The 144,179-nt window shown below is 40.4% G+C and overlaps 3 protein-coding genes across 4 annotated transcripts; all 3 read left to right on the top strand.

Moving 5' to 3' along the window:
- Positions 1 to 344: 344 nt before the first annotated feature.
- SGPP1 (sphingosine-1-phosphate phosphatase 1) lies at positions 345 to 19,474 on the top strand (the record flags this gene model as incomplete). The annotated part of the gene is made up of 3 exons (XM_083863478.1): positions 345 to 938; positions 11,119 to 11,208; positions 13,312 to 19,474. 3 exons carry the CDS (start codon positions 345 to 347, stop codon positions 13,861 to 13,863), a joined length of 1,236 nt encoding a protein of 411 aa, XP_083719604.1. The 3' UTR covers positions 13,864 to 19,474.
- Positions 19,475 to 24,294: 4,820 nt separating this feature from the next.
- On the top strand, positions 24,295 to 39,088 carry WDR89 (WD repeat domain 89). The gene is made up of 2 exons (XM_083863816.1): positions 24,295 to 24,345; positions 37,488 to 39,088. Exon 2 carries the CDS (start codon positions 37,510 to 37,512, stop codon positions 38,677 to 38,679), a length of 1,170 nt encoding a protein of 389 aa, XP_083719942.1. The 5' UTR covers positions 24,295 to 24,345; positions 37,488 to 37,509; the 3' UTR covers positions 38,680 to 39,088.
- Positions 39,089 to 66,261: 27,173 nt separating this feature from the next.
- PPP2R5E (protein phosphatase 2 regulatory subunit B'epsilon) lies at positions 66,262 to 139,386 on the top strand. 2 transcript variants are annotated; one of them, XM_083862925.1, is made up of 14 exons: positions 66,262 to 66,354; positions 69,030 to 69,190; positions 106,856 to 107,052; positions 119,347 to 119,448; positions 122,060 to 122,152; positions 126,128 to 126,258; positions 126,343 to 126,402; positions 127,034 to 127,142; positions 128,128 to 128,181; positions 128,279 to 128,329; positions 129,161 to 129,280; positions 130,335 to 130,462; positions 132,246 to 132,347; positions 134,922 to 139,386. In XM_083862925.1, the coding sequence occupies exons 2-14, from the start codon at positions 69,034 to 69,036 to the stop codon at positions 135,019 to 135,021; spliced, it is 1,404 nt and encodes a 467-aa protein (XP_083719051.1). In that variant the 5' UTR covers positions 66,262 to 66,354; positions 69,030 to 69,033; the 3' UTR covers positions 135,022 to 139,386. The 2 variants fall into 2 exon arrangements, with proteins under 2 accessions (XP_083719051.1, XP_083719050.1); XM_083862924.1 differs by having other exon boundaries at positions 66,284 to 66,354; positions 69,027 to 69,190.
- Positions 139,387 to 144,179: the final 4,793 nt, after the last annotated feature.

Raw genomic sequence — 144,179 nt, 5'->3', positions numbered from 1 at the left:
GCGCCGAGCTCCGATTGGCTGCGCCTCCCGTGGATGGGACGTTTCCCGCGGGGTGGGGGCTGCGCGCAGGCGCAGCGCGGCGGGGCGGGGCCGGCGCGGGCGTGAGGGAGGGAGCGGACGGGGAGGGCGTGAGGGAGCGAGCGAGCGGGGAGCCAGAGGCGGGAGGGAGAGACAGAAGGGAGCGGGGGAGGCGAGGGTAGTCCCGCGGTATCCGCGGCTCCGCGCCTGCCAGCGGCTTTCTCTTCAGGGAGCGGCTTTCTTTTTCCGCGGAGCCCCCGTCCCCCCCTCTCCGCCCCTCAGGCGAAGCCCCCCGCCGCCCTCAGCCCGGCCCCGGTCCCGCCGCGATGTCTCTGGGCCAGCGCCTGGCCCGGCTGGCCGCCCACCTGCAGGACCCGCGGAAAGTGGCCGCGTTCCAGCGGCTCTGCGGGGTGGAGGGGCCCTCGGGCTGGGCTGGCCAGGAGCAGCGGGGGCCGGTGGCGAACGGCGGCCCCGCGGGCGGGCAGGCGCATCCCGCCGGGAACGGGGCCGTGCCCGGCGCGGCGGGAACCCCGCGGCGCTGGAGGAGGAGGCCGCGCCGAAACTCGCTGACGGAGGAGGAGGACGGCAGCCAGGAGTTCGCCACTCGCAGCCGCTTCCTCTACTATCTGTTCAGCCTGGGCACGGAGCTGGGCAACGAGCTCTTCTACATCCTCTTCTTCCCTTTCTGCATCTGGAATGTGGACGCCTGGCTGGGCCGGAGGCTCATCATCATCTGGGTGTGGGTGATGTACCTGGGGCAGTGCACCAAGGACGTGATCCGCTGGCCGCGTCCTGCCTCGCCGCCCGTGGTGAAGCTGGAGGTCTTCTACAACTCCGAGTACAGCATGCCCTCCACCCACGCCATGTCGGGCACCGCCATCCCCCTGGCGCTGCTGCTGCTCAGCTACGGCCGCTGGCAGGTAATGCTCGCACACACCTCCGTGTCCTCCAGTCCCGGCGTGTCAGGATGTGCCAGACCTGATTTCTCTGCAGGAGTGCTGAGTTTGGTTGGGAAAATGTGAGATTTGTAGCTTTTTTTTCCTTGCCTCACTCTTTTTTTTCCTCAATGTGATTTAAGCGAGTGCTCAGGTAACGAGAAGCGTTGTAGTAATTCTGTCTTGTGAATGGAGTTGTGCTGGTTTTGGGGATTAGCTCAGCACACATGAAACGTCCGTGGTAACAGGCTGCGTTTTGTTCCTGTGAGGTTTTGGTTTTTTGGTTTTGTTTTTTTTTTTTTTTTCAGCTTTTCTATTTGCGCAAAGTTTGGATAAGCATCCCATGTTTTTACAGGCATTTGGTTTTACCGTGTGAGAATTTGGTAGAGAGCCAGTAACTAAAGGGCTTCTTGTTGATCCTTCTTTGCTTCGAGTCACTTTGTAGCGTCGCTGAGTTGCAGCTTTAGCCTTTTCTTTAACGATTTTATTTTCATGAGCCACAAGCTGGAAATGATTCTGGTATTCCTAGTTTCAGGAGGTTCTACAATCTCTCAATGTGTTCATAATTAGCGGGAACTGATAATCCGTGACATTTTCAGCACCTTCATTCAGCAGAATCTCTAAAATCTGGCTATTGCACTTGGGGTCAGTAGATAAGTTAAAATAACACTGTTGATCGCCTGGTTTACGCAAGCAGTGGCATGTGCTTTGGCGCTGGCTGCTGGAAGTATGGCAACAGCAACTCCAAAGAAAGCACATCCAGCTCTCTAAATCACCGCACCACTTCCAGTTGGAGCCGAGCGAAAACGCTTTCCCAGATAAACGTCCAGTGCAGCCTTTTGCTCTGTAATGTTTAAAAAATTAGGATTTTTATTCGACTCTTAAGTTGTTGATGTTTACTAATCCTTACTGTAATACCTGTCTGGTTTAAGTTGGATATAAATCTTGTCGGTAATGAGAACTAACTTGATTCTAAGCTTCGTGCAGGGGCTTGCCGAACTCTTCTCTTCCCAGTTACTGGTAACAATCACCCGCTGTCTGCTGGCGCTGCCTGACACTTTGTGGCTCTATCTCAGCATCTGGAATGGGTGACTGAAAGGAATGGGGTGATTAAGGGTTAGAGATTTTATTTGGCCTCTCTAACCAAAGATATGTATCCGTTTCTACAAGGTGAATGCATGTGCCCAAAATGAACCTCTTAGGGATTCATGTTTGCTATGAAATGGTGAAGTATTATCTGCTGGATTTGTGCAGGCATAATATATATATATATATATTTATATATAATTATAATGTCATGTTTTGTGAGTGTTTAAAATACATATTTGAAGTTTTGCCACTGAGATGCTTCATCTCAAAGTCGTTTTTATTAAAATGACCAAAATCTGTATATTCGATTACTGCTCGTTGGATGTGTGGGGCCGATGTCATTTGGAAGAACAAACTGGATTTGTACCTCTTTGCATGTGGGAAGGCTCGTTTAGCAGCACCAGTCGATCAGCTTTGCCCAGACTGGTGTCATGTGTGCAGGGGAGAACCTGCCGCGGTTGCCTTTGTGGCAAACAGGGTGTGAAAGGGTTTTTGCCAATGATCCAAGTTCGATCTGTGCTTTGGCAGCGCTGCCCCTGCAGTCTGAAACACTCTGCTCATTGACTGAACATATTCACCATGAATGCATGGTAAGAAACCATAAACATCCAGCCTTGTTATTCGTGTAGCACTGTGCTTAAGAAATTAAAAAGCAAAGTGTTTGAGTCTTGATTTTAATTCTTTTTTCTTAGAAAATGAGTATGAATAAGTGACCTCTCTGAAACCGACTTCTGTCATTTCAAAATGCTCATGTAAAAAAAAAATCCCTTCTGATTTTTAAATTATTTCCAAAAATTAATCAGTAATTAACCAATGGCTTGTCAAGAGTCTTTTGATTAACCTCTAGAGTTAACCTTTCATCTGACACTTCTTCTGTTCTCCCTGTTTTACTTCTATTGAAGGGGAGTAGAACCTACATGACATCTTTTTGTCATGGAAAATGGTGTTTTTCTGAAAATGCTGTTAAAAAAGACTGACTTCAGAAGCTCTTAGAAAGCTATTAAAGATAAAGGAGATTTTAATATGGTTTTTATTAAATTCTACAATTTTTACCAGTAGATGCAAGTGTCTAGATTTAAACCTGTTGGCAAGTTCTGTATATATTTAGTATAAAGGAGCCTTGCACAGAGCCTGATTGTGATGAGACAATATCTTGGGACTGTTGGTTCAGCAAATCATAGTGGAACGAGGCTGAGGATGAATTTAAGCAGATCCAGGTGTGTAACTCTCTGCAGGGATTTTTAGTCTGGAATACAGGCAGCTTTGAGTTTGTCCCTTTGAAGTTTATACTAAACCAAAGAAAGCTGCTCTGGCTCTAAAAGATGTTGCACCAGTGAGGAGGGAATCTCTTTCTTCTGTAGCTCATTTGCAGTTTGCTTTCAGTGATCTATGACTTCCTGCTATTGTGTAATAGTTCTTCTCTGTCAAAGGCAATCTATTTGAGTCTTTTTCTTGAAGAACATAGAGAACAGAGAAAATGTGCTCCTGTTTTTCTAGGTGTGGCCCAGATTGTCCTCTTAAAAACATGTTTGGGTTGCAGTAGGGTTTTTCTTTAACTGTTGAGTTTGTGCTTTTCAATTTTTCAATACCTTTAACCAATCCTGTTCCAATTATTTTCTTTTCACATAGTATTCAAAAAGATTTTTCACTACAAAACTAAAATATTTTCTATAAATGAAATTGTTCAAGTAAAATATTTTCAGAGGTAATGTATTTTAAAGATGGTTTTGGCAAATTATCAGAGTTAGAGACTTTGGGCATAAGGAATATCCAGTGGAACTGTCTTGCAGGCAGAAGTGAGTTACATGTTAAGATAACTTCCATAATAGCAAACTCTTCTCTCTATTGTACTCAGATTTTTCAGTTTCTTCTTGTATTATGAGAGCTTGCTTGGAACTTTTGATTCTACTTGCATAATCCATCTTTATTTATTTATTTATTATGTTACACTTCTGCAGAGAGAAGAGTTTATTTCAAAGACACTTCAGTAACCTTGAAATACAAAGCTCATGTCAAAGACTGATGAGAATTTGGGAATGTTATAAATGCTGATTCCCCTCCTCCCTTTGGTGTGCTGAAAGAGGAGGGCAAACACTTAAAAGGTAGTGAGGTTATAGATTTTGATACAATGTAGGTATCTCTGAAATAGTGACAGTTTGAGCCAGGCTGGCTTATATCATATCCCAGATGAGGGGAGGAAGAGAGAGTGTGAACTGCTAATTCTCCACAAAATCTCCAAACCCTCAGGCTGAGATTACTGGAAAAAGTATTTTTTTGTATTTTGTTTGATTATGTTGAACTGCTGCTTTCAAATAGATATCAAGATGTATTTTATTAGAAATGGTCGTTGAGTTGGGGTGGTACCTGAATGTGCCATAACTGTGCTGGCTTATTTTGAGGAGAAACAAATAAATATCAGCCAGGGAATACAGAAAACTCACTTGTCTCCCAGAGTCCCTGCAGGATGCAGCCTGGCTGTAGCAGTAGCTGTGTGCATTAGGAAATGATGGCTTTGCCCTCCTTCCTGAGCTCTGCTGTAATGAGCTCAGTGAGGAACTGCTGACTCGCTGTAGCCCCTGAGCAAACTTTGGTTGATGTTCAGCAGGAGCCCAGAGCCGGGTTGATGAGTAGCAGGCCTTTAACTGTATTAACAACGCTGATTTACCTTCTGAAGCAGCTTGTGGTGCTGAAAATGACAGCATTGTCCTCCCTGGGTACGTGCCTGGCAGTGTTTGATATGCAAAGCTGTCATCAGTGCCTGCCTTTGCACCCACTGCTGCTCATGGTGACCTGGATAAACAGCACTGCTGAGCCCACAGTAGGTGCAGCAATTCCCCAATGGCCTCTCTATGTATTTTTCATTTACACTTTTCATTTGCTCTGTGCTCTTTTGACTCTCTGTGGTGCTGGTTGTGTAAGACTCTTATGTGGTGCCCTGTGAGTGTACCAGAGATCTTTCATCTGCACTGTGGCTTTTATCAGCTAAGGCTGAGGAATGGAATTAAATGAGATGGGTTTGACAGGATCTGTGTTGGGATTTCAGGGAGATCTGCATCACTCTGTGGTCCTGATTGACCACTACTGAAGATTTACCTCTAGAATTGTCTGCCTGCTCTTTTATTTCAAAAGGCTGAACTCTCTGATCCCCACTGGAAACAGGGAATAATTGGTTATTGGGGATGAATAAACAGCCTAATCACAACGGTGCTGTAGTGAGAATTTTGCAGAAAGGGGCACATCCTGGTTATAAATTTCTGTCCTTGGTGAAAGGCTTGCATTGTCAGTGAGATTGATGTAGTGATAAACTGGAAGCTACACAGAGAAAACCATCTCTTACATACAAAATCTGTGTGCAGGAGCAAGTGCAGTCCCTTCAGGAAGGGACACACATCACCTCCCAGAGAAGCCCAAATGGGCCTTTGGCTAAAATACTGAAATGCTGAGAAGAAACATTGGCAAAGAGATGTGTGCATGCTTGTCTAATTGGTCTTCTTGTCCATGTTGCTTAAACAGTCAAACAAAAACTCTTCTGACCTGGGAAGCTCAGCTGAAGGGATGATCTGAAAACACAGAATTACCCACACAATGAGAGAGGAGGAGATGGGAATTGGGAGGGTCAGCGCTGGCCTTGTCTTGTGTGTTTGAGATGTCAGGTCCTCTGTGGGCCGTGTTAATGCTTGTAGTTTGTAAATGAAGCTGAAAAAAGTTGTTTGATGCAGGTGTTCTTAAGTTTGAAAAGAGCACAGCCAGTTCTGACAAATGTCACTAGGGAACCTCTGCCACAGGATTACCACAGCCTGTCTTATTAGACTGTGTTGATTGTCATTAAATATATTTTTCAGCTTTGCCTAAGCAAATCTTTAATTAATGTAAAGAGTCTGGAGGGAAATCATATAAAAACAAATGCTCTAAGGTTGGACACAGGGTTTTTGATGAGAAGTAATTCAAAGGAAATACTTCTCAAGCAATTTCTTTTTTCTTGGTGCATTGTACACATGTAAAGCACTCCTTGTTCTTTTAAACAGGGTGTGCTGGTTAAACTGAGAAAACACCATTCTGCAGAAAAATAATGTAGTTTTAGGTATTGGGGCATAAACAGAGCAAGCCATAAGTGGTTCTTGCTAGCTGTGTTTGGAGAGGGATTATTTTTTTAATGACTGCAATGAAAAGGGAAAAAAACAAGCTAATTCCTATTATTACTCCTTAATTTCTTTTCAGATTAGGTGTAGCAGAAAACTAAATATTTTAACTTCCTTCAGGACTGGCATTGAAAAATTTGTCTTGGAATTTTAAAAAGAGGTTCTTGTAGTGACTTGTAGCACTGAGGTTTTTATGTCTCTTGATTTTAATGTTGGTCGGTGCAAGAAAGGAGAAAATAATTGATAAATGTAGTTTCACCTGGCCCATTTGGAAAGAAAAAGTTTATTTTTCCTAAAATGTCTGATTGGTGATCTCTTTTTTTCTAACAATCCTCTTCTCCTTTTTCTTCTGCTCCCTTCACAAAATCATTTTTATGCTGTGCTTTTTGAACTCATCTGTCCAGAGTGCTGGAGTCATTCCCATGAACATTGATTACAGTTTTCCATATGACTATTGCCAACACATGGCCCAAATACCTGATTAAAAGCCTGGTGCTGCAAGTGCTGCTTGGATTCTTTCAGTGAACTTTAGCCCAAAATAATTGTCTCAAATTCAAGCTGACCTTCTAAGTTATAATTTAAAAAGATCATTGAATACTGTAGAACAGAAAAAATATTAGAAAGTTACTTTGGAATCATTTGTGGATGCTGGAAACCTCTCTGGTGTAGAATGTGCTTTAAAAAGGTAAAGAAGTGAGCATTTAAAGTGTCTTTTAATAATGTTCCTTTATGAAAGAAGGAATTTTCTGACCTAGGTCAAAGCTTTTAGGACAGATTGTTTCCTTATGAGCATTTTTAAACAATGGTTATGTTATTAAGACTCTTGGCAAAAAGATCAAGGGGAGGGAGGAGGATAGGGAAGGGTTTTGTGTGTAGTCCAGTCAGAAGTTTGCAAGCCTGTGTTGGAGGATGTAGTGGAATTTTCTATAGGATGGGAGTTTTCTTTTAAAAACATAGCGTATAAAGTTCTCAAAGACTTAGAGTAGCTTCACTGCTGTTTTACAAATATGAATTTAATTCAATTTCTTTGATTAAAACAAGATTCTGGATATGGGAACAAAACTGAGGTCTGAAACACAATGAGTAGTTTATTCAGTCAGCTTTATCCCTAGCTTTACCTTAATATGTGAAGTTAAGAAATCACTAACTTCTTAAAACTTATTGTTTAAATAACATACTTATTGGTTTGAGGTTTTTTATTTGATAAAAAAGAAAGCAGTATGCAGTTCAAAAAAACCCAAACAAAAGCACTCAGGATTGTTGAGGTGGCATGTTGGCTATGGAGGCACAATGAGTTTTTGAGGATATACATGATGGTCTTAATTGAAGGCATGGACAGGGTTGGAGATGATTGTGTCCAAAATGTTCCTGAATATCTGACTGAAAGTGACACCAAGAACCATGAAACACCAACTCTTTTATCAAAAAGAGCAGCTGAGAGGATGAAACCTGGTTTCTGTGTGTACCTCTCCCAGCTGTGATCTCTGACAACATTCCCCACCCTCATCTGGAAGGACATGTGATTCCAGTCTGCCTTCTGATGCCTAAATGAGTAAAACCAACAGTGAGTTGGGGAACAGGGTAGAAATAAACTTGGGATCTTTTGTCCTTTGTGCCTCTGTAGGTCTGATCTGGCCTGCCAGGAACCACGGGACTGAAACTGCTGGAGTTCACCTTTAATAGCTCTCATTTAAGTAGAGACCCAAGTCAACATAATAAAAAGAAAGTGCTTGTCACTTTCTTCCCTGAACACTTGATATAAATTTATATACAAATTTTCACATTACTCTCATAAAATGTGCCAGTTTTAAGTAGAAAACCTAGTAAAAGCTCATTTATGATTGGGAGAGGAGATTTTTGAAATCCATTATTACAAAACATTATTATTATAAGGCTTGCTGGTACCTCAGCCTTGCAGGCAACAATTTGGAAGTAAGTTTATGGCATCAGCTTTTTTTACAGAGATGCAGGAAATGTTCCCTGTCAGTGGTATGACTCGGCATTGCTGAGCTCCGAGGTGTGTGGGAGTGCCTGTGTTCTCCTTTAGTCACCTTGTGCACCTCTCCCTGTGTGCGAGGACCAAACACACGCTTGTCTTACCACCTGGGGGCAGATTTTAAGCAGGTGTTACTGGATTGGTGTTCTGGGAATTCTTGAACCCAGTGGCGGCTTTAAAAGGTGGAGGAGTGAAAACAGGCTGAGGAGGAGGCGGGTGTTGTGCTCAATTTGTGATCAGCACTTAAAGAGTGTCTGTAAGGAAGATGGGAGCCAACTGCTTTGGGCCTTTTGTGCTGGAGAAGGGGTGATGGTTCTAAACTGAACGAGGGTTAATTTAGATCAGATGCAGGGAAGAAATTTTTTACTTATGGTGGTGAAACAGTGGCACAGGCTGCCCAGAGAGGAGGTGGATGCCCCATCCCTGGAAACAGTCAGGGGCTGGCTGGAGTTCTGAGCAGCTTGTTGTAATTGAAATGTCTCTGCTCCTAGCAGGGGACTTGGACTAGATGGCCTTGAACTGTGTCTTTCAACCCAAACTACTCTACTGTGCTTTGCTACAGAGAAACTAAACTAACCCATGTTCTCAGGTGGTTTAAGGGGTATTTTCTCAGAATTAGAGTGGGATATAACAGAGCCAAATAATTTTTCCAAAGCATTCTTCAGAGCTGGAGTTTCTGTTTCTTTCTTCCTCAAACACCCCTCCCCTGTGAGTTCCCTGACAGCGAGCATTTCTTCTTTCATTTTCAGAATTGTAGTCTCCCTGCTGTTTACAATCACCTGCTCAGGACTCTTAAAACAAGACTTCTCATCAAACTATTTCCTTCATACTCCTTGTTCTCCAGATTTTGTTGTTCATTTGCTCTAACCTCTTCCCTCCTCCAGTCCCAGCCTCTTACCCACAGTATCGTGAATGGCTGCTGGGCCCTGCTGAGCCTTCATTCATCTTCCTGCTAAAGCTCCAGCCTCTCTTTCTGTCAGGTGCTGCAGAAACAGGACAAGTCTTTATTTATTAAAGAAAAGCCTTATCCCTGGCTGGGCTCTGAAAGCACCAGAGATGTGTCAGGAGACAGGGATGGACAGAGGTATCAAGTGATGGCCAAACACTTTGAAACTCGAAGCTGCTCTTTGCCTCAGAGGCCGCAGGGTACAGCTGTCCCTGCACAGGCAGCACCGTGTGCAGGGACACTCCTGCTGGGGAGTCCTGTGGGAGGGGGAGAGTGGAGCAGGGAGCCTGTGCCTGGTGCAGGCACATTCCTCCTCCCTGAGAGCAGTGGCAAAGGGGGAAGCACGGCAGAGCAGAGGGATGTGGCTGCACTCGTAAGGTACCAAAGAGCTGCTTTTGTGGCTGCTGTAGCAGTGTTTGGTATCTGATAACTCTGCAGTTGTGTGTGACTCTGACAGAGTCACTGGTGCATTGCCCGGGGTCAGCAGAGCTCTGAAAGGCAGGAAACTTGAGTTTGTTCCTTCATCATTCCAGTCAGAAATGAGTCACAAGCACACAGTTCTGTTTAGATCCACTTTGTAGATGAATATGATAGAAGCAAAGACAAATGTTGCTACAGGAAGTAGAGTTTAGTCTAGATGGAGCACAACTATGAGCTGGGCTTTTAGAATTTATTTTAATGTGAAATCTGCTGCTTATATGAAACATAAGCTTCCTGATTTTCTCTTACTTTGAAAATGCTAACAAAAGCAAACATGGTCCTGGAGTTGAGAATTCAGGGAAAGTTGGAAAAATGCAGAAGAGTGACAATCCTATCTGAAACCTTTTACTGAAAGACTGATTTGGGAACTTTACAATCTGTTAAGTGGCCTTCACAGAGGACAGAGAACTTCCTCCAGTAATTTCAAAGATCTTTTCTCTAATTTGATGCATATTCTACCCTTCAGGTTACCTATAAAAGGAACAAAGGAAAGAAAACTGCCTGTAATTCTTAGATTTTATTCCTAGGTTTGAGTACATGGAGGCTGCCTGTTTATATTGAAAATATTTATTGTAGGAAGCAAAGCAATTTTGGAAATGTGCCATTTCATCTTGTGACTGCGTCTTTTATAGAATAATGACAAAAAAAAGGAAGCTGTGTCCTGTCTTGTACAACATTTTGCAATAGTGGGGAAAATATTTCTTACTGTGCTGTAATATGTAAATTAGCATACTTTTATTCAAAACCTGAGAAAGTTAAAAAACGATATGTCTCTACATAATATGTACTTATTAAAGCAAAGTATTTTATTTCTTCCTGGTAAACAGTCCTTATTAATTTAAAAAATGTGAGAAGACGAAAATAATTGGAAGTAATTATTCAATGATTTTTTTTTTGTTTAACAAATGTGGCTTGTAGGAGGAAATTTATGTGGGCTTGGAAAGAACAAAAAAGATCACTGTTTTAGGAGTTTCATGCTGATGGCTAGAGATTGAGTCAAGGATTGCAGAAGCTCCAAAACAAAGAATTGAGGAAGGAATTGAATTTCTTTGTAATTTTGTTATGAGTTCCTCCTTCTCAGAAAAAAAGAGAAACCACACTATTCTGCCTGGGTAATTGCCACCAATACTGGTATGTGATGGAGCTGCTTCACCCAGTGTAAAACTGTTCCATAGTTTAACACACTTGTCTCTGCCCACCTGGTCAGTTTGGGATATCAGAGCCTGGCAAGACAACTGCTACAGAGGTTGATACATTTCTTACTGCTTTGAAAAAGTCTGATAAAACCAAAATTCATATGTCCTGAATGCAAAGGGGACAGGGGAAGGTTGAAAGCTTGAAGGTTGAAAAGGTGCTCTGCTAGGCCTGTGGAGGCTAGGGCAAGGATGGGTAAGCATCAGTTGCATTAATTGGAATTATTATGGAATGTTCATAGAGTGATTTATTTATTTATTTATTTATTTATTTATTTATTTCCAAATTCTAATACAGTTTCTGCATTTTCTTCTCTACCAGTATCCCTTTATGTTTGGGCTGATCCTGGCATTCTGCTGGTGTTCTTTGGTTTGCTGTAGTCGAATTTATATGGGAATGCATTCGATTTTGGTAAGGAAATAATCTAATCTACTACTAAACTTCTATTTTAATCCTGCTCTGATTTTTATAAGCTTCCATCACATTGAAGGTTTTACAGGGCAAAATTGTATACAGATGTATTTTTTGGAATGACCTACCATATAGAAACAGAAGACTTACATTTCTTCAGCATAGACATTGATAAAATAGCTAAAAGTGGCTCTCATGCTAAACTTACACTTGTCTTTTATAAACTCAGTCCACAGTTGAAACTTAACAGGTGTTTAATGTAATTTTTTAGTGCAGAAATTGATGACTGCTCTAAAGTGTAGACTGAATTTTCCTCTGCAGAGTAGAAGTCATTTTGCAGAATGAGACAGTGTCTGTTAAAAGTTGACTACATATCAGCTGCTCAAAGCACATGCATTTGGGAGTGCCACTCTCCATGCTAGAGTTTCATTTACCAGAGTGTCTAAAACCAGGTAATAAAGTTGTCATCTTTGAAAAACAGACTCAGGATTAAGACTCCCTGACTGAAACACAAGTAAGTGTGTGCAATGTAAAAATGAGAAAACAAGAACACTACAAAGTGGTAATCACAATGCAAGACCACTTACAAGGGTGGCTAAAGATGTTTTTGAGCATTCTCTGCTAGAAGAAAAGCTAACAGACAGAAAAGGCTAAGCCTGGTAGGGAGTAGAAAAGCTGGTAGATGAACACAGTGTAAAAGGAGCACGGGAAAATAAGGCAGCTCAGAAAAACTAAATGACATTTTTGCATCAGTGGTTAGAAGGCTTCCCAATCTAAAACCACTCTGTCACGGATGATTTGATGGGCTGGTAGTTCAGCTGACACAAAATGTCACAGAACAAAGTCATGCACCAAATAGTGAGCAAGCAGACGGGTATTTTGCAGTTTCACATCTGAATCCTCTGCAGAGTTTGAGGGAATATAGTTCCCCATGTGGTGCCTGCAATATACACCAACCACATTGCCTAAGTTTGAGGGGAGGAGGTGGCAAATAGAGCAGAAAGTTTTTGTTGCTTCTGAAATGAACAAGCCTGATGTTTATATCAGTCAATTTTATTAGAGTTTTTATCAAGCTTTCAATTAGTGGAAGCAAATAAAAATGATTCATTGAAGCTGGAGCAACACTCAGCTCTGCTGATTGAAGTCCCACCTCCTGGCTCATGTGGAAGAGCTGATAAGCATGAAAATGAAGGCAGGGCACTTTGTAGTGCTGGGATTGCACAAATTCTTTAACAATCAAAGGTGACAAAAGTAGCAGAGAATTCCATGCAGCTGAGTGGTCAGTCAACAGTTAACTGCAATTTAATGCTGAAGTAAAAAATAGAGTAACCATTTCATTAAGAAAATACCTTTAAAAACAGTAGTAAAACTGAAAATCGGTTAGGAAGCCACAGAGGTTCCTTCTTCCTATCCTGTAATATTTGGAAACAGTTGCCATTCTTCCAGCATTGTTAATTCTGAAGCTGGTGGAAAGTGGAAGCTGCTGCAGTGGTCCTTGACTGCTGCACCAGCTGCTGCTGCTGCCAGTGTCGGGTGTGTTGGCACCCAGGCCCTCAGAGCCACTGTTGAGCTGTTGCAGCAAACTTAGGTTGCCAGAACATATTTAGCTGGGCTGGATTTGTGCTGACTGTAGGTTGGAATGCCCTGTCCCTGGACACAGACCAATGTTGCCAGCAGACAAAATCCTGGAAGAATCACAGACTAGTTTTGGGTTGGAAGAGACCTTTAAAGATCATCTAGTCCAAGCCCCCTGCAATAAGCAGGGACGTCTTCAAGCAGAACAGGTTGCTCACATCACCCTGTGCCCTGTCATAACAGGCCTGACTAAGAAGTCAAGACCTGCAAGTTTGAAGGATCCTTTGATCAGAACTTCATTCATGATCTGGTCATGATGCAAGTGATTTGTTAATAGGTGATCAAATGCAATTCCTTACCTTATGTTTAGCATAAGAAAGATTTAAACATGTAAAAGGGAAAAGATGGGAATCCACAAGTTACTTTTAATACTACAGCAGCTAGGCTTGTATTCTTGGTAATGTAACTCGAGGGGTTGTTTTTTTTTAAATAGTTATTACACTGATAGTGTATTTTTCTCTTCAACAGGATGTTATTGCTGGATTTCTGTATGCTATTCTTATCCTGGCTGTCTTCCATCCACTTGTGGACCTGATTGACAACTTCAACTTAACTTACAAATACGCCCCCTTAATTATCATCAGTCTCCACTTGGCCCTGGGCATCTTCTCCTTCACCCTGGACACGTGGAGCACGTCGCGAGGAGACACGGCTCAGATCCTGGGCTGCGGCGCCGGCGTGGCCTGCGGCTCCCACCTCAACCACCTCCTGGGGCTGCAGCTGGACCCTGCTCCCCACACCCTGCCCCTGTCTCTGTCCTCCCTCAGCGTGACTGTGTTTGGAAAAGCCATCCTGAGGCTGTTGATTGGAGTCATCGTTCTGCTGTTAACCAGAGTGGCCATGAAGAGAGCCACGATCCCGCTGGCGTGTCAGATATTCCGCGTCCCGCACGACGACGTGCGCAGAGCCCGGCAGCGCATGGAGGTGGAGCTGCCCTACCGCTACATCACCTACGGGATGGTCGGCTTCTCCCTCATGTTCGTTGTCCCCTGCCTCTTCCACTTCATTGGGCTTTCCTGATGCGGTTTGATCACTCTGGGAAGGGACAACTGAGCTAGTTGCTTTTTGAAGAGGTAAGGGAAGGCCGGCCAGCTCGGCTTTAGCAGGGTCTTCCTATTAACAGCAATACAAAGCAGGCAAAGCATTTAAAGGGCTTTGCACATCTCTGGGGATGGTTTAGGGCCAGCAGTCAAGCATCAGTCCAGGAGAAGTGCTGACCTCTGTAAATGCTGTTTTTGGACTTACTGCTATAACCAAGTCTGTGTGTGTGTGATGCAGTGAATGTATCTGGGATGGCTGCCAGTTACCTGCCACTGTACACTGACACTTCAGCAGGTATGTCTGACAGCTAATCACAAGGCTCCACTCATGATCTGTTTGCCATTTCACGGTAATTAGTTCAAGCTGTTGGACCATAGACTGTTAAATTTGCTTTCTTCTGTTCTTTCCTGAAGTCCTGCTTCAGCTAATAGGTGTTTCTAACGGACCAAACTTGTAATGAGGTTGAATTTTTCTAAACAAACAAGCAGAAGCCTTTTTCTTTAGCCCCCTTTGCAGAGAAAAATGTCAGGGTTAGCACTGGTAGGTATCACTAGAGTACATATAATTCAGGTACTGTATTTTATGGTTTAATAACTGTGCCTTTCTGTTGCTAAATTAAGAAATGCCATATATACTGTGATGTAAAAATGCCTAATTTTATTAAAAATCTTAGGTAATTAGGCAGATATTAAAAAGTGTTAGATTGTCCATGTTGCTGACATGGTCCAAGTTAACCAGAATGTTCAGTTTTTCCTGATAAAAAGTGCATAAATGAAATGACCCATGAATTGTGTCCTTGAGCTCAAGATGTTGTAAATGAACAATAGTCCCTTTTGTAAGTATTTTTAATGTGTATTGTAAGTTACTGCAAGAGGATATATTTTTCTGGAGATTGTTTATACAGTGGATGGATATTAAAAATAAATTATTTAAACATACAAACAATAAAATCACCCCATTCTGCAAAGAAATGGGCTTCACTTATTATTCCAAACTAATCTAGAAGGACCACTGCTTTTAGGTATTTGGTTAGAAAATATAATACTTATTCTAGAAAAATCTGTATTTTTATGCATTAATATACTATATTTAAAGGTGATAATCACTTTTACCCGATTTAGATAGTTATAAGACAATGTAACAATTAAAGTAAACTTGTAATCATTCTGCTTGACAGATGGTGAGCAGTCAAGGCAGTGTGGTCAATGCATGAACAGTTTGTGATGTCTAAATTTGGCAGGATTTTATTATGTGCTTTCAAGCTTTTCATGATCCTTTTCTCTTCAAGTGTAATTTCATGTGCCTTTTTTTCTGTTTTTTCCTTTTCATGTGTTGCCTGATCTGTTCTTTGCACGTCAGGAGCAGTTACTGCAGGAAGTGCTGTCTTAGTGTCTGACCAGACACAAATTACTTCATTTTGTATTCTACATGTTTTTCAGGAAAAGCATCATTTGCTTGGGAAATCTGGTGATTTGATAGAATACAAACCTTACATTTTTTTGTAAACAATATTTGGTTTTAGAAGGCTTTTTTTTTTTTTTTTTTTTTTTTTTTTTTTTTTTTTTTTGTGTTGGAGATGATCTCTCTAAGCTGTTAGAATGTAGATTTACCAAATTAACTTCACTTTCTTTGAAGCAGACGAGGTCTATGGTACACTGGCACTGGATGATGTGAAAAATTTCCTTCTCTAGTGCATTTTCTCCAGTGCATCCTGAATGCACTGCTATGAATGTATTCAAACAGAGGTATTCAGAACTGAGAGTGTGTTAAACAACTTCCATAGCTGAAAAGACCTTACCCAGTAGAAAATGGTTAGCTTGTTTCAGTGCATATTTCTGGATTTGATTTTTGTGTCTGTTCCTCTTTTGCAGTTCAATGCTGAACGTGCAGTAAAAGGTAAATTGGTTTCTGGGGTTTTGGGAGTGGGATTTCCACTGATTTGGCTTTGCACACCAAGATAGCCATGAAATAAATAGCTGGGGGAATGTACACAAAATGCCTTATGCTTAAAGCCCTAAGCAAGTGGTGTAGTTTCAATTATATTCAATTAGTCTGAGGACTGTTAAAAATAATAGGATAATTTATCTGAAATTTAGGGCATATTCTCCTTAAATATCCTAGCTTTACAGTTTATAGCAAAAAATGTTTAAATTTTAGCACAGAAAAGGTAAGTGAGCAAAACTAATTTTTAAGGTACACATTAGACTTCTAGAAACTTCAAGTTTACATCATAAAGAGTGTAATTAAAGCTGTATTTTCTAGCTGTGCTTGCTCTCTTGTAGTACTAATGGAACATGAGATGTTTGTGGAGGATCTGGAAGGGCTGAAAAAGATCACACAGTTTTCAGCAGGCTGAGGAAAATTGCACTGTAGCTTATTCTACTGTCACAAATGTATTTTTTATATTTTTATACATTACATTGAGTCAGTTCAAAATGTCATGTTTCCATGTACCACTACCCAGGAAATCTCCATCAGTGTTTGTACAGCACCTTCAGCAACTACTTCACTGAAGTTTACATGAGAAAAAAGTTCTACTGTTCTATTTTTATGTTTTATAAGGGGTTAGGTTCAAGAGGGCAGTTAGCACAAAATGTCATGCAATATGAATACCTTTAGAGAGTGAAGAATTACAAACATGCAAATGCTTAAAAATCCAAGTAAACTATTTGTATTGTAGTATAATTTTGTTTACTAATAAGCTAAGATTCCTTGGAATTGGGCATAACAAAGCAGCAGGTAAAACTGGAGCACTTTCTTTGCCCTAATATATTCTTGGAGTTGAACATGAAAAATATTTTTAGTGTGAGCACCAGCTGGTACCAAATTCTTTATTTATAAAGTTAACATAGCTTTAAGAGATGGTCAAATGTCTTTCCAGAAGGACATATGCTTGAAACCCTTTATAACATGGTGCAAAAACATCCTGCTAGTGAACTCCCTCAGTCCCAGAGAGAAGTACTACTTTGTAGAACCAGGTATAAATGCACATTTATTACAAAAAGCTGCAGGCTAAATTTGCCTTTTTTAAATATTGTATGAAATAAACCTTAAATCCAGCAGGCAGGTAGACAGCAATTTGACACAAAATCCTGTTTTCCAAGAGGCTGAAGAGACACAATTAGTCTGAGACTGCCTTAAACATGGGAGCAGGATTTTTCTGACCTGGCCCTCAGTCAGAGCTGACATGTGCATTGCATCTTGGGTGAGTTTTAGAATCTGATATTTTGGAAAAAAGTTTCATGTTTATAAAAAATCCTTGCTTTTGCTTTCTCCTGTGTGATCACCTATGAAGCTGTTGGGTCTCTGATCAGGAAGTGGAGGAACAACAGGAGGTAAATTGGCAAACCATAGGGAGTTGGGTTTTGTTTATTTATTTGCATTTTTTTTAAGGTTATGTACAGCATTTCTCCTGGAAAGAAAAACCAAACAGAAAGATGCATTTCTTTTAAAATGGCATCTCCAAATGTGATATGTGGCTTTTGTGTTATTTTTTTATCTTACCAGAACAGTGTTAAATTGTCTGGATATTAAAAGCTAGTATGTTTTCCTTGGTTGTTGTTGGTTTTTTAATTACTGCTCTCAGTGGTTTTTACTCCATTTTTTGCTTATTTCTGAGGGAGTGTCCAGAACTTCTGTAAGCAATTGCTACTTATGTGAAGATTGTGATTTTGAACTTGTAAATAATTAAGGGTTGTTAGCTGCAAAAATATATAAAAACAAATCTTTGCATGCTGTAAGTAAATACATCTGTTGTGCTAAAAGTTGGTTCTGTTTCAGTATTTGCTTTGTCAATAAAAAATTCCAGTTTTCGCACACAACACAGAAGATACTTAATAACTCAATGGTGTGAAGGGGCATTGCTGTCAAACTCCTGCTGACTTTTCTGGGAGTTTTGCACTTGGTTCCTTCCCCATGACACTGAGAATGAAGCCTGAAGGGCCAGTCCATGCTGAGCTGTGAGCAGGCTCAGTGTGTGTGAAGTGACTTAGCTTCTGAATGTGACAGCCCTGCTTTTTGGGTGATTTTCCTTGTTAAAATCACACTTAGCCCCGTTTTTACAAGATTGCTAAAGGGCTTAACTTAGAAGCTTGTTCTCTGTAGGTGGAACTGGCTGCACATTTCTAACACTCCCCCTCTGTACCAGAATTCTGTGAATGAAGAGACCCCAGAATAAAGTCAGTAGATAAAATGAGAAGAGAATTGATTTCTTGGGGTTTGTGACTCAACTCATTGTAATTGATTCTTGAGTGATTCTTTGAATGTTTCTTGGTTATATAATTTACTTCTGTAGTCTACAAACAACTTTGAGGAAACAACTTTTTTGTGGGAGGAAGTTGAATGACTTCTTACCAGACTTCATTCTACAGGAAAGCTTAAGTGGCCTTTTTGTTTCAGAAAAAATATATCAGCCTGTTTTAAAATTTACTGCAAATGATATATTTGTCAAACTGAAAGATTAATTGGGTCAGTAACATTGTTGCCCTTCTTACAATACTGAACAAAGGTAATGAAAGCTGAATTTGGATGAAATGTGATCCTGTGTGGCAGGGAGGATATAGCACTTGAGGTGTTCTCTAAAAAGCAACTATCACATGCTGGTTTTGAAGCAAATTTAGCCATGCATTAGAAAAATTTCTTTGCACTCCATTCTGCACCAGAAATTATTTGCATTATTTGCAATTATTCTTGTGAGAAAAGGAAGGAAAGCAGTTGTGTATGCAGTGTATGGTCAGTAACTGTTCCTGTAGGATCAAAGGAGAAGAGAGGGTACATGGGATAACAGTACCTTAAAGATACTGACTAGGAAATGTGAATAATTCCCATCAAGTTGGAGAATTTTATTAGTCACTGAACTTTGACTAAATTAGTCACTAAGTTTTCCCACACGTTTATTTTTGTTAGAAAGTATAATGAAAGGTAAGAGTGATATTACTGAAATGGAAATTAGCTCTTAAGACAGCTCTAGATATATCTGAAGTATCAAAAGTGAAAAAGATCAGTTCAGGAGCAAGTAATGGGAACAGTAAGAACAGTCTGAGGGGGATTTTGTATTAAACTTAATGCATTTAAAAATGATGCCAAAATTTGGCCTACACTTGATTTATATGAAATCTGTAGTACAATATAGATGCATATATATATATTATTGTGTATTGGAGTTTAATTTTTTAATGTATAGATCTTTTTTTCTGGTTACTGCATTCCCTGATAAAAGGAAGTGTTGATAAAATACAAGCCAGCTTTGTATAAGGTAAGGCTGTATGTTTGCAGCCTTTTGGGAAATAATACATTTGTAACCCAGTCTCTCAACCTCTTGGAGAACTTGATTTAAAAAAACAACCAAAACAATTGAGATACAAGCCCTGAGTTTGTTGAAGATCATATAATGGTTGGTGTATAATAGTATACAACTGATGTTTTAAAAGTTAATACTTCAGAACTTTTTGTTATACTCTTGTTACTTAATGATTTTGTACTCATTGTACACTTTCTGAGTTGTCAATTAATACTTAAGCTTGTATTGACTGGTAACTGAAGTGTCTAACTTCATCTGCAATGTGTGGGTAATAAACTCCTGTTGGATTCAGTTGTGTTATTGTCTTTATTCCTTCCAGTGCTCAGGGACAAGATTTGAGTTTGTGGATGGATTCAAACCCAAAACAAACCCCAGTTTGTTTTCTGGAAGGTCTTTTCCCCTTAAATGTGTAAGGCTGATTAGATGCAGTAGCTTAGCAGCATAAGCAGAAAGTACATTCTGCTTCTGTGTCAGCTAAAAAATTACCTTCAATTATTTAACTCAGCACGTTTTTCCATCTCTCCTGCTATGCCAGTAGCCCTGTGTGGGTGGGAATTCCTGCTGGAGAGAGTTCAGTCCTGTTGGCTAATCAAATCCACAGCTGCCTTGGGAAGATTGCCAAAATAATGCCTGTAATGAAGAGTTCCTTTGCAATTGCTTACCTCATGCTGTTAGGCAAAGGGATGTAATCATGTTTGCCTCCTATAGAATGATTCCATTTCAGAACATGGTGACCCAGATTTCTACTAACTTGCAAAGATTTTCGAACTGGAAATTTAGGAATGCTGTTTCCTGTGCTTCACTGTATGCAGCAGGTACTTTAATAATTTGCTTTTGGTGATTTACTGTTTGCAGCATTTTTCATGCTGTAATGGCTCCTGATTGCTTAGTGGTCATTGCCGTGTAATGCAGTACATCCATCAGCTGCAGATGCTGAGACTCTAAATTAAATAAAGCTTTTATTCAAATTGACACTTTCAGCTTTAAGAGTGAGAATATTTTCTCTGAGGTGATGTTTATGGGAGCTAATGTTTTCTCTGATCACTTTTAATAAGGTTTGAAGGTGTACAAGTTGCTAATCTCTTTAAGGCAGTGGTAAAAGCACAGAGTCAACAGTCTGGCATTCAGAGTGATTTCACAGCGATGGCAATTAGCACTGCACTGTGCTTTGCCCTGCAGCAGCAGTTCCCTTCTCTCCTGCTGCACTGGCTGTGTGTCACTGTTGGTGTTGTGTCTAGACTTCAGTGACTAACCTCACTAATGTACAGCTCAGAGAAAAATAATAAATGCTTTGGGTGAGGTCGGCTCTTTACACTTAGTGGCCTGTTTGGACATCTTTTTTAAACCTCTGGTTGCCGAGTTTTCTTTCTTGTCAATGCAAATAAATGACTATTTATATAAATTTAGAATTTATATACAGAAGCACTGTATTCTAGGATCAAGAGTTCTGAAATACACATCTGATACAGTGGCCTAGTGCTGAACTTGGGCTTTTGGGGACCAGCCTTCTGTAAGTGATCTCAGTGTCAACCTCTCTCAGTTGGGGTCAGGAGATCAGATGCTGAAGCAAAAATAATGATGGTACCCTCACAGCAAAAACCTGTACAGCCTGTGGAATCTGACAAATCTTCCTTCCCAAGAAATTGCCCCTCCCCAAGGACAGTAAGCAGCAGATCTGAGCTGCTTTACAATGCATGCCTCTTGCCTTCAGGAATCTCACATGTGGGTGGGTTGACTGAGGTTCTTGGGAAAAGCCGGCAAGAATAATAATGGCTCAAGCTTGGCTCCACTGTTCTGCCTCTGTGCAAGTACAAAAAAACCCTGATAATGCATTATAGGTGAACTCTGCACTTCAGGTGCCCTCTGCTACCCCTCAGGTGGAAGGAAGGCTCATGCTTTAGTGCCCAGCTTCATCTTTCCACTTCAGGGAGGGATCTGGAACTCTTGCCACTAAAAAAACCTAAAAACATCAAATTTCAATATGTACACCCCTAGCAGGGCTGTTCAGGCAGTGAGGATGATCAGGAAAACAAAAATATATGTCTGGAGTCTGTTTTCCTACCTGAATGTGCCCAGAACATCCACTCAGCCCCTCAGGGACAGTTACGGGAACCAGGCAGCCTGAGGAGGAGCCTGCAGTGCATGGCCCAGCTTTTTGCTTTCAGCAGGATCCAATATAAAATCTTAGCCTGGCTCCCTGTGCAGGTATGAGAAATGTAAGCACAGTTATCAACAGCAGCATTATTAAAGTTAAGAATTGCTGTAGCAAAGAGATGAAAGAGCTCTGTTACTGCAGGATGAAGGAAGATTATGTGAAGTCAGGCACTGCTAACTCAGAGGCGACCTCTAAAAATGGTGTCCTTACCCAACAACTTGACTTTGCAATCAAAACTTCTCTTTATTGTACCATGGAATTAGAGTATGTAATTTAATCAGCCCTTGATTTTGGTTTATTAAATACTTTTTGAGCACTAAGTGGCAATTAAGCATTGAAGTGCCTTCAGTAAATCTCAAAACTTGATTATCATCAGTCATAATAAGTTTGCCTCACTTGTACTTGTCAAGTTCTGCAGATAGAACTGCCAAAAAATGCTGGAGAGAGGTTTGTGAGCTCCTTGCTCCCCTTTATCCCCAACAAACAGAGGAGAACTGAAAAGTGACACCACTGAGCTGTACCTTTTAAAGATGCTAAAAATAAACCCCTTTCTTCAGCAAACCACATTAACTTCTGCTACTTCAGCTGCAGGAATCTGCTGATGGAGTTATGCTCACTGATCCCTGGTATGTAACACTTTGTCTCTGTGCAACCACCAGCTAATTACAAATCCTTGGAGTGAAAAAGTTGGTAAAGGCAGCCAAACTACAGTGCCACAAAAATAACCTTGGCACATTAGGTAGATGGAAACACACAGAAAAAAAAAAAAAAGAAAAATTCTCGTTCTAGACAATTTGCTGCTTGAGTTCTTGACCTCTGGTCTAGAGTACATGACACTGAAACTCAGATTTGTCTGAACTTCGGTTTCTTTTAAGCTGGGGATCTTAAAGATTCCTTTCTCAAAACATCTTTTCTGTCTGTAAAGTAACTGTCAAAGAGTTACAAATGATCTCTGGGGCATCTGCCCTGCAATTCCTGTGGTAAACTTCGGAGCTGCAGCTCTGCCCACGAGACACACCTCACACTGTGACTCAGCAGCACTGGGTGCTATCCAAAAAATGGTATTTGCTGTTAATGCAGCTGCTCTGGGAGTCCTGGGCTGTAAAAAATCCGTGGCTGTAAACCGTGGCATTCCAGCTGATCTTGCAGCTGTTTTTACCACATGAACAATGAACAGAAGGTATTTGATGAATTTGCGGCGACTGCCCCGGGAAACTCAGATGAAAAACTACCAGCTGAAAATATTATTGTAATACTGGCATTTGCAATGCAGTCTTACAGAAAAATCAAATTTCAGTATTGTGTCTGCAGTGAAATCATCTGCCTCCTGTTTGGAAATCTTCAGAGTTAATGCAGTGTGAGCAGGCTTTAATTTTGGGTAACAGCTCTGGCAGGACGAGGCTGCACAACGAGGAAAAGGTATTTACTATAAAAACATAAGTGTGTAATTTGGGTCTTTGTGCTTTGATGTGTTTAGATACTTCTCTGTGTTCAGTTGCACTGTAAAAATGTCACCCAAATAACTGTTAAGCAGCAAAAATAAACAAAAAAAGGACACTTTTTCAGGGCAATTGGGAGTTCAGTGAGCTGTGCACCTGTGGCTCCTTGGGAATGCAAGTATCTGGTTCTAATAAACTACTCAAAATGTTGCAGTGATCAACAGAAAAGGGTAATCTCTGCTCACAGAAAGGTAATTGCACTGGTAGAACATAAATTCATGCATTATTTATGTACCTGCATCAGTAGAAATAATAAAAATAACAGTTATGCTGGAGCATGTAGAATTAAAATCCTGTACACAGCTAGTGATAGTGACATACAAATGAAATTAACAGTATTTTTAAGTCTTTTGATTGAATTTCTGCTTTAAGGTGACAATAAACTGAACTACAAGGTGTTTTTTATACTGCTCTATGTTCATTGTCCATGTAACTTGACCATGTCATTGGGTTTAGCTAAAGATTTTTTTATCTTGCTAGAACAATACACAGTGAGCTCAAATGCTTTGATTCCAGTTTTAAAAAATGGAAGTTCAAACTAAGCTAATGAAAATATTTCTGTGTTTAAAAAAAGTCTTGAAATTATTTATTTGTCCATCATGATACTGGTAATGTCATTCACATCATTTATCAGAAAAGACCATACATGTTATTTTAAAAATAAAGGTATAAATTATTTTCCTCACTGAATAACATCCATCCAAGGTTATGGATTAATGCTGAACAGTAAATTCAGAGTAGAACAAGGAATTTTGAATTACAAGACTTGGGGCAATATTAAATAAAACATGAAAAGAAGAAAATGTTGGTTATGCCATCTTCCTTTTCATAGCCTGGATGTGTAAGCCTAGTAATGGGGAAGTAAAAAAAGGAGAAAAATGCTATTTGGAAGTTTAATTGGAAAAAAAAAAGGATCTGGGAAAATCTAACAGCAAGCTGAAGGAAAAGGAAGCCTGATTAACCTTGTTCTTGGTGTTTGGGTCTCTCCTAGGAAATAACCCTGTGTGTTCGTGCTCTCCCGGAGGATGCACTCCGTGTGTCACCCCACGGCCCGGGGCCCGTTCCCGGTTCCCGGGGCCCATTCCCGGCGCCCGGCCGCTCCCGCTCGCTGTGCCCGCTCCCTCAGCCCCGCGCCATGTCCGCGGTGGGGCGGGGCTTCCCTGCACCAGCCAATCAAACAGCGCCGATTTCCTGCCGGCCCCGCCTCCTCCGGTTTTACACCAATCCCCTTCCCGTGCGTCGCTTCCTTCCTTCCCCGCCTCCGTGGACGGAAGATGGGCGGCCGCTGCAGCCAATAAGGCGGCGGGGGCGGGGCTTGCAGGGGCAGCGCGGGGCGCACGCGGCGGCGGCCGGGGCGGCTCTGAGGGGCCGGGACAGGAACAGGGACTCGGGTGAGGAACAGGGACCGGGAATGGGGCCGGGATCAGGACACGGAGCCGGGTGAGGAACATCGGCAGGGACAGGGACCGGGAATGGGACCCGGGCAGGGACCTGGGACACGGATCCGGGTAAGGAACACGGATCCGGCAGGGATAGGGACCCCATGGAGCGGCCGGGATAAGGGTCCGGGTGAGGAACACCGGCAAATGGTTGTTACCTGCTGTCAGCATTTCCCAGCTTTGGTGTGCTTTTTACTGGAAGTATAAAAATAATGGTATTTCCAAGGTTTTCTGGGGGAAAAAACCAACCCAAAATGGGCAAAACAGAAGGAAATCAGCACTACCATGATGTTCAGCTGTGTTGATGCCAAGCTGCCTCTGCAGACAGTCTCAGAGTTGGGTTTATTTGGTGAGTGAAAAGATGGTTTTTAGGGGGCTCAGCTTCTCCTGTGTGAGGACAAACCCATTAGTGGCTTTCACAGCAGACATTAAAAAGAAGTGTTGAGGATTGTGAATCGGGGACTTGGCAAGGTTTTGGAGTGTGTTTTTGCACTTGGGAGCAGTTCAGGTGCAAGATGGGCAGTGGAGGATGTAAGAAAGGGAGAAGAGCAATGCCATGTGGGATTAGGAAATTCAGCCTCAAACACACCTTTGCCCTCCTCATGGACCTTCAGCCTGACCCAGCTCCCACTTCTCCCTTAACTCTCCCCCTTCTCATGTCCCTGAAACTGTCCCCTTTCCTTTAACAGAAGAGTTAAACACAAAAGAGTTACATAAATTCTTGCCGGTGCATTTTCCTCTCTTTATTCTTCCTGCATTAAACTTGAGGTTGGATGGTTAAATGTATGTCGAGGTAGCTTCTGCACATGACTGAGAAAGTGCTTTTTTAGCTTCTTAAGGGAATGGCAGGTGGAGGGAAATGGGATAGAGATGGGTGCTTTGGTAGATAAAGCTTTAGGCTGGGAGTGAAGAATGTCTTGGTTGAATTGTTTCTATGATGTATTTTTGCCTGAGCTGGTACTTCAATGCAGGTTTTAACAAGATACTTCAGTGAGAACAAAGCAGGAATTGGGGGTGGGAAAGAAGAAGCTAAGCCAGTGTACAGGACTGTAAATGTCACACTCAAATTGCAGCACAAACACTGGGTAATTCCATTAGGCTGTTCTGAAGGTCCCAGCATAGAATGTGTGTTCTGTCCTGTTTCTGGGTCTTACAGGATGAGTCTTTTTTCAACAGTCATAATAATTCAGAAGTATTGGCAGGAAGCAAATATTTGCAGCTATCCATTTTAACAAGTTCATAATATGCTATAAACTCTTCAGTCTGATAAATTTTGATTCTGTTTATGTCAGGTGTTAAAGCCCAGAAAGACTATTACATTATCTACTCTGATCTCCTTTGCAACATAAACCATCTGTACTGTTGTTTATACCCTTTATAGACTTTACATTAATTTATCACTCCTTTTTCACATTAATCTGAAAGCACTTCCTCCAGACAGTTAATGTTTTCAGGGTTTTGTATTATTTTTTATTGCACTGTTCTGTATTGCTGAAAATGTTTTGAGGTGACCTTAATGTTTAGAGGAGTGCAAGTATTTAAAAACTTGTTATATCCTATTGTTTTCCTTTTTGAGACTTGTTTTATATAAGAATACACTGTGGCCTTGAAAGGGCACTTGCTATTTTTAAAAAAAGTCTGTAGTTTTCCAGATAAATGAAAACCTAATAAAAGCATCAAAATGAAAGGGTTCTTTGCTTAATATGGCAGCTGAATCTTATCTGTGGAAAAAGCAGATGCATTAAAACACTCTTAGTTCTTATTTAAATTTCTGATTTCAATTAAATTATGCAAATCCAAAATTAATTTTAAAGTAAAATGATTGTTTTGCTGTATTATTTATAATCTTTCTTGCTATTGCTTTTTTTTTCTTCAGCAGAAACTTGATTTTTTTTTTGTATTTTTAACTGATTAACAACTTTTCACTTGGACCTCTCTCTGCAGCTCACCACAACTGCTGAGATCCTTCTTTTTTCCCTTGCCTGTTATTTCAAGGCAAAATCAGTGCTCAGCTTCTCATTAAAAACAAGATACAAAAGTGCTGTACAATTGGTAAGCAGTTACATTGGTGAAAAGGCAGCCCAGCATTTAATTAAAATTGACAAACTGGAATTGTGTGCTGGCAGTACCTGGAATAGGAAGCCTCAGATATTGTTCACTTTTCAATTATTTGAGGATCTTTTCCTAATAATAATTTGTGTATCTTTGTTGCTATGGGAATGAGTGTGAGAGCTGGAATTAAGTGTTATGGCTCCTTTTTGCAATCAAAAGGGACAAGCAGCTGTGAAACCAAAATTTCTTGGTTAGAAACATATAGTTCTTTCTTGCAGTTGTAATTTACTTGAGTTTTTATGCAGTTTATGAAGGAACTTTTTGAGGTAAGAGGATTTGATTTTAGTTTATTCAATGTCTGTCAGGATATCTAAGGAAATACATGACTCAGTTTTGAAAGGGAGAAAAACAGATTTAAAGAGAAGTTAATTCTAGTGGCTGAATATCTTGGGCAACAATTACCCTGCATGTGCATTGGACACTCCTGCTTCAGGAGTGTTTGTGGCAGATAGACACGAGTGTAAGAGATGGAGAGAGGAAGGGTTCTGTAGTTGCTGGGTTTGATTTGCTCATCCCTGTTCCCGAGGAAATTCGGGTGATGGGCGTTTCTGGACTCAGCACTTGCTGGATGCCAAAAGAGCAAATACAAATGCACACAAGCCAGTCATTCCCTGTGTGCCTTGTGTGGACATATGAGCCACATCTTGAATTGTTATGAAGTCTGAATGATCAAAATCTCTGGATTAAAGTCACCAAATGAGACTTCAATAAAGAAGGTGTGTATTTTTAACCTCTGATGGTTCAGAAAGAAAAGTGGTGTCATAGTTGTTGTTTTTTTTTCTTTCGTTTTTCGTGCTAAGCAGTTCTAAGCGAAGGCTGTGATTCTGATTAACGGTCTGATTTGAGGAATGGAGGCTTTTAAAAGGAAGAAAAAAGAAAATCAGTGCTTTATTAACGCCGGGGTTAATTATTGTCGGGTCGGGTAAATCGCGACTCCCGCCCCGAGTGCTCTGGGCGGTCACTGGCGACACCCGGTGGCCGAGAGCGGAATGACAGCCCCTGGCAGCCTGTCCCAAACTCTTGGGGTTTTCCACCCCAAATCCTTGGCATGGAATGTGGCTGTGTGGAGGGGCACACTCAGCTCCTTAGGCTGCTATCCTGACACATCCAGGAGCATGGAGTGGAGGCCACCTTAAACTGGAAGCTGCGTGCTCTCTGTGCACATACATGGCCTCTTAGTAAGGTCTTAATTCTACTTTTGCAACTATGGACTGAGCAAATATTGTGTCTTGCTATTGTCTGCCTGGCAGAGTGGTGTCTTCCAGAAAAGAATGATGAGCCAGCTTATCTCAGAGCTGCTTGTTTCTCAGTCTGCCTTCCTATTTGGGTTCTTTGCTGTGCAAGGAGAGTGGTGGGTGCCAGGCTGGCGGGGTTATAAAAGCAGATGAAGACAGTAAAAGTTTTTACCCCCACTGTTGTAACTGGGAAGTATTTTGTAAGATAAACTTGATGATTTCTGCTCCATATTTTATTTATGGTCAGTTTATACTCTTAAATTCTTGTGCCAGTATTGTTCTTGAGTGGCTCCCCTCCCTCCCCAGCATTTATTCCTTTGATGTATTTGTAGATAGTAATCATATCCCTGCTCAGCCTCTGTCTTTGCCAAGCTACACAAGGCACAGCATCCAGCTACTTCTTGTGAAATAAACAGCCCATTACCTGCATCATCTAACCCTTCCTTCTCTGCACTTGATTATGGCTTAGTTATCAAGACATTGGCCTCAGCAAAGGGCTCTGCTGGGAGTCTGCTGTGACCCTCTGAAATAGGGGTTTACTTCAGCACTGAGAACAAACATGGCTTGAGAGCAGAGTTATTAAAATGCAAAAAGCTCTTGACTTTGCTTTTTATCCCTGTCTTATTTTGGGACAACAAGCTGCTGAAGACAAGGTGTTTGTGGATCTCAGGAAAGTAAGTTCCCCAGGTCTTTGGGGTTTGTGGGCCCTAACAGAAACATGGAGTTGTGTTTCTGCCAGCAGGGATTGTCTGTGTTGCTGCACACGGCAGATCTCTGGATCAGGAAGTCTGGAGTATCAATACCTGCACACTTTCTCCTTTGTCCTTCCCTTTCATGATTTTATTTCTTGTGACTGAGTCCTAAATCACTTAAGAGTGAAAAAACCAGTTGAATCTGAACTTCCAGTGGAGTATGGAAAATCACTGTGCATTTGGGTGTCATGAAAAGTAAAAGCTGGGTTTTTAAAAAAAATCTTTTAATGCATTGGTGAAGCTGCTGGAGTTCCATGTATGGTTCAAGAGTAAGCACTGTCTAAAGGCTCCTGGAAACAAAGAGCTGAAGAGAGTGCCTTTGCATGGGTTCAATGTCCACATCCTTGATGCCTTAGCATCTTTTGTGGAGACTCAAAAGTAAATTCTCCTGATCAGGATAAAGGCAACGTAGCTCTGAAACACTTTATTTCAGCCTCTTCCATCCTCCTCTTGTCACTTAGATGACATCTTTTCCTTTTGTCTGCTACAAAGCATTGAAAATTGAGCTTAGGGCATGATAAAGATTCAGCAGAGCCTCCAGCTGTCAGACTGTGCACAAAGAGCATGTTTTGGAAACTGATAGTCTGTGAACTGTCACAGGCACACGGGGAGCTCAAGTTTCTCTTGTTGCTTTGAAACTGGAGAGGCTCTGACAAATTACCTTGACGTGGGGATGTTCTAGAGTAGCTAAATATAAAAAGAATGGATATTGTGGGATGTGAGTGGTGAAGACACCTTCGTGATCTGCAAGTTCTAGGGAGGCAGATGAGGAAAATGAGGAGAAGTCATTTTCCCTGCTTAGGCTTGGCAGATGTTTGTGCCTGTGCAATCCATCTGGAACTGCAGAGAATTGCTTGGGCAATGATGTTAGAGTGAGAATAGGAATTACCAAGCACACAAATGTTGTTTGTCTTGTATTCCCCTCCATCTACACATACATCTTCTTACCTGTTCACCAGCAACTGATTTAAAGCTTGGATTGTTAACAAAAGGGTCTTGAAAACGTAATAGTTTTATGTTTTGAAGAATGAGCTCTGATAATGAAGTGTACTTAAGGAAAATTACTGTTGTGAAAGAATTTCTGAAATATTCCAGTAAATAAAACATTTACATTATGCCATTGTAGGTATTTTGGCACCAATGTGTGGTAGTAGAAACTCTTATTCCACTTACAGCAAAGTTTCTTTATATCCCTTTATTATGGGTGCTGCAAAATTCAGGCTGAACCAGGCTTCCTGTGGTGTAGAAATAAATTCTTTGGAAGAATTTCAGCAAATTTTATTAATTTTTGGGGAGACTTCTTACTTATTTCCAGGTTTCTGCTATATGAGGATGCTGGTAGTAAGTGGCAGTGTCTAAATTGAAGGAAATAAATTGTGTTGTTTCAGAGTCAATAAATTATTCATGCAGCTGTGTAAGTAATTTTTCCCTTTCACCTTTCTCTGTAGGGTGGATCATTGGTGTTGCCTGTTCATGTGGTGTTTTGTTCAGCTTAAAATGGCCCTGAAAATCATCACTCTTGGAGTCCTTTCTTGGAATCCCAAATTTGAAATGCTATCAGAGCATTTTTAGATTGTGGAATTTGCAGGTGTGTCACAGTGTCACAGTGACTTCTGCATTGTCTCTTGTAGTGTGGACATTCAGAAAAGAGCTTTTCTGTGAAAGTGTGCTGCTGACTGTACTAACTAAGGTTTGTGTGCACAGGGACTGTGAGTTGGGCAAATACTGTCCTTGTTTCACTGATTGGGAAAGTGAGGAGTTGTGAATGTTGGCCCTTGCTGGGAATTGCTCAGCAAGCTGTTCTGCCAGCCAGGACTAGGAAGTGTTTGTAGGCCAGGCTGTTTAAATCCACTTAGATAAATACTTTATTTCTGTCTTATTTGACCATCTCAGTGCACAGCTCTAGTGCCAAGTCAGACAGCAAAGCTGCTGGCCCTCTTCACAAAGGGAAATGCTGTTAGTGAGCATGAACCTCCTCTGAGCTGCTCGTGGCTGCTGTGCTGAAATGTGAATGGATCAAAACTTAATGCTACATGCAGGTGACCATTGTACCCTCCGTGTTTGATTTCCAGCAGCTGTTGGCTGTTATTTGAGAGGCTGATTAGTGCTGGATCTTCTTTCCCGTGTTTGTGGTTACAAGAACCATCTCAGCATGATGCCTTCGGTGGGAGGTGCTCACAGGAGAAAGGAAATGACTTTTCTCTGGTGGCTGTGGTCTGATGAGATAAGCACAAGTGCAGGAGGCTGAGGCTTGGATTCTCTTCAAGATTTGCAGCAGACTTGGAGGAGAGCAAACCTCATCTTTGACCCCCTGTCAGAGCATTGCTCAGTGCAAAATCCAGGGCCCAGCACTGGGACAGTTTTCCTGTTCTCTAGAATCTACCTGGGGATGCAGCATTTTTTGTTCACCTGTTCAGAGGCTTCTGAGAGTGCAATTTAGGCATAGATGAGTTTTCAGAGTGCTTTTAAATACAGTATTCTTTATCAGAAAAAAAGAAGAAAACATAATATATATAATATATAGAATTGATAGAAATATCCCAATTGCAGTATTTCTTTTTCTGTGATTTACCCTTTGCCTGGGACTCTTTCAGACCTGCCTTTATAAAATAGGATTGCTTCTGCTGCAGCTCCTGCCAGCTTGATCTGAGAATAGCCACGAGGGTAAAATAGAGCATCTCTTATCCTCTTATTACTCCTTTATTGGATGACTACCTCACCCACACCTGGATGCAGCCACATCCTCTGCCTGCTGAGGTCACTACAAGGAAGGCTCCCCTCACTGGGAAGTTCTTGTTTGGGTCCAGCTGCTCATGGCAGAGTTGGATTTTGGGGACAGCTTCATTTGTGGCTCCTCTGTTAGTAGGTCTGTGCCACCAGCATAGAATTGGATGAAAGAGAAGACTGAAAAAGGGATATTTTCAAATGCGTTTGAATTACTATTTTACACAGTTTGAGTATTTAGAAACTGTGTTTCCCATGTTTATGTCAGGGTCTTCTAAATTGTTCTAGAGAAGGTAGGTTAGCAATTCGAGCATCATATTTTAATAAATTTGCCTTAATTTTGAAGCCAAATTTTGTAATTTGGCATTTTTATAGTTTTGTATAGTGTTTTCTAGCTTATTTGAGTTTTTTAATTGTACATTGGATTATCCTACACTTCTTCAATTGGTCATCTGATCTTTTGCAGCTCTTGACCACCTCTTTGGTTCATGAATTTCTGTCAATAGGCTTTCAGTTACTCAAGTTTGAATGTTAATTCATTGCAATTGGGACCTGAAGGCATACCTGAATGTTCTAGATCTCTCTAGATCTCCATCATATTTTCCAGTGTTGGATGCCAAAGCAGCATAGGTCTTTCTAGTTTGAATGCAGAATCTTACACCAAAACAAAACAAAGCAAAAAAACCCAAAAAAACCAACAAACCTGAAAGTTTTCTTTTTGATGAAAATAGTCACTGTATGGTTTTTGTGATTTATGCATTTAAAACTGTGCTTGATCCAGTTCAGAAGTTGTTTTTTGCATTCTCTCTCTATGGATGTCCAGTATAATATTCAAAAGAGGTTTTGTTTCTGTATTGGTGTGAACACTTTCTTATGGCCCCAACAGAGTTCAGAACTGTTGTAGTTTCCATTTTTAATTTATTTTTAAATTTTTGAACCTCAAAACACTGAGCACTTGGGCCTTTTTCCCTTTATTCTCTCTTACCTCTGACTCTTATTTTTTCCCTCCAACCAATACTGTTTAAGGCCATTTCCTTGGTTCTCTCTCCCACCTACAGCTCCTCTCTCCATTGCTAAGCAGGACTGTATCCCAAAGCTCAGTCGTGGTGGGAGGGCAGGAATTGATTTCATGAAAGGCAAGTAGCTTGGTAGATCTAATTTTTTTGATCTTCCCGTAGACTTTGTGTTTTATCTTTTTCCTTCTTTCTATTCTACTGATACAATTTTCTCTGTATTGCAAATGAAGAATTACACGGAGCTTCTTTCTGACTGTGCCTTACATTTGGAAGCGAGATGTAGCTGATTGGAGAGGATGAAATAATTCTCTTGGCAGTTACATCTTGTCTCTGCACTTCAGCGTAGCCTCTCGTGCATTTTATTCCCTTCCTGCCTGATGACTAAATGCTCTTTGCCTTCAGCAGGCTTTGTGGGAATGCTGGAAAAACCCCTCTGCTTGGGTGAAATAACAAACTCAGCTATGGGAGAGTGTGTGCTGGAGAACCTGTGGATTCCTCAGGGGTGTTTTGTGCTTTCCCTCTGTGCTTGGATAATTTGCTGGTCCATCTTCTGCTGGGGAGTGCTGCCAGTGAGGAGAGGTCTCTGCAGCTGATGCATTGGGCAGTGCAGCACTGCTCTGTTCTCTCTGCACTGGGAAATGCAGCACTGCTGTGTTCTCCCTGCACTGGGGCAGTACAGCCCTGCTGTGTTCTCCCTGCATTGGCAGCTCTGTTCCCAAATGCAAACCACATGTCCTGATCATGCAGGAGCTGCTTCCCGCTGCCCAGAGCTCTGTGTTTGTTCTCAGCTTGCTCTGGAACTTTTAATAATTGTGAAAATAAAGGGAGGGTCTGTTTGTATTGTTTATAGTAGGGAAGAACAGTGCAAGATTTCATCTGCTGCTGTTGAGATCCATTGCTATTTTTGGTTATTTGACCTCTGCAGAAGAAGATTACCAGAACCACAGGTCTTTTTCATTTTTATTACGTGTTTCTACCCTCCTACTCATAAGTTTCTCTTATGTTAGTGATTAAATCTTTGAGAATGTGCCATTTTTCCACATTTTCCCCTGTATTTTTCAAAGGAAAAATTGTATTTCTATAAATTTTTGAGCTAACACTCCCTTTTGGAAAGGAGAACTATGCAACTTGGCAGCATCTTCTGTACACCACTCAAAGGAAAAGGGAAATAACTTACGATTTGCTGGTTTATCTTTTGAAAAACGTTCTGGATTGAAGAGGACTGATGAGCCTGTTGGCTTGAACTGAAGCTGCAATGTTTAGAATACTGCACAAACAGCACAGCAGTATGGGCTGGGACACTGTTAAGTGTTTAGTTTGTGCAGATAGGTACTTGCTTTTCATTTCTCCCCCGTTGGAAAGGGCTGCCTTTGGCACAACTGTTTGCTTCTAGTCTTGCTGTGTGGTTGTTTCCACACTCCACCAGTGAAAAACACATTAACAAAGGCATCTGAAAATCCTGTCCTGCCTCTTTGGCATCACTTCCACTTCGTGCCTTCTATTCTAAACATCAAGTTTATTTCTTTTTTAAAGGAGCCTTGTAGGATGCCCTGGAGGTCAAAATATTTTAGGTTATTTCAGAGAACGGTATTTATTCTGAGTTCCCAAGATGTAATGAGTTTTGAGTGTCCTTCCAGAAGCTTATTGTTTCTGGTAGTTGTGGTATCCAGGAGCTGTGCAGGGGTTGCACGTACCTGTGTACTTAATTCATAGAACAGACCACTTGAGTGTAGTTCCAGAAGTCTAGATATAATAACATAGAAGTTTCAGGTTTCATTTACAAAAGGTGGCTTTTCCTGGCTCAAGGGGGTGCAGGTGTGGACACAGCTGAAAGATTCAGCTGTTCACATAAGGAATGGTGATCCCTAAGGATGGGATTACACCTCTGTTTCAGGCACAAGTGGCTGGTCAGAGCCAGACACCTCCAGCCAGGTACTGGTGTGTCATCCCAGTGGTGGTGGTGGATTCCTGGCACCTTGACATCACCTGGGTTTTGTCACTGTTGAGACCATAGATACAGATTGTGAGTGACTTTGCTGGAGAAGGTGAAAAACCTGAATTTAATGAACTACCTCACATTCTGGGCAGAGGAGGAACCATGGGGAAAGAAGAGCTTTTGGCCAGTGCCCTCCTTGATTTTTTCTGAGACTGGAGCAGTCCAAGAGCAAGCTGTTGGTACAACTCTTTGTGTCAGAGAGTTTGTCATACAAACATGAGCCGTTCTCCTCTCTGATCATCACAAGTGGCTGTTGTGCTGTGTCCAAAACATTTCAAAGACTCTGATTTTGCCAAAGGATTCTTTTGGAAAGCAGATATCTCTGTTGTTGAACTTAAGGAACTGAAAGTGCTTCAGCGCAGGGGACCGTGTGCTTTGTGAGTGGCTGCAGTCCAGTGCTTAGTTATCTTCTATTGTGTTTGGAAGACCATTGTTTCCTATTTGTCTCATAAATTTAACACAGATCCTATTCCTGCCATTTAAACTTTCCCATCAAAAATACAACAGTGACTTCCCCTTCTGAAAAGGAAGGGCTGGCAGCTACACCCTGAAGTTTGAGCATGAATTGTTTATATAACCTTCAATCACAATTTCATAATAGTCTGAAGACTTTCTTACTAAGGCAGACATTTTACTGAGTTTTTAGCAAAAACCTGGCTGCCATCAAACACAACTTTAAGTCTTTAAGTTGTTGCAGTGAAAAAAATAGAGTTGAAAACTGAGCCCTTCACCTTCCTGATGGTAGAAATTGCACTTCTGTCTGAAAAGATGAACAGCATTTTCTGGTATTTCAGAATAGCTGCACTTAAGTCATTCTGGGCAAAAGCTTATGAGTTGTGTTGAGCTAATTTTATTTCCCAGAAAATACTATTAAAACTGAATGAACCTCCTTTTGCAGACTCTGGCTTTTTACAACTTCTGGGTATTTGTAGAGTTCCCTTGCCTTCCCCAGCAGTAAAAGCCCTGACATGAGTGTTGTAGAAACTGCTTATTGAAAGATACTCTCTATCATAGTCAGTAATATTTAAACAACTGCAGCTTGCCTTCCAAATGGATGACATTTGTCAGGAACATGTCTGTTTGAGTTTATTTGGCCTTTTGAGTAGACAAAGTCAGAATATTTAGAGCTTAAAATTCAGGTCAGCTTGGAAAACTGCATTTTTCTTACAAGAAATTTACAGAGATAACCTGATTTTTTTTTTAGTAACTATAGCACTGCAGGAGAGCTGGTTTACAAAAACTCCTTTCTCCACCCTCTAACATGTGTGTTTGAAACTCTATTTAAATACAACCTTCCATTGTAATTCTTCTGTAAATTGAATTAAGCAGTTTTCCTAATTAATAATGGTAAAAATATTTTATCTCTTCAGTTTATATTATTAATTTGCATGGATGTTTAACAGTTTTGTGTTTAAGCAGCAAAGTAGCAAACAGCGTCTGAGAACAGTTGGCTTTATGTAATAGTTCTGGTAAAAGCCTGTTTCATTTGAGGACATACCCAGAAAAGTGAGTAAGGAACAAGTTCTGCGGGCAGGTTGTACACAGGGTAATGCCAGAAAACAGGCTGAACCTCTTTGCTTCAGAGGGGAAAGGAGTTTCCACAGGATGTCTGCGTTTTATGGCAAAAATGACTGGTGGATGTGCTCTGAAAGGTTGCTTTGATGTAGAAGATTAACCTGGGGACCTCATTGTCAGGATATTACTGAGGCAAATCGCTTAGTGAGATTATTTGTGACTTGGGAATTAAGTTTTTATGTGTGCCTGCTTAAGCTGTTTTTTAAGAATTTGCTGGTTTGTCACATGGTGTCGTGAATATTTGTGTGCAGCAAACCAGAGGAGGGAAAGCAAACCCCAGAAACCACAAATAATGCCAAGAAGGGGGGAAAAAAAAGCAGAATGCAGCTTTGTCATAGCAACTTTCCCTTTGTTTCTGGTCTCTCATGGACAATTAAAATAATTATGACTAAAGCAAGTCATACATGGAAACTTGCACATCCCACCCCTAAAAATCCAGCCTGGAGAATTTGCAGAAAATTTGATGATAGAACAGCTGGGAAGGCATGAGAATATTTTCTTGCATTCTGTGTCTGCCTGATTTTTATTCCATTTCTCTTTGGATTTTTTGTTTTAAGGGTCATTTCATGCATGTGGTACCTGGGATTGGCTGCTGGTCCAGATCTTAAGGAAATACCAGTACCAGTGATAAATCACTGGAGTGTTGGCCCCTTAAAACCTGCTGTGATTCCCTCGGTGTTTGGGGTTTGATTCTTTTAAACACAGAATAATTGAACCTGTGTTTTTGACAGAAGTGGATGACTGTAATAACATACCTCCATCTTCCTTTAGAAAAAGGTTGTAGTTTGTGAACCACTAAAACCATTGCAAATATCTCTTTAAAATGTAAATGCTGCTGTGCTTTTCCTGACTCTAATTGATGGAGTCTTTATTGCAATTACAGAATAGAATTTTCTGTTGTGTTATAGAAAAGAAAACTATGTTTTTCCTTTTTTTTAGGGCATATTTTAGAAGTGAATCTGTGAGAGGATCCAAGAGAATTTTGTTTAATTTTGGTTTTGCTGGGTGAAGTTTGCCTTCGTGTGCATTGCTGAAATAGTTTGGGTTTCTAGGAGGGTTCAGTAGTGCCAGAGAGGAATTGCCTCTGAAGGGAAGATTTTTATCAGCTGCACTAAAACCCAGTGTTCTTGTGGTTTTACAGGAGGCTCAGAAAACGTCGAGGTGCTTAATTGCAGTGAATTCCACAGGTCACAGAGCCTGTTGAGGTGGTCCCTGATATGCTGGCAGGTGTTTCTGTGCGTCATTGGGCACCTAAATACTTGTAAAATTACCTCACCAGCCATTGCAGGCTGTAGTGCTGTGTAATTTTGGTCCTGTTCTCTGCCTCCCCTGTGCACGTCCCTCAGCACAGGAGTTCACTTTAGAAGGCTCCTGCAGTTGTACTGATGCAGCTGTTTGTGGGCTGTGCTTCCTACAACAAACAAGACTTATTCCTCCTCAGGTAGAGGGGGTGACTTCATTTCCTTTCCACTTGTAGAGAACATCACGTTGCTTTATAAAAATAATAAAGCAAATTTAGCTAAGTGACTTTCCCAGGATTCCCAGGTAGACTGTTTAATCTGTTAAGGGGATTATCTGGTGTAGTGCTTACAGACACGAGAGACTGAACTCCTTGAATCAGGGAGCCCTTTCCTGTTCTGTGTTCCTGTGAATGAAGATGTGGTGGGGAGGACATTGGGATAATTGAATTTTAGCTCCGTGCATCACCTCTGCACGAGATGCTTCCTCCTAAGTGTTTTTAAACCTATCACTGCTGAAAAATGTTGTAATTAAAACTCTCCTTGGCCTTTATTTATTGCAGATTTCTGCCAAGGCTTGGGGAGATGACGGCAGTGGAGAGGGTGGAGGAGCAGCTGGCGGGTCTGCGCATCGCCAGGCGCTCTGTGCCCAGCGAGGAGCCCTCCTACCTGCTGGACATCCACACCTCCCCAGCTGCCCAGCCTGGGAGCAGCCGTTTCGTGGCCGTGTCCTGTTCCAATGAATCCCTCCGTGTGTACGACAGGGAGACGCTGCGGTTCCTGCGGGAATACCGCGCGCAGCATGGGCTGCTCAGCGGGGTCAGGTTCGCACACACCTGTGACAGCCTGGTGTTCTCAGCCTGCAGCCAGGGCAGCGTCAGGTGCTGGGATGTTCGCTCGGCCTCGCAGGAGCCCGTGCAGGTGTTCACTGGTTACCCTTCCAACGTCTTCATCAGCTTCGACCTCAGCTGCAGCGACCTCGTCGTCTGTGCCGGCACAGAGAAGGCTGAAAAGGACACGTTTCTGGTGTTTTGGGATGCCAGGGGAGTTACAGACTGTGCCAGCACCACTAAAGAGCCCTTGGGAGTCTATTCTGAAAGTCACAATGATGACATCACCAAAATCTGTTTTCACCCTACCGAACCCAATTTGGTGGTGTCTGGCTCAACCGATGGCTTGGTCAATGTGTTTGACATCAACAAGGATAACGAAGACGATGCTTTGATATCGACTTGCAATTCAGATTCCTCAGTGAGTTCTCTTGGCTGGGCTGGGGAGGGTTACAGACAGGTCTATTGCACCACACACGACGAGGGGTTCTGCTGGTGGGACACGGCCCAGCTGGACACGGAAGATCCCATAACCCTGCTCCACGTCCTGGACGTCAGAGAGTCAGTCTGCGCTGAAAACCACGGCCTGCACTACCTGGTGGGTGGCTTGTACCACGAAAAGGCGGGGAAACTCTTCCTGGTTGGGGGAACCTCCACAGGAAACATTCACCTGATGAGCTGCAGCAGCGATGGCCTGAGCCTGGTGGGGACCCTGAGTGGGGGACACTCGGCCACCGTCCGCTCCTTCTGCTGGAGCCCCACGGAGGAGGCTCTGCTGACGGGTGGAGAGGATGCTCAGCTGTTGCTATGGAAACCCGGGGCTGTGGAAAGGTCCCTCACAAAGAAAGCATCTCTGAAGATCTCTTCTTCCGTGCAGAAGAGAGTGAGAGTTCACAACACCTCCCTCAAATGCAGGAAAAAGTGAAATGCCTAAAAGTGGGAATCTCTGCTGTGTAGAGCTTTCCCGGTGTTTAATCTCCCTCTAGGCAATACTTGGCCGTGTTTTACTTGGAGGTTTTCTGTGGAAAGAACTGTGGTGCTTGAATTCCCCCTGGGAATGTATTTCAGTCATCAGAAGAATGCCTTTTATTTTTATTTTTTTTACGTTGCTAATATTAATCAGAAAAAAAGTAAATGTTTGCTCCTGAGTTCTTGAACAACTGATATTAAATCATATTATATAAAACTGTTTCTGTGGTTATTTAATGTCTCAGACAATGTTTTAAATGTGTAATACAGGCCTGTGGCTTGCATAGTTTGTTACCTTCCCAATGATACTCCCTGGCACGTTTTAAAAGCTTTTGTATTCCATGCTGTATTTTGCTTTCTTCACAGAAAACTTAATGAAATTGCTCAATTTAGTAAAAGATTTTATGTCACATCTTAATGCCTGAAGGAATTACTTCTCGATGAAACAGAAAATAAGTAGTTTTGCACTGTCACATCACTGGTTTAGAACAAGCTCATAAAGAAGCAGCTGATAGAGCCATCTTTTTCATAGCAAATATGAATGTATTCAACCAAACAGCAGCTAATTTGTATGAGAACTGTTAAACTGGCATTATTTCCTGCATGAAAATACCCAAGAATTTTGCAAGCAGCTTCATTCTTTCCTACTAAGTGCACCTGGAAGACTGGGGAGATCTTTGGTGGGTTGGAGAAACTGATGGGTGTAATTACACCAGCGGTGCTTAAAATCCCAAACCCTGACTTGAAAGAAACTGGTGTCACATGCCAAGTGGGGATGCTGAAACCCAAAAAATGAACACTGCCTTCAGAGACTGCAGTTATGGAGGAACAGACTGATATGAGAAGAGTTTAACAAAACCTTTAAGAGGTTGGCCTGGGTCCTTTAAGAAACGTTTCTCTCTGCAGAGAGGTTTATGCTTAGATATCTCCCCAGGAGAGCTTTGTTTTATTATTCCACCAAATACCCATTGAGTGGTGCAAACCCAGCCCTGTGCTTGTAAAATGGGTGAGATTTCATGCCTGTTCTGCTTTGCTGGCAGACTCCAGCCTGTGCTCCTGGCTCTGCACACACACTCACCTCCAGCCTTCCCAGGACCACTGCAGGCAAATGGTGTTGGGATTTAGGCTGTAGTTACACATGTGCACTACAACTGAAACCAGCAGCAGAGAATTTAAGGATTGCTCTGCTACAGATTAGCTGGTAAAGGATTTAAGAGGAGTTGAGACCTTTTTTTTTTTTTTTTCCTTAAGGGTGGATAGGTAATTCTTTCAGAACAAGTCCTGAACATCAGGTCTAGAGGATTATCCTGGAGTTTAGAAACAGTTTCTGAGGTACAGAACATGCTCTAGTGTATGGTTACAGCTGTGCTGAAGATGCCTGAATCATTTCTGGAATTGAATCCTTTTCAACCACAAGTATCGAGTTTCCACACGATGTTTCACAGACTGTTAATACCCTTTAGCCACAACTGTGAATCCATTGTTGGTTTGGGTTTGCCTGTTGGTGATAAGTGAGATGATTCACTTGGTTTTGTTCCTGCTGGTTATTTAAAAGTGCAGCTTCAATTTGAAAATCTCAGCTCTCTGCACGTTTTTTTGTTACTTGTGTTCAATTCACGTTGCCCCCAACATTCTTGTCTGTTGCTTTCCACATTACATTGTGCTATTTTGAGACGAGGTGGGCAGTGAGTGTCAGGGCTATGATGCACCTGGATCATGTTCCCTCTCAAGATTTATTATCCCAGATCACTGTTTTTTGCCTGTTGTGTAACTGAGTGGACCAAGACTTCAGACTCTGCATTCATTGTAAAGTCCTCATGGGCCTGACTTAGTTTAGTGCCAAATTGGGGGTGGGGGACTGAAGGATGATTCTGAGACCTATTTAATTGCAGGTACAGTGTATAACTTGGCTTTTTAGGTGTTTATCCACTCTTCCTGGTATCTTGACACATTCAGTGGAGTAAAGTCGTCGTGTCTGTCTCATGCTGGATTTCCTGAAGACAGGTTTGTGTTGAGAAATGCAGAGAGGGAGCTTGTGGTTTCCTCCACTTGCTTTCAAGTGTCTGATGAGTGAAATTCCAGTGTGCTCTGCCAGCTGCCTCTGCATTAAAGCAGCAGAGGTGGGAGCTCTGGGTCTGAAGAGTTTGCAGCATGCAACCTGTGCCTCTGATCTTGTTTCTGGATTAGGTGGATATTGATTTGTTCTGTATCAGTCACAGCTGAAGCCACGATTTTCCCTGGGAAGCTGATTTCTCCCTTTTACGTGCATAACAGAAATAGCAGCGGAAGGGAAAAAATGTGTGTCTGTATCTTAAAATTCCGCAAAGGCACAGCAGCTGTCACGAGACTGAGGCTTGTGTTGCCTCTGAAAATACTCAATTTTGTTGTTCCTCTTTCTCTTTTGGGTTGACTTAATTTCAGGTTAATACCCATAAAATAAACATGGATGGAAACCACATGTGAACAAGTAATTAGCACTGCTTGCTTCTATAAGCTTCAGACACTATTTCATAGACCACAGAGCACAGGCAGGATCCATGTGTGATCACATAAATAATAATAGACTCAAAATCAGGTTAACTTGTCTGACAGTATTTTATCTCTTACGTTAAATTTGACATCTCCAAGTTGGCTTCAGCATTGGTAAGAGACTCTGAATCATGGAATCACAGAATAGTTTGGGTTGGAAGGGACCTTTAAAGGCCATTTAGTCCAAATCCCCTGCTAGGAGTAGGGATATGTCTTCAGCCAGGTTGTTTGTTCAGAGCCCCATCCAGCCGGATCTTGAATATTTCCAGGGATGGGGCATCCACCACCTTTCTGGGCAGCCTGTGGCAGTGTTTTACCACCTTTGTTGTAAAAAATGTCTTCCTGATATATATAATCTGAATCTACCATCTTAGTTCAAAACCTTTACCCCTTGTCCCATACCAGCAGGGTCTGCTAAAACGTTTGTCTCCATCTTTTCCACAGGTCCCCTTCAGGTCTGGAAGGACTGCAGTAAAGTCTGTCCAGAGCCTTCTCCAGGCTGCACAGCCCCAGCTCTCAGCCTGTGTTCACAGCAGAGGTGCTCCAGCCCTCTGAGCATCTCTGTGGCCTCCTGTGAACCGCCTCTCCTGTGCTGGGATCCCAGAGCTGGATACAGCACTGCAGGTGAGTTCTCAGCAGAGGGGCAGGATGCTCTCCCTGGCCCTGCTGCCCACGCTGCTGGGGATGCAGCCCAGGATGGGATTTGCTTTCTGGGCTGCAAGCACACACTGCCAGCTCCTGGCCAGCCTCTCCAGCAGCAGCACTGAGTCCCTCTGGGCAGGGCTGCTCTAAATCCCTTCACCCCCAGCCTGGATTGATACCAAGGGCTGCCCTGACCCAGGTGCAGCACCAGCACTTGGTCTTGTTCTGCCTCATGAGATTCCTGTGGCCCCACTTCTTGAGCTTGTGCAGGTCCCTCTGGATGGCATCTCATCCTTCAGGAGTGTCCATAGCACCACTGGGTTTGGTGTCATCTGCTGATTTGCTGAGGCTGCACTCGATCCCACAGTCTGTGCCATTAATTAAACAGTGCCGGTCCCAGCACAGACCCCTGAGGGACCCCCTGATCTCTGTCTGCACATTGAGCTGATGACCATTACTTTCTGGGTGTGACCATCCAACAATTCCTCATCCACCCAACAGTCCATCATCAAATCCATCTCTCTCCAGTTCAGGAGGATTCAGTAGGGGACTGTGTCAAAGGCCTTGCAGGAGTCCAGAGCTGACCTTTATAAAACTTACGTAATTGAAGCTGTGTGCAAGTGGCTTTTGGAAATCATCACTGTGTGAATTGTTTAACCCCAGGGGAAGCTTTAATTCCGGAAGCAGTATCAGATTTGTTCCAGTAAATGAAAAGCAGAAATCCAGATAGACTTCTTAAATGCAAAAAAAACCAGTGTCCATCTTTGTTCATAGTTTATAGTAAACCTGCTGTAGGATGTATCTGAGCAGCAGCAGATTACCCTGCTGTAAACACATGAAAATTAACTTACTTGCTCTTGGCACCTCCTGAAATTTACTCTGTTTCTTTTTCTTTTCTCTGTAATTAAAATGCAGTACTTGCATGTTTACCATTGTTTTTCAAGTAAAAGAGATTCAGGATGACATCCCATAGTTTGTGGATAACTTCATCAATTCCTTGAGTGCAGGATTTTACCAACACTTCGGAGCTGAGGTGGAAATTGACAAATCTGAAGTTGTGAATTCATTTCTGGGTGGAATTTATTTAGCCAGTTGCCTGCCATAAGCTATTCTGTGGCCAGATTGTCTATGGCACATGTCCTGTGTATTCAAACTGCATATCTACATTCAAACATCCCTTAGTAGAGAAGCTGATAAACAGTAAAGCATTTTAAAGACATGAAATGCAAGCTTTACACTGTTCCAAATGACAGCTTTCTCTTGGCTCCTGCTGTGCTGTGGCTCTGTAGGTCAGAGTGTGGTGTGAAGCAATGCATTTTGTCGTGGGAAGTACTGACTCGGCCCCTGCACACTCCTGAAGCTGCATCTTGTGTTTTGCAGGATCCTGGACTGGCTGGGGTTGGAAGGGACCTCTGGAGATCATCTGGTCCAAACCCCTGCTCGAGCAAGTTCACCCAGAGCAGGTTGCACAGGATTGTGTTGAATATCTCCAAGGAAAGAGACTCCACAGACTCTCTGGGCAGCCATTCCAGTGCTCTGCCACCCTCACAATAAACAAGTTTTTCCTCATATTCAGATGGAACTTCCTGTGCATCAGTTTCTGCCCGTTGCCCCTTGTCCTGTCACTGAAAAGAGCCTGGTCCCATCCTCCTGGCACTCACCCTTAAATACTGTGTTTTGGGGAGAGGCTCTCTTCTTTCAGGAGGGCATTGGGTATGGATGTAGTTAATTGCAGTGTTCATTAACAAAGCTTTTGTACTCCTGAAGGAACTGACACACTTGCCCATCTCCTAAAGTTTGTCTGCATTTGCCATGGTTAATTTGGAGTTGTTTCTCTCCATCTCTTGAAAATGGTCTTCTGTTGTTTGGCTTCTTGGTCTCTTTTTGGGGTAGTGGCAAATTATGTTGGCACCTGGTTTTCTGAAGAGATGAATCCTGTTCCTTTCCTCTGGGAGCTCTCCTGCCTTGTGCATGGGCTGCTGGACTCTGCACTTCCACACCACAACTAATGGAGGGTGGGAAGCAGAGCGAGGGAAGAAAAAGGGGAGGTTGGCCCCAGCTGACCCTCCCAAGGGCATCCAGCTCTCTAGGGAAGCTCCTTGATGAGGAGCTGGACCCTCTACTTATTGAAATACATGTAAGAGCTTATTCTTCAGCTTTATCAAAGCAGGATAGGACCTCAAATAAATTATGCAAGACATAAGCACCCTTCAAGCATAGAAGCCAGTTCCTGTTTGTCTGTGAGATGAGGATTGTCTGTGTGATTTGGCAGTGAAGCGTGTGAGAGGCAGAAGGTGTTCACTCACCAGGGCTGGGTGTTCTTCACCTCCAGGAGCAGTGAGCAGAGCCACTGCCTGAGCAACTCTTGCTCTCCCTGCTCTGCAGGAACCAATGGATTTTGGGATTCCAAGTGCCATGAAAAAACAGGAGGGCAGGATTTGGTGTGGAGATGGCAGCTGAAGGCAGCAGTGACCTGTGACCTTGCTGCTGTTGGGGTGATTATACAGGTCCCAGTTCCTTATCAGAGTTATTTACTAATAACCTATTAACCAATTCTGAAGGTCTTTGTTAATTTCTTGGTTTCTGTTTTCCTTTTGTGCACCAGTTTGTGACCTGGCACATGTATGTTGGCTAAGGGGAGAGGGGAGACCTGCAGTCACTGCCACTGCAGGTGTGGCCTCAGCTTCCTGACAGGGTGTTCTGGGATTCCTGCATGTGTGTTTCTTCCTCCTCATGCCTTTGGATACTTTGAAATCTATATTTTGAAAGTTACCTAGTTTTCTGGAAATAGAATGTCAGAAAATACTATTCTGTATACTCTTCCTGCAATCTTGGCACCAATATTTTAAGGGAATGGATTACATTTTGAATAGCAATTTCTCTCGGGCTCTGACTAAAGCTTTGATGGAGCTCCAGTCCCATAAAGGTGGTACTTGAGCAGCCTGTGGCTGCAGGAACTCAGAACAGGCAGTGAGAAATGCTGGGAGGAGTTCAGGAGAGCTCTCTGTGTGATTTAAAATGATCATTTGGAGAAGTGTCCTAAAAGTGGGGAAAAAAGAAGATCCAATAACTCAAAATACACAGTAGGGCACTGAAGGACTGTTGCATCCCAGGTAATATATTTGATCTTACTGATTTAGAGAGTACGTTAGATAACAGCTGAGGCAGTTTGAGAGTCCAGTTTTCTGGATGGTTTTAATACAGCAATTCTTGATTTTTAAAGGAATTGAATACCTACAAGTACAATGTATGCCAGCTCTTACTTCTTCAGGTCCAGATTAAAATAAATTGAGTATACACACAGCAGGCCAAACAGCTGGAAGTGGCTCCCTTAACTTTTACTGGGACTTCTGGAGAGCAATGCCCATAGACCAAGCACAGTGGTTCTGATTTATGTCTTTGATTTTAGTAATGCAGATACATGAAAAATGAAGGCAGAAAGGTAGGATGATATGTCTTGAAGAAACTGAGGCTGACACACTTCTCTGTTGGGAACTCTGACTGGGACATGGAGATCTCAAAGGTTCCTTTGAAAGTTTTTCACTCAGACATTTAGAGAATGCAGAGTGCAATGTTTTCTAAGAGTAATTTGAGCACCACTTGAAGAAGGAAGGCTCAGGGCTTCACTCTAGCAATGATCTGGGTGAATTGTCTCAGTTTAGGACTGATAAATGAGGGATCAGGACAAATAGGGAGATGTTCCTTGGATCAATTAGGACGGTGGTTGAGCTTCACACCCCAAAAACCAAAGACTGGCTGAGGCCAGCACTGGACAACACAGTGTTTATTTGAAAGGAATGAGCATTTTATAGAACAATCTTGTTTTGATAAATGAAGACACATAATGGTGTATGGGTCAGGATAATGCCTTGAGATAGCAACCCATCAACATGGCAGCAAATAAGGATGTTGTGAAGCTTTCTAGATGTGTGTGGTATTAAGCCACAGGTAGATTAAATCATTGTTTGAATTAATTCTTATATTTGGGTTAAATTTATGGAGCCCTAACTGTTGCAAACAGGAGAAAGTATGAAGGCAATTCAGGAATGCAGTAATAGGAGCACACAGGCATCCAACCACATGCCAAGGAATGAATAGTGGGGCTTTGTTAAAACATTTTGGCTAAAATAAGCCCAAATCCTTATTTATTCTTAATAGTGTTATTATTTTAACATTTCTGTTGTGGTTTATTGCCAGGATGCCTAGACAGTGAGTGAGCTGTAACTCAGTTGTTCCAAGCGAGCTCAGGGCCATGTGCAGGGGGTGAGAAGCTGCTCTTCCCTCTCATCCCCACCTGGGACAGCCAGGACACTCTTGTCTCCCTGGTTTCACCCTGCTTTTGTTTCAGATGCTCTAAGGCAGCAGGTTTATTCTATTTCATAGAAGAAATTTGCTCCCATTTATTTTCTAAGCTGTTAGAATGTCCCAGGACTGCATTTAAACGAGACATAGCTGAAGTATTTGTGGTTTCTTGCAGGGGTGTGTATTAGACCCATTTGCTGATTTATTATTAGACACATTTAATAGATTTACTAGCATAGCAAAATTAGCACGTGGAGAATTACCTATTTATGCATTAATACAGCAGTTTCAACTGCCTTGTCAATATTCTTTAAATACATACACACACACAAAAATTCCTGAGGTTTGATTATGGTTGACAATTTCTGTAGTGAGGGTGTTTTTAGAGAGTTTTGTTGATGCAACAATTCCAAAAATCTCCATAGTATCTTGTAAATGAAGAGCCACTGTTTTCCAGATGGCTCTATAAATAAATTTGGTAGATGCAGAAATAAGTGAAGGTATTTCAAGAGCTCCAGGCGTGTTTTTGCACATAATGCTATGGTGAGCTAATAGAGGAAATGAACTTCCTTTTGTTTGCAGAATACAAAACCCCTCCAGTTCTGAACGTTTTCTCCACGCTGCCGGGCAGGTTCAGCTTTTCCCTGTGGATCCTGGGGTTCCACCTGTGCCACACTCAGGAATTCAGGAGAAAGGCCACAGGGAGCTCTGCACAGCTCATGTGGCTGCCAACCAGAGCATTCTGCTGGGTCAGAACCCAAGGTCCAGGAGAATAAATTCCTGCACATGCAGCTGGCCTTGAGGAGCAAGAGCCAAGAGCAGTTGCTGCTGTGTTTGTGTCTTCCCATTCTTTTCCCTATTTTTTTTTAAAGATGCTTTAACTTCCTGTGCAGTCTGGTGTTGTCTTACTGCAAAAAGAATGTTACTGAACTAACACCTGAGACAGCAGAATCCAGGTAGCCAAGAAGGCCAGTGGCACCTGGTCTTTGTCAGGGCAGGGATTGTTCCCCTGTGCTGGGCACTGGTGAGGCCACACCTCAAACTCTGTGTCCAGTTCTGGCCCCTCACTGCAAGAAAGACACTGAGGGGCTGAAATGAGTCTGGAGAAGGGAACAGAGCTGGGGAAGGGTCTGGAGCACAAGTGTGGTGAGGAGCAGCTGAGGGATCTGGGAGTGTTTAACCTGGAGAAAAGGAGGCTCAGGGGAGATATCACTCTCTGCCAGTCCCTGACAGGAGGGTGGAACCAGGTGGGGATCAGGCTCTGCTGCCAGGGAACAAGGAACAGGAAAAGAGGAAATGGCCTCAAACTGAACTAAAGGAGATTTAGATTGGATGTAAGAAAAAATCCTCCACAGAAAAGGTCACCAAGCATTGGGACAGGCTGCCCAGGGCAGTGGGGGAGTTGCCATCCCTGGAGGGATTTAAAAGGTGGATGTGGCACTTGGGGACGTGGATTAGTGGTGGCCTTGGCAGTGCTGGGTGGATGGTTGGACTCAATGATCTTAGAGCTCTTTTCCAGCCTTAATGATTCTGTGCTTCTGTGATCTCTAAGAACCTCCTGTTCCCTGCCTTGCTCTTCTTGATCTCAAACAATTTCTGTTCTTTAGGCAAAAGTGAACTTGACAGTTACCAGGAAAATTCCAACTCCCTGGCTCAGCACACAAGCACTGGGACAGCACCAAAGAAACAGGAAACATGCTGTTTTAAAAGAAATATTTTTTTAATCCCAAACTACAAGAAATGTCACTAAGTGCTCTAAAAGCACTCTATTCCTTGCTGACGTTTTGGGCTGTGGGGCTTCATGCAGGATGTTGAAAGAAGAGTGGGAAGTGCAGGGCATTGAGCCCACCTGCCCTGTCACCTGTTGGAATGTGCAGAGGGATCAGGTGTGAGCACCTCTGCTCAGATAGTGCTCTGAGAGGCACTTTGCTCCACTTTTTGGAGCTTGGAATCACTTATGAATGCAAACAGCTATCAGAAAGGTTTTAACATGGTTGATATTAGAGCAACTGTGTTAAGTGGAATAGCCTAAATATATACTTGGAATAATAAACTATTGCTAAGCTCCTGGAAGAAAATGGTCCTCTGTCACTCAAAGATTATTTTTCCCAGATTTTAGACAGGATTTAAGCTGGGTTTCCCCCCGCCTCCTCCACTATCTCCAGTATAACTAAAATAAACCAGCTCATTTTTAAAGTTACATTACATAGTTATTCTCAAGCAATGAAATTAAAACCTCTAAATTTCAGAACCCAAATGGAATCTAGATTTCTAAAAGCACAGTTGGGTTTTTTTTAATATAAAAAAATATGCATTTTGTTCCATCAGGATGGTTTAATTACTATACATTCCATGAGCAGAATGGTCTTGAAACCCATTGATAAATATTGTTTCAGCTTTTAGAAAATGGTACAAAACAGCATCTCTCTTTAGCTTCCTTAGGAAAGTCTTCTCAGTGTGCCACTAACTTTTTTCTGATGTGTGCTCATGGTGTTCATTGTGACCAGCAGGGCCCAAGGTTTTCCTGCATGGATAACCAGCCCTGTTACAGGGATGTTTTGTGGATAAACAGTGATTGTCCTTTGAGTGTCTCAAACAGGGAGTGGATGTTGTATTTTCTGTTTTAGAGAGGGAAAGTGAGGCAAAAACCTCTCCAGCTGCACGTAAGAAATCTGTGCCAGAACTGATCAGAATCAGGAACTCCTGCCTCTCTTCCATCCCTCTGCTCCCCAAGGCTGCTGCTGCTTTGGCCTCTTGAGGAGTTTATAATGTCATCACCAGGGGTAATTTATTTTGTTCATTTAAAGATTTGAGGCTTGGGGTCTGGAACCCCAGAGGACAGAGAGACAAGGGGCACACAGCTGATGTACTGAGAGAATAAACCACTCAAGGAAGGGGAAAGAGATGAGAACAGCAGCAAGGGAAGTCATGGTCATCAAACCAGAAACCCCCAACCTTTCCCCAGACCCTTCCAGTTTCTGTCAAGCTTCTGCAGACTAGGTGGCAGGGAGGTGAATGAATACATGATTTTAAAGAATTCTTGAAAGAGAATAAAGCAATGGCTTGGTGGTTTCCTGAGATCCCCTGGGGAGAGTGAGGAGGAGCAGCAGCAGGGGAGAGAGAGCAAGGAAATGTTCATTTGGAAGTCAGACAAAGAGGTGATAAAACTCCTTCTAGATGTGTATCAGGCAGGATTAAGACAGGTGTAACCTGTGTGGCCTGTCCTGTGCTCCATCAATGCTAAACTGCAAACTCAAGGGTTTCTGAAGGGATGGAAGGGGCCTCTGAGGCCCCAGAGTCCTGTTTTCCTAAAGCAGAAAGCCTCAGAGAGATTGCATGGCTCCAAAATGTGCTGGAGATGCAGCGAGGCTCCTGTTGGTGTGAGGCTGCAGGGCCCTGACAGATAATGATGAGCCTTCAAAAAACCCAGTGGGCAAATGTTTGGAGAGAGGAGGAAGAGTCAGGACTGCTGTGACTGAGATGTGCCAGAGGAGCTGGGCACAGCCCAGCCAGTGTTTGGGAACCAGCTGAGCTGTCACCCAGGGTATTTTATGATGATGCCCTGCAACGTGATCTCTGTTTACATTTTAATAGATCCATTTAGCAAACGCAGTGCTGGGATTGCTGCCAGCTCTGTTTTCCTTGCTAATGAGCACGAGGGGAAGGGAAACACAGGCAGGGAACCTCTTGTGCCAGTCCAGCAGGAGCTGGGCCTGGAGATTGGGGCAGTGGGGCAGGAGTTTGTGCTTAGCCCAACTCCTCTCCCCTGAGCAAGGACTTTTACCAAGCTCTGCCCTCTGAAAAGTCCAGGCTGTGATTCTCTGTAGCCTCAAAATAAAGATGAATGGAGGCTTTTAACCATGCGTGGCACTGAAGCAACGTTTTTGTGTTTTGTATGTTCTTTCCTTAAAAAGCTGGATGGAGAACAAGAACAGCAAGGCTGAGGGTGATATGGAAGAGAAGGTGTGAGATGAGAGACCATGGGGCACACAGGGACTGTTGCCTTCTGTCCTCTGCTGCAGTGACTTGACTTGCCTGCTGTGTTCCTGTGTGGGTTTTAGAAACTGTGGGAGTTGTTAGCACCACACACACTTGGGATAGAGCATGAAGTGTGTGCAGGAGCCCGTCTGTGCTTGGTGCCATTGTGCATTATGTAGGAAGAGATGATAAACCAAGTCTGTTTCATTTCACTTCAGTTTGAAAAACTCACGGATCTCTCCTGCGGCTCTGTTTGCTCACCAGCACTTCAGCAGTGTTGTATTTACTGCCCCAAGGGCACTGACAGTCCCTTTAAAATCATCATTCTTGGAAACCAGGACAGGTCTGAAATGGCTGTGAGTGTTCACAGCCTCCAGCACGGGAAGGCTGAAGATGATTTTTGTGCTGTGCTGGCTCTGGCTGGGATGGAGTTGATTATCCCCACAGCAGCCCTCCCAGGGCTGTGCTGTGTATTGGTAGCTGGGAAGGTGTTGATAAATCACACACTGGTGTTTGGGCTGCTGCTGCCCAGCACTCCACAGCATCAAGCTGCCTCTCCAGCATCCTGCCCTCACTAAAGGCTGCAGGTGGACAAGGATTTGGGAGAAGACACAGCCAGGACAGCTGACCCCAGCTGACCAAAGGGATGTTTCAAACCATTTGATGCCTGGTCATCAATAAAAGCTGAGACTGGAGAAAGAGGGAGGGCATTCCATCCTTACAATTGCTCCATGCTGAAGCACTTCCCAAGAAGTGGCTGGACCTGCCTGCTGCTGGGAAGTAGGGAATAAATGCTTTGTTTTCCTTTTCTTTCAAGCATGACCTTTGCTTTTGCTTTATTTAAGTACCTTTATTGTGATCCCTGAGGTTTTTTCCATCTTATTTCCCTCTGTCCCCATTCTGCTGAAGGAAGGGACTCTCAGAGTGGCCTGGTGGGCACCTGGCTTCAGCCCACTACAAGGACTTCTCCTTTCTCAAAGTGCTTTAACTCAAATACGGTATTTAATACAGCCTGTGTGCCACTGAGATCTGTTTACATGTGAGAAACACCTAGACTTAAACATGTTTAAAATTTCTTTTGCAACAGAGGCTTCTGTGAAGACATCACAATTAGTGGTTAAATTAATTAACAGCCAAGAATAAGAGGATATCTTATCCTGCCATACATCTGTGAGAACTGCTGAATTCAGGCTTGGTGGGATGACCACCTGAGAGGATGCCTAAACTCATCAGTATTTTCCCTGCAGAGGTCAAAATGTACAGGGGAAAAAAGCAACCCTCAAAAGTATAAGCCTGGCTCCAGGACTGCTTCTCCACTGACCCTGGAGTCCTTCTCTCCTGAGCTGGGAAACCACAGCAGAGAACACAGAAGGTTTGAAGAGGTTGCTTATCCTGCTTGAAACAGCCTGTGAGCATTGCAAACTCTGATCTTCAGTTTGCATATAGGAATAAATTCAGTAATGACAACATTTATTACAGTAATCAACATATGACAGGAAGAATGCCTGGGAGCCAAAATTGGGCATAATTGCAATTAGAAATAAGGTACATTATAATGGCAGAGGCCAAAATTACCCATTCAGCAACTTCCCTACACCATACAAGACAACAGCACAGGAAATAATAAGGTTGGGTTTCCTTCACAAGAGATGACAACTCCTCATTTACTAAAGCATCACAAATATTTTCATACTCATATATAGTTTCATATATTTAATATATTTGAGTATATTTTCATATAACATTTTCTTTTTTTCTTCCTCAAAATAATTTCCCTGGCAAAAAGTAGAATGGATCTTTCAACTCTTTAGCCAGGAGTATTAACTTTCATTGAATTCTTCTCCCTGCTTTCCCTCCCAGTTAAGAAGTTGTCACTCTTGTTAATTCAGTTTAAAATTCTCTGAAAGGATCATGCCTTCTGCACTCCCATAAATTCTTGGCTTTTTTTATTTGTTTAGCTCAGGTGTATAATTTATCAATTTTCAGGAAAAAGGTGCAGTAACTTGGTGCATCCTGGAACATGGGAATGACCAGAAGCCACTAAAGGACAATACAGAGGACAGTTCTCTCATTCTTAGAATGATACCTAAATACCATGAAGGTTTTTAACTGTGAAAGAACTGTTAAAGAACAACAAAAGTTACAGGAGAAAATGATCCTGAGGAAGAAAGAAAAGCAATAAGCAATTCACAGGAATAGAACTAGGAGATGGGAGAAGCTTGCCTGATAAATTGTGTATTGTGAGGCACTGAGTGGTTTTATAGCCTCCGACATGTTTGACCACGGTATATTTGCCCCAGTTTCCTCATAGGTTAAAAGCTGCAAAGAAATTGTTCTGGTCAAGCTGAAAAGAATGGAGAAACGGGTGGTATTTCTAGAGGAGAGGTATTCTTCACTTACTGGGAAGGTTTGAGACTTCTGCTTGCAACACGATTGGCCCTGGTTCATCTCTCTTGTTTATATTTTGAATTTTCAAGTCACATACTGAACTATGCCAAGTGACAGAAGGGAAACTGTCTGTGTGGAGCAGAGTCATGCCCCCACAAAGAATTGGCTTCCTTGGCACATCAGTGTTTTCAGGCACTGGTGACCCTCTGAGTGAGAAATGGAAAGAGGAATGATGAGCCAGATTTCCAGACAGGCATGCACAATTAAACACATTTGAATGTGCCTTATTTGTGCTCGTAGGGAGTTATTTGTATTTCTCTCCTGAACAGTTTGAGCCTACTGTTACCTTCTTTAACAGCCACACAGGGTCACTGCCCTCTTCAAGAGCCTGATGAGCTGGACCTTGCTGTCCTCCTCTGTGCCACTGCTGGAGCCCCTGACTGGGTAGAAGAGATTTTGGGCAGTGTAAGGCACCCACAGCAGGTACAGGGGGGAAAACCCTAAGCTGGATGTGGGATATACACAGGCTGTGGGATCTGTGTATGCAGCAGCAAGGTGAGGGGCTCAGTGCTTACCAAAGGCTTCTGGCTGAGTGTGTTTTAGGCTGTGCTGACTCTGATCAGGATTTTCATAGGAAGCTTCTCTCTCACTTGAAATCTGCAAGGCTGTGCATGTGGTCCTTTGCTTCTGATTACAGCAAACATCAATAGATATGGAATCAAAATAATGGTTTGGGTTGGAAAGGACCTGAAATCACCTTGTTCCAATCCCCTGCCATGGGCAGAGACACCTTCTACCAGACCAGATTGCTCCAAGCCACCTGGCCTTAAACATGTCCAGGGATGGGGCAGCCACAGCTGCCCTGGGCAACCTGTGCCAGGGCCTCATCACTCTCACAGTAAAGATTATTTTTATTAATATCCAATCTAAACCTACTCTCCTTCATTTTGAAGCCAGTCTCCCTTGTCCTGTCACTCCAGGCTCTTATATAGAGTCCCTCTCCATGTTTCTTATAGGCTCCCTTCAGGTACCTACACTTGATTCCAGCTCTCTTGTTGAGGAATAAGTGATTTCGATGCCTCGTTTGATCATGGGCATCATTCATGACAATTTTATTCAAGCCCACTTTTGCCAGAACCATAAATTTTTGTAGAGCTGGAAAAGTATTAAGAAAAATTTCTTCACTGAAAGGGTTGACAGCCATTGGAACAGGCTGCCCAGGGAAGTGGTGGAGTCACCATCCCTGGAAATATTCAAAAAACGTGTAGATGTAGCACTTGGGGACATGGTTTAGTGGTGGGCTTGGCAGTGCTGGATTAGTGGTTGGAATCAATGATCTTAGAGGGCTTTTCCAACCAAAATGATTCTATGACTTTTAGTTTGTCTCATTTTTCATTGTTCATACTGCTGTCCCTCTTCCCAGCTGCACAACCACATGGCTCACTGCAGCAGGCAAAATGGTTCACAGATGCTTTTGTTGAGTTTGAAGAACTCAGTGGAAAAGCCCAAGAGGCACTGCTGTGGTGAAAAACTGTAAGAAAAAGGACAAAAATAAATACAGCTTTGTGGTTCATACTTTATTTACAAACACCTTTGAGTAGGTCAGTACAACCAGTTGTAAATCTTTCTTCTCGATTAAAGAACCAAAACAAGAGCAGAAATATCACAATTTGCAAAATACATTAAATTATTGGCAGAGTTCCATGGCTGCAAGTTATCCACCTGATTTCAGCGCCCATCCTTCTGTGGCCAGGATACATAAAAAAAATAAAGCAAATGGAAACTCCTCTCTATATAAATGTTGATAGGTTGCTTTTTTCTGTAATATTGATTTTTCTGAGCACAACCTTTTATTAAAAAAAAATCTCAAGAAAGTCTTTGGCTGCCTGACCCAGTCAATGACACTTAGTCCCATTAGTGGGAAAAAAGTCATAACCATCTAGAAAGTGTCTCTTCAAGTACAGAAGCAGCTGCTGGAAGACAGGATCAACAATCTCATCTCTTACTCCAACTAGTCAGAGGTTTTGACCAACAGTGTGCTGGGTTTAACAACAGTTTGTTAAAAAAAAAACAAAACAAAACAAAAAACCCCAATGAATTCTAAAGGAAATTTTAAGTGTGAATAACTTTGATTTAGGAAATAATGAAGACTGTTCTGGACTGTGACTAGCCTACTGCATCCTTAATGGGCTTATGCACTCCAGAGCCACTGGGAGCTTTCTACATTGGTGTGATGGAGGAAAATATCCCATTATATACATTAATTGTGTATTGGGTTTGCATGGCCAGAGAGGTTCTGGATGATGAAGGATAGTTAATGCTAGCCCAGTTGCACACAGACATTTTTATAATCAGTATATTTGGAGGAGAAACATCAGAAATTTTGTAATTCTTTAGAATTTCTTCCTGGATTTGATGATCTTAGAGATATTTTCCAGCCCTAATGATTCTAATGATTCTGAACAAATGGCATCATTTTTAGGGCCTCTGAATGCAAGAGAACAGATGTGTAGCCCATTGAAGATCATCCATGCAAAGAAATCAGTGCACAAGTTGGGGAGGAATGCAGGTGTTCTTTCAAAAGCCTTCTTTGATGCTAAATACTCCAACATGAGAGGGAAAGTGGGCACAAATGGCTGAGACTGAGCCTGCTGCTCAGTGGAGAAAAATTTTAAGCAAGAAAAGATTAAGCCCCCTCCAAACTTTGTGCCCTTTCCCCAGGACACAACATCCTCAACAGACCTAGTAGAGGTTATTTGCCTGGACTTGCAGCCCAAATAACTCCTTTGTTGCCTCCTTTTAGAAAAAAAGGTGAATGGCAATGGGTCCCTGAACACACCACAAACATATGCAGGGTCAAGTTCCAAGGTGAGAAAAGGTGCCCAGAGAAGCTGTGGATGCCCCATCCCTGGTCAGGGGCAGGCTGGATGATCCTTGGAGCAACCTGGTCTAGTGGAAGGTGCTCCTGTCCACAGCAGGGGGTGGAATGAGATGATCTTTGAGGTCTCTTCCAGCTCAAAGCATTCCATGATTCTGTGATTCCTGCTAATTCACCTGGACACTGAAGTGCCCAGTTCCAGACTGGGGATTAAACACAGCCACATCAGGGAACCAGGGTAAGGACATCTGTCTGTGGCACGTGTCCCCTGAGTGTTACCTGAGGTACAGAAAATACACATCACCTCCTGCAGATCCTGCCAGGATTCTGAGCACGGACAGGCTCTGGAAACCCAGTCATTCCAAAAAACACCCTTTATCTCCACAGGATATTTAATCACAGAGAGAAAAAACAAACAAACACGGATTCCAACAAATGCACAAACAACTTTCAGGCCTGGGTATTTAAAGACTTGCATGTGGAAGCTGTTACCACTCTACCTGCAACTTCAGCCCTGCTGTACATCCATCCCAAAAGGCAACAGGGGCTGAGCTATGGAGAGTCACCACGTAGGACTGATTTGGGCTGAACCACTTTGTGGCTGGATCCACGTTCCCACCTTCTGGAAGTACACTGGGTTTGGATTCCAGAAATAAGTCTGCTGCATGGCAAACGTGATCGGTGCTATTGCGCACAGTTTGCCGAGGCAGCAGCCATCTGCTGGGGTTTAGAGAAGGCTGAGGAACACAGGATGTTTGCTTTTCCCTCAGATGTGCTGGGGATGTGCCTCGTGTGAGCAGACTTGTCACAATCCTAATAAAACAACTGGGACATCGCACTCGAGGGGAAAGCTTGCCTGATGGGGTAAAATTAAACTTGAGCAAGACAGAAAGCACTACAAATACACATGCACTCATGCATATACATAATCATTTAAGTAAAGGTCAGCAGAAAACAGGCCAGACAGAAATTCCAAGCAAATGCAGCACTAACTTTGAGACTGAATTAAATGCTTTCCGAGGTGTTTTATGGAAACCACTCCCAAGAGAAAAAAAATCTTACGAAAGGTAAGATAAGGAATGGTCCAGTTGCAAAATAAAACCTACATGGCAAAATTACAAGACGAGATTAATTCAGATAAAGTCTCCCACGGGGAATTTGGGATTACTGACAGAACTGAAACGTGGGTGTGGATTCCCAGCGCGAATCCAAGACTTCCGAAGGGGAGACAGAGGCATTCCCTTATCACTGGCAGTGATCACCAAGGCCACGTAAGAGACTCAGAGGGAGCTGGGCTCAGGTGTCTGCAGCTGCAGGAAAATGTCATCCACAACCAGAGTAACTTCATGCTGCTGTGAGCGTTGGCCACAAAGGGGGAACATTCCCATGGGAGCACAGAGGATGCAAGCAGCATTCTGCAAATGCAGAACAAATCCGAGGAGTAACCAAAGATGCAGATGGAGATGCTGGCAAACAGCATGAGCAGCAGCTAAGGTTGTTTTTGCCAGCAAGGGAAGAAGTTAAGTATAGTAAATCAAATAAAATTAAACATGCAGCAACAATGGATGCCCCACTTTTCTCTGCAAATGTATTTTACCCTTTTTTCCCCAGGAGGTAATGAGGATTTTTGTAAATCTATAGGGAAAGCAGACAACCTTGGTTATATTTCTGTCTAATGAATAAGTGGAGAATATTTCAGGTGGCAAATACTTTTGCAACTAAAATAAAATAAAATAAAATAAAATTAAATAAAATAAAATAATCTGCATAAGGGCATTGAAATAGCCTGTAGATGATCACCAGCAGGACTAACACTACTGGTATTTTTTGTGGAGAAACAATTTGAATGGGATGATGGGCACTGTATGAAAGCTTTGGTGAGTGTATTTGTCAGAATTCTGTCAATTTGTCAAAAGCAAAGCAGTGAGGGAACAGGGGGCAAGTTAAATTGCTTACATAGATGTATCAAACCAGTTTGCTGAGTTTCAATGCTAGCATGAATTCTGAAAAAAGTCTCCAAAGTGTATTCAGTGTTGTGTATCAGAATGGTAGTGTGTAACTTACTGTGACATCCCAAAGAAAAGTTGCTGGATCATGCTGGGAGAAGGCTTGAGGTGTGTTTCAGTGGGGGTGGAATGACATTTGATGCAATCAGAACAGTTTGAATGTCATGGAATGAAATTCTGGATCAAAACCAGTGTACTTTGGAAGAAAGTTTAGTAACTCCGAAAGGATGCTTTATGTAGAAGATAAAAAAAATCTATTTTCACATCTTCCAGGATGTGACTTACATAATATTTTAAGATCCTGAATGAAGCTGCAATGAGTTTTCGTGAAGGAACCCAAGATTATAATATGAATTTGAACCTAGGTATAAATCAGAGACAAGATAAAAAATTACATTTTAAATTTGTACTCAAGCAGGCATTGAACAGCATTTCCCTGGAGTATCTCACAGTCATGCACCAAGATGGTGATAAAATTTCAAGAACAAAAGACTCTACAAAGATTATGAAACTAAAAAAAAGTCTCAACATCCTATCATTAAAAGCCAGTAATTGCAAGAAACTATAATTACTCTAAAACAAACTTGCTGAGAAGTGCTTGTCTGAAGGGCCCTTATTAGCCATTTGTACTAAAAGCTTTCAATATTAGAATTTCAGTTTCTGGTGTATTTTTGATGGACTTTAACACATGAAGTACAGGTGCACACCTATAGAATTGCAGTTAGAAATGAATCTGCTCCGAGATAGGAGCTCACCTAAAAATGCACATTAGAACTGAACATGACTCAGAAAGACACAACTCTCTAAAATATTTATTTATTTGTGTTTGAGCTGAAATGGCTCAAGTGGGAGCTGCAATTTCTTTGGATGTACTAAATATAGCTAAAGACAGATTTTCCAGAGGTGTCCTCTAGTGCCACTTGGTGCCCCAGCAAACTGTGGTTTTAACTTCTCCTTTCTTAAAAAGGGAAATCTCAGCTCTGTTTTTGATCAGCTCTCACTCAAGTCTTGGCTATTGATTCTTGGTATAAATTCTTCCAGGTCCCACCTGACACTGGATAATGTTGAAAATTCCCCAAATGTGGGGACTGCCCAGCATGTCAAAGAAGTCACTCAGTAATGACAATATGCCAAATATTACCACATCACAGATTTTATATTGGCTCCAATTCTTCTGTATTTACTGAGTTATCTTACCCTAAATCTGGTGTTTAGACTTCTCTATAGAGCGGATTTTTAAAGCTGATAGTGGTGCATTTTTATTTAGTATTTAAATCAGCTTCTCCATTCATTAATATGTTGTATGTGTCATGTATGTTGCAATTAAGGCAGTCTATTAAAATATGAGAACAATTTAATCTCCTCAGTGCCCTTGAGCATCTGGTCTTTAAAATTTTGCTTTATTGAACCTATTCAAACCTTATGCCTCTCTTATAGGATGTGGAAGCTTGCAATATTCCATTCTGCCAGTTAACTTAAGAACAAAAAATACAAATAAGTTTTGATAACTCCCTCATTCACCTGTCTCCCTTCCACTGAGGATCTTGACAAACCTCTGTCAAATTCAGAATGAAGCTTTTTAAATTCTGAGATCAAGACCACCAGTGAATCCTTTCCTTCTGGGGGAATTGTACCAAACCATCTTATTTCTTGGCTTTCTCTAAACTACACAGAGTCAGAGGTAAGGAAGGAGGCGCGATGGATTTGTACAGTAGTATATTTCCTGTTGATTTGCTATTCTTTTTCCTAACCTTGGCATCGTCATCTCTTTTGGCCATCAAGTATGGGAGAGGCTTTAATGCCATTTCTTCTCAGCGTTTCCTTAAAATCAGTCCTACCAGAGTGCTCCTTTAAAGTGAGACATCCTCATCTCTTCAAGTTTCTAAACTTCCAGTGCTTGCACAGAACACCAGTTATCTATTTTTGTGTGGTCTGCTTAGTCAGGAAATTATTTAGGTGTTTCTTCACTATTTTCCATCTCCATCTAATGAATTTCTGCCTTTTTCAAGGATTTATAGCTTTTGGATTTCAACTCCAGTTCCTGTCTCACACAAAGTCCTTTATAGGGTATCTGAAATTCTTTTATAGGGTATGTGGTCATTTATAGGGTATCTGAAATTCCCGTACAGGGTCGTGACAGAACTACAACCTCCTAATTCATGTAATTTTCTCAGTGGCAAAATCATCCTATTTGTTTATCTGACAATGGATCTTGGAAGACTCTAGAAAATGCTCCTATTACCTTTCTTTTTCTATCCTTCTCATTTTGGCAGTATTTCTACACATCCATTCATCTCTACTGCAAAATTTGGAACCCATTAAGACTTTATTTTAAACTTCAGTGCTGCTAAACCCCCTCTGATGTTGAGCATTCCTTACAATGCTGAGCTGAGCCACGGACTATAGAACACTTTCATTTGCCATAAATTGAAAACTTAAAAAGTATCCAGTAGGTTAAAGCTGTGCCATGAGACAGAGATAGAGCAGGTTAAAAAATGTAACACGAATGCTTCCCTGTTCTCTTTTACAACAAAGAGAATGAGGTATCTCTGTCTCAGCCTACTCCATCCTCAGGGTCTCTGCACTTGTGGAAAAATCCAGGAGTTTTATCAACTGCTGCTATGATCATGAGAGATGCACCAAGCTTGGGAGGGAGATGGTGATGCTTCAGTGGAGATTGGGAAGTGCTACAGTTCACACACTTTCTGGGCACCTTCACCACACTCACACAGGGGTGTTTTACTCATTTGTTCATTCCAGGGTAGGAAGCTGGGCCGCAGCAGAAGGGGCTCACCTGAACAGTTTGATAGCAGTGTATGTTTTGGTTTGTAACAGATTAAATACAGAGATAACTGGAGAGACAGAACCAAAGAATGGCTTGGGTTGAGAGAGACCTGAAAGATCATCTCATTCCAACCCAATGCCATGGGCAGGGACAATTTCCACCAGACCACACTGCTCCAAGCCCCATCCAACCTGGCCTTGAACAATTCTAGGGATGGAGCAGCCAGAGCTGCTCTGGGCAACCTGTGCCAGCACCCTTAACAGCAAAGAATGTTTTTGTAATACATAATCTAAACCTATTCTCTTTCAGTTTGAAGCCATTCCTCCTTGTCATGCTCTTCAAAAAATCCCTGTCCATCTTTCTGGTCGGCTCCCTTCAGGTACTTGAGGGAAACTTAATCACAAAGCAAAGAGCAGAAGCCGAGCTCGTTTCTCCAGACTCTGACATCCCCCAGTGGCACAGGGGACCACAAACACACTTGGCTGTTTCCAGGCAGTCTCAGGGGCCCTGTGGGTGCTGCCCCAGGAGCAGAGGGGGCAGCAGAACCTTCTGAGGCCGTTGTTGGTGACAGTTGGGGCGGGCAGGGACAGTTGGGGAGGGGAGTTGGCCCAGCAGTGCAGCGCAAAACCCAAGGAAGGTAAGAGGTAATAAGAGGTAAACAGGCAGCGAAGGAAAGCGAACAAAAAAAATTCAGAAAACTTGGCTTAAAGGAGTGCCCGGGGCCTGGAGGCAAGTTAAGAGGCTGGGGGAGGGGAACAAAGTAGGAACAAACCCATGAATTGGGGGATAAGTGAGAGCAGTGTTGTGCTGGAGGAGGCAGCTAGCCAGCTGTCAAGGCGAGCGAGCTCCTACTTATCTTGCCATGTTGACTACAGAAACAGACTTCAAATGACGCAGTGTCTATAAACAGAGAGGAAGAATTAGTTCCCATTCTGGTAGTTGTGTCTATGACCCTAAAATGCTTACCCCACACCCACCAGGAATTCAGTTCCCGAGGGCACTGACAGTGCCGTGGTGCAGCTGATACCAGGAGGAGCAGGAGGAAGGAGTAACAAGTACTTTGCTTATTATTAGAGAAACGTGGTATGGCAATTGCAAACTGCCTAAAAGCCACACCATTCCTCCCTGAAACCAGAAACATGAATCCGGAGTCAACTGCAGGGTAAACAGACTTAAATAGAATTTAGCTTTCTTTTTACATGTGAATTGGATTCAAAAGTAAACAAAAAAAAGTCTCAGATTGTGCCCTTTCAATCACGGTGATGGAGCAGGACAGTTACTTTGATGTGGCATTCCACAGTGCTCATTTTTGTTAAAAGATGTACCAGAAAAGCCTTGTTCACATGCTGATTTGCCTCTTCAAACAGCTCTGCTGCTCCCACCATAACACTTTCTCTGGCTGGTCTTTTTCCTGATGGTCTGAATAATTAGTTCTCTGGGGAGATCAAGTCTTTTCTTGCTTCCTAGTATTGGAACTGGGAATATCTGAACTAATCCCATGGTACCCTGATAATGTTCCTTTTGACATACAGGAGATCCTTCATGCAGCATTTATGTGACCCTTCCTGTAGACAAATACATGTCACATGTGCCAGGTGAAACAAGCTCCAGCTCGATCCATTTATGTTTATCACTCAATCCAGCAGGACTTCCACAGTGGTATCTCTGCAGCAATCCTGTTTGATAAAAGCTTTTCTGCAAAGAGCAGAACGCCAGTGTGGATGAGAGCTCCCTTTTCCTGCCTGGGTGGCCATAACAGATGGTTTATAGTGGAACTCCAGTCACACAAAAAAACGTGAAGTGGCACAAATCTGAGTCACTGGTACAAAAATCTCTGTTCTGGAGGGCTCTTGACTGCTGTTCCGACTGTCTGGGTGCTAAAAAGCAGAGCTGAACTGGTGAGAAGCTGGCCCTAAAATTCCTTTCCAGCTATTTTTAAAAAGCCTTTTTGTAGGAGAGTGGGGCAGAGTAAGTTTTAAAAAGGATAGGCTTGTCTTGTACCTTTGATAGCAAAGGAAAAACACTGATCAAAAGGATTTATTATTGCTTGTAGATCTCCAGGAAGGGCTCCAGGCACTGAATGTGCACATATTTTCATATATATGCCCACACACTTGTATGGGAGATATTGGTCATGAGAACTTTTATCTGAGGAAAGTTAATTTTTATTCTTGCAAATTGGTATTACATGTATTTATACAAACACATACATAAACATATACAGATATACATCTATGTAAAATAGCTGTAGTAGTCAGTTCTCCATTTCTGCTTGGGATTCATGCAACCCTTTTCAAAGTAGGAATTTTAACAAAATACAGGCTAAACAGAGAATAGGAGAAGGACAATAACAGTACCCCTTTGAAACATCAGCAGTTTTACACTCATATTTTATGTTGTGCTCTGAAATCTCATCACAGATGAGGACCTCACAGATCAGAGTAGAAAAAAGAAAGCAACCAGGATGTAAATGGGAAGCCTACTGCGTGAAATCTGATGGCCATGTGACAAAGAAAAGGTAAGATTTCTGTTTATTCCCTGATAAAGCCTCTATTTTTTCTTGAATTGTTACTGTCCAAACATCACCTGATATAAAACACTTCATAAAAATGCTTTACACAGCCAAAATGGACCAAACAGACTACCTGACGACCATCTAAGAAATGAATTAGCTGAACGTGTTATTTACCAGCTTGTTCAGCTGTACTGAAGAACTAATTCTGTAGTTATTATACAAAAAGTCAGAATTAAGAGTAAAATCACCTGTCTGCACTGGACAGTGGACTTGGACAGCACTGTTGATTTTTATCCCTTCTGTGGCAGTTATTTTACTAGATACCCACATCACAGGCTTCAGTTTTTGATTTTTGGCATTTTACAAAGATGGATTCACCTTATACTAGGAAGACTGAAGCACCATCATGTAAAATGTCTTGCTCAACTGCACCTGAAGTGCCAGTGTAGCCATCAGGCTGTGCTAGAACCTCCCTTCTGCACAGTAATAGTGCTGCCAGTAACTTTATGAGCTGCTCATAGCACTGTTCACATCAAAAGCAGCACACAGGACAGTGAAGAGAACTGAGGAATCCTGAGCTATCAGAATTAAGAATTAAACAGCAAAACATGTACAAATTCAGGTTCTGTCCCTCGCTAGTGGGATGTTACAGTGGTTTTGCCGTATTTTACTTTATATTGGTAAACTCTGACTCACATTCTTTGTTATCCACCCTTGTTTGCCTTTAGATTATTTTAGCTGGTTTAGTTTAAGCAAATTTAAACTTTTAAATATCGACAAATATGTACAAATCACTCTTCCAAATTTAGAGTTGCACAACCCATTCTGTAACTGTGGGCACAGTTCAATCTTAGTTTTGCTTTTTTAAATACAATCATTCCGAGAAGTGAAATCAATTTACAGAGGATGACAAATTCTCCAGTTCTCTGACTTAACATCACGTGGAATTTCATTTTAAAAGATGTCTTGACTGCTTGATTATAAAATAAAAATGAAGGCATAGCATTAGGGCTGCTGCAGGAAATGATTTCTCAAGCAGCATTACTGTCTACTTGAGGGAGAAATACCTGGCTTGGGAGGTCAGCAGAAATGGATGCAGGGCTAAAAGAGGTCAGCAAGATTGTGAATAGATCAGACTGATTCAAAAGCATTTCTATTGGCATTTGTGAACAGGAATGGGGCCTGTGACAGGCAGGACAGCAGATGCTGGCATTGCTGAGGCCTTAGTTTTAGTAATGTCCAGCCTTGGGTGCTACAGTTCAAAAAAAAAAAGACACGAATGACTTTGAGACAACACAAGGAGAAGATGTAAGCATCTTAAGAGATTTAAAACTGTGCCACACCAGGAAGGATTGAAAGGAAGCGAAATTGCTTTGTCTATAGGTAAAAAATACAACTTAGCAGAGACATATCTTAGAGATATAAAGAGGCATTTTGAGAGATGAGAGGCAAAACCCTCACATCCATGACAGTTATACCTCAGTGGCCATGAGTTTTCAACTCAGTGTTTAACTAGAGTTCCAGTTTCTTCAGCAGGAGCTGGACCAGGGAACTGGCTGAAAATTAGCAGTTTTGAAAGTAGTTTGACAACAGCTTAAACGACTTTAAATCAAGTCTGACACAGTCTCACTTCCTCTGTTATGCCAAAAGCTGAGTCAGGAAGCTGAGTAGGACAACAACTAGATATCCTTTGCAGGGTTAGTAATGTTGAGAGGATTCAGTACCTGCACAAACAGGAGGGATGTGACCGACCCACCAAAGCAACCAACAGCCTTTGAGCTAATTTCCTAAGAAAAAGAGTGTACATCTGAGGGATTGGGTTATGGCAACATAAGAAGGCTGCTACTCATAGACGTCAACATTTTTTTCCTGACAGAAGCACAGGTGAAACAGTGGAGCCTATTTTAAGACATAACATTCATATTAACACCATTACAGAATCACACAATCAGTCAGGTTGGAAGAGTGGGTTAGTCCGAGATCGAGTGTACAACCTGAACACCACCTTGTCAACCACACCAGGGCACATCCAGTCTTTCCTTAAACACCACCAGGGACAGTAACTCCACCCATCTCCCAGGGCAGCCCATTCCAATGTCTAATCACCCTTTCTGTACAGAAATTCTTTCCAATGCCCAACCTAAACCTCTCCTGGCTCAGCAGAGATGTTTCCTGACATCCCCTACTGTGTCCCTTCATCTCTGTCACTTTGTCTGAGAGAAGAGACTGAACTCCTGGCTACAACCTCCTTTAGGGATTTGCAGAGCACTAAAATCACCCCTGAGCCTCCCCTTCTCCACCCTAAACATCCCCCAGCTCCCTCTGATCCTTATAGGATTTTTGTGCTCCAGACCCTTTTGCCCAGCATCCTTACCCTATAGCCATTAGATGATGCATTTGTAGGAAAACCCCCCAACAAAAAGCAAACAAACCAAAAACCATCTTTAAACACCAAGATAGATAAATTTAAACAGAATTTATGATATTTAATCAGCCGTTATGCTGGTCCCCAGTTCCAAGTATATATAAAAATATACTTGGGGGAAAAAAAAAAAAAAAAAAAAAAAGAAAAAAAGAAAAGTGATGCAGAGAGCGATCACACAGTGGGCTAAGAAGCCCAAGGGCTGCAGTGGAGAAGGGTGAGGGGTTCAGCCGCTGTTCCCAAAGGAGGGAGCTGCCGGCCGGTCCCTCCGGCGGCCCCTCGCCCTCAGCCCGCCCCGGGAAGCGGCTCCGCGCCCCCCGAGAGCCTCCCACGGGCCTTTTACCTCAGCCTGAGCGCGGTTTCCCCTCAGCAGCTCCGGGTTTTGCCGCTCGGCCGACGGGCCCGGCCGCTCTCCCGGCGCAGGACCAGCAGAGACGCGCGGCCGGGAGCGGCGAGGGACGAGCGGGGCGGCGGGACCGGGACGAGAACGGGAACGGGGCCGGGGAGGGGGCGGCCCTTTCCCGGCGCTCCCGGCGGCCAAGGCGGCTCCGGGCGCCACTGAGGCGGCGCGTCCCGGCGGCGGCTCCGGTGGGCGGTCGGGGGCGGTCCGCGGGCGGGGGGCGGTGGCAGCAGCGCGCTGGGTTGTGAGCGAGAGGCGAGTGCGTGCGAGCGAGTGCCATGGCCGGAGCCCGCTGAGAGCCACAATAGGAGCCGCAAGACCCCGCCGCCCACCGGGAGCCCCCGCTCGCTCTCCCCCGCGCCAGCCGCCGGCGGAACAGCCGCGCTCCCCGCCCTGCCCGGCACCGCGCCCCCCCGCGCCCGCCGCCGCCGCCGCTGCTCCCCCTCCTCGGCTCGGCTCGGCTGCCTCCCGCCTCGCAGGGCCCTTCTCCGGGAATGTGAAGAGGCAGCAGCAGCGCAGGCAGCGGGGAGTGCAGGGGACTGAGCGGAGCCGCCCGCGCCTGAACCCGCCGCCGACGCCGCCCTGCGCCGGGGAGGCCGCGCTGCCGCCGCCGCCGAGGCCGAGGCCTACAGGGCTCCTGCGCCGCCGCGGCAGCGACAGAGCCCGGCGAGAACCGCACTCGGGCCGCCGCCGCCGCCGCCGCCGCCAGGCATCGGCCGCGCTCCGCCAAGGCCGCCAGGGCCGCCGCCTCCCTCCGTCTCCGGCTTCTCTACCAGGAGCGTCAAGGTAAAACTCCATGGCCGGCCCGGCGGTGCGGGAGGAGGCGCGGGGGGCTGCGGGAGGACATGTTCCAGCTGCGGAGATCCCGTCTGGAAATGACAGCCGAGAGAGAGGAGAATTGCGCCTCTGCTCCCTTTCCCCGCCGATATCCGTCGGTATTTTCACTTCCCCCCCCATCCCAACCTCCCCCCCACCACCACCCCCGGGACCGGCGGATCTGGTGAACGTGGTGGCCTCGTATTTACCAAAATACTCGGGGAATGGAGCGGAGGGAAGGCGAGGGAGCGGTGGCCGGGTTTGCAGCTTTTCCCCCTGGCACACAATAAATAATCTCGGGCTTTATTCCCCCCCCCTCCTCCCCTTCCCCCCCACTGTTGGTGGAAACAGAGTATTTCCCTGTGATAGTGTTATGCAGGGCAGAGAAATGTTCATTTGGGGAGACCGAAAAAAATAAATAATAATAATAAAAAAAAAAGATCAGTGTTTACTGTTAAGGTTGTTAGGCTGGAATGTAGTCTTGTTGAATTAGAATTAGGTTTTAATAATTTATAAAGCAGGTTAGGGAAACTGTTACTAAATTTACAGCGGGGGAAGTGTCAGTAAAGCTCCTTGCTGACACAATGATCCTGCAGTTTGAGTGATCTACTTTAGTCGCTGTCCATTATTATTATTATTATTTTTTTGTGTGATTTAATTCGGAGGGAGCGTGCAAACATTTCTGCAGGGATGGTTACACTTTAATGATGCACGTGATGAGGAGGAGAAGCTTTCTGGTGAGATGAGATGAGGCCAAACAGATTCAGGTTTAGGAAATGTATTTTTGCTGGTATTTTCAGGATTTGGTTTATGTAACAGGTAACTTTGTGTGTGTGGTTTTTTTGGTGGACTGTTGAAATCTTGGAAGTGGGTTACTAAAGTACAGGCCATTCTATTCCAGTTTATCTGACTTTTTTATTTATTAATCTTGGCTGGGGCCTGAATGACCTGGTGATGGTGGCTTTTTATTTTTTTTTGCCTGGATGATAAACAAGACCAGCTTAAGGTATGGGTTCGTGTTGCTGATAGTATATTATATTTAGAAAGCCTAAGCTGGTAGTGAAAGAATACCTCAGGAGAAATCAAAAAGATGGACTAAGGGGTTTTTTTTCATTATTGTAATGCCAGCTGCACAGTTCAGCTTCTGGGTGCTGCACATGCTTCCTTGAAGAAGCTATGGAGTTTATACTCCATTTTTTTTGATAGATTCAGTGCACCTACATGCAATTTTTCATTAAATAGTTCTTATCTTTTGGAGCTTGTTTACAGTGTTGCAACAAATCATGCTTTCGAAAGCTTTTCTTACCAAAGACAAACCCAAATAATGCCCGTTTCAGTGGATTTAGTAATCTGTGGAGCAGCACAGGAGTAATAAAAATAATAATAACAAGTACTCGAAAGCATTCTGTACGTTGTGGAATCAACTTCTCGCAGCACACGAGTCACTTTGGTAATTGAAGTCAACAGACATTGGGGATGAGTAATGCTTTCCAAGGACACATTCTGAGACCCTGATCCCTCAAACGCTTACGCCGATGCTTTAACTTTGCACGGGTGTCTGTCCTGGCCGAAATCAAATGTTTGTGTCATTAATGCAGACGAGGCCGCTGATTTCAGTGGAGCTGCACATACTGGTGGAGTTCACTGTGCACCCAGCTGCTCGTAACGTGTAGGCCTGAATTCCTCCTGTCTCCTCTCCCTGGAGTATTACTCATGTATTTCATCAAGCTCTGATGGGCCTTTTTAACAGGCAGGACCAGGCTGGTAAATAAAATAGCTGGATGCATTAATTCAGTGGTACAGAATCAGCTGCAGGAATACCACCGAGGCAGGTTTTGTAGGAAGAAGCAATGCCTCGTGCTTAGGCCAGCCAAAGTTGGGAAACAAACAAACTTTTGCTTGCAGAAGCTGTTTTTGGCTCTCTGCCTCTCCCTGCAAACCTTGTCTGTCTCATGCCCTTAGAGCAGTTACAGCTACCATGCTGCCAGTCGTCCAGAAATGCCAGGACATGGAATAACTACGTGTAAAGGGACTCACAGGAAAATAACTGAGTATTTCTGAAACGGAGAATAAAGAAGTAATTTGTACAATTTCTCGGTGTTAGTGAAATTGTGAAACACAGCAGTACTTTCTACCATACATTCTTAAATTTCTGTAGAATCTTCTAGGTAGGTGTGGCAAATAAATGGAATTTTTGTTCTGTCCTGTGCTTTTTGTCCTGTGCATTGGGTGACCTCAATGCCAAAAAACCGTCTGTACCTTTTTGTGTACCCATTCCTTAGCAGAGTAAGTTGAAATGATGTCATCTCAAAGAATGCATAATTTAAAGGTTCAGTTAGGTCTACAGGTGTATGAAGTTCTGCTCTGACAAAGTTCTGAATGCAGTGATGTCAGCATTAGGTCTGAAATTTTTTGGTAAATGGGAGACACAGATAAAAAAGTAAGCAAGAGGAATTATTACACTAATAATAAAGTTCCATCAAGCTTATTCCATCCATAAGATGGGTTAGATCTCTTAACAGTTTATCTGTGCGAGGTTCCAACAGGAGAGTAGTGCAGGAAGAAGATATTTGGAAAATTTAGGTTAATCTTTATCTGTTTCACTCATTTGGAACACATTTTTAACATGTGCTTTCCTCCAGTAGGGATATGTCCTCAGCACCAACTACTCCTCCATCAGTGGATAAAGTAGACGGATTTTCTCGGAAGTCCGTCAGAAAAGCCAGACAGAAGAGGTCACAAAGCTCCTCCCAGTTTAGGTCTCAGGGCAAGCCTATCGAGTTAACTCCCCTGCCTCTGCTAAAAGGTAAGATCAAACACAGTTTTTTAACAAATAAAACAATTTTTGCTCTACAACCAACTTCTAGAATCAAAGTATTCTGTCGTCAGGAATTACAGGGAAATTTTTGCCAGCATTGAGAAATGTTTCATGCCAGATATATGTATGTATTTAAGCTCTACAAAATATTTTATCTGTGGCTGGAGGGTGTGGTAATTGTTTGCAATACTTTTGAAAGTTTTAAATGCTGATATTAACCCGTACCATGACTTGAATTTTCAAGGCTGTCAGGCTTTGTGCAAGAGTGTTCTGGTTTGTCAATCCTCAGCAGCTGACATAAATCAGCAGTGATTTTGGTAAGGTTAAATAGACTTGTGAGCTGAAGGAAATTGGTTTTTGGTATCTTTCCTTGGTGTGTGGATCTGCACCCTGTAACAGTGGTGCCAACTGCAGCTCCTACAGCACGAGAGGAGGTGGGATCCCCTCTTGTACTGTTTGTGCATGGATAGCTCCCAGGTCCTGCCTTCTGCTGGATTTTGAAATGGAATGGTCCCATGAGCTGCAGCCTCCCAGAGGGAAAGATGCTGCCAATCTGGTCTTAGGCAAGGCTCTACTGTTTTGAGATCTCATATCCCAGTGCTGGTTGAGTTTCTGCTGGCAGATTTAACCTCTAATTTGAGAAGGAAAAATATGATCCAGCATACTACTCTTAAAAGGATGCCACTATCTCTGTGATACCTTGAATGGTTTCCCCTGAATTCTAGTTGTCACTGAATATTGGTACTAATACAAGGTCAAAAGCACCTCTCAGAATGTCTGATGAGGAAGGGGAAATCGCCTTTCAGAAGACTTCAACACTGACTTCTCAAATGGTTTATTTACTTCTGTGTATTTTTTTGCATTGCTATTCTTCATTTCTTCTATCAGTTGTGAAAATAGGGATGGGTGGTGCTAATAATTCTGGAAAATAGGAAGTTTATTAGGTTTAATACTGTGTCTGTCCCTCTTCTTCATTTTTGGGCTTCCCCACATTCTCTCATCTATCTTGTTTGACAAATTGGATGATCAGAGTATTGGAATGTGTAATAAATGTGGAACTGCACTCTGGTTAGTTCTCAACCCACTTCATAAGGATACAGTAGTTGCAGGAAAAAAACCAAAACAACCCAACCCCCCCAACATCTCTCACCTTAATGTGTGTCTTTAATTAAAAGTAGGATTCTAGGATTAGTTCCAGTGGAGTTGTCATTAAAATATTGTGGGCTTCTTCCTGTGGCTCCCTATAGGAAAGCACAAATGGACTATCCTGAGTCAAACAAAAGGTGCACCCAGCCCCCCTGCACTGTGCCTGGTGATGAATTTTATTCAATATTTCTCAGTTTAGGGTTGGTTGGTGCCACTGGATTTGACTTTGTAGTCTGCAGTGAATATTATTTGTGATTCTTTGCTGATCCTGTGCATGGCCAGGACTTGGACTTCAGTGATCCTGTGGGTTTCTTTCAACTCAGGTTATTCTCTGATTCTAAATTTTTTTCTTTTTGTTGTTGAACTCTTTTGTTGTTTTGTGACAGTATGATAAAGAAGAAGATGCTTCTTTGAAATAATTTTAAAGCTCAGTTTTATACTTTGCAGGTAATTTTTGATACAGGGGTTATTTCATACCAGTTGCTGTGCTTCGGAAGGTGACTGGAGTATATCCTTCAGCTTAAACGATGGGATTAGTGGAAAACACTGAGATTTGTATTTGTACAAATGAAGAAATTGATGTTGTAATTATTTCACTCTATTCTGTAGTCCCATTCAGGGAGTGGACCAGGCATGGGCACAAGCATAAGTAAAACAGTGAGAACTTCACCTTGCAGAAACACAGGCGTGGCCAGGCGCTTAATTTGACTACGGCAGCCAGTCCTGAGGATTGAGATATAAAACTATAATAAGATAAAACAAACAGATGGGGAGCAGAGAGTGTTGGTGAGACATTTATGATTAGTGTCATAGTGAGTTACAGTGGTCCAGCTTCAAATTAAGAATCTGATCCTGGGAGTTAGTTTTCTCTCTTTGCCTTAATGCGGATTCCCAGAGGTGCAGGGATCTACCTGTGCAGATTAATTTGTGGGATTTGGGTCTCTCTCCAAACAGCAGTGCTGTTGGTCCCTGCTGAAGGGATACTGGCAGCTAAAAATCACGCTGCTGTTTGGAAATATTTTTGACCTACATTAATACTTGTAACAGTTAGGATTGTTAAGTCTGCAAGAAGTGAGGAAGTGATATTTCTCCTGTGTTTTTCATACCTTTCTTGACGAATTTCATTAAAGTCTTGATTATTTTTTAGCTCTTAGGTTTACACTTGCCTTCCAACAAGTGACCAGTCCTATTACTTCTGTCCAGTAACCATATGATTTACAGTTTTTTCCTGGAAAATTTTGTCTTTTAAACTGAAATAGAGAAGAGATAGCAGCAAAATAGCTTTTTAAAGTTTCAGAAAGCTGAACTTAGTTTGGAGATGTGCAGTTGATAAGCTTCCTGGTTTGGGTAAATTTCAAGTTTAATTAAACATCTTCAGAAATATTTCAGTATGGGAAATTTTTAGAGGACAGACCCCAAATTCATATTCATCAGATGTATTTCATATGCATGATGGAGGTGTTTTGCTTACATGAACATACATGCTATGCTCCCTTCTGTTTTGTGTGTTTTGGGTTTTTTTTTAATGAATACATTGCATATTGACATTGGCAGGATCCCTTATCTCAAACAGCACTTTATGGCCTTCAGTATCTCCTGTGATTTACAAGAATCATGTATGCAGAAAACTGGGTAACTGCTTGGTCCATTCCTTGCAAGTTTTTATACTCTGCCTGTCACCATAATGATCTGAGCACCTTCCAGTAGTGTATTAAGTGATGTGACTACACATCTGTCACATCTTATCTGTTCTCCTTCCTTTCCCTAGGGGCAGAGTCACATATAGTGAAATGGCTTGTTTTGGTAGTGTTTTAATGCAGTCTGTTGCCTTCTGTGAGCATACACTGCCTGTTTTGCAAAAACAGATAGATAAACCAGCCTTGTTGTTGTTCATTTGGTAATAAAAATATTTTGGTAAAGAAAAATAGGAGAGATGCTACGTTTTGATGCTGTGTGCAAGTCTGAAGGATAAGCTGCTATTTGGGAAATGTAATAGAAACAGCTGGAATTTTCAGTGTTGCTCATTTCAAAAAAAAAGTGCAGAGAAATGAAGTTGTTACTCTTGTATTTTTTCAAAAAAAAGTGTGTTGTTATCAGTTTGTAAACAAACATTTAATGTCTTTGGAAAAAAGGTGTTCTCTCTGAGGCTCTGATGGTCTGAGTTCAGTCTTTCAAAAGCCCCAAGTCAAACAAATTGCTGTTTGCCTAGAGTAAAGACTTAAAATTTTAGACTATTTCATTATATTTTTATTTATTGCATTGTGACTAAATCTGATTTGAAATTATCTTTTAAAATCACACTATTGTCCAATATAACACTTTAAACCCAGTATTTTCTCCTTTGTTTCAAGTGTAGAGGAATGGGATGGGAAGTGCACATGGGAATTGTGACACAATTGCATTTTGCCGGTGTGTGCTCTTCTTCTGTATGTTTCTCACATGCATTTTTTTGAAGGTTGCATGCGTTTCCCTGGTGCATCCTGCAGTGCATGATGGATTTTGGCTTTACTTTGAAGAGGCTGCTGGTATCACCCAGGCTGAGAGGTGCCTTAGGTAACTGGTGGCAGAGCAGTCCTGGTGAAGGGCCCTTTTTTTGGGATTGAGTAATTCCATCTGTGTGCCTTAAGAGTCCCTCCCAGGTTTGCTGCTCAGGTTTGTGGCCTGCCTCAAATCTGTGCTCGTTCTGTAGAGGAAAATAGGATTGTGGATGCATTGGATAGGTGTATTATTTATTGGAGGGCTATTTTGCTTTCATTTTGTATAGCTGCTCTTTTTACTTAGAAGTCTCTAGAGGTGGATCAGCAGGAGTGCAATGTTAGAAAGCATTTGGCTGGAAAAAGAGTACATTGTAGAGCTGGACTTGGGAAAACAGAGCAATTCCAGTATTACCTGCAAAAGGGGGAGTTCCTTTATGTTTCTGTCCCAGTGTCTGTAGAGATAGGGGAGTGTTCAGAGGATGAAAACATACCTAGAGATGATTGAACACATCATGTGTCTTATGAATGCACATTCAGCATCCTGAGAAATTGCACAGAAAAGCTGCGTGTAGCTCACAGCATCATTCCCATCCCCCTTGCCCTCATTACAAATACAGAAGTTAGGCAAAGCAAACCATCCAAAAGGGAGACTGTTAATTGTTAAATCATTTGTATCCCACTTTTGTAATTCAAGGTGTATTTTTTTTCTGTCATCCTTCCATATTTTCCAATGATTTAATATAACTAGTGAAGGTTATTTTCATGTTCTCACCAACTATTGTGTATTTTTTTTGAAAAAATTTCGAAGTATGATTTTTATTTTTAGATTTTTTTTTCTTTAAAATAAGCACTCAGAGCAGAAGTTCCCTGTCAACAATACCAATTGCTTTGCTACCTCAATATTATGAAATTTATTGAGCTTCTAATACATTTATCAGATAGTTTCCATGGCATTAAAGAATTGGTGTATTGGCAACAAAAGAGCATTGCATAGTCAGAAAGGAAAAAATCTCTTTCTACTTGCTATTTGCTTTTGATCATTACATTATTTCCCTATAGCTGAGATTTTATTATAAGCTTTTCTTATGAATCTTATCTATAGGTCAAATGCTGAGGTTCCTAAATATTAAAAAATCCTAACAATTTGAAAGGACTCTTCACTGAGAACTGCAAGATGTGCACCTTCTTGTTCAAATGCAGTTACTTTTGAATTTTTAAAATATTCCTTTATCATAAAAAAGTCTGGCCTTGTCAGACCTATAGACGCTACCTAAAACTCTTCATATAGGAAATAGTTATAATTTGAGTTGTAGAAAAAGAAAGACAGAACTTGTATTTTCTGTTGGCTTCCATGGGAGCTGCCTGCTTATCTTGTCTGTGCTGCTCTTCATTTGAGAAATTTGGTGTGTTTTACAGCTATCAGATATACAAATACCAGTAAACTGTTAATAAAATCGCCAAGCTAAATGCTTTCTTCTCATGTATAAACAGGAATTAGGGGTCAGAGTGGTTATGATTTCCCAAAATAAAATTCAGCTTTATGTACAGAATTAGAAATAGATCTTAGGACTCCTAATTTATTGCATGGAAGAAACACTGGATGTTGGTTTGAGCTGCATGTATATGGTCAGGGATGAATCCTGGAACTACTTCTAGGAATTTTATGCCTGATCTCATTGATATAAATCTGGACATAATAGGCCATCTCTGTGTAAGATTTGGGAACAGGCTCACAATCTCAAAAGGAAGAAAGACTTAGCCAATTTAGTATTTTTTTAATGAATATGTATGATGTTCTAGTCATAAGTAATAAATTTCTTCACTCTCTTTGTGCTCTTGTCAATTGTTTTTTGAGTATGCACTTAACTTACTTTATAATCTGTTTGCATCTGTTGATTGTAGAATATTTTTTCCAATAATCTTAAAGGTTTCTGGTTGTTTCTAAGGAAAGGGCAATACATTCATTACTAATTTTTTTTTGTTGTTGTTGTTTTTTTTTTGGTTGCTTGTTACAGTCTCCCACATTGGGAATGTAGTTTTGTAGGGCAACATTGATAGAGAATGGTCAGGTTAAGTAAAAGAAATGCTCTTATCTGAACAGTGTATGAGTGAAAGTGCATTTGGTGAGGAATTCTGTCAGCTTACCCTCAATCTCCCAGTGTTTTGTCAGTTCTCTATATTAATTTCTGAGTCTCTCAAGGACTGGAAATTTTCCTATGGCCAGAGTGGTAGTGGGTTACTTTTTGTTTTTTCTGGGGGGAGAAGGTGGTTTTGTTTTGTTTTGCTTTGCTTTTGAAGCCTCCAGTGTAATTGTTTTACTTCCGGAATTTCTCAGTATGGCTTCTGGAAGTGTTTAGTGATGATGATTCCCACCTTTTCTTTTTAATACTTTTTAAAGTGAAGTAAGTTGTAATTATGTAAAATATATTTCTGTACTCTTCACAAAATTGAGTCTAAAATCTTGATAATTTTCTGCAGGATGCTTAGACTTAATCATGGAATCACAGAGTCAGAGAATGGTTTGGGTTGGAAGGGACCTTAAAGATCATCTTGTTCCAAGCCCCTGCCATAGGCAGGGACACCTTCCCCAGACCAGGTTACCCAAAGCCCCATCCAGTCTGGCCATCATCATGAAAAACTTTTGGTTTCAGTCTGTGCTTGTACACTCTATCTTTATAAGGTTTCCCAATAATACATATCCCTCTAATAATATTGCCATTTTCTTTTCTGTACCCAATTGTAACCCTATGAGTCTGTAATAAAACCTCCTGTTTCTGTAATAAGTACCTCCTTTATATTCCTTTCCTGAAGTACCTTCAAGAAGTACAAGTTCTGATTCAGCCAAGCTATTATTTTTATATAGTGCACATGATTGTTGAAATATAGTGCTGCCTTTATAATTGATAATGTTATGAGCTTTACTGTTGTGAAAGAGCACATTTTCCATATCTCTGGAATTATGTGTGTATTTATAAAATCTGTGTTTGTGTATATTACACGTGTGTAATATATCTGTGTATATAAATAAGCTATAGATATATTTAATGTCTTACAAAGTTTAGGGTTTGAGTTTATTTAATTTTCTCTTCTGTTTTTAAAATGGAATATTGCTTCTGTTCATTGGTAGAGCTTTATAGTAAGGCAGCAGTCCTTTCACATTCATCCATTGTAAGCTACTGCCTCCCTGAGAAAAGAGCACTTTCATTAATGCTTTCTGGGGAGTGGGAGGAGGACACACAACTATTTTTAGGTTCAGGGTAACTTCCTTTCACCTACAGTTTTTTCATTCAAGTTATTACTGTTTCTTTGGCTCCATCAGGCAAAAATCCTCAGTAACAGAGGAGAGGACTTGAGGAGTTCAGGGAGTTTTGGTGGGGTGGGTATTTATGGATTACTGTAATCTTGGTAACTCTACAACTCACAAGTATCAGCAGATGGGCTCACTTTGCTTCACAAGAGGTTAAGGCAAATCTATTAGAAAAATACTAGAACCTTCTTTCAGCTGGATATGGCATTGTTCCTTTTCCTTTGAAACCTCCCTGGTTGTGTCATTCTGCCTGCAGGTGCAGTGACAGGAGGGATTTTTCTGGTGGCAGAACTTCTTTGAGAAGTTCTCGAGCCAAGTGTGGCCTCTCATCTGCTGAGAGAAGTGTCTGTGGGGCCACAGTGTAAAACAGATTGTTAGAAACATTCCACCTCCTCCTGATTTTAGTGATGGGCTTGATCCTGTGTCCTCTCAAACAGTTAATTCAGCAGATCTGAAATGCTGGTGGATATTTATGTGGGGTTGATGGTTTCTGTGTCTGTGGTTTTCTGCTTCAAGTAAAAAATAGAGCAGCTACAGTCTGAGGATCTTTATCAAGCGTTTCACAAGATAAGGCAGCTGTCCAAAGAATCAGTGTAAAATACTCTTCTTCCCTTAGTTGTTGCACTTGGTTAAAATTTTTATCTGTTTTCAACAAAGTCTTGAAGCCAGACTGAAGGGGAATCAGGAGTAACAATGATCCACAGTAATGGAAGGTTTTTCACCGGTATTTTTTTCCTAATTGTTACATTAAACAAATCTAAGAGCATATACATCTTCAAAATTACACACATGTCAGTATCAATTTACTTTTGAATTTCCTGTAGGAAGTTTATTTTTCAAGTCACGGTATGTCACATATTAACTGTTTTTTTTTCCCTTGAAAACAAATTATTTATATTTTATTTTAAAACACTTATAATACATTTTATTAAAAAGGTTCATTGTTTTCTATTTATTCTCTTTACTGATTTTTACCACTCTTCTTCCTTTCCAAAATGTCTGAAAGATTCTTAACTGTGGTATTTTCTTTGTGTGTGAAGTGCAAGGTCCTTCCTGTAGTATCTGCAAGAGTCTGGGGCAGAGAAGAAAAATAATACCTCAGAGTTGCTGTGCCTGGTTAAATGGGCAGAAAGCAAAAAAAGTGAAATGGATAATTTTTGGGTAGCTTCCTAAAAGAAAAATTAGAATATCAGATTGCTGTAAAGTCTGTTTTACATAGTTGGACATGGTGCCAGCTCTTCTGTAACAGCAGCTCCTTGTGTTCCCCGAGCTGAAGAGCTTGTTCTAATACCTTAATGTTGTACTTCAGAACTGAGGGAGTTACAAGAGATGTGGAGACAAGCAGTCTGCTGTTAGCATTAGAGAAGTTTGTGTGTAATTAGGGTATTTCTGAAGATTTTGGTGAATTGGAAAAGGTGCATCTCCAGCAAAAATTGAGTTGAAGATTCAGCTGCCCTCACTTGATGGTATTTTGCAGAATTTGAAGTAAACCATCAGTGGTATCTCAGGGGTGATGAGTAAATGCTGACGCCTGTGTGCCCCTGCTGGTTAAAAGTATCAGTTCTAGAACTTGACCCCCAGCAGGAGATATGATAAATTACTCAGTTACAGCAATTTTTATTCTGAAAAATCAGATACCATCATGAGGAATAAGGTTAAGTTGAAATTGTGTGTTTTCTGGAGATGTTCTTTGCTGTCAGATTTTGATTAAAACGATGAAATAAATGTAAGTTGCATGGTTATGTGTTTTATGCTTTTCATTGTAAAGGGTGGCTGGGCATAAATGTAGTGTGGGTAATGGGGGAAGCATTTCTTTGGGTCTTTTATCATAAGGTTAAGGAGATCTGTCATTAGAATTGTTAGTGAGTTTCTAACTCTTTTGAGGAGTATCAGAAAAAAAGTTTGTGTCATTAAGAAGAAGTAACTGTAGTTTGTGTTGGATGTGGTCTGTAGTTTTCCTTGGGATTCCTGGGAGGTTTTCAGGAAGTTTCAGGGATACATTGTATATGATGTATTTTTTCATAATGCTTGTGAGACAGCTGCCTAGTCTGAGTTGTGCTTTTGTTGTTCGGGATTTCTGTGCTTCTCTGCAGTGTCATGAGCTTAATGTTATTATGACTTCCTTCGCTTTTTTTTTGCATGTGATTGTATTGAGCTTGGATTTTCAAGTTTTACAGTGTAGGTGGTAGCAAATTTGTTTGTTGTTTTCATTGCTTTTTGTCATATGGATTGTGCTGCAAAGGAAATGTACTGCAAGTTAAATATCTCATGTTACAAATTGATACTGTGGATAGTCAGAAACCGAGGGAAGGATGATTTTAGAGGAAATAAATATTCTTATTTTTCCTTTTTTACCCAGTAGGATGTAGTGTGAACGCATAAACTTTCATTAGTTTTCTTGGCAAGTTTTGCTCGTGTGCTCTCCGCTTTCACATTCCAACAGCAGGACATAGATGTTATATGCAGTCTCTGTATAAATTAGAAAGCCTAGTTAGTGTTTTCTGATTTCATGTAAGGTAAACTGTTTATAGAGAATATGTTTTCCCATCTATGTGTAAACAGAAATGCAAAAGATGATGATTACAGCTCAGACAATACTTGAGTCGCTGTAGAGAATAAAACTCATTGGTTGAATCTTGTCAGTGTTACCAAGGGAGAGTAAATTTGGCAGCTTGCTCTCTTGATGTTTTCAAATAACATTTTTGGGATAGCTATTGGAAGAAGTTGGGGTGGTACTGTGTCATCTGGGTACTCCTTCACTTTCCCTTTATTCCAGCCAGCCCATACGTCTGTTTTCTTCTTTGCTTGTTCCTTATCATTGCCTTCCTTACTCCCACCTCTTTTTCTTCCTGCACCCTCTGACGGATACGATAACATATTTTTCCACAAGAGGGTGATAAAACTCACACGTGTTAAAAGGAGCACTCCAGGTGGAGGGGATTGCAGAGGTCATTGGCAAACTCAATATGATACAAGTAGTTGTATTTATACAGGAAAAAAATGAGTCTTCAGCTCCATCCATGTGTTACAGTGGTTGTTTGTGTGCACTTCTGGAGGCAAGACTAGACCTGTCAGGATGGAGATCCACCCTGGGAAGAACATGCCAGCTCCATCCTGTCTCTGTTGCAGTAATCAGACCTTGTTGCAAGACAGTCTTTCGTATCTGTCATTCATGCAATAATTTTCCTTTCTACTCCATGCGCTTTTGTGAGTATTTCTTGCTTCCCCTGTCCCCCTCCTTTAGGAAACAAAACCTCCTTCTTCACTGGTCCTAAGAAACTACAGTGGTTGAAATTTCTATTCATCTTCAAAAAGTGCAGAAAGGATGAAAAGGTGAGGCAGAGAGAGAAAAAGAGCCACTGCTGTGATTTGTCTTTAATAGAGAATCTTAGTAAAAATTTGTAGCTGTTTTTGACTGTACCCAGACTTGAACAAGTGTTTTACTCAGGACTAGGTTCTCCTTCAGTTTCTCTTTTTATGGCTAGGAAAGCTGATGGAAATAAGTGATTCTTAGTCCCTCTAAGAAGAGCAGCTCCAAAATTGTGTGCCTTAAGTGACAGAGACCATGACTAGAGGTTTGGCACCTGGGCTTGGCTCTTGGAAAAGTGGTGTGATGTGGTTGGATGACAAAGGTGTGGGAGCAGATCCATTATATATGTGGCAGAGGGTTGGGATGCAGGGCTTTTTAGATGACCTTCAAGAAGAAGTCAGCATTTCGGGGTGGTTGTTAGCCTATATTTTGGATGCCATAATATCAGAAGAAGTATCTGTTGCTGTAAATTACTTTAGAATATGATCTGAGCTGCCAGATGAAATCTCTGTAGTCACAAGTAAAAGGAGCTGCTGTGAGTATTAATATTAAAGAAATGAGAAAATGAGTTCTATACTGTGGGTTAGGCATAAGCCAGACAGTGAAAAAAGGCTCCTGGAAAAATCTTAAACACTTCATTGCCATGAGTCAGCGGGAATCGTGGCAAGGAAGGAGAGAGGAACAAAGTACTTGAGGTTATGTTTACTCCATCCTCCTCTTAACTGTGAAATTCCAGGTCACAGAGTGAAATTTCTCACTCTTCTTTAATTTCAGGAAGAACAAACAAGTGTCCCAAATAATAAACAAAAAAGATTCTTTCTTTTTCTTAAACGACAGCCACAAAGTCGATGATCTTGTCAGAGTCTCTTTTTTAATATTTTTGTCTCTCTTTAACTGTAGGAAATTCCAGTGGCAAGAGAAATGTGTTGAATTTCTTAGGACAAGTCTGTTCCTGTTCTTTTACTGTCCTGTTTGTCCCTAAACTACCACATCCATAATGTGCACAGTCAAGTTCAATAAACAGCATTTAGAGCTCTTGCTTCATGGGCCAAGTTTAAGCTTTAGTTCAGGTATCCTGTAATCTCAAGTGGGACAGAATGTTCCAACTAACACTCTTGAGGGGCACATCCCCACCCTCACAGCAGGAAAAACAATCTACAAACCCCAAATAATACTGTATATGCTTCTGAGCTGATTCTGAGTGTAAGGGAATTGGGGAGATTCTAATTTCCATTAGCAATGTAAAAGTATTTTTCTAAAGTTTTTGGGATAGTCTCCTAATGAAAGAATGCCATAAGAAAAAAAAAAAAAAGCTAGAAGCAGGTTTTGAGTATCTCTAAGTAAGTTTCTGTTATTTCCTGCTTGGTAAGGAGCAATCATTCCTCTTGCAGAAACTTTGTTAATCAAGGACTTTGTAGAGAGGAGGATTGCCATGCCCTTCATATAGACTCTACAGTGACCTCATTTGACACGAGTGCAGCATTGGTTTGTCTTCCCTTGTTTTGTTCAGTTGTTCCCAACATGAACAGGCATTGCACTATGGCAAAAATTCATTTGAGAGCCAAAAATCTTCAAAGTGATTTCAGTTGTGGTGAGATGTGCCAAAACTTCATGGTCAATAAAAAGCAAATGGTTTGGAAATGAGCATATTTTTTGGTTATTTGCTTTTGGAGAAGTATTATACTTCTGGATTAAAGAGCTCTGCTATATCAAATATATAAAAAAAGCTCTAGAACACCACATCATATACAATAAAAAATTCATAGACTGTTTGTCATTACAGTTGGTCTTTTAAGCTGAAGCACTCAGTATTTGATAGTAATTTTTGCCCATGTAGTTTTAAATGTCTGAAGGAACAGGACAAATCTCGTGTGCAGAGCTGCAACCAGGAGTGGAATAGAGCACCCACCTGCGTGTGCTTCATTTTGGGAGAGTTGTCAAATGGGTGAAAGGGAAGTAATTCAGCCTTCTCCCTCGGTTGTTTTTTTGTTTTTTTTTTTTTTTTTTTTTTTTTTTTTTTTTGTTTTTTTTTTTGTTTTTTTTTTTTTTTTTGTTTTTTTGTTTTCTCATGCTGCATTTGTGTTTAATGCAGTTTTTCTGCATTGTTGTTTCCCAAGTTTCTTGTCCATATTGAGTATCCATATTTGGGATTATTTTTCCCAGGTGTGTTAGCTGATGTTTTTCCAGACTGAATTTCACATTACTTTCTGACTGTGTAAGAAATTTGCTTAGATTCCTTTCTGTTATTTCTGACTTTACTGCTACTACTCAAAGTGTTTTATTTAATATCCTCAGAAGATGTTATCTATATGCTATTTTAATCATTAGATCATTAAGGAAAGTTATTAATGTCTGGACTAAATTGATTCTTACATCTCACTGGCATTTCTTTCCAGTTGGATACTTGGAGATTTTTATGCTTTTATCTCTAGACTTTTTGGCAGCACTTGTGTGTGTCAGCCTCTTCTATCCAAAAAAATTGGACTCTGTTTTAAACGTAGGACTTTCAGGGAAAACTGAAGTGTGATTCACGCTGGAATAGAGTAAACTTTGTAAATCCAATAAAAATTGAAATTGAAGATGTGTTGTAATCATTACATGTGTATCTTCACAAGGATTTCAATATGCTGTCCTTTGTACTTCCATTTGTACAGTAGTAGTTCTTAAATGATAAATTATTAAGTAAGTATTTTCCTAGTGGAATGTGCTTTCTATTTTTGTATATCATCTTGAGAACAGAATGTGATTCCTTTCTATAGGGTCAGCTATTTGAAATACTTGCCCGTGTTTGTTCTAACTGCAATAATCTATAATCCTCAATATGTCTTTAATCCACTTTATCTCCTGCAGAACCAAATCTTTGGAATTGGGGAGAATATAGTGTGATGGATGGTATCTAAGGTTATAAAGTTTGGGAAGATTAAATTTACTTCTAAGGTCAGATTGATAGATTTTGGCAAATAACAGATAAAAGAAATGACTAGTAAAAAAAATTAAGCACTTCTCATATTTTCATGCCTATGGAATAAACAAATAATAAATAACAAAGAGGTTTTGTAGTATTTCATCTCTAGAAATAAGATAAAATTAAAGATTAAATTTCCCTTGGCTAATCTTAAACATCTCCTACAGTGTTAAGCAAAAGGAATTGATTTATTTTGTTTTATTGTTCCTGTGTGAAGTTGAATTCAACTTCAAAATGTTTACCTTTGCATGCATGTCTAAGGCAGAAAGTGGAGTGCACATTTTTTAGCACTGACCACTTGGGAGTGAGTGGATGCACTAAAATGAGCAAATTTAACCTTGGATTCAAGGAGGGGTAGTGTGCGTCCACACACGTGTCTTGAAGTCTCTCCTGGGATTGTTTAGGGTGGTTTTAACACTTTGGGGTGTTGCTTTTGCTAAGGATTTCACAAAGGGCTTCTGTGGGATTGAGTCCTTGGAGTAATGGAAGGAGAAAAATTCCTGAAAAGAACTTTTTTTAAATCCTTAAATAAAACAAGTTGCCAAAGGTCAGGTGTCTGTGTTTGTCTAATAAAGGTATTAGGTACCATTTCTTAGGGGATGATGGATTTGTCATTTCACCTATGATAAATAATCTGGTTTTATAAGGTGTTTGGGGAATGAGGATAGTGATCATGTCAAATGGCAGGCTTGCACAGCAGAGTCTTTTCTTAATGAAACCACACTGCATAGCAAGCCTGGGTTCAAAGTCCAAAGTATTTCTGTTTTTTGTTTTGTTTTAAGTAGTTGGTGTTGAACATGAATATTCCTGGTTTCATATTTTAGAAGAAACAAGATGATCAGCAATGTTAAGTAAATCTGGCGCATGAGTCCTAATGTTTGTTCTTACAACAACATGGATAATACTTAAAAAAGCCACATGCTTCTCATACTAAACAGAAAAATAAGATTGGTGTGGAATTTCAGTATACTGTATTTCTAAAATTTAGGAGAATCATGCGAGGAGATGTAAATTGCAGGGAAGCTTATTTTACATGAGTAGACATTCCCTTTGTAGAAAAAAAAGCCACCATGCAAAACACGGCCTTGTCTGGTACAGGCCCTTAAAAATGATTCCATATGATCCATTCCCTAGAAGGGATGGGAGCTGCCTGACAGGACAGTGAGTGATTCTGAACACTGAAATGTCTGTTTTGCCACCTGCATTTTGCCACTGTGATGGCATCCATATGGCTGCAGGGAGAGAGGGAGGGCCTGCATTTTATTTTTTTTTTTTACAGTGAGGAAGTAAGTAGGATTTCACTTTTTCTTTTCCTTTCAGACAACAAGAAGTTTTCTCCCAGCTTCACTGCTTAAATTCATATTGTGCTCTCTGTGCTGCCATACCATTTTCAGTAAAAGAGCAGTTGCATGGAGACAAAGAGGCTGCTGATTTAAGTCTCAATAGAGAAGTCTGTTAGGCTTCAACTGTGGGAGGATGCTAAATGTAGCTCAGAGGTTGGCAGATGCTACCTGGACCAAAACTACTTGAAAATATTAAGAAGCTGTTTAGTAGGTTTGCCTAAAAAAAGAGACATTTTAATGACTGGAAGAATTAGTGGGACAAATATGACAGAGGACTTGCAGTTTAAGAAGGTACTTACTGTCTGGATGTGATCTGCTGTTCATGTTGAATAAAAAAAAGAGTTCAGCTACAAATATTTTGCTAATCTTGATGGAGGGCAAAAGAAATCCAACCCCAAGCCCTACTTTCTCTTCTCACCTGTCTTACATTTTTTTTTTTTTTTTACATTATGTCAGTTTATGCAACATTTTGAACTTCATTTTTAAAAGGAGTGATACTGTTTCCGATCATGATTATGTAAGTTAAGCTGAAAGCTGTGGAATGTTTTCTGAAGTTCTCAGAAAGCTCAGTGTTTTATTAATGTTTTTCTAAGCTGTAACACAATGAAAATTTACCTAAAGGGTTTATTTTGTGCTGCAGCCTTTGGGAGCACCATAAGAAGACCATAAGCATCATTATTGAGGTGGTAGGACTGGGCTTGGCTTTCTGCTGGGTGTGTGTAGAATTTCTTGGATGATCTAAGAGGGGAAGTTTTCTTCATCCCTGCATGAACCTCCCCTGGAGGTTGGATAGTCCTGGGAGCTGCCCTGGTTTCTCACCTTGTTGCTGAGCCAGAGTTTAAAGGCTCTTTAGCCATTTCATTTCTGACCTGTGAGATGCTTTGTGGGGACACATGAAATTAAGTATCCCAGCATTTTTTTGTTATTTCTTCTTTTAAGGATAGAGAAGGGAGATAGAAGCAATGAGAAGATGTTGTGCAGCCTGAGTAAACATAGAGAAAAGACCTAAGGAATCCATTGCTCAGGACCAGGGTAGTTGATTTAACAGGGAGGATGAACTTTTAATTTCTAAGTGAGGTTCCTTTTATGACCTTTTCCATGGGGAGAGTTGATGAGAGGATCTCTGTGCCAGGTTATTAAATAGTTAACTTCAAGGGAGATAGTTTTGCCTCTGAAGCAGAGGTTTGCACAAAGCGTGGGTAACAAAGCGTTTCCAGTAGAGCACGTTTGATACTTAACCTGCAAAATGTCAAAGGAGGTGATTAATGTTTTGTAGCTTTGGAATAGGCTTGATTTTATGTGCCTGAAGCTTCTAGCAGGTGCTATAGAAACCAGGGAAAAACATTATCTTTTCAGCATGTCGCACTCACAAAGTTCACGTTGAGCCACCAAATAATATTCAAATGAATGACGATCTTCTGTTTGAATCTAAATCGAAAATGGAGTTTTGCCTTGGCCTACTTACTCTAGAAATGATCATTTCATTGTAGGCAAATTTAACTAAAACCTAGGAGACTTTGTCAAAGAAAGAAAGAAAGACTTTATTAATTTTTGAAGTGAAGCAAAGAAATGACAGGAGATTTTTCAGAGGGTCTGTGTTTTCCATCTCGCCTGCTAGTTCTGCTTTTGAGAGAAAATAGTTTTCAGTTTTCATAAATACATTCTTTGTTGTTTGATTACTTTTTTTTTGCTTCTACACTATACAGTAATGTGGCTAAAATTGCTGTGTACAGTTTATTACATTTCAAGGGTGTTTTTCAGAGTTTATAAAAAGGTATTTCTGAAAGAGTTGCATGTTTGCCCATGTGAAATGGTGCTTGGGACTTCCCTAGTGATCCCTTGCTGTTTTTTAGGGGTGGCTTTTGTGCCCTAGGTCAGCTTTTTGCCTTGGCTGTGAACACCAGCCCAAAATTGGCTGAGTTCTGAGACAGCAGAAGATTGCTCTGTGTGTAACAGCTACAAAGGGTTATCATAATTAACAATGACCAGGCATTTTAGCATCTGTTATTAACCAGACTGTACGTGTGTGATCCTCACAGAGCAGATGAGGGTGATTTGTTTCCTCTGAGGTGTGACACAGGCATCACTGTTAGATCTGGCTGGAGCTCTGGTCAGATCAAGATGAGGATGCATCATGGCCAAACTTACAGGAGCTGTAGGAGGATAAGAGAGATGTAGACCTGTTAAATGATGGAAAACATGCAGAAAATGCCTTATGCAATACAATTAAAATAATTTTGAATAGTTTATTGAAAGGCTCCTGGGCAGATATGGTCATAGTGTCTTATGGGGAGGAAATACTGGTTAAATAGAAGAACTGATGCTGTCAGCTAAAGCAGGAGCCATGTGGTTTTAATAGTGGGGAAAAGTCTGTGCTGGCAGGAGCTGTTTAATGGATGATAAATTCTCTGTGAGCTTCCTAAAAGTCGTGACTCTTGATTTGGGAAGTTACGTTGTAGTTGAGCACACGTTACCAGATTAATTTGTGGAGGGTTGCTTGTATAGGATATCTTGGGGGCTGTTTTCATTTAGGTTAAACTACCTGCTCTGATAGCCTCTTCCAGCCTGCAGTTTCCTAAATCTGCAACTCTAAGACCCCAGCTTTTCCCACTTCTGAAGCTGTGAAAGTTGTTGGAAAGGCAGGAAGGAATTTGGGAAGAAAAGTGAGGCTTTCATGAGTTCGACTAGTGGGATGTTTCCTCGAAGGAATTGGCCTCTGTTGTTTCCTCTGCTCTTTGTATGTTGGTTGAATCTCTGTTATCTGTTGAGAACTGCTTGCTCGCTGTTTTTGCTGCTCAGCCTGAGACACGAGGTGGTGATTTACAGAATGGATGACTCAAAGTGCAAGTGAACTTGGTGGGAACTAATCCTGAATATCTCAGAGTGCTAGGTAAACATCCAGAAAAAATCAGGACGTCTCCAGTTGGGCATTTAGAATTAATGGATGCTTTTAATCTGACTCTTTTTATTTCTCAGCATTCTTTTACATTGGTATCTTGTGACTAATACAGCATAAAAATGACAGCCTTTAAGAAGAGTTATTATTGTCAGGTTTGAGGAAAAACAAGATAAAAATTACATGTGACATTATGCTAACTCTTTAAGATTCACTGCTTTTATTACTGCTAAGTAAAGACTGAAAGATTGCTCTAATTTTATTTTAATAGAAACAAATCTGATTGAATTATTTCTGTTTTTCTTTTCAAAAATGAGGCTATCGCAAACATTTTAAAAAGTCTTGATTAGAGGTGATGAAGTGCCTAGTGGAATTCAAGGATCCAGACTGGAGCAGTGTTGCTTCATTGGTTCATTCTGAGCACAGTCTTTTGCTTTTCAATCAGATTCTACTTTTTTTTTAGGAATAAAATTTTAACATTAATTATTCAGAGTTTTAATATAGTGCAGTAATTCCTGATTTTATTATGCAAAATTAATTAATTTTTTTATTAAGAGTAGTGTACGCTTAGGGTTGTAAAAACTTCACTGAGATCCATAGTTCATTTTGTTGCTTCACCGGATCTTTTTCCCCTCCTTAGCACATTTTAGCAAACCTCACCAGGTTAAAGAAAGGCCATAGCGTTAAAATAATTTTAAACTGAGATCCAGCTTAAGCTCTTCTATTTTCTCACTTCCTGAATGAGCACAGCTATCTTTGCCTGCCCTTTCTCCCCTCTTTTGTTTACTGCTGAGGACAGGGCTGATACCACATGGATTGGAGATCCTCATTGTCAGCTGAAAGGAGTTCAGGAGCAAATGCCTTGTCTTAGGGAATATTGAGCAACACATCCCTACACTGTGAAGTGATCATTTATGGCATCAAAAAATTCATCTGTGTGGGCTTTCAGTGTTTATTCTGCTAATTTGGTAGTGTAGCAGGCAGCAATTTATTGTCATGTGTTACATATTCATACAGCCAAAAAAAAAAGAGAGGAAAGCAAAATAAGGTTAAATAAGGTTTCCTGGATGTTTTGGTATTTTATATTAACTCCTTAGAACTTGTTGTTTGATTTATTTTTAATAAGTTTGGAAACATGAAACAGTGCGCTGATGAATCTGAAATTTATGGAGATCTGATATCTATCTATTCTTAAATATATGAAATGTTTATATCAGTAAATTGATGTTCAATATATCTTGTTGAAAATGGTTATGCTCTTGTTCTCTGACAGTAAAGGCTTGTAATTCGAGACTGCCTTTTTAAGGGTTTCCTCCAACGCTGTCTCAAGGTAGAGTTTGAAAAAGGAAGCAATTTGGAAATACAGCTCAGTGTCATTGCTCCAAAGAAATAGTCACTTTTATTTTGAAAGCAAGTCAGAGTGGAGGAGCTTGCTTTGTGCCCAGCTGCTATTGGCTGCACAAACCCCTGTCTCTGTGGCTAGTGCTCGATAGGAATATTAATAATAAAACTCATGCCTTGTCGTATTTTGCTGCTTAATCATCTCGTTTGGCACACCCCCGGTCGTGTTCTACGTGGCCGTAATTCAGGCAGGAAAACTCACCGGGGCACTGGTATTACAGTGCGGCAATCAGAGAGAGGCTGGGATTATGCAGGTGATGATGAAAGGACTGGCTGGCGTGTTTGTCCAGGAAAACTGGAGTGAAGGTGTAGGAGCCGCGGAGCCGGAGCGTGGCCGTGGTTCCCTGCTCACAGCTGCCCTGAGGATCCAGGCTGGGTAAGCAGAAACCTGTGTCAGCAGCCTTGCTGCAGGGTTCCACCACCAAAAACTCCAGCTCTTACAAGTCCTGCAGAAATGGTGTGTTCCCTGCACTGTTGCTGCTGTCAGGAGTGGTGTTTCGAGGAGGTGGATGATATTTTGTTGGAAAATGCTTGATTACGTTAACATAGTTTGGAAAGATAAAGAGGAGATCCAGCATGAATTCCAATAGAGGAGGAAAGGAGTATTTTTTATTTCCTTTTATTTTTTTAACAACTACAGTTTTAAAATCTAAACCTATAATTTCCTCAGAGACCAGAATGGAACCCTGTGAATTGCTTGTAATTCAAAGCGTTGCTATATTGCTCTGGATAACTTCTGAAAAAAATATGGAGTAGAAAACAAGTGTCTCTCTTGATCCTAAAGGTGCTTTAGTTGAGGGGCGTGGTAGAGGATAAAATGATAAGAGGATAAAAGGAAATATCTAAAACAAATCAAAGGAGAAACTAAATTTGATTGGGTTTTGCTTGGTTGGATTTTTTGGTTGTTTTTCTCCTTTGTTTTGTTTTTAAAAATCAAGAAGCCCTGTCCTTCTTTTGGTTTTTAAGAAGTTAGATCTTTAAATAGTGTAGGTTCTTCCAAGAGAACCATGATTTTTTGTGAAGTGGCTACCATGCTCTTGTCAATGCATGAATAAGAAATAATAGAATGGGTGGGGGAGGAAGTTGATTGTAATTTGACTTAAAAGCATGAATGTTTTGACCTCAGCGATTGGCAGTTTGAAAAGAATGATTTGCTGTGCTGTTTGTGTGAGTGTTGGATTGTTTAGTGTTAATCACCAGCCAGTTATGAATATCATTCACTCGTTAGACAATGAATTAGACCATAGGCTACTGCTGGACTTGTGAACTTACCTTCAGTAAACACTCAGGTTAAAAGGAGGGATGTTACTTGGAGAGCTGTGCTGATGGAAATATCATATTCATCTTGTGGAAATACTAATCTTGTGGATGTAATGAAGGTAAAGCTCTTCAAGCTGGAGAGGTATGTAAAAAGAAGAAATTTTTGTTATAGTTTCTTATATAGTTAAAAGGTATATTTTTTGAAATACAGTTTTGAGTGACTAATTGTGACATTTTTATGCATAAACAAAGGATAAGGTGTTAGGGTTTCCTTCTTGGTGGGATGTTATTTTATTTGCTTTTTCTAATGGTTTATGTTTAGGCTCTAAGTTTTCAAGTAGGATGCTTTTTGGTTTGGTTTATAATTTGACTACTTTAGCAGCTGATACCATTTAAGAATATTTTGTCTATGCTTGCTGTAGCAAAGCAGTGAAGTCAGAGGAAAGCTGATCCTTATTTTTTTTTTTAAATGATGCTTTTGTTTCTGGTTTTTAGAGCTTTGAGACAGTGGGTAGAAATCAGATCAGGATATAACCTGATCCTATCTGCAGAATTCCCCTAGGCTTGAGACACCCAAAATCTGAAGAAGTGCAGGATCAGTCCCCACATTGTTAAAGTTTTTCCTGCATTTCAGAATTAAGACCAGTTTTTGTGATGCTCAGAAATAATTCTCATTTGATTATGTTAGTGCTTTGCCTGATTAAGGATTGCTGAATGAGGTTCAGTTTTTGAAAGGTGAAAAGATGAATGTTCATGCTTGTGTTAATGTCTGGTGTGTTTAGTGGTAACATTTTAATAAAGCAAGGGCTGATCATTGTGTTGAAGGATGTTAAGAGGGGCTGTATTTGTATTCTAATCCAGAAGAGAGATTTTTCAGTTTATTTTTTGCCCGTCTTTCTGCTGAAGTTAAGACAAGTTCTGAAGTTGTCATTGAAAATGCCAGGGCCTGAGTTGATTCTCCTCCAGTTGGAGGTAGAGAATTATGCTCAGAATAAAGGTAAAATTTACTTTAAAAATAAACTAGAATTAGAGTTTTCAAAGTTTTTATGTGAAGTTAAAAATCCAGAAGTTTTTGTACCAGTAATGTGTTCTTAAATATTTTTCATAGGACTGAAGTATTGTGTTTCAGTTTGGTTTAAGAAAAGACATCAGCATTGCTTATTAGGCATAATAAAAAAGCAGCTTAGTTTCAAAATACCAGTCTGGTGGGAATTTCATACACCTCCTGTGGATTCTCCCCTGTGTACATTAAGAGAACATTAGGAGTTTCAAATACTGTAAGTCAGACATTTACTGTGGTCACAGGGTGATTTTGGTTTGGGTTTTTTATTTTTTTGTTCCCCCTAAAATTTTCAAATAGTTCTAAACTTCTTCTTCCTATAGATTTCAGTGAGTTCATTACTTAAAATGAGAAAATAAACTTCCTGCTTTTTGTTGTTGTTGTTGTGATTGGTTGTTTGTTTTTTATTTGCTTTAAGGGCTCAGGAAGCTCAAAACCAGAAAATGACCCATGATTGTTATTTTAGATCTACCTGAAATGTGTTAATGGCAGCTTGGTGCCAAGGAAAAGGTGGGATGAGCAGGGAAGGGGGAAAAGCGAGGGGAGTTTGTTGCTCAGGCACAGAATGAGGAAGCAGAGAGGAACTGGCCAGACCTGTTGTGTCAGAGGAGCTGGATAGGGTACAGGGCAGGGAACTGGAGCTCCCTGATACCGGGGCAGGTTGGGTCGAGCACAGAGGAGCAGAGGGAGCTCTGCTCCAGCCCATTTATTCTGCAAGTGAGAGAGGGAAGTGCTGCTGCTGGAAAACTGCCCTGTCTGAGCTTGCTGTGAGAGATCAGCCACTTTTCCCTCAGCTTTTCAAAGTCTGAGCACTTTGTGACATTGAAAACAGAAGAAAATTCACGTCTTACGTGATGTGCTGTTTCTTGGAGTCAGTGAGGATGTGGAGAAATGATAATGAAATTTTATTCCTGAACAGGTAAAGTTCTGTACAATAATACACTACTGTATAATAATACAATTTTGTTTGCCTTACAATGACTTTATTCAAAATGCCTATGCGTGAGCTTACATCTGTCTACCAACTGGTTGAATTTTGGAATAATTTGATTTTTTTCTCAGGTATCTGAGTTATTGAAGGGAGGGTCAAGAGTAAATACTTGCCCCATGAGTGCCCTAAAGTGGTGCTGGTGCCTCAAGGAAGGATTATCTCAGAGTGGGAACAGTAGTGCCCAAAGCAGAAGAACCTGTCATTTTCCTCTTCATTACACAAGCAGCCTTTTTAATTTCCTCTGCCTTGCTGAATCCTGATTGAAATGTTGCATTAGGCCAAGGCAACCTGGGTGTCCAGGTAAGGCTGTGAGAAGGGATGTCTGCCTCAAAGGCTGGATGAGAGGAGTCTACTGTAAAATGATGAAAAAATCATCAGGCCTTTGCCTGGGCAAAAACTACTTGGGTACGGCTGAACCATTTCTTGGAGAGTCGGGCTATGTAACTACGAGTGACCATGTCTGTCTCATCACATTGTGTCCATAGCTGGAAACTCCCAAACATTTTTTTCCACCGTTTTGGATGAACAACCATAAGCTTTGGGAGTTGGAGAAGTGAGAGGGATGCTCTATAGCTGGGTTCTCAGGCCCAGGTTGCCCAGTGCTCTTGTGATGGGCTCTGTGTGTCCTACAGAGTCTTGTTCTCTCTCTGCTCTCTCCTTGTGCTCTCCAGGCACTCATAGTGCTGTGTCATCGCAATCAGGGGTTCCTCAGTGGTTTTGAGGTACCTAAATGTGTTTGAACCCAAAGAGATGTGCACAGCTGTTCTGTAATTAACTCCAGTCCTGCCTCTGTGGCTTCAGTCCTCAGTCAGGACCAAGGCTGTACACAGCCATATGGAGCTGTTCCTTTAAAAAGAGAAATAACCCCAGCCAAACCACACTGATGTGAGAGTGGGAAGCAGGGATGTGCCAGCTAACGGTGGTGGTTTGCTGGGCAAGGATTTTGCAGTCTGTTGTATGTGTTCTTTCTTTTTAGCAGAATCACATTTCAAGCAGATCCTTTTAGCCTTCATTTCAAGTGAAAAGAAGTCCCTTTCTCAGCAAAACAAACTATCATAGAAGCATTCAGTTTCTCACTTGCAGAATAAATGATTTTAAGTTCTCTCGAGTCCAGCATGGAAAAAGTACTCCATGGTTTTACCGGATGCTGTGTTCTCCAAAACATCCGTTTTTTTAATGGCTGTTTCTTAATGATCCACAGCTGAATGTCCTTCCCTTTACTCTTGGCAGCCTGAGCTGTCTTCCTAAGGTGGAACAGGAGCTCTCTTTCCTCCTAGGAAATAGTATCAATCCTGTCAGTATTGCACTGAATCCAGAATTACTGATCTGTCAAAACTCTGCTTTTAGTTTACTACAGGTGATATTCAGGAAATCTGAGAGTTGCATTCCTGTTGTCAAAAACACCTGATGTGTTTGTCTGTGGTAAAATCAGAATTTCTAGAAGGGATTCATTATATAAATATTAAACGGTTGTGGTCTTTATTAGTAAAAATGAGTCAAGTTCTCTTAATAAAATGGTAATTTTCTAATTATGTACTTTATTTCTAAAGTAATGACTTTGAAATACCAAGCATTTACATTTGGCTTTTTAGTGGAATAATGAAGTATTACAAAGGCTGTCAAATAATTTAGGGTGAATTCAGATAATTTAGTTGTTTGTTTTTCCCAGTGTTTTCCTAGTAAAAGCTGCCTAACTAGTCTGTCTTTCTCATTATCTGTTTTTCCTGTTTGTACCAATTTGGTTGATAACTCTACAGAAACAGAATAATTGGGAGGAAATTCCAAGATGTTTCAACTTTTCATTAGCAAAGTGATTGAGAAACAAGGGGAGTTCACTGAGATGTCTGAAATATCATTTTGTAGCTGTGTAGCAAGCTGGACTGTGTCCCATACATAAGAAAGAAGTCTGTGTGGACAAGCACCCTCCTCAGAATGGGTTGCTTTTATGTGTGTATTGTCTTTGCTTGTTTCAGTCTTCAAAAAATCTAAATTTACGTGAGATTTCTGTAATTTCTTTTGAGAAATCCTTGCAAGTTTACAGATTGGTGTAGGTAATATGTGTGGGGGGGAAAAGCCCTGGTGTATAGGCAGGGTGAAGCTGATCTCTGTGCTGCAGTTATCTCTTGTTTTATATGGTGCTTTCTTAAGGATTTAGAACTTTAAATGTCTTGTGCAGGAAGGCTGTTAGTTAAAATAAAAAACAGCATCAACAAAGTGTGTAAGTGACACTGCTGTAAAATCTTAGAAGCTAAATTTGTTAATTTGTGTTAAACCCTGGGACAGATTGACTGGAAGCTTCCTCGTGTGCATGAACATGAGGCACAGAGATTCCTCAGTGCAGCAGCTCACAAAGAGTTACTCAGGCAGGTTACTTTTCCAGTTGTGACTAAGGGGCCAATTAGCAGCATCCGGATGAGACGGCAGCGCCTAGGTAAAAATAGATGGCATTTGGAGGAGCTGGGGGCTGGCTTGGAGGAGGTCTTCAGCTGTAGACTGAGAGAGAAACAAGAGGCACCCTTCAGAAAGGAGTGTTACTGGAGTAGTACAGGGCTGGAGAAATTCTAGGAACAGGCAAAGGTAGGAGCAGCACAGAGGAATGGCAAAAAGCAATGCCAAATTAGACCCTCAGACCAACAGGCCTCTGCTGCCAAAGGGATTCCTGAGCTGGGCTCTTACTCCCATTTGACAAGAGCATAAGGCTGGCATTGATATGAAAATGAAACAAGCTGTAGCATTCTCTGGAAATGACAGGAAGCAGAGGTGTGGGTGTACAGCTCGCTAGATTGTTAGCTCTTATGCTCAGGATTGATACATTAATGCCTCTGTCAGAGGCAGGAGTAAGTCACACACGAGTGATGCTTCAGTTGATTTGCTTGAAGGCAATTAGTTGACTACTGCTGGCATCTCTGAGACTAAATAATTAAGTACCATGTGAGGTACAGGGAGGAGAATTGGATGGGCTGGGAATTTGCTTTCTAGCTTTTACAGTTACAACTTAGTCCTGGGACCACAACAGCTTCCATGGTCGTTCTCTGTTTTCACAGGATACTGGAGCTGCTGCATTAGTACAGTTAAAAACTCTTTTGTTGCCCACTGACCTACTGTGGCTGCGTGTTGGCTGTTGGATTGGGAAAGGGCCATCTGTGTATGTGCCCACTGGTGCAGCCTGAGTGTAAAGAGAGCCTAGGATGCTGTCTGCCTTCTCGTGATAAACCTCAGTCCAGTGAAGGCAATTATTTAAAATACTCAGTTTTATTGTGAATGGCTCACTTCACTCAGCATTTAATAATATATTAGTGAATTTGATACTTCATGGGAGAAAGAGGAGGCATGAGGGATGCACCCAAAGTCCTGTCTTTAAATAGGACTAAGTTAAAGGCTTCTTACTAGCGGTCTAGTGGTGAGCTGGCTGCTTTCTGAAAAGTATGGGCAAGCCAGGGGAGGTGTGATCTGTGTATTCCTTTGGACAGGTACAAAGCACATTTGCTGATCTGTACCTGCAAAGGCTCTATAAAAATGCTTTCAGAATGTTATGCTGATTCACCAGTAGCGTGTTTAAATCACCTCAGCTCTGGAGTTACCTATATTTGTATAAACCTGCAGAACACACACTTTTCCTGCTGAGTTTCTCTCCATTAATTTTTTGTGGAATACATAGCTGATGTGATTACTCTTCCTTTTTTTTTATTTATTTTATTTTATTAGTAAGCAATGAGCTTTCTGCCGATTAGAGCAAAGGTGTAATCGCAGTTGTAATGAACCAGAGTAACACTCCTTGACTTCAGTTTGGCCAGGGTGCCACCTTCAAGATGAAGTTTGTGACCACAGCACAGCTGGGGATAAATACTGCTGGATATCTAATTTCAGTTTATCATCTTCAACAGAGAAGCAGCTTAACTAATGAGTAGCTTGGAAGAAGTAGAGAGGGTAGCAGTTGATGATGAAGGGTATTGTTTGGTAACCGCAGAGGAAATGTTTTAATTATATTTAATGCCTAAACTGTTATGTCTGGTTAATATTTGTAACAGTCTAAGGTAAGAAGGCTTTGCAAAGTGACTCAAAGCTCAGCAGAACTGTACCTTTGGTTGTGTTACTTGCGTGACAACCTTTTCTGTTAAAAGTTTCAAATTTTCTCAGACTTGTTCTTGAGAACTTAATACAGAACTTCTAATTTGTTATGGGTCAAATATTTATTTTGAACAGCAATTTGCTGTTGGAGACTGATAGTGGTATTGCAGAGGGTCTCAGTAACTTCTAGAGAAATTCAGGTGCCAAGGCCCAGTGATAATCAGGTTTATTTGTCTGTCCAGGAGCAGACAGCATTTCTGAAGGACAGAACCCCCTGTGATGGACTTGCACACAAGCAGGTAGATAATGTTCTGCCTAAAAACCCCTGCATTATTTTCTGCAGTGTTTTTGAAGAGGTTAGAAGTAAAATTCTCCTGAAAAAAGTCCATGTACAGTATGCTAGTACGATGATATGATAAAGGTTGTTGTTAAGACAATTATAAATATTCTGAAATTAGGTCTTTGCTCTCTAGAACCATGTTAGGGAGATAAAAGTCTACTTCATTTAGAGTTCAAGAAGCAAAATAAAAGGTTCCTGTTCAAAAGAGAGAAAGGTGGCCTTATATTCTATGTCAGTCAATTTTGCAAGTTTCAGCAAAAATACCTGGTTTAGGTATAACAGAGCAATAGACTCTAAAAGGGGATAATTGCTAGTAAATTAGTTTCTCATTTACATAGCTTTGAGCTGAGCCATTCTGTGATGGACAAGATCCTATTTCTAAAGGAATAGCTGTTATTTTTACATAGACATATGTAATGATAATACATAATAACATAAAATACCCAGCATAGCACATATTAACTTGACAGGTTATAGAAGAGTATTATATAAATGTCATGTTTTTCCCTTCTATCGCTGACTTGTTCCAGATCCTGAATAATCTCAAGATCAAAAAGTTGCTGTAGAAGTGGTATAGAATGAGGAGTGTGTTTCTGTGCACCAGGGAATGTGAGAGAGCTCTACAGCAAAAGCAAAATAAAGTAGATTTATATATTTATTTTCTGTCATTTAGACATATGTACTGGAGCTTGGCGGTATGAAAGAGGGTGTTCCCTTAACAGAGAAGCTTGGCTGATTGGAGTTAGTGTCAGAAGGAGTTGGAGAGCAGAGTGTGAGGCTCACAGGTGACCATGTGTGAGGACGGCTGGGGAGCCTTTTGCAGGGAGTGTTTGGGATTTGGGGCGGGTGCCGGAGCCGCCTCTGTGACAAGGAAACCCTTGGATTGTTTGTGGCTGCAGAGTCCTCCTGGAGCGTCCTCTGAGTAATGCTTTGGAGTTTCTGAACTGTTGTCCCAGCCTGCAGATCAGGACGTACCTCCAGCTTTTCCTGTGTTTTCCGTGGCTGGGATGTAGCAGGATTATGTTCCTGTGCTCAGGAAACACAGTGGCCGCTGTCCCCTGGGGACCTGCTGCTGCAGGTGGAGCATCCCCTGCATCCCCAGCTGCCTTTTGGCATGACATTGAATCCACCTCGTGGTGTTGGTTCCCATCTTGGACATCTCAGTGGGCTGAAACTAGAATTTTAAAAATTTAATGAATAATGAAGGCTAAACCATGTGATTTTGTTGTGTCATGCTGGAGCTTATACAGGAAAGAGAAGATAATAACAATATATAAGAAGTTGAGCTTTTACTGTGACCATTTGAGGACTTTAGACTGAATTCCTGGCTGATGTCTGCCTCTTTTGTCATAACTTTGGGGTATATTTACTAAATACTGTGTTTTTTCTTACACAAACATAGTACTTAACATGTGTAGTTCCATAAAATCCTTTACTCCATGACACACATTGTCCTCTCCGTGGAGGGAGTGAGAGAGTGAACAGTTGGATTGCGTAGCACGTTACCAGAAAATGTTGGGAGACTATTGTGGTGAATTAGCATAAAGCAGAATATGTTGCTGACTAAATTTATACTGCCAGATGAGAAAGGAATGGAAATTATGTTTTCAGGGTTCAATTAAACTCTTCTCAACGTATAAACAAGGCTATAGAAATGTGTATTTTATATGTATGTATATTATATAAGCTAATAAATGTGAATATTTTAAAATATAAGCCTGAGCTCTTAGACAGTGGGTTTTGTATGTAGAACAACTCTCACATAATTATTTGTTTCACCCTAGAATGAAGTATTCCTGTGACTTCTGGGATAAATTAGTGGGTCAGTATCAAGCAAAATAGCAATTCTGTCACTTGCTCTGAGCCTGCTTGGACAAGAGTTATGAGTTGGGTTTCCTGTACTCTTGGTTCAAGCTTTTTTGCAAATGTCTGGGCATTTCTGTATAAATTTCATTGAACAGCTCTGTAGTTGAAGCAAAATGAATATTGCATATTTTATTTGGACAGATGGCAGTTTCAGAGCACTTACTAAGCAAGATACATTTTTTGCATTCTTACAGGAAGCATGTACAGATATATAATTTTATCATTATTTCATTATGTAGTTAATGCACTGAAAAAATGAATTGCCATGCAAATCCTGCACTGCCTTGGGACTGCAGTTAGGGTGGAAGGTAACTGTAAGATTGCTGTGATGTGTTTGTTCTTATATTTAATGATCATTACAGAGCACAGGGCTCTCATGTCATGCAGAAAAAAAAATGTGATCTGGTAAGAATCTTATCGAAAGAAAGACAATAATCCTCTTAAGGTTTCTTCTGTATTAGATCAGGAGGCCATCATGGGGTTTTTGCAAAGGTGTTTCTTAGTGTCCTGGAAGTTGTAAACATTTTTAATTTTTTTGCCATCTAAGAAACCTGGAAACAATGTCCTGTTCATTATATAAATGCTTGGTCTTGCCATAATATTGTTATTAATTTACAATGGAAAAAAAATTATACACATTGTAGAAGATAAAGCTGAAGCTGCAATGTAATCCATCATTCTCTCTAAAATGAGCAGAAAACAAGTATGAGATAAAAGAGATTTGAGCACAGCACGACCAAGTTGAAATAACGAGCTGAGACTTGGTGTCGCTATTGATGTTTTGGGTTCCAGTGCTCTGCTAAGAACTTGGGAGTGGGTGGAGGATGGCAGGGTCCTAGAGACCAGCTAGACAATTAAAAATACACTAAAAAGCACTTTTGAGAACTTTTAGAGATTTTAAAGGAAAGGGAGGCAGCAGTAGAGTGACTTCCATGGAGCATTAAGCTGCCACAGTGTAGCTTTGCTCTGTATTGGGTGTTTGAGAAATCCCTTGGAAAGTGAGGTGGTTTTGTTTACATGGTGTTCCTGCCTCTGGTCTTTGGGATGTGATTTAGGGTAGAGGAGCTGAGCAAGTAGGTAAATGCGTCTTTGCATTTGCTCTACCTGTAGCTTTTGCTATTCAAATGTGTACAGAAAAGCCTGACTTGAATTTTGATGTGCAGCTCCTCCTGGTAAGGGCTGGAAGGAGCTGTGGAGGGCTCTGCACTGGAGGCATTACCAGCTAGAACTGAGCAAAGGTGTAAGGAGTAACACTTAGGGACTGATCCTGGAGCCTCACAAAAGCCAGCTGCAGGGATTTCCTATGGAGAGTCAGTCTTGTGTTTGTAACTGGGCATGACACTAAAATTCAGGAGATCTTGTAAGTTTGTGAATATTTTGTTTTTTACTCTGAGAATGTTCTAACAGCTCTGGGAGTTGCAAAGCTTGAGCTGATCGTACTGTGTTTTAGTGTTGTCTCCCAGGTTTGGGTTTTCTTTATATATCTGGCTAAATTAAAACATCAGTGTCAGAAAAAAAACAAACCAGAAGCAATAAACCATCCAAGAAGCAAACAAAAAACCAAATTGAAAGATGCTTATGTTTACATACATGTAGAATTTAGAAAACAGAGTGTGGGGATTTTTTTTCCTTTCTTTTAATAAAGAACATTGCTTTTTTACCCCTCTGCCCTTCTTGGAGAAGACTTTGAAAAGCAGCAATTAAGTGTTTCATATGTAATGCTTCATGATATTAGGCAGAAAGTGCATGGTAAAGATAGCCTGATAAATTCTTCACTACCTCAGGTCACAGTTTTCAGGTGGCAGGACAGACATGGGCAGCAGCTCTCTCTGGTGATTGTTCAGCAAGCTCAGTGACTTGGGCTGAGTGAAGGGTGACTTGTACTTTAAAAGTGCAATTCAGTAAAAACCTACTTAAAACAACTGGCATGAGCTGTCTGAGCCACTATAAAAGAAACCTGAGTCAGTCCAAGAAACTGGCCACAGTAACTCTCAGTGTTTCAGCAAAATATTTTTGTCTTCTTTTGGGACTTTATGCCATGTGTTCAGTTTGGGGAATTGAAATAATATTTTTGTGTGTTTTTGCCAGCCTTCTTGCTTCCCTGGAAAAAAAAAAAAAAGAAATCTAATAATTGTTTTTGAAATATTAGTGAAAACTGGGTGGGAGAGAGCGAAAGCAACCTACAAAACCTTTGATCAGCCTGAGGCTAAAATATAAGTGTTAATTTGATGTCTAGGCAAACTCACTCTAAGTAATGTAATTGGATATATTAAAGATGTCAGAGTGTTGAGAACCTCCAGATATGTGGCTGCTTAATCAAATCTAGCCCCTAACCTCTAACTCCTCCATTCCTGTTTTGCTGAAACACTTTGAGCTACTACTTTCTTTATTTCCTTTTAAAATATTCTGCTTTCATTTTGTACATATTCTCCAAACATTTTTTTTCCTCCATCTTCCAAGTCTCCGGCTGTACCTCATTCTCTCTCTCCTGGTCTTTTAATAATTTATATTGTTTCTCTGCCTTCTTTAACTTCTTCCTTCTGTCTGCTCTCCTTGTAATATTCACAGCCTCTTTGCCCTTTTTCCATCTCTGCTGAAATTTTTTGGTACACTCATCTATTTGCTCTTTTTCCATCAGTTTTGCTCTGAAATCTTGTCATTTGAATCCTTTTCCTTAACTTTTTCTTTTACCTTCTTTGACCTGGATCATTTTTGGCTTGAATGGACTTGCAGGTAGAATAGATAAACTTTGACTGTGTTAGGGTTATTTATTAAACTCATCCTAGTTCTTGAATGGGGAAATGTTGAAAATGTTGTCAGTTTTACCTAAGCATGAGGGTGTTGCTGTTTGATTATGAAGAGACAGGGTTCTGCTGACTGGTGATTATTAGTCCAGGCATAAGGGATGCTATATAGGCCAAATATCTTGTGAGTCTCTATTTTTGTGGGACAGCAGTTGGTGTACCAAAATACCCTGGCAGTCTTGTCTTCCATTAATTGCTCAGGAATTCTCACTATCCACCATGTATTTCCTTGATTACATATCATTATCTGAGATGTTTGATGGAACTGTTTCACAACAGGTTCCTCATGTAGGTCAGTGATGAATGAGAGCACCCAAACTTGTAAAACCTTAAGGTTCCTTGGAGTCTCTCCCCTCTCTTGAGGGTGCACATCATCAATGCCAATTTGCTCTAATACAGACCTATTGCAACAAGTATTCAGGGAATAACATTTTGTTATGGCTCATAAATAGCTTTGACAACCAGGCTTGTGGTCTTGGTTCACTTCCAAGTTGAAAGATGTTCACAGCACAGACATCATTGGTGAGAATGAGCAAGTGTTGGTCACAGGTTAACAAACTGTAGCCCAAAGGAGTCTTTTCTTGAAACTTCGGCTGTCGTGGCTCTGAATTGAGCTGTATGAAGAGACTTAAATTCCTACCTGCACCGTGCCTGCTGTGGAAATAGGCAAAAGGTTCCACTGAAACTTCATAAAGTGTGAAAGTATAATTTTTAAAAATATCATTTATCAAATTCTTCTTATTGTCAATTTATAGCCCTTCATCCATGTATTATTCTATCCAGGGGCTGAAACTTGAGGTACCATATGTGAGCAAAAGCAGAATTTTGGTTAATTACAAAATCTGGGCAGTTTTTATGACTAAGAATACATCTATTAAGAAGTACCCCGTGTTGTTTGTAATGCTGCTCCATCTGCACTCAAGGCACTCAAATGATGTGTTAGATGTACACTGAGTTTAGAATACCCACCCCAGCAAATCTTGTTTATTGAATATCTGTGAAATGACTGGGCAGTGTTAAAAGCAGTGGAGGGATTTGTGGATCCAGGATCCCTGTGGAACTACCCAGGAGACTCCCACTTGGTGAGAATTCACTCAGTTTGAGTAGGGGCAGATTTATGGCCAGGGAAATAATTCTCAATTTTGGGACAGATTATCTGCATAGACACTGTTTATGAGGAAATTGATGAATTATGTCCCGTGTTGCATTTCTAATCGTGCAGTTTGAATGTGCTGGAAATGGTATGGTAATGTTGTGTTTTTTCTTTCTGAGTGTTTTCACTCAGGAAAGTCAGCTTGAGTTTGTCCCACTGTATTTATTGCTGTGTGAATAATTGTGCTGGTTAGATTTTACATATTTGAAGCACAGTGCCTAACTGCTGCCCTGCCTGTATAATTATTAAGTGTAGAGAATGGGTTGGGAAAACAGCTTTGAGAAAAGCACCTCTTATAAATGACTGATTACTGACTTGGCAAAGCATTCATAATATTGACAGCCAGTTAGGAAAATTAAATCAATGCCATCAGGATAGTGATTATTTTTCTCAAGAAGTATTTGTGTAAGAAAAAGAGGGCAAACATTTCTACTTGTTGGAATGTTAAGACCAATATTCAGCTGTGAAAATGACCCATAGAAACGTGGTTGTTCTGTATTTCAGGACTGTAAGTTAGGGAAAGCTCTGAGCTGGGTGTCACTAGACCTACTCTTGAAGTCAGCTTCTCAAAGAAAACCAAAAAGCTTTCAAATTCAAATTTGCTAGTTTTATTGGAATGAAAACTAGAAAGGTAACTTCTTCCAAAATGAAATCTTCATAGTGATTTGTGGGGATTAGCTGGAGCAGAGTTTCATGCACCACTGCCCTCTTTGTGCAGGTGGGTCCTTGATGCAGTACTTGGTTAAATTTGATGTGGTTTGGTGAGGGGCAGCAAAGCAGGAGGGGTTTGGGAGATTTTTTTTTTGTCACAAGGAGGTTTTACTTAACTAGAAAAAGAATTGTGCTAGGTTTACTTAGTAACTGGAAGGTATGAAAATTGAAGAAGAGTTGAGGAATTGTTTTGTGCTGTTAAGTCAAAAGGGAAAGTTGAAATTTTGCAACTTAATTGAAAGAGGAAACAATCTCAGAGATGGAGTGAATGCAGAGTTCTCAGATGCTGGGGCATTATAAGGAAGTTCTTAAAATTAATGTGAATAAAAATGTTAATATTAGTCTCTCTTCCCCATTTTGGACGTACTTTGGCTTTAGTATGTATTTTTATTTTTTGTGTTTAATGTGGTGTTTGCTTTTACTATCGTACAAGAAGATGATGCTAATTCTCTATGCAAATGTCACTTTCAAGCTAATGAATACCACTAAAGTATATACTAGAAGCAGTAGTTATTCTGAGAGCATTTTGATTTTAATGATTCATAAATGTTCTGATAGTGCATGTGTGGGTGAAGGGTGGCATGTGTGAGCACACTGTAGTTCTGCTTAATACTTCATACGTAATCTGCATATTTTGTCTGGTTTTATTCTGATTTTGGGCCCTGTACTACCCTGTGCTTGCAATCCCATGGCTTTTCCTCACAGCTGCCATGCTGCTTTGAGCAGCTCAATCCCTCCCTACATCTTCACTTCTCACTTGCCAGCATTGTATCCTTCACTGCAAAACTAGTGGCAGGAGTGGATCAGGGAACTGATCCAGGTCCTCCCCCTCCCTGCTTGTTCACTTACCAGGGAGAGGAGAGCCAGAGCTCACTTCCCTGGATGCAGTTTCTCTGGTGCATAGTTTGTTGCCTATAATCCAAAATGAGTTACTTGTAAATTGCTTTAATTAAAACATGAATGCAGTATAAACGTTAATATGGTTTTTATTGATGTTAGAGACTTGCAATAAACGTGTGCTATCGGATTTTTATGTCTTTAGTTGATAAAAGGATGCAGAAGGCAGAGACTGATGAGAAGGGATGGGCTGGTCGGATTAGGATTATTTTGGGAAAAGGCTATTAAGAGAGAAACAGAATTGCTTTAGCCATTTTAGAATTAGTATTTCAGCCCTTGCAGTAAAAAGTGTTGGTCCACGTCTAAAAAAGAAATTATAGCACTTACTGTCATTTTTTTCTGATAACTTTATAAAAACTTGACTTCAAAGCTCTGATTCTGTCTTGATAATCAGCATTCAGATGTACTAGTGCATGCTTTCACTAAGCTGATTTCCTTTGAATCTGTGAATACTCACTGTATTTCAAAAGCTCTGTGCAGTTTTAAATGGCTAAAGAGAAAACTGACAAGCCTGAAAACGAAATTGTAGCAAAGACCTGAAAATGAGGAGAGTTCTCACAGTCATCCAGACAGAAATTTATCTTGGTTTAAATTACAGTTTTAATAAATGTATACTCCTCTGTGCATTTGACATAAATCACACATGCCACTTAATAGTGTCACTTTGATTTTATTTCATAGGCTATTAAAGTATTATGTGTATTTACACAGATTTATTAGAGCAGTTGCTCAATTTTCTGTTCTTTTATGTGCAAGTAGATACAATGGTAATATTACAGGTTATTACATTTTGGGACCTAAATGTTTGGCTGTGTGTTGATATGGGAGTAAAATTTGTTGGAATCTCTGAGTATCTGCTGAGAAGAAAAGGGTTTGCTGTCTTTCATCAGCCAACTGTGGATATCTGTAAGGAACTGTGTGTTTCATTCCAAGTTGCTGATGAAGGAGTTTCAGGAGTTCTGCTGTGGGATCTGTAGGTATGTGCCCCAAATAGCAGAAAACCCCCCACCCCAGAATCTCAAACCAGCTAATGCCATGGTCTATGTGGGAAGGCTGGGGACATGAAATACTGATTTTATTTACTTGTACCACCCTATTCTTGTCTTAGGACCTCCTAATTTTTCAAATACATTTACTCTCACATACTTCCCCTTTTCCAAGTACAAAAATCCTCTGGGATTAGGTGTTACCCTGTTCCCAAGGCACCCCAAATTCCCAGGAAGATTGAGAAAAATTACTGAGTGAAACTTCTTAAAGCTGTATTCCCTAGTGTGAGTGGCAATTTGCTTAATAAAGAAAAGCAGATTTGACCAAAACAATTGGTTTGTGGGGTTTTATTCTGTGGGGCTTTGAGGGTTTTTTTGTTGTTTGTTTGTAGGTTTTTTGGTTGGTTGTGGTTTGGTTTTTCTTAGCTTCCCCTATGGTTCATACAGCCTGGTGACGTAGCCAGACTGGCATGAATTTCATGAAGGGTTTTAGAGTGGTTTTTCTGGAGAAGAATGTAATTATATTTTTTGTTTTGTTCCCACACCTCCAGATACTTAACTGGAGAAGGAAAAAGAAAACAAACTTTTATGACTTATTTTAATGCTTTAGTAATTTAAAAATTTTTTATTTAGTATGAACCCTGCTTAAAATGAGTGTAATTTTGAGTCATATGTATGAGTCTGGTTTTAACTTGTGCTGAATTGTATCCTAATGGATTCCCACTTGATTTCAGCCTGTTTTTCTTTAACTATAATGTCCTTTTTGGTCAAAGCAAACATATAAAAGTCATGTAGAAGAGCACAACCAAAACCCCAGTATGGTCATGTAACAACACAGATTGTATTCATACCTTTTAAATATTTTCAAGGTCTGTGGTGGATTATAGCTGTAATAAAAAAGAAAGTTTTAAAAATAAAGCTCTTGAAAAGTAACCAGTTGCACTTTCTTTTGGTTTTTTTTCTGCCTGTATATAAGGCTGGCTTTGGATAAAAATTTTCATCATTTAACTGTTGCCTGCCTGTTAATAACAGTGAATTCTGAGGTCCATTCATCTCTCTGTTATTTGAAGGCAGGTAGTCAAGAGAGCAGTCACAGAACTCTGCTTCCCCACGCCCTTTATGTCCTGTAGGGCTGTAACCTTAGAAAGGTCGTGTATAGAAATGATCTTTTTTGTTGTAGGTGAAGCCCTTTATTGAGTTTCTGTGTCTCCTTGGCTCCTCTGAGGCTTCAGCTCTGCCTCCTCTGAGATGTTTGTATGTGTGAGAGAGCCCTGGCCAGCAGAGTGGCTTTAGGGTGCCTGGTTTTGGGACCTTCAGTATTCCAGAGGTGTGTGTGGAGGATTCTTCTCCCATGTTGATGCCTTGTTGAATCCTGTTACTACTTTGGTGCTGTAAACAGAAACAGGTTGAACAAACTGTTGCACCTTTATTTGTCGTGCAATCTATGGTTATTCTTTTTAGTGTTTAAGCACTGGTTTTAATTAAATTGAAGCACTCTGTTTAAGCAAAACAGATTCGTGGTACTTAAGCCTTAAAACTACTTAAAACTACCATACAATTACTAACACCTCCCAGCATTTGCCAAGTATTCCTTACTATGATTTGTTCTTGTGTCAGCAATGAGAAGTTCCATCTTAGATTGGCCTTTTACAAGTCCAGATTTTAAGAAATAAACATAAATTCTTTACTATTAAAACTTTTTTAAGTGAAATCAAGAGAGTCAACCAATGGATTTTGGTGCTGAGACAGGCATTGGTGCCTTAAATAAAGACAGGTAGCTCAGAGGAAGTGAAATGCTCCCTAGTCTGAGGACAGACCTTGAGAGTAAAAATGTGGATTTCATTTCTGCAACTTTCTGCTATTTCTATCCTCTTGTGTTCCTGAACGTTGGATAAACGAAGCTCTATTCTTTTGTATGCATTTGGTAAAGTAACCAACAACTAAGAAGTTGACATTCCTTTTATTATTGTGTTAAGTCTTTTCATTTGCTGAGAATTGAGAAAGCGGCAAAAGTAGTGAGTTCTGCTTATTTTATTGGTCAAGCACGTATTTTTTGTGAAAATGTTCATATTGATGCATGTTATGTGTTCATAGTACAGCAAAATATCCTCTCTGTATTTCAGTGAAATTGATTTTGGTATGGGAAGTGTCAAGGTGAGGGTAATGATTGAAACTCAAAACTTGTTTGTGGAATTATGGTCTTGCTGTGTATTCATATATTTGTATTCATGTGTATTCATACAGGGTTATAAATGACACAGTGTTTTTAGAAATACAAATTAATCAAGCTGGATGTGTTTGACAGTTCTTTCATCTTTCTTTGGAGTTTAGGTTAACGATGGTAAATACCAGCCTCCAGTCAAAGTAGTTGTTTATTGTAAAATTAAGTCTTGAATGCTGGTGTGTTTCCATTCTCTGCTTCAGCCTGGACTTTCTTGGTGAACTTTATTTTCCTAATAGCAGTTGATGATTAAATTCCTTCTACAATACGTTCAAGATTTCAGACACACAATAGTAATACAGTTCCTGTAAGTGGTTCATTTGTTAATCTGAGCTCTGTTTTACAAGAATTGTATGAATGCTGCTTTCCTTTGAAATTGATCTTCAAAAAGAAATCCTGTTTTGTATAATAAGATGCCAGACTCACAAAGATTTCCTTTCTTGTTTCATAGACGTTCCATCTTCAGAGCAGCCTGAACTGTTCCTAAAGAAACTTCAACAGTGCTGTGTCATTTTTGACTTCATGGACACGCTTTCAGACCTTAAAATGAAAGAATACAAGCGCTCCACTCTTAATGAACTGGTGGACTACATTACAATAAGCAGAGGCTGTTTGACAGAGCAGACTTACCCTGAAGTAGTTAGAATGGTGAGTTCTTTCTTTCTCATGGTCTCTTTTTAAATCCACTTGCAATTCCAGTTACACCCTGTGGGCGAAATTGAACCCTGGAGTAGGTGGATTAAATGATGCCTTTGGCTTGTATTTGCTAATAGACATTGCTTGGAGGTAATTCTCCCAAGACAAAAATATTATTCTTTATATGTTTTTAATGGAAGTCAAGTAGATTATTATTATTATAGTGTCACGAATGTATGAAAGGAAGCCTGGATTGTTCCCTGATGGAGAAAGTCAGCAGCCATAAAATCAGAGACCCTCATGTTTCCTCCAGTCTACCTTCCCTCTCCTCCCAGTATATTTAATGGAATAATTTTTGCAAGTTTCTTACCTTTCTTTGAACTTTCTCCAAGCTCTTGGGTGTCTTCTTTAGGCAGAGATAGCTTAAAGTATGCATGGATAATAATTTTAAAATAATAAATGCTAAAAATACTGTATAGGATTGTTGTGAGAATGTCCTGCTTGGATTATGTGGATTCATTGCAGGTGCTATTAGAGTGAACAAGAATGCTCACTCTAATACCATACCTTGTATATATAAATTGTTAAGTAATAGTGTTTTCAAAGTAAAAATGGAAACAGTACCAGATGCTGCACGGTGAAGAATGTTCATTGCAACTGGCAAAATCAATCACTGCTTTAAAATGTTTGTTCTGTGCTACTGTACAGAACCCTTATAACCTGTTCTCTAAATGAGAAAGCAATTAATTAAATATAGATTTGGTGATGTCAGTTTCCTAATGGTACTCTGTGAGTGTGGAATCCTCTGGCTATGTGCTGTGAGAAGAAAAACGTTAATTCTTTTTGCATTGCATTGTGTATGCTCCTCACTTCTTTTCTGACACACAGATACATGCTGTGTTGCTTGTCTGTAATACTTAAAAATAGCTGTAAATTGTGACAGAACCATCAAGCAGTTAATCATGAGGGGGAAAAAACAGAATTAAGGGTGTATGAAAAAAATCTTAACATGGCTTCTTTGTGTGTGTGCATTGTCAGAAAGCCTATAATTATGAGATCAGATTCTTCCCCTTCTGCCTCACCCTCTTTTGCCCCCTTTTGCATTGGACCAGTCTTGTGAATGAATTCCTTGCTGTTCTATTTCTTCAGTATGTGAACTCATGCACCATTCAAATACCAGGCAGAATGCAGAATGACTTTTTTTTTTTTTTTTTTTTTTTCTCAGTTTTTCTGCTGGTGCTGTGCTGTATTATTTAAATGGTTTGCAAATGTTAGTTTAATCTAATGTGTACCCGTTGTGATGAACAAGGATATCACACCCTTTGCCTAGAAGGGATGTTGATGCACAGATAACTTCAATAAAATGGGGGACTTTTTCTGGGTGCAGCAGATGCCTCCAAACTCATCCCCTCAGAGAATTTGGTAATTTTTTTAGCATTTCTCTAACTGAGGTTATATTCTTGCATTGACTTTGGTTATGGTTGTTTACTGCAGCAACATCTCTTGAATAAAAACTCTGCAAGTTAGTGTTGCCTTAGCTTCGGCCCCAAGAAACAAGAAGAATTTGATTTGTAATTGTTTATAAAGTTCAATTTGAATCATAAATAATCATCTATGAAACAACGTGATCTTGAACTGTGGAAGACATGTAAACCCTTTTGTTATCATGTCCTACTGTCCCTGCAGTCACTTGTATTGATTCACACAACAGTTTTTATCTTAAGGAAACCATGTGTTGCCTAAAGAGTTTGGAAAGCATGGTTTTGTATAATTTCCTTAAATATAGTCTGTATCTACGATATGGAGGAATTACTGGAAATAAAGATACAGCCTGAACGTTTCCAGTGGCTTTCATAGATATTTACTAATGGAGCTTAAGAAATTACTGTTTCAGCTTAGCTCCTTTTTGATAAAAATCTATTCTCTCATCTTTTCCTTTCATTGCATCGTGCCCTTCTTCATTCTGCTTTCTTCTACTTTGCATTTGTGGTGCTGAACCCAGGCTGTTTCCTCTTTAGTGCTGGGGTTCTGAAGCAGGGGAGGACTGTGAATATTCTCGTGTCCTGTGTCTGGCTACCCAGTGGCCCCTGACTGCCCAAACCTGGATTTTTTTACAAGCAAAAAGATGCCTAAGTGTTTAGGGAAGTGAACATGTTTTTTTTCCCTAAAGAATTTCCTGAGAAAATTGTAAGTAAATTTAATTGTAAATTGTAATTTAGATTTTGGATTAAACTCTGGCCTGCAACAGCCACCTGAGCTTTGATGAGCTTTGATGAAGGTGCAAGCAGTTGAAAGCCTAATTGTGCCTGTCACAACCAGTTGTGTTCTTGGTGCATGTGCTGCTGGAAAATCACTTTGGTGGTTGTATTCCATGGGAGCAGGATGCAATGCTCTGATTCTGAATTTATGTGAGTGAATCCATGGCAGATGCACGAATGATTCGTGTTGATTGTTCCAACAAATGCTATTGCAGTGCTTCTGCTAAAACACATCACCAGGGCTTTTGAGGCTTGCAGGTGTTTTGTTTTTAGCAGATAGACTATCTGGTAAAAATGCTGGTTTTTCCTGCTGGTCTCTGCCTATAAAAGCGAGACTTCTTCACCACTTTGAGCACAGTTACACAGGCCCTAGAGGGAAAGGTAGTTCTTCTAATATTATATAGAATGAAAGTTTTCAGCACGTACTGCCTGGTGAAGAGATGGCATTAGTCACTTTGTGCTGAAGCATTGTTTTTTGGTATAAATTGCTGTTTGCAGTAAGTATGTTCCTGTTTCAGGCAGTTTTGTCTGAAGCAGTCATACACTGAGACAGACTTAAATGTCCACAGTTGACTTCATGAGTGCAACTACCACCTTCATGTCCTTTTGGGGATTTTCACCAAAGTCTCCAGCTGTGTTCACAGGGGAGCTGTCATGTTGACAGTCTCAGACCTGTCATGATAGTGAAGAAAACAGCAGTATCTGTGTCCTGACCAAATTAGCATCCTCCCTGACTGCCTGCCACAATTGTCATGGGAGTGTTTTGATTGAAAGAGCAGGATCTGAAAACTGATCAAAACTGAGCCCAGTTGTTTTATCTCCCTTTGAAAGTTCTCTACCCTGTTATGTTTAATGTTTATGAATCTAAGAATTGTTATTTTCTGCTTGTCTCTTTGGGCTACTGTGATTTGGAGGTGAAGGGGAAAAAAGTTCTTCAGGGAGTTTAAGCATCATTCAGGAGCAGAAAAAAACCCTGGTATTTTTAGAGTTACTAATATTCATAGAGAAGGATAAATAGCTAAAGTGTTTTCTAATCTAAATCATCTAAAATGTTCAAAAAATAATATCTGTGGAAGAGCCTTTTTTTATTATAAGGTTCCATAATCTGTGTATGTTAATGATCTCTGTTAGTGACCCAAAAGGTGTTTGGCTCTAGACATCCTTGGCTAGGAAAAGGTTGCCAGTAGAATTCTTCTTCAGAAGAGCTGAGATTTTTAATTGCTTCTAAAATATAAGGGTTTGGAAAAGTAATTTGTGGTAGCCAGATAATTTATGGGTGTTTTTCATGCCAACCATCTAAAATTTATGCCATTAAAAGCTTAATTCGTGCTTGTAATATCACATGTTTTCATTTTCTTCTCTTGAGCATGTGATGTGATGTTGTGTATAGCTAAATGTGAAACCACTTGGCTGTTTGTCAACCCATGTGCAAACCCACTTCCTTAAACCACTCTTTAGCTTGATACAGTGTCTGGCATGTTATTAAAAAAAAAAATAAAATAAAACAGAATCTCCTAATGACCACCAAAGCAAGTTGCAGAGGCCTCATCCGTGTCATGAATATCAGTTGATGGGGAGAGAGCAATTGGGATTTGTGTTAATGGCCATGAGCTGAACAGATGAATTCAGGAGGGTATTGCTCAGCGTGCTTCCCCTGCAGTTTGATGTGTTGCTCAGAAGGGCAGATGACATTCTTTAGAATTAGGCAAGTCTTAGGAAAAATGGCCTTCCCAATTAAGCCTCACTCTGCTAAGAAGGAAATGCCAGTAATGGGACTTTATGAGCCAATAATTGGACACTTAATCTAAAATTTATTCCTGTCTGAGCAAAATGTGGAGGCTTAAACTAATGATACTGATTTTTGCTGGTAGATTAAGTAGTGGTAGTTGAATGAAATAAATGTTTGTTATTAGCTGTGGTATCCTGAAGAGCGTATGTGGTAGAGCTGTTTGTGTTTTATGGATATTAAGACACAGATTGAGGAAACTGATCAATTTCATTTAAAAAATGGAAGAAAAAATTGACAAGCTGTTAAACGGAGATGAATCTCTTTGTTGGCGAGCAACCTTTCAGCTCTCCTACTTGCTTCTTTAGAAATTGTAAACCCGGGTGCTGACGTTTGGGCAACATCAGTGTGTGTTTGCCAGCCCACAGGAGATGGCTAATGAAACTCTCTTCTGATACATCTTTTAGAATGGAATTGTGATACTTTGTTCTCTTTTCTAAGTGCTGAAATGCCTCTGGCTTCCCATTGTCATCTTTATCTTTTCTGTAATGGCAAATCAAGTAAAAGAAGGCTGTAATTTCTGTACAGCCGAAGTGAAACATCATAGGAGATGTCTTGTGGTGTAGCAGCTGTGTTAGGCAACACAGGGAAAGAAACTTGGTTAAATCAATACCCAAATAAACACAAAAAAATGCATTTTAAAGGTCGGATTCTGGTGTGGGTTTTTATTTTTTTTTCCCCTCTCTCTCTCCTTTCTACTGACATAAATCTAGAGAGACTGCATTCGTTTTTACTGCAGGTTTGTCTCAACAGATGTGAGGGCAGAGTCTGTTCAGGAGTTTGTTTGTGACAGACCCGTTAAACATAAAGAATATCTTGCTAAGCCATGATTTTTTTAGCATGTTGAGGAACCTATTTTTAGGAAGTGTTCTAGCTGTTAGACTTCATAGGCATTATGGTTTTTATATTTTCTATAGCTTTAGCTGTGTCTTATGACTAAGTATGACATCTTCAGAGTTTCTGTATTAAAATGTTCTTGGATAGAGATTTTTCTGCAGGTCCACGTATTTTCAGTGTTGCTTTTCTGATTTAACAGAAATCCTCTGTGTATGTTCCTGTTACTTCTTGTATTTGATTTCAAAATATGATACTGAATGTCATTTTGAGTTTAAGGGAAATAAGTGAAATAATACATCCTAACAAGAATTGACAAATCATATCCCTTTCTCATGGGAATTTTATCTACGTTCAGGAATTCTGTAAAATACTAGGAATTAATCTTGAACTTAACTTGACTCAGTGGAACAGATTTTGAAGCCATCTGAAATGCTGGAAGGAAAATGCAATGTCCTTTGACCCCCCCACCCCAAATGTTTTTTGATTAAAAATTGTCATGTAGGTGCAGCCATAATGGAGCAAGCAGGCTATTGTTAAAGAAAAACATAAAAATCACATCATATTTTAAATTCTGTTCTTCTTTCTTGAATATCAGGGTTATCAATTCTATAGAAGCAAGAAAAGAATCTAACTTTGATTTCTTTTATGCATTATTTCCAAGGACTTTTGTTATATGTTTTTGTTATTCACATGCTTTATACACCTAGCTCGTTTTAAACGTACGATGCTTATTAAAAGAAGAGCCTCTGATGTTCTGTGCTCCTCTCAAAAAAATCAGTTGGAGGCAGCTCCTCTTGCAGTAGTTGTCCCTAATAATTTTCCTGGACAGTCTGTAATTACAGTTACCCGGATCCGTTATTCCTGCGGTTGGTTATACAGGCCTTGCATCTGTCAGACTTTATCTGCATAACAGTTCAGTGACTAGGTCTAAAGCAAAGAAATAAACTTGAAAAACACCTTCTTGTTCCAAGAAGCACTTGAGCTATGATTATTATTGTATTTATTGTATTTATTTATTTATTTATTTACTTACTTACTTACTTACTTACTTAAAGGACCTTTACATCCCCACACCTTAGTTTGGCTGCGTCATCCTCTTAAGTACCTTCAAAGCATTTTGTCTGCAGACAAGCACAGTGTTAATCTTCTTCTGAGGGATTGTTTTCCTGAGTTTTGAATTGTATGTTTTGTTCTTTAGTTTGGAGTCCAGGCCAGCATGAGTTTTGTAATGCTGTCTAGAGTTCAAGTTCATGCATTGGCAGGCTTTCACTTGATCTCCCGCCTGCTCCAGAGGTGAGGGGCTCTTTCTGCTGGTGCTGTGCTTTAACTTGTCCAAGATACTTGAGATACTGCTATGATTTTTCAGACTGTATTACAGAATTATCTGGGCACACATTAAATAAATAATTCTTCCATTAAATCATCTGAAAACTTAGCTTTTTTTTCTCCCTATCAGAAGGAGATAGTGATGAATGGGGTTACTGGTAGGACACTCAGATATAGTTCTGGTCTAGGTGACCTAGAGTGGAATTGCAGAGCTCCAGTTTCCAGCAGGGAGAAAGTTGTACCCAGGGCTGGGATCTGGGCTAACACTTCAAATTCAGATCCAAAGTGTCATAATCCACCTTGATTCTTGTTAGAGTGAACAAGATGAGAACAAGGGGTGATGGCTTTAAACTGGAAGGGGGAATAAAGGGTAATGACTTGAATTTGGAAGGAGACAGGGAGAGATTGTGCGTTAGGATGGAATTCTTGACTTAGGTTGGTGAACCACTGGCACAGGTTGCCCAGAGAAGCTGTGGCTGCACCATCCCTGGAATTGTTTTAGGCCAGGTTGGATGGGTTTGGAGCAACCTGGTCTGGTGGAAAGTGCCTGTGGCAGGGTGTATTGGAATTAGATGACTTGTAAGGTCCCTCCCAACCCAAACCACTCTGTGGTTCTACAAGAAGTTTCATGGTTTGTAAATTGGGTTTTTTTTTTTTTTGGGCAAAGCACCCACTGCAGGAGTATAGCTACTGCTTTTTTCAATGCAAGATACAAGTAGAAGGCAGCTCTTCCCTTTAAACACACATGGTGTGGACATCGCACCTGGGCAGCAGCTGTTTTGTCCTATGAACTCTCTCCTGTTGTAGTTCTGTTCAGGGATCTCAGGTTTGCCGCTTCCTCATCTGTATGGATGGAAGCTGCTACCACCACTGAAGTGGATGATGGTAAGCTAACAAGTTTAGGAGCCTTCATCCAGAGCTAAATTCTTGCAGGTTATTGATTGAATTTTTAGAAGACTTAAAGGTCAAGGGAAAATGAGAAGAACTGTTTTCCCCCCAGCCTATGATCTGGATTGTTGACTGTGTTCACAATCCAATGTAGTTCATTTTGATTCAGCCAAGTCAAAAGTAATGCTGCTGGGCAAAAGAAGGCACATAATATTAAACCCTGAAAGACTGTGTTCAGGCAAGCAGTGGTGCAGAAAAGAACCTGAGCATTGTGGCTTGCTTATCGTGAGTATCTTAATATGAATTTCTGGTACACTGCACTGTTCAAAGAAGTGAACGTCGATAAATTAATCCGACAACGTGCAGGAAAAGAGAGCGAGATGGTCTGGCTTTCTATATCTACCCCAGTGCACTTGTGCACAGGTGGGAGGTCAAAGGAAGGAAGCAAAAATAATCACAGGATTAAAAACAAACAGAGAAACTAACAACTGCCTGGGTTTAGGAGCTTTGTTTTTCCATTTAACGACACAGAGGTTGAGAGTTGTTGTGTCTGTATAAAAATACCACTCTATAGATAGACACATACTGCATATGCAAATGTATATACAGGTGTAAAAGAGATCTGGTGGTTTAACAAGAGCCAACAGGGTATCAGGCAGATTCAGCCTTGAAATCAGAAGCAGTGCTGTAGTTAAATTAGTAGTGAAACTTAAGGAGAAGAGAGCTGGTGGAACAGTTTATAACATTTTAAGATAAAATTGGATACTACATTTTGTAAGATGTTCTTTAGTCAAACTTCAGGGAACAATTCAGCGGGTTTTATAGAGAGATTATAGCTGAGTAAATGCAGCAGTTGCTTCAGGCTCTAGAATATGTAAATCTGTAAACAATATTAAAAAACTCCATATATGCAGATTTGTTTCAGAAGGACAAGTCCAGTGTCTTTTCCAGGGGCCAGTGTTGTCTCCAGGTTAGCATGACTTCATGTTATGACTTAATTACATTTTATTGCTTCTCTGTGTTATTATTATGCACAGCAGTTTAAACACTGTGAGCAGAGATACTGGGTTTCAATTTTATATGTACAGGGGGTTTATTTGGATGATTCCACATATTTTTAATTGAAGAACAGGTGTTCCCTGTAAGCTAAATGGGTATCCACTTATCCTGGCTTTATATAGAGAATATATAAAACTTTGCAGTGTGCGTGTTTGTTTTCATTTCAGCTTTCATTCAGGAAGACTATTACTGATAAAAATCTTTGTTTCAAACAGCACAGAGTAGAAGTGCTCAGCTGCAATTCAATTTGTGAAGTGTTTCTGTTACAGCATTGTCACTTTTATAGCACTACAGTGAGGGGCAAACAGAAGACTTCTCAAAACATGAATTTTGACTTCAGATTTGAGCTTCTTACTACCTTCTTTTCTAAAAGTTATTTCAAATATAAATGTGGTGATAAAGCTTTCTTGAAGCTTAATGCTTTTACCTGTATATTCATAATTTTGTGGTTCTGCATTGCCAGGTACCAGCCATCAGATCTGTTCAGAAATTGCAGCTCACACTTTGTGGGGGTATAGAGCAGCCTTCCCTGCCTTGTTTGTTTTTAATGAGTTGACATTGACTTGTAATTGCCTGGGAGAGTTTTTGTCTTGCTTCTGGTTGGAGTTAGATGTTAGATTAGATCTTAAGAAGAAATTCTTTATTAAGAGAGCAAGTGAAGCACTGGCACAGGTTGCCCAGAGAAGTTGTGATTACTCTATCCCTGGAAGTGTTCAAAGCCAGGCTGGATGGGGCTTGGAGCAGCCTGGTCTGGTGGGTGGGATCCCTGCCCATGGCAGGATGTTGGAATGAGATGACCTTTAAGATCCCTTCCAACCCAAACCACTCTGTCATTCTGTGGGTTGTGCCTGACTAACACAGTGACACAGAGCTCGGAGGTTTCCACACATCTCCAGTCTAGAAATCTCAGTCATTTCACCATATCCAGTTTGATCTGGGATGTTTTTGATTCAGTGCCAATGAGTGGATTTAACTGCTTTTGTTTAGTTGGTTTCTGGCACTTGGGTGTTCAGATTCTGCGTGGTGGAGGGAGCTGTGGTGGACTTTGTACACCCAGTTTGGTGTGTGCTTCTGAAGGCACAGCCATGGAGAAGAGGGTGCAGGTGTTTTTGAGGACACAGAGGGGACATCTGTCTTGATACAACTTTCTCGAATGTTAGAGTTCTGATTTGCCTTCCAAAAATATCATCTGGGCTTGGAGGCGTTCCTAATCAGCGGCAGACGGAAGTCAGTATTGATCCATAGTCATTTGTGTTGGCTTTGGGAGAGGAGTCACTGGGGATTGTGTCTGCAGGCTGGCAGGGACGTCCTCTGGCTTGATGATCCAAGAGAGGTCAGGAGAGAAATGATTCAGCTATCCAGCTGAAGGAATTTTGGCATGCTGCTTGGGCCCAGGGATAAATACTGAATAGCTGCCTTATGTTTGAGAAAAGGTCTCTCCAGATCCAGTGTGGCGTGTTCCTGTCTTAGTGTGGTGGCTGTCAGGGTCTCCAATGTACAGCTGGGCAGTTCATGCATGGAAGGACTTGTTGCCTTCAGTTCTCCCTTAGAGGCTTATAAACATTTACCACCCAGAGGCTACTGATTTAGATAAGCATGCTATAAATTGACACTGCATGTAAATGAGCTATCGTGCTGTGTTGTGGTGATTAATGTAACTATAATGGCACACATTATCTCCTAAAGTTATGATAACCTGGGGAAATCACTTAAAGATAACCTGCTCTGTCTGTTCTCCTCAGGAGAGTATCTCTATTTTGGCTCCACATAGCTTATCTTTACTCCTAATGCAAAATAGAAAATTGAAGAGAGCAAACTGCATACTAGGACTATATTCTAGCTTGCATTGCATTTTAATGTTAATTTTCTTATGCAAAAAAACTGCTTTTGAGTTGCCTTGAGACTGGCATTTTTTAATAGGCACTCTTCCAGAAATCACACTAATTTTGTCCCAAGCTCAAGATCCAGGTGTCAGTGCTGGCACTTAGCTAATTGTTGCTGAACCTCTCATACTTCTGTCATGCTGGTAAGGCCCTGGCACTAGCTGCTTGAGGCTTGGTTTGACTTAATTTGAGTCTTACAGGAATTTGTCTTTGTTTAGCTTTTCATTCTGAAGGAATGTACTTTCCCTTGCAGGTTTTACTTGTGCCATAATTCAGTATTTGTTCCAGTTTCTAAACAAAACAGATGATGAGTGATCTGTATGTACAAGTTTTACTAATACTCATATAGTTAAATTTGCAGAAAATTTTCTTTCTTGTTTCAAATGAAATTTAAAGCAGAAAGGAAAAAAAGCTGCCTTTGGTTTTCTTAGTTTCTTATTTTGATCCAAATCCTCTGAGAGCTGGGATTTTTGACTGTGAAGCATTAACAAAAAATGCTCGAGTAAGTATTTTAGAATCCCAGATGTTTGGATTGAAGGTACATTTCCCACTTTTTACTTGGGAATCCTTTGGGCTGTCTACCCTCTTTTGTGTTCTACCGCAGAAACTCTGTCTTGCTAATTCTGATCACTCTCCTCCTCTCCCTGCCTTTTCATATCAGGGATAGTAGAAGGAGGAGCTCAGGAATCCTTGAGGAAAGACAAACTGTAACATGTGTGTATTCCTGGAATAGTTATTTGACCTCTCATGAGATTAGAAATGTCTCTTCATGAAGGGGCTCTTAAGAGAAGTGAATGAGTTGGGGGAGAGACTGGAGAAAGGAGAAAAAGATCTTCTCCTAATGAATGCTGGCAGTCACTCAGCTGGTGTGGGTACAGGGCGGGAGGAGTTCAATCTCCCAGCACGGGCTGGAGTAAGTGCTGTGTCTCTCCAGGCTGAAAGCAGTGCTGAGCTTTACGGAGTGAGGCTTCTGCAGAGCCTGCAGGACTGGAACTGCAGTGGCACACACCCTCTTGTGGCAGGAAGGGACAAGTCCCAGCACAAACCAGTGTGGCCTCTTGTTCTCTGTGCTCACTCTTTTGTGTTCAGTGAACATCCCTCACTTGGGTGCACCACGTGTGCTTTCCTGCACTTACATCCTTCATCTTTCTGTTTATGCAGTGCCTGAATCTGTTCTGTTTGTCTTGCAAATTCTCAAACTTCACCCTATTTAAATCTGGTTTTATCAGTATTTATATTGTATTTCAGCTATGGGCTTTAAAGTGCCCTTTCTCACTAAGTTGCCAACAAACTGTTCTGTGAGCCTCACAGACTAAAACATTTACAGGAGCAAAAAAGCTGGAAAAAGAAACAAGGATGCTGAAGAACATACTAGTTGTGTGTCTTAAATAGCTTAGTTTGTCTGAACTACTATGTAGGGGTCATGTATAGATTAGGGGATAACATGCTGCTTTTCCCAGCTGTTTGATTAACCAGCTTAGGGATGGGTGAAATGCGCAGGAGCAGAGCACAAGGAAGGCACATCATCACCTTCCAAGTGCAGAGGGGCCCTATAGCATGTTTGCAGTTTATCAGATTTGCTGTATAATAAGCTGTACACTCCATTCAGCACTCTAATTAACCCAGGAAAGCTCTCTGGCTCAGTCTTTGCTGATAGCATGAACCTCACAAAGCCAGGCAGTCTCACCAAAGTACCTCTAAATAAGATTAAGCAAAGCGAGCCAGCCATGAAATAAAATGTAGGCTAAGTGTCGAGCAAATACTATTATTTGCTTTCATTTAGTACCAACTTCTGTACTTGGCATGAGGTGTCCAGGCATTTAATATAACTGGCAACTCCTAACAAGTGCTGACAGATGAGACCTTAATCATTAATGTTTTTCTGTACAGACAGAAATAACCAAGTGCTCTATGACAACACTTACAAATACAAGTTGATGGTATTTCCTACATCTCCTAAGCAGTCCTGGCTCCCATTAATGCCCATCAGGATTGGGAATTACATGTTGGTGGGGCTCCTCTGGAACGTGGTGGTGGACTGGGTGATGCTGGGATGTCAAAGGAAAGGAGAAAAGCCAAGGCTGGTGGCAGGTTTGTAAAGTGACAGGTTCCTTAGCCCTGTGCTGTTGCTAAAGATCCTTGTCAGACAGCAGGAAAAAGAAATAGTGTTTAAGTGATGGAGGATGGAGCAAGTACAGACATACAGAGTTCCTGAAATCTATTACCTGTTTGAAGAATGGGTCTCATCCTCCTTCCTTTGCCTTTTCAGGTATCTTGCAATATCTTCAGAACTCTCCCACCTAGTGACAGCAATGAATTTGATCCAGAAGAAGATGAGCCCACCTTGGAGGCATCGTGGCCGCATTTACAGGTTTTTGATTATTTATCTCAGAAGAAATTCTTGTCATTTCTTAGTGTATCTAATAATTTTTTCAGCTTTCTTTTTTAACTTGTGAGTCAGAACTAGTCTGTGAGACACTAACATTTATTAATACTGTTTATGATTCTAATATAGTACCTACAGAGATGGGAGAGAACTTTGTGATACTTGCAAAATGTTAAAGCTTTCTTTCAAAATTGTATTGATGGTGTCCCTCATATTCCTGTTTTCCTTCATTGATTTAAAAATTATTTTGCTTTTCGAACTGCTTTGGTGCACAAGTGTTTTTCATCAACTTCAGCAAGAGCATTGTGAGGATGCCACTGCTGGCAGTTTTGCTTTATTGAGGGTGGTTAATATTCATATGGAAGTGCACAGGTGTTGGCAGCTGATCAGAAAAATGAATGAGAAGCTGCATCCCTATCTAAGTCCTCCTTTCTCTCCTCGAGTCAAGGTTTGCTCCCAGGTATTTGTAGCAGGATTCAAGCTCACTGACTAGCATCCCTTCTTCTGAATTTCAGTTGTCAAAACAAGGGATTTTGAGACCCCCATGTGGAATAACACTGCACAGGTCTGGAGTTACTAGCACAAGACAATTGTAGACCTGTGGGAGTGGTGCAAAGATGATCAGAGGGCTGGAGCACCTGTCCTGTGAGCACAGGCTGGGAGAGCTGGGGTTGCTCATCCTGCAGAAGAGAAGGCTCCAGGGAAACCTCACTGCAGCCTTCCAGTGCTTGAAAGGGAGCTTATAAAAAAACAAAGGAGAGTGATTTTTACATGGTCAGAATAGTGATATGGCAAGGAGAGATTCAGATTATACTTTATTAAGAAGTTCTTGACTTGTGAGGGTGTGAGGCCCTGGTACAGGTTGCCCAGAGAAGCTGTGGCTGCCCCATCTCTGGGAGTGTCCAAGGCCAGTTTGGATGAAACCCTGGTTGGATGAACAGCCTGGTCTTGGGAAAGGTGTCCCATGGCAGGAGGGGGTGAAATGAAGTGATCTTTAAGGTCCTTTCCCACCCAAACCATTCCACGGTTCTGTGATTTTTTGAATGAAGAATGTAAACTAAACTGGAGACAGCATCTTTGATACTGATGCAGTAAATTCCTTTATAGAAAATATAGATGAAGATCCTGTGTGTGTCGGTCAGGATAATGACTCACACCACTGGTGAATTTACAAGAAGTTTGCTTGAGTAACAGTTTCTGGAGTTTGGGAGTTTTTTGAGCAAAGGAGGAAAATTGATCTTGGTCTGAAATGAGGATTTTATTTTACAGTTGCATGCACAGTCCTGTGAGCGGTTTGTTTCACTCTTTTGTGCTCTCTAATTCAGAATCTGTTGAAATGTAGGTTCATCCCTCATTTATATTTAAATTTCACAAAAAATAAGAATCTTTAAAACTTCAAGGCAGCTCTGAGGAGCTTGCCTGCCCGGAAACAGCACACGCAGTGACACTGGTGCTGTAGTTCAAAAAGTCATTACTTGCATGGAAATGATGGAATTTCTTATCCAGTGGATGACTTACTATTGTCAAGAAGAAATTCACCAAAGTATTTGTGAAAAGATGATGGAATTGATGATTTAATGTTGGTGTTATGTAAGCTGTCACTTTTCCCACAACCTATTTCTAAACCTCTCTGCTGCTTTTTGATTTCCCATTGCTTCCTTTGAGAAGTCAGAGAACGTTGCTATAAAGTACCAGCAGCAATTTCGCAGCATATTGCTGTCATGGAAAAGTTTAAAATGATTTTAAAATATAATTTTTAAGCTTCCTTTCTCCTTTCAGTATCAATATTCATACTCACTAAAGACAAAAAGGAGAAAGTTTTCCATGGCTGCTCTTTATGAAAAGGTTCTGCAAAGAGAATGGCTGGCTGGCAGCTCATTATCAGTGACAGATCAGACTTGCTGTCTTATGAGGCCACAGCAGTCTCTGTTTCACTTCACTTCCTTGTTCCCCGCTTTTTATACTCTTCTTTTTCTCCACTAAATGAAAAGTCTTGCTGTCCCACTGAAGACTTTAGGTAGAGATGGAATTGCATGAAAATAAGCAGATTTTCTCCAGCCCTGAGGCTAATCTTTACAGTGAGTTAGGAACTTCTGAATAAATTCTGGTTTGTATTCTTCTTCTGTGTTTCAAGTTGTACTAGAACACTACTCTAAGCAGTTTCTAATTTAATTTAAATATTTCCAAACTGTTTCACCAGCGCTTTCAGAATTGTAATGTCTGTATTTGATGTGACTTCAGCAGTTCAGAGGGCAGTTTAAATGTGCTTCCCAATTACTGTAGGAAGCTTTACAAGATGATAACAAGCGTTACAAGATGGCAGTGGCTGTTCTTGGTGATGAAATGTCTTTGACTGGAGTTTAATAAGCAAAGGCAGCTTAAGAAGCTCATGTAATTAATTTTAACTAAAAGGTGGCAGTTCGATAAAAGAGAAAAATATTTTCTGTTATATTAACCCATTGTACTAGGGAAAAAGAAGCATTTGATCTTCTAACAAAGTAATTTAGGGAAATACTAAAAATATAAAGATTAATCAAATCATAAATTAAACTTGTGTTTCATTTGTTATTTGTTGGGTTTTTTTTATTTTTTGCAGCTTGTATATGAGTTTTTCATACGATTTTTGGAAAGCCAAGAATTTCAGCCCAGCATTGCCAAAAAGTACATAGATCAAAAATTTGTATTGCAGGTAAGCTGGTGTGTTTTCTTCTTTAAGGCTTAGTGTCACTATTGGGGAAAAAAAAAATGCCATACAAAGATTTTGTGTAGAATTTGAAAGTGTAACTTCATTTGCAACAGATAAAGGCTAAACCAGTGTCTACAATGAAAGTTTTCAATCTGTGGAGGTAGTGGAAAAAGGTGTGTGTGTTTATATGTCAGTCTCTGTTGCTATAGATACATAAAATAGATGGTTTGGATCCAGTCTTGATACCTCAATCAAAATATTTGACTTAGTGGTTTTGAGAGGGAGCTGAAACAGTAACTTGAAAAATGAAAAGTTTGCTACAAAGTAGTCCCAAAATGCTGTTCTCTCTAGATAGAGAGACTACTTTAACAGCAGTTATAAGGTGTCTGAATATTGTTGATACATAGAGAGGTGGTTGAAGGAAGTTGTCTTCTGGGTTAAACCAGGACACTCCACACATCTTTTGTCTTCAGATTTGAGAACAGGCCTGTCTTGGGTTTTCTTTTCCCTTTGTGAGTCTTTGTATAACTGCAAAGTCAAAAAGAACTTTGTGCTTGATGCTGTCTGTAGCTTGCTTTTGAAATCAGGGGAATTTAGAATGATTCCTCCTTAGCTGGAAAAGGGAGTTCCTTGCAGGCTGACACTTGAATGAAAAACAAACCAGAGTTGGCTGGCAGGAGATACTCAGCATTTCTGAAGACCTTTCTCTTGCTCCTTATCACTCATGGAGCTTTTATTTTCCTCTGTAGTGCTCAAGCTATAAAAGTTGTGCTTTACTGTTCCTCTATGTTGTTTGGAGGAAGAATACCTGAAAAATGTAGTGAAAAGAGCAATTTTTGTCCTTACATTCAAAGTTTCTAAGAAGGGAATTTAATTTCCTTCTCGTTGCACAAGACCTTCTTCATCCTACAAAAGCCAGAGGATAGACTTAAATTTTTATTTTATCCATCTCCTAAACTCAAGAGCATTTTTCATCTGGCTCAAACCTCTGGTGGTTTCCTTTTTGTTCTTCTCAGTACTGATTTGACAAGGAGGTGCACCAATGTGTTCATCCAGTACCTGGTGGAGATAAAAGAATATGCATGACAAATCATCCCTGACAGCTTTTTCCAGGCTGGTTTTAGTTTGATTAGATAGAGCAGGATTGCAATAGGGTGAATGCATGTGCTCTCCTTTAAAATCTAATAAAAATAATTCTCAGATGCTCCTGTTCTATGCTGCTGAACTTGGTCATGACTGGCAACATCCCACTCACACCCTTTTAAGACATTCATAAACTGTCAGTGTGGCACAGGAGAATGGGTCTAAACCAAGGATTTCAATTTTTTTTTCTTAAATCTTGCTGCTTTTCATTAAATCTACTAAATGGAAGAATAGTATCTACTGAAAGAGGACAATATGAGATTTTAAAACTTGTGCATCAGAAAACAATTAAGAGGTCAAAGGAGTTCTAAGGATTCCTATGTTCTTGCCATGTTGTTTGGTGATGCACATTTTTCTATTGTTGTCACAGTGTGTCAATTTAAAATTCATATTTTTCTATTAGAAGTTCCATTCAGCCATATATATATATTTTTTTAATATATATTTATATATATATATACACAAGCAAGTAAATATATTTCCACATGTGTAAACACTTCAAAGTGAACTGTAGGAACTGGGGTGTCCTTCCACTTCCTATTGTCTTTCTTGTGTGTCAGGAGTAACTCCTGAGATCCTTTACACAAGAAAGCAATTTGAGACTTAAAAACATTAAACATTTTGGTGTCTCATGACACTGACAACCTAAGTGGGACATTTGGAGTCAGCTTTTTCTCAAAATTAATTTTTCAATTTTTAAAAAAAAATTAATGAAATTTTTCTTGGCAGTAAAGATGCCTGGATAAAAAAAATATATTTAAAAGTGTTCTTTTTTTTTTTTTAATTAATGGACTTTTCTCAAACTTTTTGCTTGTTTACTTGTTTTTTGCCTTTTTTTTTTTTTTAATATAGCTGTATTTCTTGGCCTTCAGCTGTATGTTTTAATAGAATCCTGTATTTATCAGTGTAGCTGTTCATTTCTAAAGCCTGCTTATGTACAGTTTGAAATGGTTGGCAGTGGTTGCTAAGAGACATACTATTCAAATATATCCACAAGTCTCTGTGTTATGTAGGTTGCTATTTTGGAAAATTAATTTCCCTTTTCTATGTATGTTTAGAATAGTCAACGTAAATTATGGAAGTCTTGCAGCTTATCCATAAAAATAAGACTTTATTGTTGAAACATGATAACAAATTGGACATAGCAAAATAATTGTCTTATTTATTTATTTTTTTTTTTTAAATGAGAGACTGGGTCTTAGTTTTGCAGTGTTTCCAGAGAGGATCTGCATAAGAGAACTGGAAATATAAATACTTTTCAATCCAGTAAGAAGAGAAAAACATAAATGCTTCCAGCTGTTTGCTGTCTTAGGCTGAAATGTGCTATTTGGGGAAGGATGAGGTGACTATTTATTTATTTAAATCTAGAACTAATTGAACAAAGCAGTGTGTTTATAACCTCTGGAGGGCAGCTGACAAACCTCATACTTCACTCATGAAATTCCCACCAGAGATTCTTACTGCAAGGAAAATACAGTGAGGTTTCATTGCAAGCTGCAGAAATGTTCAAAACAATGAGGAAGGATGTGTGCATCAGTCCTAGACCTGGATGTTAGAAAGAAAAATCCCAGACAGATCTTAATCAATATTTTTCTTATCCTTTTTCACCTCCTCAAAGTTGTGTAGCAGTTTAACAGAGAGAGATCAGGTGTAGCATACATACACTGACATATCTACTTGGTATAGGTATTTACAATTTATCTGTTTGTAAATCTAAGATAATTTTGTTTTCTGCCAGTCCTGTAATGATTTTCTGACAACATCTTACCCATTTGTAAACCTGTTTGACAGACTGTCTTTATTTCTCTTGCAAGACAGGTACTCCTTGACAGTTACATTCTTTTTCATGCAAGGCAGATACTGGTTGCTTATGATTACTAAAAATTACCTGAAATTCCCTCTTTTCTGCACATTTGTGGCAGTCAGTTGTGCATTTTCCTTTTAAGTAAAGTTTACCTCTAAATTTATTCCAAACATCCACCAGAATAGCTAATGTTGTGATGTCATAAAAAATGAAGAAGGTAGCTAAGGGAAAGCTCATACTTTTGTGGCAGAGGATTCAAGGGGAACAGAACAAAGATCTGCAGGTGATATTCCTGCTGCTCATTTCATGCAGCTGCAGGTGTCAGTGTTTGGGATATATTTTGTATAATATCAGACACTAAAACACCTCTCTTGACTGAGTCTCACATAACCATTTTGGTCTTTATTTAAGAGCTAGTTAGTAAATTTTTGAGTTTTCTGTTGTTGGGTTTTTTTTTTTTTTTCTTTGTTCACTCTTCTGTTTTGGTTTTTTAATTGGCATTGATAATGAAATCACCATCTTGTTCAAAATGAAGGATTTATTCTCTCTGATGCTTTTGATTTTTGGCAGTTGGTGGAGATGCTGTAACAGCAGATCCAGGGCTGGCATGGACCTCCCTGTTGAGTCTTTCCACAGCGTGAAGGCCATGCAATCACTGGGAAGGCTTAAGAGCTCATCATATAAATTACAGGCAATTAGAAAAATGTGACCTTGACACAATGTTGTGAGAACAAAATCTTAGAGCAGATGAGGATCTTCTGTTTTTGCAGTGTCAGGGAATGGTAAAAAGCAAACTGTCTTATCATATTTATTTTTGGGCAAAGAAAGGCAGCATTTTGGAGCTAGTTAATCACAGATTTATTATTCTGAGTTTTGTGATCTTGTACTGAGGTTCCAGCAGATTTTTTGGGTACCATGGGTGTCACATTCTTTCATTCATGTGTTTTCATGAATTCAGTTTCATAGAGAAGTCTGTGTGTCCTGCTTGTCAAATGTCTCCAGTTTCAGTTCTCTTTTTCCTTTAAACACAGCTGTTGGAGCTGTTTGACAGCGAAGACCCTCGAGAACGAGACTACCTAAAAACAGTCTTGCACAGAATTTATGGCAAGTTCCTGGGTCTTAGAGCATTTATCCGAAAACAGATTAATAATATTTTTCTACGGTAAGTTGTGGAAGAAGGTGCTTTTCGCTCATGAACCCTTTAGGAAACTGATATATCGCTTATATTTAACTTTTCTTTTTTTAGATTTGTTTATGAAACTGAACACTTCAATGGCGTAGCTGAACTGTTGGAAATTTTAGGAAGGTAAATGAGTCTTTTTTTGTTATCTAACTCAGACTTCCCTTGTGGACGTGTCAGGATAGTGTCAGATTCGGAAAAAGTATTATGATAATCCCTGATTCTGAAAACAGATGTGGGCACATTCTCATCTTTAAGCCCATGTGCAAATCTCTGTCACATCTTTGCCAAATATATATAACTACATGCAAGTTACAGCCAAAGTCTTGGATTGATTTTATGTGCATGAGTCCATTAAATACTGCACAATTCGTCCTTACATGCTGGAGGGTTATTTTCTTCTGAGCACACTTAGCAGAGTGACTGTTTGGAGTGAATCTAATTTTGGTAGATTAATTACTTACAAGACCACCTTGCTTACATAAATTTACAGACCACATAGACAAGGTCTTATCTGTTTGGCAACAGGTTTGTGCAGCTGCTGATGTGATTATTCCTAATGGGAGCTGGATTGCTACCTAGATATGGAGTGTTCTGTTAATATAAAGCAGGACCAAAGTCAGCACCTGTTTACAAGTGCTATTTGTAAACAGGTGCTGACTGCTAAATATATTTTTATCTAGAAAGTGCTTGTTCAGAGCTCAGTATTGCTCTCTGTGATGATGACACTAACAAATATTTCTTTTCTAATTTCCAGTATTATCAATGGTTTTGCTTTACCTCTCAAGGCAGAGCATAAACAGTTTCTGGTGAAGGTGCTGATCCCTTTACACACTGTCAGGAGTTTATCACTCTTCCATGCACAGGTAGAAATTATGAAAATATTTTCTGTTCAGTAAAAGCTACATGTATATATTTTAAGGTTGCTTTGTAAATTTAATTACAGGCACATAAAAAGTGGGGGGAAATTCTAAATGTGGAAAAAATACAACGGGTTTTTTTCCAAATTAATTCAGTATCTTTTGTATGATAAATATCTAGCTTCTGTTCTGATTAGATAATTAAAAGCATAAAAAACATCTGTGATATTTTGGAAATTTTATTTAGTATTTAAGCTCTCTCTCTAGGTTCTCCTCTCTGCTCTGTTCTCATTCTCACAAGTTTGCCTTTCCCATTCTCTCTCCCAAGGGGATGTTTGGGTTTCCTTAGTCTTGTGCTGTCAAGGCTCTTCTTCACCCTGGCAACCTTCTGAATACTAATATCCATGTTTTTACATTTGATATTCTCCCTCACAGATTCCTTAATACTGCATTTATGCTCTCATACATCTTTTTATACCTGCAGCTTACATGATGTAATTTTCCCTCTGATAACTGCTACCTGTTGCCTTTCTCTCTGATTTTCAGATAGTGCAGTATTTCTTATGGTGATAAAGCTCTGCTTTCTAAGTGTGTTATTCCAGATTTTAGCTGTGTCGACTCATCTTGCAAGAATTCTCATGACTTTGTTGTATAAAATTAGTAAAAAGACACCTTTTAACAGAGTGGCAAAAGCTTCAAAACATTGCTTGTATGACTGTATTTTGAATTCCAAGTTGTTCTGATTTTTTATTTTGTGCGCTTCTTTGTCACTCTTATTGTTCTTGTGACGTGTCCTCTTCTTTCTTATAAACTGAACTTTGAATGGATTTGCACAGTGCAAATTGTGCATCTCAGTCTAAAATTGGATATAGTTTGAGAGAGCTGAACAGCATCTTGCCTTAAATGTCTTTTTAAAAAAAACGCTGGGGTTTTGTGGTTTCTTTGTAGAAAGGTTCTAATTTTGTTTTTGTAAATTCTTACCTCTTCACAGCTGGCGTATTGCATAGTACAGTTTCTGGAGAAGGACCCCTCACTCACAGAACCAGTAAATATTTCTTTCATACTCTTTTTTTTCACTATGAATGCTTTACCCTGTAGAGAGAAAGGTGAAAACATCTAACTTCTTTTTCCTTCTAATTTAGGTCATTAGAGGTTTAATGAAATTCTGGCCAAAAACCTGCAGTCAGAAAGAGGTAAGTGATATGCTAGTATTACAAAAAAAAAAAAGTTATTTTGCTCTAAAACATAATAAGCAGGGAATCTTTAAATAACTCGTGGTTGACAGCACATGCTGTGGTGAATCCTGGTATTACTTCTTGTATTGATGATTTTTCAATACTTTAATTCTATTTTTTTTAACAGTTTTGACTGCGAAAAGTTTGATAACTCTTGTTTCTATTCACAAAATAAGTCCTGGTACTTCTGCAGAAATTTTTTTAGAACGGAGAAAATAAACATAGTTGAGAATAGGTTGGAAAACTCTATTAGATTCAGAATTGTTTATGTATAAAGGCAGTATTTTTCCAGTGAGGATGAAAGATACTTTATGTGGTGTTTACCTACTAAACATGTAAAAGATGCTGTTAAACATTTTTGTTTCAGATGCAAATCAGAGTTTCCCCAGTGAGGTTTTGTGAAACAGCAAAACTGTTATTTTGAATATTGCTCTCAAAAGTGAGGGTAAAATTAGGAGAATCTCCTTAGTTATTAAAGTTTAAGCCTTGGTTATTCAGATATTTGTATGAGACAAGGTTTTCAGCATGGATGTAGATATTGCTGCAATTCTAAATTTCATTCAAAATAAATCAAATGCAGCACTTGAAGGAGAAACTTGCCCTTGTTTTAAGGGACTGAGTCCAAAAGCTGCCAGTGGTAGAAATGATGACATTTTTTGAGAGAAGGTCTTACTGAGCTGGTGAGGTTTTCATTTCTTCCTGAAGGAGTAGAATTTGAACGTTACCAGCGTTCTGCAGAACAAGATGATTTGGAGGTTTTATATTCAGTACTTTCTTTTTTGTCTTTAGGTCATGTTCCTAGGAGAGCTGGAGGAAATCTTGGATGTAATTGAACCATCCCAATTTGTGAAAATCCAGGAACCCTTGTTCAAACAAATTGCCAAGTGTGTCTCTAGCCCTCATTTTCAGGTCAGTGGTAGAGGTTATTGTTTGTATAGGAATGTATAGTCTCAGTTTCAAACATAACTTCCCCCAAATGTAAATATTATGTTTTTAAATACTTATCTTCTGTGGAAGAGGATATGTTGGGGTGGAAGGTTAGGTCTGAACTCTGTGAATAACTTGTTAGAGATGTTTGGGGTTACAGCAGAGAGCTTGTCCTTCTGAGCCCCTCTCAAATCCTGAACCTGTGTCCAAGCAGACTCTGAGCCCTTCTCACTGTGGGTGGCAGGTGCTGGCCCTGCAGACCATGGAGGATGGATTTGCTCTCTGTTTTTGGTGCAATGTTGTGCAGTTCTTGTTTTCTGGCTTGTTTCCTTCTAACCACATAACCAGCTGTCTGGTTAGAGGTGACACAAACTGTAGCCTATTTTAATCACATTGTATAATGGGAGGAAGGGGAGTGAATGAGATGTAAATGGATATATGAAGAGGATATAGAGTTCATGGCCTGTAGTGTCTCCATATTAAGCCTGATGATCTGTCCTGGCACAAACACAGATGTGACTTTTCAGCTCTTCCTTGAACGACATCTTTTTTTAAACCATAATTCAGACCAGCATCCTCCTTCTGTCTTTGGTACCTTCCCCACACTTCTGATTTCTCGTCTCTTATCCAGCCCAGCTACTGGGCCTTTCACTGTCTCCTTCCTCTGGTATCCCAGTGCTGCTGGGTTTTTTCCAACTGCACTCTTCCTGATTATGAGGGAAAGGGTGATGGGAAGTCTCTGCTCTTCCTTCCCCTCCTCAGCTGCAGCACTGATGTTGTGTCTGCACACAGTCTTCAATGAGCAATAACACATTGCTCAGGAAATAGACAGTGGGTGCTGTGGGATCAGAGCTACAGGATAGGAGCTTAATTCCATTAATGCATGTTATGCTACTGATTTGAATTTAATTCCAAAACTAATGACTCCTGTTAGCTCATCTTTGTGGAGTTTCTTCATGATTTGTTTTTCCTTCAGAAAATCACAAAATTACAGGTGTCTGAATTCCTGTTAATATTTTATTTCTTTGTCCCAAAGGTGGCTGAAAGAGCGCTGTATTATTGGAATAATGAATACATCATGAGTTTGATAGAGGAGAACTCAAACGTTATACTTCCCATCATGTTTTCCAGCCTTTACAGGATTTCTAAAGAACACTGGAATCCGTAAGTTTGTGCATTTACGCTTTATCTTACCATTTGACATCCCACTAATAAACTTGGGGGATGTCTGCTGAAAAACATCTGAATGGGAGAGATGCAGACTCAGAGCTGCTCTGAGCAAGTGCAACTCTGTTAATGCCAGTATATATTAGTCTGCACTCGAGCTTGTCTCAGTGTTTTTAATTAACTGGTATGTGTACAAAAATCACCACCTTGTGGGATAAAAATAGGCCTTCTCAGAAGTTGGAAAAAAGAAGAAATTAAATGTTACATTAATATTGAAGGAAAAATGTTGCTCATCAAGTGTTTCTCCTACGCAGTTTTTTTTATAAACGGGTTGGCTCTTAAGCCTGATTGTAAATTGTCTAGGAGATTATCAGTGGCATTAATAAAGCTTTGTGGCTGTATCATCAACTGAAACCTCTGGGAGACTTTTGGTGTTGGCATTTTTTTTAAAACATCCATGAAACGTACAGACAGTATATTCTTAGGATGGGTTGTTTTTTTCTAAATTTATTTAAATACAGCTGTTCTCTATGACAATAATTGAGCAGTTACTTTATATTGATGTCGTGATAATTAGGCAATTTTATTTTAAATTGAATGACCTGGTAAAAAACGTTTTCATGAAAAATTCTATTACAGTTAGATGACACATAGCCTGTATTTTAGTTGGAAAGTTTCTCTAAGTCAAGATGGTTAGCATTTAGTAAACCCAGTATTTTTAATGAGCTGTGCTATGTGCAGGTCTCAGTTCCTTTGACATCTTACTGTAAAATGTTTCATCTTTTCAAACATTGTTCTGTACCTAGTCAAACTCTCAAGTTTGTGTGCTTACATGACAAATCTAATGCTGCTGGAAAGCCTCTGTAACTTAACGCTGGTCACAAAAGGACACTTTCCATGGCACAGTACTCCAGTACCAGTCTCCAACCTTTTATATTATGCACTGGGATGCCTCTGGTAATGACAATATTCCAGTATCCCAGTTCACAGAGTTTTCATACCCATAGAAATTTTGTTACATGAACCAGGTAAAGACACATCTAAAATAAAGGAGATATTTAAAGAATTTTTTGTATTAAGAAGACAATTTTTCATGTAAGCAACAAAAATGAAAGTTTATTTAAAGAGATGAGAGAGACAGGGGAGTGTGGGAAATGGCACGTAGTTTGTGTGCTGTAAGAATTAGCTCCAAAGGTTCCTGGCACTGGTACTGTTGATTCACTGCCTCCTGGCTGAAGAGCTGGGTCTGAATATGACAGCCAGAGTAGTGGTCAGGAACTGTGAAAGGGAAAATGAATATGAACCGTATGAGCACAAGGAAATGACTCTTGAAATACAACTTTGTATTTTGCATAGATGCACTGAATATTCAGCTTCATAGAAGAGTCATAAGGAAATATGAATCACTTTCATTTTGTGTTTGAATTCTATTCCTTCTGCCAGCATTGATGATTTGAATCTCTGAAGTTGCATTCAGAATTGCTTCACAGCATGAGGGAAGAGACTGTAGTTATGTGTAATAGCTTTCTGTTGTTGCCTTTTACCCTAGAGTTTTGGCCTGCTCCATTTTAGTAGTCAGCAGGGACATGAAAGCTGATTCTCACCTTTAAGTATGTAAATCAAAAGTAGTTTCACTGAAATCGAAGAATTTACATAACCATACTTGCAGGAACAGAATTGGTCACAGAAAGGCTGAGGAGAGAAGACACTTTTTATTTCACGTTTGATTTCACCTGAAACTAATGGATTCCTTTCTTTCTTCTTTTCCCATGTTTCACAGGGCTATTGTGGCTTTAGTCTACAATGTGTTGAAGGCATTTATGGAAATGAACAGCACCATGTTTGACGAGCTGACAGCCACTTACAAGTCAGATCGTCAGCGGTAACTTTTTACAGCTTTTTTTTTGTCAGCTGTGCACACGGCCTGCAGTTTAGTTCTCCCCTTACACTCAGGTGCAATTGCATAATCTCAGACATAATAGACACTGCACTATTTTTGCCCTTGCCTGCTTGTCAAGTTTTTCAGTGCAGGATGTGAGATTATGTGTGCAGATTGTTCTTTTAGCCTTTAGTAAAATACAGTATTGATTGCATTGCTTGGGAATCCACATTCCTCCTCCATTTCCTTTTTGACTCTGCATTCCAAAACACTTAAGTGTATCAAGATTTTCAATAATAAAAGGGTTTAAAGGTAACATTTTGCGTAAAGACTTTAAAAAAAAAAAGTTACTCTGAGATTTGGAGACACATGAGAGAAACCCCTAAGATAACTGCTGCATGTGGTCTTAAAGCAAGGAGACATCTCTCAGCCTTTTTATTTCTTATTCAGAGGTCCTGCTGCATCTGAGTCTTTCAGCATCCAGGATCCATTCAATACACCACTCATAGAAGCATTACTTCAACTCCAGTGGCTGCTTGTCTTTCCTCCTATTTTCCCTAATCTTTATTTCTGCATTATAATGCAGCATCTTTTCTCATAAGTTTCACCTTATGCAAAGATTAGGTGAAAAAATGAGCAAATTTCAGGAACTTTGAACAGTTTGCAACTTCATTTAAGTCATACCTTGGCTGTGACTCAGGGTTTCCCCAAGCAATGCAAAGGGCACTGCATGTCAGCAGAGGTTTTTAGGGGCAGTCCAGCCATGAAAGTCTCTTGGTTGTTGTAGTTTTTTTGACTTGTGTGACAGGAGTTACACTGACCTTTAATTCCACTTTGTTTTATAGCCCAAAAAATCTGCACATAACAGGCTAGTTCATTAATATGGTATTTTAATTTTGGAGACTTGTTTAGAGATCTGTTTAAACTAAGAAGCCAGATGTTCTTGGTATGTATTGGTAAATAAGTGCCAATCTCCTAGTGCAGTTGAGACAAAACTGTGTAGTTTCATAGCAAAAAAGGCAAAGAATTTTAGGAGTGATCATCTAATCCAGCTGTTCCTGGAGGCAGCTTGGTGACCTAAATGACTTTGTGTTGCATTTGGCCTCTTAAGATGAGAAATTCTGTTCTGAACAGGACCAGACACTGCAGTGGTGTGTCCCATGTCTGGGTAATGGGACAGGTTTAGTGGCTGAACTGCACAAAGAATTACTCTTGCACCTGCTGACATTGTATTTCTTACCAAGGCTGGTGCCAATCATTTCACCATTTTTGCTTCTTATCATTTTAAAATCTGAATGTATAAACCAGCATTTTTACCTTAATGTTTTCAGAAAATCTTTGGCATCTTAATAAAACCACATTTCAAAAGGGTAGCTTTGATACCACTTAAAGCTTGAGGAGAAATATGTTCAGTATTAGTGGCTGGGATAGGTCAAATAGGTAAGTTGGATAAGGTGATCATCCTCTAACAGACCTTTAGGTAAGCAGGCATGTATTTCCTAATGATTAGAAGATAAATCTTGGTAAGTAGCCTGAAAATGTAAGGCTATTTCACTTATTCTTGTACTTAATTTTAAATACTTTCCAGTAACAATAGGCTCTTTTTTTTTCCTTTTACTGTTCTTCAGGGATTTATCTGAAAGTTGTTTGTACATTTTATATATGTTTAAAATCCTCTTGGGAAATCAAAATTCCAAACAAATGAGCCAGATGTTGGTTTGTTGACTGAATCAAAGTGTGTAGGAATGTTTCTAATCCCTTGAAATACTCCTCAAGACTTCTGTAATGTGACTGGCAGAGAATCTGTGTATCTGTCATTGTTAGATTTCCATTTCATCTAAACCTACAAGGTGATGTCATAGAACTTGAAAGCATTTTGTGCCTTGCAGTCTTGAGGAGATTTATTCACTGTAAGCTGTGGCAGAGACAGGAAATTTAGAAAGCAAACAATGCAGGTAAAGTAAATGTTAGGTTTGCTGTTTAATTTTCTCAAATCAGCTACTGAAGTCTGTTGTTAAAGCAAATACTACATAGATCTTGCAGGAATTTGTGGAAAAAGAGTAACTCACTGAACAAAAGGCACATCTTGTAGGTTGAACTTTGCCTTGCCTAAGCTATAGGGAAGCCAGCAGTCAATGTAAGTAAAAACAGTGATTCTGAAAGAATTAGGGAGTACTTTCTATCTAGAAAGCCACTGTGATTTATGAAGATACAAATAATCTTGAATAAATAAACATAAAAATAATTAAATAACCTAGTGCATAATGGAAATTTCTACAATCTTGACAAATCGGTTCTGTAATAAAATTCCACTGCATTTGTTAGTTCCTCATTGCATATTAGTGTCTGTGAACACAGTCACTTTGCTCAGCTCACATTTTTATACTGCTTTGCTTAGTTAAATTTATGTAGGTTACAAAGAAAATAAAAAATTCTAAAAAATCAAATATAGGTTAAGAAAATTGAAGTTGTGTTCAAGAAAATTCGTGCAGCTACCTAATGTCAACTATACGTTTTTAACATAAATATTATACAGTCTTCTCTCCTGCTAACTCTTTGTTTTATTTCATCTGTCAGTGAGAAGAAGAAAGAGAAAGAGCGTGAAGAACTGTGGAAAAAACTGGAGGATTTGGAATTAAAGAGAGGTCTTAGACGTGATGGAATAATTCCAACTTAACAAAAAAACAAAACAGCATTATTAACCTGTGGAGTCACACATTTATGTAGTAGAAGATGGAGCAACAGTTTTCTGTATTGTGCAACTTTACAGTAGATTTCACATTTGTTTCATTATTACAACAGCACTGTATATACCTGTCTCTAAGTAAAGGAAAAAAATAAGGACTTTAATCCAAAGTTTGGACAACAGATGGACTTCTCAGAACTTTGCAAACATAATCATTGTTTTAACCCTTCTTTAAAACCAGTCTTCAAAGATCTGTTGATGAAAATTGCAATGTCAGATTCCATTGTCAGGACCTGTTCCTTATTTATCGTTAGCAGAGAGTATAATACAACTTTCAAATGTGAACAATCTTAAAATTTAGCTTGTCTTTCTGCTAAACTGTTACGTGTATTTATAGTAAAAGAGAAAAAAGACTGTCATTTCCTTATGAGTTTGTGTAACATCCTCCTTCTCTGGATAACTTTACTGTAATTTGACTTTCTTTTCCTTTTGCACATCTCATAAGTTGAATGTCCATTCAGATCAGGGCCATGAAAACCATTGGTCCTGAATAAAAGTTTTGTTTACTGGTGTGAGCATTTTTTTTAGTACCAGGCTGTCTCTGGTGCTTCCTTAATTTGAACATTAGGAATTAAAAAACATGTAAGTGACGAACATAGTAGGAAAAGGAGCTTTGGATTCGTGCACCTATTTATTGCAAATCCAAATTAGTGTCCACAATCCTTGAAAAAAAAAAAAATAAAAAGGGCAGTGGTAATACCCTGGACTTCAATACCTAACCAGTATTAGTGATAGCATTGGACACACGTACCAGGGTTGGTTTAGAAACACTTAATTGCTGAATTATTACAGTATGTTCTTATTGGACCATTTAGAAAGAATAAAGACACATGCTAAACAACACAAGCATGAAATTGATCTCCAGTGGTCATGGATCTAATTGGAAATTGAGTTGAGATAGCAGTTTGGACAGTTTGGAGTTGTTGCCTTACTTTTTAATATGTATTTATAAAGTGTTCCAGCAAAAGAGGATGTAGCCTCTAAGAAACATACTCTAGTGTTTTTGTGGTTCTAGTACTATTACTCATCACAGTACCAGCCCTATGGTCTTAGCTGGAAAGGATTCTGGATTATACACTTCTGCATTCTCATCTGGATGCTCATTCCTAACTACTGTATTTGTTACCAAAAGTGGTTCTACAAATGCTACTGAAAAAAAAATTCTGGAAATCCTAATGTTCTGAGTATTAATAATAAAGTTTAAAATGCTTTTATATCAAAGGTGCATTGTGACCAAATTGTTTAAAACAAAAGAGGAAAAAAAATACAAAAAACAAAGAAGAGGGCTGTATTATAAGTATACATTATTGGCTATCTGCTTTGTATTTGAAAGTGGAATCTTACATCTTTGGTAGGTAAAACGCTGATAAGACTTATGTACAGTATATATTTAGCTAATGCAGTTGCATTATTCTATACCGGAAGGTATGTGTTTCAGGATTTTTCTCCAGGATGCTTTTGAACTGTTATAGACATATGACAACAGTGAATTGATAATCCTAAACCATCAATCCAGCAGTATTTACAGTATAAAAATGAATTGGTGTTCATGAGTCTTTGTGATAGTTGCAAACATGAATTTATGACCTGTTGCCATTGATAGAAATACAGTATAAATACAAGCTTGTATATTTTTCTTCCTACCATTTAAATATACAGTAGAATTTGAAGTTTTCTTCTTTTCGGGCATGGAAAAAAAAAAGGTAAAAAAGAATTCCCTCCCAGACTACTGACTGTTTCAGGATTATCAGGTCACAGTTTGTATTCCTGGGTCTGCACACACGAATGTTGTAAACTCAAGGTTTTGTAAGAACTTGACACTGTTAATTCTGGGGAAAAAAAAAAAAAGTGGAACTAGTCATATGCAACACCAAACACGACATGATTTTATGGGATTATTATGAGCTTCTTTTAAGAACATTGACTGGGACGCAATGTAAATTAGGCAGTTACTGTCACAGTTGAAACATTTTATTTTAAAGTGCTGAAGCAAAGGTGCAAGCTGAAATACTGAAGATTAAATAAATTTATAACAAATCATGTCCCTTAGCCCATTGATTTTGACAGTCTTTTATTTCTGTTACCAAAACAAAAAAAAAAGAACTTGCTAGTGTGATTTCTGTGTGAAATGATCATTTCACAGTACAAGAGGGTGGACTCAAACTCATGCTCAAAGACTATGTTCCATTGTGAAAAACTGAGAAAGAATGGAGGAATAAAACTTCACGTTTTTCACCCGGTGGAGTAAAACACAACAATGTGAAATTAGAAAAAAGCACCTTGTCCTGTACTTAGAGTTTAGGTGAGTGTTGTTTGTTCATAACTACTTTTGGTTTTGCCATGTCATTCTGCTATTATTGATCATACAAAACTGAGGTTGCAATATTCCGTGGCTTCTGCTGCGGGGACAGCGGGGAGTGTCTGACATTTATAGATGATTTATCACTTCTGAGAAGGAATGTTCCTTGAAGGAGAAGAAGATGTGCTGTTATGAAGTCACTTGACTCTAAAGGCTGGGTGATGCACCTGAAGAAGGACCTGCTGCCACCACCATGTCCGGCCCCACAAGGCTCCCACTGCTGGAGCTGCAGGAGGAAGAAGATGAACGCAGCCTGTGGGCCTAAGTGTGATCAGTGCGTCATAAATTATGCTTTTCTTTGCTTCTTGAGTTCCACCAACCACCTTTGTTTGTGTCAGTGTTGTTCTTGACTGCTCGTCTGGCAGGCGTTGGGTGGTCCTGCGTGTCCTGGGCCACATTGGTCTCAGGGGGAAGGGTTTTGAGCACTGTCTGCTCACAGGAAAGAGCTGCGAGGGCATTGGGTCATGGGGATGTAACAACTGTACAAGTAAAGCTCCTCTCGTGCACTCTGCATTGACCACACGTTGCTTTCTTCATCTTGCACGTCTCCCTTACTGTTTTTCCTTTTGTTGCTTTTGAGTGTTTTTTGTCTCTCTTCCAGAGGTTGGAATGCTTTAAATAAAAAGTATTCTAGTGCCATTGGAGTGTTGGCTAGCAGGGTTACAGTAAATTTAATCTTGGTTTTGTTAGCGTAAGTAAAAGGGTTTAATTTATTTTTTTATCTGTTCTCATATGTGGAAAAATTGAAGGTGTTGGAGCCAAGAATTGCTTGAGTAAGAAATGCAGCAGCTGTACTTACATTATACGTGCGTAAGTACAGCCTTAGGCTCTCGCACTCGATGGAAAAGAAAATATATTAAGAGCTGTAAAAAGCTCTTTATTGTTTTGTAAGGAGTGGGAAAGATGAGATTCTTCTCCCTCCAAGTAAAAACTGACATAACTTCCTTTTGTCTTTGGAAACAAAAATGCCCTTTTCCCTTAATTGTGTGACACCTCTATCCTAAAGCAGTTGCCCTTAAAGAAGACAAAGGTGATGATGCTCAAGGTTGAAGAATGTTTTTATTTACTTAGAGCTTTTTTAATTTGGCTCATGTGCTTCCCTTAGCAGCTCTGGAGTGAGCCATGAGTTAGTTTTTCCTAGTTGGTATGTGCAGCAGATTTTATGTAGCCCAGTTTTCCATTTTGAACTCTATGAAACAGCATCTTGAAACAGAATGGAACTACTTTTGGTTGAAAACTTTTTATCCAAGTGTTGCTTCCCATCCACAGAAGCGTGTGCTTTTTATCACGACCTCTCTGAGTAAGAGTTTTTGTTACTTGGATCACCTGCTGTAAATATGTTGTATTCATAACCTCATGGAGCCATGAGGAGTTTTCAAATATAAATAGTACTGATACATTTCTTGTTGTTGTCCTATTTTTGATTGTAGTATAGCGAATGACCTGTCATGCTTTTTGTTTCAAGGTTAGCATTTAGATTCATAGATCTTAATATTTTAGCATTTCATTGTTTAAGCAGGAGAGGGCAGCAAAAGTTCATTTTTCCCCATAGGAATGCTCTGGTCCCATTACTGTTTTTAAACTTAGGTGCATCTAACTATCTGTGGGTAGGGGGGAAGAACGAAACTTTTTTATATATATTAAAAGGTGCATATGAAAATATATAGACTGGTCCAACCAGACTGTGAAAATGTCTTCTACTCTACATCCAAGTAATAATAAAAATATCTTCCACCTCTGGATAAAGTACAAGCAGGTCTTAAACTCTTGGATTCTAATGTCATTCTTTGGAAACAGTTTACTTTCTTAAAAATGGTATCAAAGAAACTCAAACTCAATGGTGCTCCCAGCTATAATTGTGTTATCTTCCTCTTTTGCACATGCTCAAGAGGCTCTGTACTGTGGGTGCATCTAAATAAAGAAGCAATGAAGTGTTTTCCAGGTGCTTGGCTTTTTTTTCCACCTCTTCCCATCTAAACCTCCTGAGCCTTTTCAACAGTAAACTTGCAGCAGTCAGGTATCCTTCTGCATGTATCAAATGTAAGGACTCTTGTCTGGAAAAAAACCACCAAAAGTGAAGCAATGAGGTGGTAAATTAAGTTTCAGCCAGAATTACTGTAGTAAATACTCAGTTTTCATTAAGTTCTTTTTTTTCAGAGGTCCTCTGAGGATGGTGAGTATCCTTATACCTCACACACCCCCCCTGTGAGGGCGGTCAGGAGCAGTGGATGCAGCAAAGAGGCATTAAAGGCACACAGTGTATTTTGGGAACCCTCTGAGCCTCACACTTGGCAGCTGGGGAAGGAATTTGTTCCTTTATGGCAGCATTCTGGTGTTTCAGTCCTCGTGCTGTTGTGCCTTGTGGTTTGGAGGTGAAGGGGAAGGCTGGACATGGTCACATACATGGGGGAAACCCTCTGCAGAGAGCCAGGGATAGAGCCTGGAAAGGAGCACTGCAGGTGAATGGCTTGAGCAGCAGTGTAGGAGAGCTGGTTGCTTCAATAAAATGGAAAAAATATTTATTAAACATCTGATTCTTAAATGCGTTTTTTACATGATTTATTCCCATAGTCTAATCCCTAATTTTTTTTCATTTTGTTTCCCAACTTTAATTTTAATCAGTTGGATCTTGCCTGTCTTTGTTAGAAGAGCTCATTATCACAAATCTCTTTAAATACTTGTAAGACAATTCAGAGCGCCTAACAACTTCATGTCTCTCTACTTCCTTATTGCAAGCCAAGTATTTTCTTAAGAAATTAAAAAAAAAAAGTACATGCAGTAGGTTGGCCTCCAGGGTAGGATTTGTCTTCTTAACTTGCAAGTTAGAAATCAACCTGTACAAGATTGGAATGAAAAACTTAAATTAGTTTCCTACTTTCAGTTACAATAATTGCTTTGCTAATTTTTCATCTTGGTCTTTCCTTCTCTGGGTTGTTTTAATTTCTCATACAGCAGCAGAATGTCTGGTTTATCTTAAATTAAGTTTGGACCTCAGAACACAAGTGTGTAGCCTACAAAAGTAGCTTAGTGCAGGTAAAGGCTGCATTAATTAGTGCCTCAATGTACCCTGAAGAAATAGCTAGGGAGTTAAACTGGATGCTGATACAAGGGCTCAAATTCTGATCTGTGGTTTTAAAGATTAAACACTGGAGCTGAAGAAAATTTCGTGAATTTGTTAGTAAATACCTTGAAAGCAAATGTGCTAACCCACTGTGAGTAGTGACCACAGGCTCTTCCGGGAGTTTCCATGACATGAGAAATGGTCACACAAAAAAACTTTATCTTGCACTATTTTTATGTTTGTTTGGCTTTGTTTCCCCCCTGTCCATCTTGTTCTCCCTCGTTGAAGTCACTGAAGGTGTGAGAAGTCGGGGGTCACTTGGGAAGGATGGAAAGCTTGAGATGCATTTAAAGAAATGTCTGGTTTTTATACAGTGGTTCGTACTTTGATACGCACTTGAAAGTGTCTGGGAACTTGGCATTATCCCTGGATCCAGGAAGGGCTTCCAAGGAGAGAATGAGAAAGGAATATTCTATACACCACCTGAATCTTGTCAAAATTCTTACTTTGCAAGCTTTTCCTTGTGTAAGAAGCCTCTGCACTTCCCTGACAGAGGCAGCAGTGACCCAGCAGTGAGTTTTCCTGGAGCCCCAACCACAGCAGGAGCACACTGGGGCAGAATGGCTCTGACAGCCACCAAGGGAAGACCTTGTGTTTGCACAAGGATTTGTGCAGCCCTCCAGCAGTAAAGGCAGAGGTTACCTGCAAACCTTTTGTGAACGGAGCAGGCTCAGGTCAGGCTGGAATCTTCGTCTTTTGAACCTTCAGCACACGTGGTTGAGCTTTGTGAGTGAACTGGACAAATGATCCGACTCAGGTTTCAATATTAATTCTGCAAAGGGACCTAAGCTTATGCTCATCTGTCATCCTAAAAGCTGTGGAGCAACTCCCCTGCTTTTTTAGATGTTTGGCAATGTGTGTGATGTGCATGAGTGGAAAATCCCTGTATATTTATTTAACTGTCTCCAACCAACATGGGCATCTGCATTTCATAATCTTCCATTTCAGGTATCTTGGAGGCACCAGGCTCAAGTGCCAGATCTTGGAGTAAACTACAGCTTGGCAAAGGACACTCTTGATTTCTGGAGGAAGGAAGTGTGGAATTCAGACAGTGGTAATTAGTTTGTTAGTCCACAGACTATTTCACAAGCACAAGGGGATATTATTGCTATTTGCTCTCCGTGACACTCATCAGACAATAATTGTCACGGTTAGTGGTTTTGCACATTTCAAACATCAGTTCTGGCCAGATAAAAATGACTCAGGAATACAAAGAAAAGAATACTTCCCACTGCAGTGTGGTGCCCCCAGCCCCTCTTTCTCCTGTGCTGCACATGGTTCTGCAAACACAAGTGTAGGACTTGTAATGGGCTGAATTTAAGCAAATGGTGCTCTTCTAGTTGAGATTGTTGTAAGGGGAACATAACTACAGGCTGGGGGGCATTTCAGCCTTTTCCAAACAAAAGCCTTTCTGTGCAGTCAGCTAAAGAAATGGGATTTTTTTAGAGGTCCTTTCACAAGGTCAGGTTGTTCCAAGCCCCATCCAATCTGCCTTGAACACTCCCAGGGATGGGGCACCACAATTTCTCTGGGCCAGGGCCTCACCACCCTCACAATAAAGAATTTCTTCCTAACATCCTGTCTAACCCTGTCCTCCATCAGTTTGAAACCACTCCCCCTTGTCCTCTTACTACACACCGTTGTTCTCTGATCAATATCTGCAAAGATCTGAAGCTCACAAGCTGCACAAGCCCTTTGGAGACAGGCCAAGCATATGCAGGAGTTCTTGCTTGCTTGTAGTTTCTTCTCTGAATTAGGAGAGCAGAGGTGGCCACTTGTCCCATGGAATTCTGGTCCTTCAACTTTTTCAGCTTGTTTTTTTTCTGCTGAGCTTTTCATCTGATTTTCTTGCACTGGATGTGTGTTAGTGACTTTCTCTGCAGTTCAAATACACTCTAGTGACCAAGATCCCCCTGGTTTACATTGAGTGTCTCAGACTTGACCAAACCAAGAAGGGTCCTGGTGTTCAGGTGCAAGAGAACGCTCTTCCAGCAGGAATCAGGTGTGCCCCAAATGTACCCTTTGTCCTCTGATTTCAGTTGCTTGGAAAAGAGATTAACTAAATTAGACTGTAAACACACGCATAGTTTTTCCTCTCCCCTTCCAATAATAATTTTGATAATTTATGTTGCAGCTAAATCCACCATCAAACTGCTTCTCACTTCTTATTCTAATTTACCAACCCCCTCTAAAGTCATTGACAATGATATGTATGCTGTATATAATTTCATGGGACAATATCCAGTCCATCACTAGGTTTTGAAATCGAATAATTAAATGTATATGCTTGAATAAATTGTGTAGTAAAACAGAATCTATAAATAAGCCACTTAATGTCATAGTGGCTTTTTATTTTTATTTGGGTGTCAATTAGTCACTGATGTAGAATATCCTGTTTTGATTGCATCATCAGTGCAGCAGGGAGTGTGGGGATGGATTCCAGATCTTGCAGCAATAAATAAAACTTGATTTCTAATGCTGAAGTTGTTGCTTCAACATAAACCTGATTTCATGGGATTCCTGTTGGGCAAACCTTCATTCATTGTGGCAGGGTAGTTCAGGCAGGTAGTTCAAGGCAGAAATGGATTCAGTTTCATATCCCAGTGCTTTATTGACGAGAAACAGATGAGAGGAAAGCATTTCCATCACAACATTCTTTTTCAGTAGCCATGGTGGGCAAAATGCAGGTAAGGCTTAGAAGCAGTGATTTCAAGCTTGCTGTGGAAATGCTGGTAGCCAGTTGAACTTCTGTGACCTTGCTTCCACACTGGCTTGTCTCCTTCTGTGCTGCCTGACTTGGCAGCAGATAAACTCCCTAAAACACATCCTTAAAATGTATTTTCCTTTACTGTAACCTTAAATTGTTTTCCATGTGTTCACATTCTCTCATTCCCATCCATTATCCACAGCAGGCCCTTCATGCTAATACATTTTCCAAGTAGTCTCACCTTCTGGAAGTGTCTTTCTCCAGAGCTGGGGCTGTTATCTCTTTGCCCTCAAATTGAGGAGGTGAGAGGAGGAGGAGGAAGAGAAGAGGAGAAGAAGAAGGATTTCTGGCATCCCTGTGGCAGTGGGGTGGGAGTGTGAGTGATGCAGGGAGGACATCCCTGCTCCCTGCATGGTTCCTCCCTTCCCTGAGGAGAGAGGGCTGTGGGGTAACCCTCACCCACTCTCCACTGCATCCCCCAGTCCTTAGGTGTTCCATCCCACCACACACTTCTCAAAGAGTCAGATGCCTGCAGGGGAGGATATACAGAAAAAAGGTTTGCGTTAGTCCGGAATAGAGTTTGTCCCTGTGCAGAAGGGGATTTTGTTTAAATCTCAAGGATAAATCAGATGTTTTTCTATCCAAGGCTAAGGTTTGGGTTTTTTAAAAAGAATATTGTATCATTTTTACCATGACTGCACTTATACTAGCTTGAATGATGGAGATCTTGCCTTTTCCAAGTGCAGAAACATGACGAGACAGATTAGGTACAGCTCTTCTGTAAACTGCAGGACTTAATTCTCTTCCTGCCAGAGTCCATGATGGAAGTCCTGTTGCTGTCACCAAAAGTAAAATAAAGACCTGTGAGGAGATTGGACAAATCTGCTGTGTCTATGTGGGAA

Source organism: Zosterops lateralis (assembly GCF_965231275.1).
Source record: "Zosterops lateralis genome assembly, chromosome: 6".
Classification (NCBI taxonomy): Eukaryota; Metazoa; Chordata; class Aves; order Passeriformes; family Zosteropidae; genus Zosterops; species Zosterops lateralis.
Note: the sequence above shows the minus strand (reverse complement) of the source record. Positions and strands in the feature narration are given on the sequence as shown.

What these genes read in the sequence shown, in the direction of transcription:
- WDR89 (XM_083863816.1), top strand. Translation starts at nt 37,510, where the DNA reads ATGACGGCAGTGGAGAGGGTGGAGGAGCAGCTGGCGGGTCTGCGCATC.
- PPP2R5E (XM_083862925.1), top strand. Translation starts at nt 69,034, where the DNA reads ATGTCCTCAGCACCAACTACTCCTCCATCAGTGGATAAAGTAGACGGA. An exon ending in TATCACTCTTCCATGCACAG is followed by an intron (nt 127,143 to 128,127) that starts GTAGAAATTATG and finishes ACCTCTTCACAG; the next exon opens with CTGGCGTATTGCATAGTACA. An exon ending in ACCCCTCACTCACAGAACCA is followed by an intron (nt 128,182 to 128,278) that starts GTAAATATTTCT and finishes CTTCTAATTTAG; the next exon opens with GTCATTAGAGGTTTAATGAA.